The following is a 115,928-nucleotide window of genomic DNA, read 5'->3' as shown; positions in this document are numbered from 1 at the left end:
TGATTTCTTCTGATCTAAGATTTTTTTCCTTTATAGCATTTGAATTATACGACGGGTTTTTATAATACTGACGTTATAATGAAAATACAACGACGGTAAGTTATTACCGATGTTTTAAATCATTTATTACGTCATTATTGTCTTAAAAACGTCGTGTTAATTTAACTACCACGTCGTTTGGGTTTTATTTAAGCACGTTTTAATTTTTTCTGTTCAATTTTTTGTTATACGACGTTTTCCTCTTACCGACGTTATAATGTCACACAACGACGGTAATATTTTACTGCCGTTTGAAACAAAATATCACGTCATTTTTTAAAAAACTCCGTCGTTTTGACTGATTTACCACGAAGGTTACTATTTGTATTTAAATTTTTTGTTTTGTCATTAACACCCTTTGTTTTCTTGTAACAGGTCAATTAAAATGTTTAACATTCATATAAACAAAAATTCACGTAGACAGCAGGCCATTTGGAAAAATCTACATGGCACTCCTGAACAACCCACTAGTGTAGAGTGTGGCTACTACGTTATGCGATTTATGAGAGACATAATTCATGATCCAGACCTGGATTTCGAGAAGAAGGTAAAAGGCAAAATTTTAGATATACTTTCTTTATTTTACTACGTCAAATGTTTCTTTAAAACCGTCGTTTGTATCTTTATAACACATCGGTTTTTTGGTTTATTTTGCAGTTTGAAAAGAAAAAAGATAAAGTTCAGTATAAATAAGAGGATATTGACGAAGTTAGGCAGGAATGGGCAATTCGTGAACAAGTTTTTACCGACAGATAATTGATGTACATAAATATTTATGAAAAATGGTTAGGTTTATTTTAGTTTATTTAAAATGTACATAAATATTTTTGTTGTAATTAATCGAACAACCATCAAATATTTTTCCCAAAAACCGACGTCTGATTCCAATTTACATGTCTCATATGTGTACACAATGGTCGTCTTGCTGTAACTGGTAATAAAACATCGACGGTAATTCTTAAAATCGACATGTAATACTAATAAACACGACGGTTTATAATTAATTCATCTTGTACAGATGAATTTTGTACCGATATACTACATCTGTTAGTACAACCATAACGACGTCTTAAAAATATACAAAGGCGGTTCTTATAAAACATTTGATGTCGTATAAATAAACAACGTCGGTGATCTAAAATAAGATGACGTGGTAAGATAATAACCCACGTCGGTTATCCAAAAAACCGACGGCAATTCTTTAAAACGACATGTAATAGACATAAACACGACGGTTTAGAATTAATAAATCTTGTACAGATGAATTTTGTACTGATATACTACGTCAACTATAATGACGTTTTAATAATATACAAAGGCGGTTATTATAAAAAATTTGACGTTGTATAGATAAACAACGTCAGTGATCTAAAATTAGATGACGTGGTAATTCAATAACCCACGTCGGTTCTCTAAACAATTGACGTCGTTTTCTATTCGTTTCGACGTCTAAATAATATATGACGTCAGTTTGTTAATTTTAACGTCGTTGTAAAAAGGATACAACGTCGGCTAGGTCATTTGCATTTAATTTTAAATGACTTACATATTTTATGTAATTCCATATTAAATTCAAAACTAATTCCAAAAATTAAACTAACAACTACCAAGTACTCATTCAAATATTGTCTCTCCCCTAAAGCTTTAAAAAATATTAATTACTAATATTTTTTTATTGTATTTAATTACTAATATTAATAATATATTCAAAACAAAATCCGAAAAATATACCAACAAATTCTATGCACTCATTGAGACAATATCTTGCCCGTTAAGGCTTGAAAAATGTAATTTTAGTTTTCAAAGTTCAAATGATAACAAAATTCAAACAAATTTAGAGACAAAGCCTAAGGTTTACATAACATAACATAACCCTAAAGTTTATGTGATCCATTGGTGCACATAAATTCAAAATGATGAAATCCATATTTTAGCCTACTATTATAGAAGGCATTGTTGTAAGGAGTCCGTAGCAATTTTCGGTTCATTTTTCTCATACTTGTGTATTTTTTTAAAATTATTGTAAAATTTAGGGTTTAGGGTTTAGGGTTTATTGAAACGACGCCGGTTTTCTCCCGCTGTTTTTGGTCAACTACATAAACCAAGACTAATTGCATTCGGTCTACGATGTCGGTCTTGTGTATAAACCGCCGTCGTAAGAAATAAATAGACGTCTATATAAGTATTGACCGTCGTCGTTGAAAAACGCGATACTTTAAAATTTTTTACCGTGACCTAAAATTTTCAGAATTTCCCTTTGACCCTAAAATAGTTGTCTTCAAGTTTTCGCTCACTCTTCAACATAAATTTGTTTTCAAGTTTTCGCTCTCTCTCAAGTTGTTATATTCTCTCAGCTCTCTCTCAATCTCCATGTAAGTACAACCCTAATCTCTTCTTAAATCCATAAATGTTTTCGTTGGTAGCTATGGGTTCTTAATTGGTAGCTTTTGTTATATTCTATCAGCTCTCTCTCAACGCATTGGGTATATTCTCCCGTCGTCTGCCTCAAGCAGTTGTGATATTCTCTCAGCTCTGTCTCAATATCCATGTAAGTACAACCCTAGTCCCTTTAACCCTAATCTCTTCTTAAATCCATAAATGTTTTCGTTGGTAGCTATGGGTTCTTAATTGGTAGCTATATTAGGGTTCTTTTATGTTTTGGTGTTTGCATTATTGTAATAATTACTCTCTGTTTGAGTTCTTTTATGTTTGTTTGGCCATGGGTTCTTGGAAAAGGAATGGGGATGGGAGATTTAAGCTGTTTTTTTTTAACCACGACGACGGTTGATGGATAAAACCGTCGTCTAAATGTTTATTATACATCGGGTGTTCATTTACTCCCGTCGTCTGAGTAGTAGGCCGCAACCGTAGCCTAAAGACGACTGTTTCTTCATTAAACATCGTCTTTAAGATACCAGAACCCCGTACAAATTTCTGGGTTTGGGTATCGTAATGACGACGGTAACTATAGATGGCGTCGTCTGATTTTATATTAAACGACGATTATGTTGTAAAAACCGTTGTCTTATTCATGTTTTATATTTTATTTTCAATTTGTTCTCTGCTATTTGAATGAGGTATTGTTTCATTGCTGGTCTTTCCACTTTAATATATATATATATATATATATATATATATATATATATATATATATATATTTATATGATTTTATAGAGTGTGAGATGGATAAGTCATGGATGCATGCGGATAGAAGATTGAAGGCATTTGAGTTAGGGGTGGAAGGATTTCTGAATTTTGCTGTAGAAAATCTTGGAAATACAAGGGATATTCGTTGTCCATGTGTTAAATGTGGGAATATTCAATTGTTTGGGGTTCGAATTATAAGGGAACACTTATACTTTAATGGAATTGACCAAAGCTATAAGATTTGGACATGGTACGGAGAACCTGATTGGGAATGGACTACCAATGCTAGTAGAAATGTGGAAGAAGATGAGCAAAGTAGGTTCAGTTATGTTTCTGAAGAATTAGAGATGGATGATAATGATTTTGCCAATATTGGATCTGATCCTTATGAGTTTGCCAATGTGATTGGGGATGGCGATGAACCCCTGTACCCTGGTTGCAGTAAGTACACGAAGTTGTCGGCTTTGGTGAAGTTATATAATTTGAAAGCAAAACATGGGTTGAGTGATGTTTGTTTTACAGAATTATTGATACTTCAAGGAGAATTGCTTCCAAAAGGAAATACACTACCTTCCTCTATGTATGAGGCAAAAAAGACTTTGTCTGCTTTAGGGATGAGTTATGAGAAAATCCACGCATGTCCCAATGACTGCATTTTGTATCGGAAGGAGTATGAGGATGCAACTAATTGTCCTACTTGTGGTATCTCAAGGTGGAAGGAAACCAAAGATGGGTTCTTGAAAGAGGGTGTGGCAGCGAAGGTGGTGTGGTATTTTCCTCCAATTCCAAGGTTTAAAAGGATGTTTCAATCACATAAGACAGCTAAGAGTTTGACTTGGCATGCTGCAAGAAAATCTGTTGACGATCATATGTCTCATCCAGCGGATTCCCCGTCTTGGAAACTTGTTGATGATAAATGGCCCGACTTTGGTAATGAGCCAAGAAACTTGAGATTGGCTCTCTCATCTGATGGATTCAATCCCCACAGTTCTTTAAGTAGCAGATACAGTTATTGGCCAGTTATGTTAGTTACATATAATGTCCCACCATGGCTATGCATGAAGCGGAAGTTCATGATGTTGACCTTATTGATTTCCGGTCCTAAACAGCCCGGAAATGATATAGACGTCTACTTCGAGCCTTTGATTGATGATTTAAAATCTCTGTGGGATGGGATTAGAGGAGTGTATGATGCCCACATACGAGAATACTTTACACTCAGAGCTGTATTACTATGGACAATTAATGATTTTCCTGCCTATGGAAACTTATCTGGTTGCATCGTTAAAGGATATAAAGCTTGTCCAATATGCGGCGATGATACACCTAGTCACAGGTTGAAAATGGCCACAAAATTTGTTACATTGGGCATAGAAAATGGATACCAATCAATCATCCATATAGGAGGCAACGTGCAGCTTTTAATGGGAAACCTGAATATGGCACGCCTCCCGAGCCATTAACCGGAGAAGAAGTGCTACATATGGTTGAAGATATTAATTACATATGGGGCTCGAAAAATGGGGGAAGTGTTGGTGAGAATGATGGTGACAGAGTTTGTTGGAAGAAGAAATCAAAATTCTTTGATCTCGAGTATTGGAAATACCTCCCTGTGAGGCATGCCCTAGATGTTATGCACATTGAGAAGAATGTTTGCGATAGTATCATTGGTACATTGCTAGAGATCCCTGAAAAAATAAAGATGGGATTGCTGCTCGGTTAGACTTATTCAACATGGGGGTCAAAACTGATTTGCAACCCGAGTATGGAGAAAGACGTACTCGCTTGCCTCCAGGGCCTTGGAATTTGTCAAGAGCAGAGAAGAGAGCGGTTTGCAATTCTTTCTATGGTATGAAGGTCCCTGAAGGTTATTCTTCGAATATAAAAAAATCTTGTATCTTTCAAAGATTCAAGACTTCTTGGCCTTAAATCTCATGATTGTCATACCTTGATGCAACAATTGCTCCCTGTGGCAATTCGTTCTGTTTTGGAGAAGCCTGCAAGGTATGCAATAACTCAATTGTGCTTCTTCTTCAATGCTATATGTGCAAAGACGGTAGATGTTTCCAAGCTAGATAAGTTGGAAGAAGATGTAGTAGTTACTTTGTGTTTGCTTGAGAAGTACTTTCCCCCTTCATTCTTTGATATCATGGTTCATCTAGTAGTACATCTTGTTAGAGAAGTTCATCTATGTGGGCCAGTGTATTTTAGATGGATGTATCCTTTTGAAAGATATACGAAAGTGCTAAAGGGGTATGTTCAAAATCGTACTCGTCCCGAAGGTTGCATTGCTGAGCGGTATATAGCTGAAGAAGCTGTAGAGTTTTGTACCGAGCATTTATCTGATGTTACTACAGTTGGAATGCCTTCAAGCCAAAAGATGGGAGTTTCAAAGCCATTATCAGGTTGCACAGTGAGCTTAGTTGATCTGGACTTGTTGAACCAGGCACATCTATATGTCTTGGAGAATACAGAGGAATTCCTACCTTATATCGAGTACGTATGAGTTTAATTTTTCATATGTAGCCATTTTAAATATTATTACTTCTTATGTTTATCTTATATACAAGGGACCGTAATGCGTGATTTTTTCGTGTCAATTGTAGGGAACATATGACCCACATCAAGACCATTTATCCAAAATTTAGAAAGAGAACAAAATGGCTACAAGATAAGCACAATAACACTTTCATTCAATGGCTACGCTTTAAGGTATATATGTTATTGAATGACATATTGAACTTTTAATTTTCTTTCTTTCTATATATATGTTAGATTGAATTAAGATATATGTTTAATTTGCAGGTTCAAAGTGAACTTAATGGGGAAGACAATAATAGGGTATCAGAAAGTTTGAGGTGGTTAGCAGCTGGTCCAAGCATAGCAGTGCCATCATATAGGAGCTATCTTATTAATGGTGTCAAATTTAACACCAAGGCACAAGATGATGAGCGAATTGTCCAAAATAGTGGAGTTTATTTACTTGCACATACTATGCAAGTTGCTAGTGCCAAGGATAAAAACCCTATTGTCTCCAATATGGGTTTTCATGGGGTTATTCAAGAAATTTGGGACCTTGACTACCAAAAGTTTAGAATCCCAGTCTTGAGGTGTGATTGGATAGATAACACTTCGGGCCTTGTAGTCGACGAACTTGGATTTACCCTTGTAGATCTGAGTAAAATTGGACATAGGAATGACCAATTTGTTATGGCTTCTCAAGTCAAACAAGTATTTTATGTTGACGACCCAATGCATCGTGGTTGGTCGGTAGTGTTATCAATGCCTAATAGAGAATATAATGATGTTATTGGTGATGATGTGCTAGGTGATATTAGAATTGAGTGTGAGCCATTTACTAGAGGGATACCAAATGTTGACACATTTGATGACCAAGTGGGTGAGTTTGGAAGTGAGAATATTAGAGATGGGTGTGAAGATATATGGATTGATTGATTGTTGTAATGTATGACATTAGTTATGCAGTTCATTGTATGACATTAATTAATAGCTCTGTATATCATTTTAATTCCGATCACATTTTCATTCTGCAGGCTTTGGGCACGACAAATCAAAAATTAAAAATAATGGATTAAAGCTGAAAATACGACGGTCAAGTTACAAAAATCGCAAAAAGAGACGTCTAAAAAATAACCAACGTCGGGTTTTCAAAAACGACGTGGAAAGCCAATGAAAAATTGAAAAAAAATCGCCATTTGAAAAAGAAAACACGTCGGTGAAATAAAATTAAATTGAAAATGGTTAATAAATATCAACCACTACGACGGTAGAGAAAATAATCAACAACGTACACTAAAGAACAACACGGCGGAAGCGGTAAAACCGATGAATTTTAGGATGCATCGATTGATGATTACCGTCGTAAAAACAATGTTGCATGTCAATTATAATAAAACAAATGACGTCTCGGAGAATACACACGTCCAAAAAGGTTAAAAAAAAGACTTAACAAAGACTAGCCACGTCATGGAATAAAAAAATCACTGACGTAGTAAGTTACAAAACAACGTCGATTAATTGGATTTTTGGGACATAGTAAAGCCCTAACCACGACTTTTATTTTACAGTAACCGACGTCAAATCCATAATTCAAGGCGTCTCCTTACATCTTAACGACGGTTAGGATGAAACCAATGATGTCTCAGAGATTACACACGTCCTACAATGTGACTCCGAGGCCGTAGTAAATAGATTAAACATGACAGATATATTAAATAACTAACGTAAAATAGTAAATCCACGTCGTTTATTTCTCTGTTCAAGCCGTTAAACTCATTTTCAACGTCTGTGGTGACTTATAGGGTCGTGGTTATTTCTTTTTTACATTGGTCTAAGTAAATATGTGCCATGTTAAAGCTTTCAAACGTCACTTCTTTTGACAAAATTGACGTCTAATTTATCATGTTATTTATTTTAGACGTCCGTTTTTTTAATTAGTGAACGTAGTATGTATTAACCACGACGGTTTCAATCTTTTATACGTCAGTTTTATTTCTATTACAGACGTTAATAATTCTTTTTACGTCGGTTTTATAGTGGTTCTCGACATTTAACATTATTTAAACGTCTGTGTTCTATAACAACCGTCGTCTAATATATTCGAAGTTGTCTTTTTCACCTATTTATTTACATATTAGACGTCGGTTTTATTTTTTCTATGACGTATAATATATTAACCACGTCGTTTATTTTCCGTAAAATATGTTAACCACGACGGTTTCCATATTTTACACGTCAGTTTTTTTTCAATTACAGACGTTGATAATCATTCTTACGTCCGCTTTGTAGTTGTTCTTGACATTTAACATTATTTAAACGTCTGTGTTTTACTAAACTCGTCGTCTAATGTAGTCGAAGTTGTCTTTTTAAGCTATTTATTTAAGAATTAGACGTCGGTTTTATTTTTGTAGTGACGTGTAATATATTAACAACATCGGGTATTTGCCGTCGTTATTTTATGCAATAAAAGATGGCGGTCGATTTCACATCGGTTTTAAAACATGCTAGACGACGGTGGATTCCCGTCGTCTATTTTAATTTCTGTAGTAGTGTTTTCAGATCCATCTCAGATCTTGGTTGAAACTTTTACTTCTTTCAAAAACAAAACTTATTCTGAGTTTTTTTTTTAGTATCTTCTTGACTATATAGTGTATTCGTCAATGATCTATATTTTCATTAGAGCATCTGCAATGGCTATTCAATAGTTCAATGCAATAGTTCAATAAATTGAACTATTTTGGCATCTATTAAATTGAACTACAGTTTTACTTGCAATGGTACAGTTCAATAGCTTCAGTTTATTGGCATGTGGGTCTCATGGTTAGCCTATTGCAATTTAATAGAGGGTTCATCACACATGTGAAACCCCGTATTTTTAAATATATATACATATATATATATATATATTATATTTCAGGAAATTAAATATTTTGTTACATAATTAGTGTATAACTTATATATATATATATATATTGTCTTGTGTACTAATAAACATTTATATCCTATTTTATTACATATATTATTCTATTAAGATAAATATCTTATTTTATATATATATATATATATATATATATATGGATATGTATTAATTGTCCTTGTACGTGTCAAAGTGAAAACCATGTTAAGTAGCAAGGTTAGCCAACTCACCATAAAGAAAGGAATAGGATTGGAGGAGTTGGAAGAGTCAGAAAGACATTCTTCCTTATCCGATATATTTTACTTGGATAGGAAGTAGATATCAACCGCCATTGCACCATCCAATAAGAAGTGATTTGCCGACTTTATTCTAGTATAAATAGAAAGCTTACACTTATAAGTTGTTTACTACTACATCTAGAGATAACATGCTAAGTTGTTAGAGATGACTAAAGAGAGATGCAAGGAAATTTGATATTGGAGGAGATAGGTAGATGGGTTGTCTTGCCAATTTATTTTAAGAACTCTCATTATCGAAGTGAGTGGTTTATGTAATGTGTTCTAAAAGTTCTTATTTCGTGACAAAATATATGAAAACCATGAATTATCGTGGATTTATTCTATTTACAAAAATCTCTCTATTTCAAGTCAGGCATGTCTAATTTGGTGCAATCTTTCACACTATATATATATATATATTGATTTGAATATTTGTGAAGTATGTATTATTCATGGAACATGAGAACTTCAATGTTGGAGTATCCGAGGGATAGATGTACCACACGGGGACATAGGGCAGTGAGGTCAATAGAGGTCACGTGGTTGGTTACATGCTATGAAGGATAACCGAGATATGAAGGGATGATGTGATATGATCTGGATTGGTGTATCTTTTCATGATATTTTCTAGAGTGTAAAATGGCATTGCTTGACTGGCATATTACATAATCTACTCATTGAGCGGTGGTTGCTCACCCCTCACCCTGTTTAATTTTTCAGATAAATTAGTGGGCAAGACAAGGACTAAACCAGTTGAGGCTGAATTGGATGAGAGTGATAAAGCTTTATTTATTTCATGTAAAATTGTAAGATTTTGGGATCTATTTTTTTAAGAAAATTTTATTTTAAATCTTATTTAAGCTTTCTTTTTATTTTATTTTACTTTTTATTTTCTCACACACCAGGCGCGGGGTTTCCACTGACCCCCGGGTCTGGGGCGTGACAACATAGCACCCTCTATTGCAATTGCATCTATTGCAGTGAACCAAATCACACAATTGCAAGTGAGATTTTACTATTTTAGTTCAATTTCATACAATAAAATATCATTGATCTTAACCATTTCAGATCGTCTTATGAACTCAATTGTCCGAAGTGAAAAACACTTGAATACACTGGCGGACTTTGTGTATGGCTAGTAGGGTCCCCACTTCTTATGCTATATAATCATGACTTTTTTATTTAACGAAAATAAATTAGCCCGATAAAGAGAAAAATATCTGTTATTGTCATGTAAGTTTGGCCTTGGATCCATCGTTGGTTGATACAATTAACATATATTTATTTTAACATATTTGTAATAATAAATAAATAAATAAAAATGTGAGAGTAGGAAGAGGCCTAATTCTTTACTTTTGCCCTGGACCCTAAAAAACTCAGGCCAGTCCTCCAAAACATTCTTCAGTTTTTACAAGTAAGTTTTTCAAAGTTTAAATCCTGATATCTTTTTATTTTTATATTTCTTGTAATTTGAGAATTGTTTGTTGCATAACAAACATTAGAATTCACTAGACAATTTTCTAAGGCCTCGTTTGGTAGGCTGGCCTAGACTGGTTAGGATTGACTTGTAAGTACTACATTGGATTGGCTGGGATTTTAAGTCCAGTGCAGTTCACTTTTGCACCAAACAATGGACTGGATCAGACATTGAATGTAAGAGGGATCTCTGATGCATGTAGAGTTTTTTCTTTTTCAAACTGGAACCAAATGAAATTTTTTAACTTTTTGGCAGAGATTGAAGAAAGAGGCCCAACTTTTTACAAGAAATATGGAACCACCCAATAACAAGAGCTGCCATTGTTGCCGATTGTAGCCTCAGAGTAATAACAATTCCCAGTTTTTGAGACAAGTAAAAAACAAAAAATCTCACAATACCAAACCGAAAAGAGAACCCATGGCATCGAATCCAAACTGAAACTTATATCAAGATCTAACCATTACCCAATCTCATATCAAAATAATAATAAATATCAATTTTTATATAAAAAACAGAAAATTCGATGCAAAAATCACAACAGTACAAACGATGCAAGGTGAGAGAGGAAATGAGAGGAGAGAGGAGAGAGAGAGGATAGAAGAGAGAAGAAGGCAAACCACTAGATAACAGACGATGCGAAGGAGGCGGAGGGAGACAAGGCGCTCAGATTCATTGTAAACCCATGTCTATCGATGGGTTTGGAGTCCCTTGTTATTCTTGATTGGTGTCCAAGAGCCATGTCCAGTCCGTAATACATTTTAAGCTCACCAAACAACAGACTGGACCCATGTCCATTTTAATTGAATATATCCAATCCAGTCCAGCCCACCAAACACGGCCTAAAGGAACAACAACGCTACTACTCTTCACAAAATGATCATGCATTACAAATTTTCAAACGTTCACATTCATCACGATGTCGGCATATATAATATATGGGTGCTTGAAACAGTAAAAATATTTGAACTTCCATAGTCATATTTCCAAATCTGAGTTCCATAACTCCACTCCTACTTGAATGAGGACAACAGAAACACATGAAGCTAGGAGAGAGGGAAAGAGAACGTACACGGGTGGGTGCAGCCTAGTGTTTGGCTAATGGTTAAGCTGACTTGGCATTACTGTTAGGTTGTTAAAACGACTCACGTGTTTAGTTTTAAGTCTGGTAGATTAGTTAGACTGTTTTGATATAAGTGTAACTTTACTGTGTAAAACGATTTATTCAGAAACGATTTATTCATAGAAAATTCAGATTTGGTTTCTCTATTTTCTCTCAAAATTCTCATGAACTTCTCTTCTATTCTATACCTTCAACCTCTGTTAGCATGGTATCAGAGCTCTGCGTGGCTCGTGCCTTTCGATCCCAATCCTTTTCTTGCTTCCGCTGCTCTGTTCTCTCTCTATCTTCTCTTTGATTCTCCTTGTTCTATCCTAGGTTTTCTGTTTTCTAAATTCTTCTCTCGCGGTTTTCCTCTCTGTTTGTTCTCATCAATGGCGATCTCTTCTCTCAAAATTGATGGACTTCTCGGCATGGTGACTTTACGGCTTCGGGAGGATAACTTCTTGAAATGGCGATATCAGATTGAATCTGTTCTCGAAGGTCATGATCTCTTCGGATACTTTGATGGATCTATCGTTCCTCCTCCCAAATTTGCGATCTTGGATGAAGAAGGAGTTATTGCTGAAATTATTGTAGCTTATAAGGATTGGCTCAAAATCGATAAGGCGTTACTCAGTTTTTTGATCACTACACTCTCCGACGATGCTATTGAATATGTCATCGGCAGTAAAACGTCTCGTGACACTTAGCTGAGCCTCACAGATCACTACGGCACAGTTTCTAGGGCTCGGGTCAATCATCTCAAGACTGAGTTCCAAACAATTCAGAAAGGTGGATATTCTATCGAGCAATTTCTTCTTCGTCTAAAACACATCAAGGATCAGTTGGCGCTTGCGGGTGTTTTGATCTCCGATGATGACCTCATGCTCGCCGCTCTTAATGGATTACCGACGGAGTATGCTATGATCAAGACTGTGCTTCTTGCTCGCGAGACCTCGATTTCTTTTAAGGAGTTTCGTACTCATCTTCTCGCTGCAGAACAAGCTGCTGAGACTCAAATTTCATCTCTTCAAACTCCAATGGTTGCTATGATTAGCCATGGTTCTTCTGCTCCTTGCACCTCTCGTGATGGTCTCCTTCCTACTCCTTCTGCTTCGGTTAACACACCTACTGGTTTTCATGTTCACTCTCGACCTTCTGGCTCTTTCAGAAGAGGCAATTTCTCTGGCAATCGATCTTTTACTCGTGACGGATTTTCTGGTAATCGGCCATTTTCTAATGGTTTTTTTGGTCATCGATCTTCCTCTGGTATTGTTCCTGAGTGCCAAATTTGCCAAAAATGTGGCCACACTGCTGTTAACTGTTATCATAGGAATTCATCTCCTTAGAATTCTGCTTCTGCTTCTGTGATTGAGTGCCAGATTTGTGGGAAACGTGGCCATGGAGCTTTGGATTGCTTCCATAGATCCAACTATGTGTATCAAGGCTCATCTCCCCCTGCTTCATTGACTGCCATGGCTGCCCAAGGTTCTTTTTCAAACGATTCTGTGTGGATTGCAGACAGTGGAGCTAGTCATCACATGGTGTCTAATCTCAATCCTCTAGATTCTGCTTCTCCATGCACCACAACAGATCGCGTTACGGTTGGAAATGGAGAAGGTTTTCCTATTGCACATGTTGGCTTTGCCCATGTTTCGTGTGCATCTTCTAATCTACATCTGAAAAATGTCTTTCATGTTCCTAAGCTCACTGCTAATCTTCTCTCCATCCATCAACTTTGTCAAGATAATAATTGCTCCATTATCTTTGATCAATTTGGGTTTTCTATACAGGACAAGGAGACTGCTCAGATTCTACTCCAAGGCCGGAGCAATAAAGGATTGTATCCAATTCCTGGTGTGATACCTCCAAGCATCCAGTCTAAAGGAGTTGCTTATCTTGGTCAACGAATAAAGTCTTCTGTGTGGCATAGTAGGTTAGGTCATCCTACTAATGAAATTGTTCATGCTATGCTTAAGTCTGCCCAATTACCTTTTGTAGTCGATTCTACACGAAATTTATGCCCTTACTGTTTAAGTGGCAAGATGCATTCTTTGTCTTTTCCATCTGCTCATATCAAAGCTTCTAGACCTTTCCAACGTGTTCATAGTGATGTATGGGGCCCTACTCCTTGTAAATCTCCTAATGGATACCATTATGTAGTAAATTTCATTGATGAATACACTGGTTTCACTTGGATGTTTCCTATGTTCAATAAGTCTGAGCTTTTTACAATGTTTACTCGACTTCTTGCCTTTGTGAAGACTCAATTTTCTGGTTCGATTCAATGTCTTCAAAGTGATGGGGGTGGTGAATATGTAAGCAAGCAATTTAAGGAATTTCTTTTATCTCAAGGCATTGTACATCAAGTCTCTTGTCCATATACACCTCAGCAAAATGGTTTAGCTAAGAGAAAGAATAGACATCTCCTTGAAACCTCTCTTACCTTAATGACAGCAGCTTCTCTTCCCCAATGTTTTTGGTTTCATTCAATGGCACATGCAGTGTATCTTATTAATAGGATGCCTAGTGGAGTTTTAGATAATCAATCACCATATTTTCGATTGTTTCATAAGCTTCCAGATATTACATGTCTCAGAATCTTTGGCACGGCTGTCTATCCATGTCTTAGATCTCATACTTTACATAAGTTGCAACCTCACTCTACCTTGTGTGTATTCCTCGACTATATGATGGGATATAAAGGAATTCTCTGTTATAACTTCGAGACTAGAAAGGTTCTTACTTCTCGGAATGTTGTGCATGATGAGAGTTGTTATCCATTTAAAGGGGTCCAAGTTTCCAAGCCTGTTTTGGTCTCACAAAGTTCTTCTTCAGTTCCTGTTGGTCTTTCTCAAGATTTTATTACACCAGCTACTATCTCTAGTCCTTCTTCCCCACCACCTTTGGACAATTTAGTGCATCATTCCACAGAGGTATCTTCTTCTTTTTAGCATGAGTTATTACCAGTGTTGTCAGAGCATCAATTAGACGTGGTGTTACCTCCTGTTACTAGTTCTTCTAGTTCCTCCTCTTCAAGTGTGGATTTATTGTCTTCTTCCTTGGCTACATCAGGCCCTACTTCTTTGCCCTCAGCCAATTCTCATCCCATGACAACTCGATCTAAGAGTGGTATCTGTAAACAGAAAGTTTATTCTGATTATCAGCGTTATAGTACTCATTTGCTTGATGACTTAGAAGAGCCAACAAGTTTCAGAGTTGCTTCTTTTTCTTCCGAATGGAAAAAGGCTATGCAAGAAGAAATTGATGCTCTTCATATGCAAGGTACATGGATATTAGTGCCTCCTCCTTTGCATAAGAATGTAGTAGGCAGTAAGTGGGTTTATAAAATTAAAAGAAACTATGATGGTACTATATCCAGATATAAAGCAAGGTTGGTGGCTCAGGGCTTTAGTCAAGAACTTGGTTTTGATTATTCAGAGACTTTTAGCCCCGTAGTAAGGCATACTACTGTTCGAATTGTGCTCAGTTTGGCTGCAATGCATGGCTGGAAATTAAGGCAATTGGACGTCAAGAATGCGTTTTTTACATGGTGACTTGGATGAGGAAGTGTTTATGAGGCAACCACAGGGTTTTGAAGATCCACAGAAGCCTCAGTTTGTGTGTAAATTGAAAAAATCCTTGTATGGATTAAAGCAAGCACCTAGGGCATGGAACGCTAAGTTCACGGGTTATCTTCCAGCTATTGGTTTCAAAGTGTCTCAGTCTGATCCGAGTTTGTTCATTAAGAATACAGGTTCAGATATCATTGTTTTATTGCTCTACGTAGATGACATTATTTTGACAGGCTCAAATACATCTCTTGTTCAAGAAACTATTGGGAATTTAGCTTCAGTATTTGAACTCAAAGATATGGGATTACTTACTTACTTTCTAGGGCTGCAAATCTCTTATGCATCCACAGGAACTATCTTTGTTAATCAGCATAAGTATGCTAAGGAATTGTTAGCTAAAGCAAGCATGAGTAGTTGCAAGGCATGCTCAACACCTTGCAAACCTCATTCTCAAATTCTGACAACAGATGGTGAACCATTGAAGGATCTGTTCGCACCACTTTGCAAAACCCAAGGGAGATGTCGTATAGCAGTGTAGCTCGGAAGTCCGAGTGTCGTATCCACAGAGAGCAGTGTAAAGAAAATAACAGAGATGAAAAAGAACAATTATGATTGAGAGGTAGATTTATGCAAGATTTGATTTAGAGAAAATTTAATTGATTAAAACACTAAGGCATTGGGGTTCCACTTTTAACATAAGCATGCAACTCTTAATAATTTGATCCACAAAATATTTTCCATTGTAGTTGTTCAAAATAATTAAAGCTCTTTTTAATTTCCTTTAGAAGTATTCTAAGCATAACTTGTACCATTGGCAACAAACTATCAAAAAATAATCTTCATCAAAATTCTATTAATCTTTAGTAATTTTCTTCTCTTTTAAAAGCATGAAAGTTTTTACTACACAATGGGAAAAACATGATTGAACCCATGAAATAGATTATCAAACATTCATCAATTAATTAAAAAGAAAACTACAAATTCCATTTGAACAAAAACTACAAATTCACATTAAAGCTTAAGTTTGGATCAAACTAATAACAATTACACACTCATATTAAAAGCTTTCTCCCTAGCCTTAGCTAGGGAGTTAGTTCCCCATAATAAAATAAAACTAAAAACAGAAATTAAAACTTAGAAAGATGGAGGGAAGAGAGAAAGCTCAAGAGTTGTGGAGCTTGGTGTATTTTTACAATGCCATAGCTCCTCCTATTTATAGGAAAATGGGAGCAATTCTAAATTCATTAAATCCCTCCATTCATGAATTTAATATGTATTCCACTTGCCATCAAACCAATTGCCAATTTGCTTCATTTACTTATTCCATAGTGTTGATGACTCCATTCTCCAAATTCTTCATCTTTTTGTTTCATTGGTTGCTCCATCCATTGCTTCTTTTCTTTTATGCCTTGGTGCGGCACTAATCTTCATCATTCATTTGGTCATTCCCAACTATAAATTGTTTAATGCCACCAAGTCTCCCTTTGATAATTCTTCAACCTTAAGATAAAATAATGAAATCATCATCAATTATGTAATGGGTATGTAAGCAAGTGCAAAAGTGAAAAACAAACCTAATTAACTAAAATTGTAAGAAAATCAATTACTAACAAATATATTTAGGGATAATAAATCTGATAGTTTATGTGCTCATCAAATACCCCCAAACCTATAATTTGTAGTCCTCGAGCAAACTAAAATGAAAACTAAGCATAAATGAAAACTAACTAAGCCACTTTCGTAGGGATCTCGATTGCATTTAGCGTATGCAATAAGCCTTTAAACCCCTAGGTTGCCCTAGTGGACGAGTTATAGTCTCGTGAGGGTTTTCAGGGATGATACCCACAAACATTTGAAATTTTAAGTAACTCTCCTGCCAAATCATCATCAAGAATGTTAAAGCTCAAAAACCAAAATTCTCAATTCATGAACAAATTTAAAAGAGCGAACACAAATCCAAAACTTTAAGTTCTCCCAGTCTAAAGTCAAAGTCATTTATCACCATTAATAAACCTTTCATTTGCTTTCTTTGGTGTAAAGTGAACTAACACAGTTGAGAAGACAAAAATTCAATCATAATCACACCATCCTTGCTATCTTAGATTTTTTTATTTTTTATTTTTTAATAATAAATATATACATGCAATTATGTGGGCTGTGCAATGTTTAGCTCTCTTAAGCTTTCTAATTAACCCATGTAGCAAGTGTTAGGCCAATGACTCTCAAACACAAAGGCTTTAAGGCATTAGGTGTTGAAACACCCCGATGAGCTTAATAACTCGAGTTAAAAAGGCTACAAAGCTAAACAAGTCACACATGGTTTTTTTTTTTTTTTTTAATTTTATTTTTAAGAACTTCACGGTTTGACGCGAACACTCACTACTGATTAGGCAAGAGGCCCGGTTACTAAGTGAAAGTTCTCTTTTTATTCTTTTTTATTTTTTTTATTTTTTTAAGACAACAAAGATAAATACAATCAATCTCAAACTCTATCTTCTCAAGCGCATTAGTGTGAGTGTGAATTTTTCAAAGCTTAGCTCATAAATCATTCATTAAGTAGAAATAAATGAAAAAGACTAAAGACTGGATTAGTTATCGTATCGCTCAAGTGTTCTCAATTTTAAACTCATGCATGAATATCAAATCTCAATTTAATGCAAGTATGTTTTGATGACAACAAGCATGAAGGGGTTTTTTTTTTTTTTTTTTTTTTTTTTTTTTTTTTTTGTAGAAAATAAAATTTACAAACACACAAATTGCCAAAAATAATTCCACTTCCCCCCAACTTGAATGAAACATTGTCCTCAATGTGTTATAAAAGAAAAATATGAGAGACATGTTGGAACGAAATTATAACGAGTGGGATAGAAGTCACCTGAATGCTGAAAAGTCTTTGAATAATTTTCTCCCTGAAAATAATTGGGTTTAGAAATGGATACCACAGGAGAAGTGTCAACTTCACTGTTTGGCAAAGACTTAGGGAACAATTTCAATTTCACTTTAGGAGCCTCATTTACACTTGACATCATAGGTTCATCATATAAAGGTGGAAGTTTGTCAATTTGGGGTTTCCAGCCAATCCCTTCCTGTACCTGTAAAGAATCAAATAATGAACCAATTTCAGTAATTTGTGAATTTCTTGTTAAATCAGAACCATTAGAATTAATTTGAAATTATTCTGCACAAGAAACAACACTACTTTTCGCAAATTGATCATGCGATAAAGTTGAGATAGAATTCACAGATTCAGGTTCATCTTCCTCCCCAGATGACTGTTTATAAACATTAAAAACATTAACTTCCATAGTCATATTTCCAAAACAAAGTTTCATGACTCCACTTCTGCAATTAATGTTAGCATCACAAGTAGCCAAGAAAGGACGTCCTAAAATCACAGGAATTTGATTATCAGAATTTGAAACATGTGCAGTGTCCAAAACAATAAAATCAACAGGATAATAAAATTTGTCCACTTGGACCAACACATCTTCAATAATCCCTCGCGGTGTCCTTACTGATTGATCAACCAATTGCAAATTTACCTTTGTAGGTTTAAGCTCACCAAGACCTAGCTGCAAGTACACTGAATAAGGCAATAAATTTACACTGGAGCCCAAATCAAGTAATGCACGATCAATAAAATTATTTCCAATTACACACGAAAGAGTAGGACTTCCAGGGTCTTTATATTTTGGAGGAATTTTATATTGTAACAATGCACTCACATGTTCAGTTAAAAAGGCCTTTTTCTTCACTTGATGCTTTCTTTTGATTGTGCACAAATCTTTAAAAAATTTAGCATATGATGGAATCTGTTTAATAGCAGCTAACAAAGGAATATTCACCTTGACCTCTTTAAAGACATCTAAAATTTCAGAATTTTGACTCAATTTCTTTGGAGGATTTAAAGCTTGAGGAAAAGGAGCAGGAAAATGATATTCAGTTGATTCATTCAAGTTGGACATGTTCAGTTCATCATTATTCTTAGGTTTTTCAACTTCCTTACATGAAGGTGTGTTGTTAATTATTTTACCACTTCTAAGAGTAATGACAGACTTTACATGCTCAAGTGAAGATTCACAAGAATTGGCCCCTTTTGGATTTGGTTGAGTGTTGGCAGGAAATTTTCCTTTTTCATTAACAGCCAAAAAGTTAGTCAACTTGGAAATTTGACTCTTAATTTCTTTATTTTCTTCAACCAATTGACCAAGCAAAGTATCATACCTTTGATTTTGCTTCTGTTGTTCATGCATAAATGTGTGAAGAGTATCGCTCAAAGATGGCCTAGCATTGAATGCATTAGTTGCAGGAAACTGATGATTGAAAGAATTTCTATCACTTACCTGAGGTTGTGAATCATTGCTCCAACGAAAGTTTGGATGATTCCTTGTTGCTGGATTGTAAGTGTTGGAAAAAGGAGAATATTGTTGTTTGAAGTTTCCAACAGTAGCACAACGCTCCTCATAAGCTCCTTTCATTTCCTGAAAAATTGGGCAGTTTTTAACAGTATGACCAATCTCATAACAAGAATCACATACTTGATTAACATCAGCTTGAAAAATAGGTTGAGGCAAATTTGATTTTTCCGTTTTTAAAGCAGCTATCTCTTTAGTCAAAACCTCAAATTTTAATTTCCAATCATCCTCTTCTTTTAATTGATAAATTCCTTTATTAGTAGAAGATGTGACAATTCTTGAACGATCAGTGGTCTCAACTAGACTAGGGACAGTCCATTGATGAGCTTTTTCAGCAATTTCATCCAAAAATTCTAAGGCATCATTAGGGTCTTTTTGCATAAAATTTCCATTACACATAGACTCAACAAATTGGCGATCACGGGGGAGAAGTCCCTCATAGATATAACTAGCAAGACGCCAGTTTTCAAAGCCATGGTGTGGACACAAATTCAAAAGCTCTTTAAATTTTTCCCAAGTTTGATACAAAGTTTCATTTTCCTTTTGAGAGAAATTTGAGATTCTTTTCTTAAGAGCAATCGTCTTGTGATTAGGAAAATACTTGTTGAAAAATGCTTGAGTCATTTCCCCCCAAGAACCTATGGATCTAGCCCTTAATGAATACAACCAACCTTTAGCCTTTTCTTTTAAGGAAAAAGGAAAAAATTTCAACCTTATGAAATTAATCCTATCAAGTTGAACATTGTAAAAGGTGCCAATTGCTTCTACAAATTCCCTAACATGCACATAAGGATTTTCACTTTCCATGCCATGAAAAATAGGTAGTAATTGAATCATTCCAGGTTTGAAATCATAATTTGGCATGTTAGGTGGAAACATGATGCATGAAGGATTTGGTGCACGAATAGGGTGCAAAAATGTCTCTAAAGTTCTAGGTGCAACTACTTCTTCTCTCATTTCATTATTCACAATTTGAGCATTAATCTCTTGTTCATTATTTGCAATCTCTTGTTCATTAAACACAATTTCAGCCATGGTTTCAGATTTGTTGGATATTTCAGTTGAAGAAGTTGAAGCAGAATTAACAGTTTCAGACTTTTTGACAAATCTTCCTAGATGATCTCTAGGTCGCATAAAGTAAATAAATAAATAAACAAAAATAAAAACAAAAACAAAAAACAAAAAATTATTAACAATAAGATGAAAGTTGGAAAGAGTGTACCATATGTGAAGAATTTCACATAACCAGCAAACCTCTGACCAAGGGGATCTCTGTACTCTTTGACAAGCCGCTCCCCGGCAACGGCGCCAATTTGTTCGCACCACTTTGCAAAACCCAAGGGAGATGTCGTATAGCAGTGTAGCTCGGAAGTCCGAGTGTCGTATCCACAATTATGTAAAGAAAATAACAGAGATGAAAAAGAACAATTATGATTGAGAGGTAGATTTATGCAAGATTTGATTTAGAGAAAATTTAATTGATTAAAACACTAAGGCATTGGGGTTCCACTTTTAACATAAGCATGCAACTCTTAATAATTTGATCCACAAAATATTTTCCATTGTAGTTGTTCAAAATAATTAAAGCTCTTTTTAATTTCCTTTAGAAGTATTCTAAGCATAACTTGTACCATTGGCAACAAACTATCAAAAAATAATCTTCATCAAAATTCTATTAATCTTTAGTAATTTTCTTCTCTTTTAAAAGCATGAAAGTTTTTACTACACAATGGGAAAAACATGATTGAACCCATGAAATAGATTATCAAACATTCATCAATTAATTAAAAAGAAAACTACAAATTCCATTTGAACAAAAACTACAAATTCACATTAAAGCTTAAGTTTGGATCAAACTAATAACAATTACACACTCATATTAAAAGCTTTCTCCCTAGCCTTAGCTAGGGAGTTAGTTCCCCATAATAAAATAAAACTAAAAACAGAAATTAAAACTTAGAAAGATGGAGGGAAGAGAGAAAGCTCAAGAGTTGTGGAGCTTGGTGTATTTTTACAATGCCATAGCTCCTCCTATTTATAGGAAAATGGGAGCAATTCTAAATTCATTAAATCCCTCCATTCATGAATTTAATATGTATTCCACTTGCCATCAAACCAATTGCCAATTTGCTTCATTTACTTATTCCATAGTGTTGATGACTCCATTCTCCAAATTCTTCATCTTTTTGTTTCATTGGTTGCTCCATCCATTGCTTCTTTTCTTTTATGCCTTGGTGCGGCACTAATCTTCATCATTCATTTGGTCATTCCCAACTATAAATTGTTTAATGCCACCAAGTCTCCCTTTGATAATTCTTCAACCTTAAGATAAAATAATGAAATCATCATCAATTATGTAATGGGTATGTAAGCAAGTGCAAAAGTGAAAAACAAACCTAATTAACTAAAATTGTAAGAAAATCAATTACTAACAAATATATTTAGGGATAATAAATCTGATAGTTTATGTGCTCATCAGGATCCAACTTTGTTTCGTAGCTTGGTAGGCGCTTTACAATATTTGACATTCACAAGGCCTGATATTGCTTATGCAGTGAACATTGTGTGCCAATACATGACAAATCCTACAGACTCTCATTTCTATCTTGTGAAAAGAATTTTACGATATATTCAAGGCACACTTCAATATGGCATTACATTTTGTTCTGGTCCAATGCAACTAACAGCTTATAGCGATGCCGATTGGGCTGGAGATCCTTCTACTCGAAGATCAACTATAGGTTTCATAGTGTTTCTTGGTCATAATCCAGTCTCATGGCAATCAAAGAAACAGGGAACAGTTGCTAGGAGTTCTACAGAAGCAGAGTATCGCGCTTTAGCGAATACTGCTGCGAACATTGGCTGGATTCGACAGGTGTTAGCAGATTTACATGAGTTCTTGCCAGAGCCTCCTTTAATGCATTGTGACAATCTCTTTGCCTTGGCTTTAAGTTCAAATCCTGTTTATCATTCAAGGATCAAGCACTTGGACATTGATTTTCATTTTGTAAGGGAGCGTGTTCAACGAAAAGATCTTAATGTGCAATACATACCTACTAATGAACAAGTCGCAGATGTATTCACCAATGGATTACATGGTCCTCTCTTTGCAAGACATTGTAGCAATCTCAGACTAGCTAACCCAGCTGAGATTGAGGGAGGGTGTTTGGCTAATGGTTAAGCTGACCTGGCATTACTGTTAGGTTGTTAAAACGACTCACGTGTTTAGTTTTAAGTCTGGTAGATTAGTTAGACTGTTTTGATATAAGTGTAACTTTACTGTGTAAAACGATTTATTCAGAAATAAGAATCATAGAAAATTAAGATTTGGTTTCTCTATTTTCTCTCAAAATTCTCATGAAACTTCTCCTCTATTCTATACCTTCAACCTCTGTTAGCACCTAGGACCTGACAAAGATGTCTTATTATTTTACAAGCTCATGCGAAAATTTAAACAGCTCAAGCTCAACTCATCTCAGCTCAACTCAACTCAACAATCAATTTTGGAAACCCAAAATCAGCACGATCTTGAGAACGCCAATTTCTAGAACAACATACAAAAATAAATAAATAAAAGTTAAACTTGGGTCGAGAAAGAAAAAGTATTTAATTATTTGGACGAAAGTAAATTACGTACCCATCTAAACAAATCATAGATTGTCGTCTGAAGTGGATGGTTGCTCCCCTTGAATACCAATATCAATATGCCTCTGCTTTCGAAGGTTATCTTCATGATCAACGTCGTCGTTAGTAGTAGCCTGTTGGTCCCTTTCTTCTTCTTTCTTGGTGATTCTTTTGAGAATGAAGCGGGAGAGAGGAAAAGGCCGAGTCAACACCAATGCCCCGATTGGATTTCTGGCTTGCAAGAGGGCTCTTTCAATCTTCAAGCAAAATTGAAAGTTGGATCAAGTTGAGAAGAGCGGGCGCACGGGCTGGGCCTTGATGGCTTGCTTCCTCTGGCTCTCTTTCGTAGGTTTTGTAGGCGTGCCACTATTGGGGATGAAACCAGCCCAATAGACCTGGTGTATGTAATGTAGAGTGTTGTATTTGATGGGTTTGCGCTTATTCTGGACTTCTGATCAAGCCATTATGCTCCAAGGGGGGTACTGGCTCAGATGAGTTCTTTTCTATGCCTCAATTAAGAGGACTTCAATATTCTTTCAATCGTGTGTCTATGGCTTGGTAAATACGAACAGTACTTAACCACACAGAAAAACCAATGTTAAGGTTAATGTTCCCATGATTGGGTTCAGAAACCTAATTCAAGCCCATGGTAACCCTGGATTGGGCTATTATTTAATTAATTAGGACCCGATGGTATAACTCGAGCCTGAAGCCCTTGTTTTCGGGCCAGGGAAGCCCTATTTGGACCTAACACCCTTATTCTGGGGCTGCCCAATGAAAAATTCAAATATATAAAAGTGGGAAAGTAAATTACTAGAAGAGAGGATATGAAGCTGTTTGGGCCTGAAATTGGTGCGCCCAGTCCAAAGTCAAAAGCCCACATCATTTTTTTGATAGGCCACCTGTTTGGACCTAAAATTGACGCCCTCAGCCCATCGACACACCCAGCCCATTAACAAATAAACAGGCCAAAGCGATACACTCGGCCCAAACATTGGAGCCCTGGAAGCAGTCAAAATCGAGAAGAGACCTGGGCCTCGAAACAAATTCAGCTTGAAACCAAAAATGGGCTTGGCAGGTTCTAAGTTAAAGAAGGAAAAGAGAAGCCCATAGGAGAAACATACTCACGTGATTTACCAAACTTTGAAAAGTCAAAAATTGCAACTAAAGTCACAGAGAGAAGTTACAGGAATTCATGAATACACTCCTGCAGAAAATTTCCCCAGTCTTTTACGGACAGAGGAAGATCAAAATCCTTTTTTATATATATATATATATAGGAGAATTCGGCATGCACTATTCTCAAAAGATACGCAGACTGTGTTTTCTAAAAGAAAGATAAGCAGGAAACAAAGAGTTGTTGAAATGGAAAATCACACTCACCATCACGGTTTGAAAAGCAGCTAGATTGGAAAAAGGAGGTATGGCGCCCCATCAAAATACAGGGAAGTGACTGTCTCAGGAAATGATCATTGAGGGCCTAACTGCCAGAAAATGGATAGAACTCCCTTTCTTTTTCTTTTTAAAACTTAAGATCTTTTGAGATTGTTTGCCGCCCTTTGTTTAAAAGAATCAAATCTCCCGCTCCCAAAAGCATTTCTTATAAATACAAGAGAGAGTGAACAAAGCAGACCAATCAAACAACCAAAAAATCAGTCAAAAGACAAACACTCAAAATGATCACTTGATCCCAGAGAGCCTTCTAGCAAATTGAAACAACCAAAAGCTAGCTAAGCTACAAGAAAAGCTAGCTACAAGTCAAAACTGCCAATTTTCAGACTTAGAAGAAAGTCATTCAAAACGAGATTTTTCTCGTTACAAATTTGGTTCAGCAAAGCCAAAGCAAGCAGAGTTTGGGTTTTTCACAAATACGAAAACCTCAACAAATTTATGGAGAGCCCTGACTAAGCAGAGAAGGTACCACAGCACAGTTCCAGCTCGAGTCCAGCCACTTCTGCCCCTTTCAGATTGAAGAAATCCCAGCTCTGCCCGTTTAAAAGCCTTCCAGGGCTTGAAATAGATTAAAGCTCTGCCAAACTTAAGCTTTGGTATCGATTTGCAGCTGAAGCCTAGCAGTTGAAGTTGTTAAAAGTCCAGTCCAGCACAGGCATACTCAATCCAGCCCGGATCAGGAGCATCTACTCAGACAGAAATTGAAGCACAGCCTTCTTTTTGTCTTTTTGTAGTTGTATTTCCCTTTTGAACTTTGTAAAGGAGAGCTCTGCCTGAAAATAGATCACTCTTTTATCATTTATTCTGGCCAGAACTACCAGTTTTATACTGTGAAAAATTGTAAAAGTCCTCACCAGTCTGAGGCAAGAAAAGAACTTACTTGGGAGATATTCCTCACCCAAATTCACAATCGCTTCTTCGGAAATCAGTAACTTGGGGCGCAAGTTATCTATTTTAGAAGTCTGTTAGGATTTTTTATCACTAGCAGTGGCACGCTCGCACACTAAAGAAAGTTGACTTGTTGACCAGTCAGTGGTTCTCAAGGCAATGGGGAACTTTGCCCTACCATCACAGGAAACAAATCTAAATGGGTGAACAATTTGGCTCGCCCAGTGGGACTTCTCAGTATATGTACTCCTAGAGAAATATTACAAAAGTATATGAATATTGGAAGTTCTAGCCAGAATCCACGTTGCGCAATGGAACGAGACCAAGCAGCTTTCCGGGAAGGACCAGAATAAGAAGAAAGCGATGCTAGACAATCAGCTCATGGCAGCACTGGAAGCAGGCGTTCCAGAACTGGTTCCAGGAGGCTGAATCAGATACAGGAAGCTGTGTTCCGACAGGAGGCTACAGCATAAAGGAGCCAGGATACTCTGTATAATATGACAGCCATAATGCAATGGCAAGTTAACAGGCAGTTCAGGAAAGACCGTGACGCCGCCATGGCCAGAATTCCAAACCCTGAAGCGGGAGATCTGGCAGAACTGGGGATAAAACATCCAAATATGAAGAGCTGCTCAAGGAAGAACAGCAGAAGAGTAACTCTTCCAAAGGCACATACTACAAGACCCCTTCTTCTTCAATCCATCTCATTGAGGTAGAATCCGAAGAGGATACAGAAGGCTCGGAGGAAAGAGAAATTGCAATGGCAGAAATGGCAAAGTTAAAACATCACATCAACTGCAAAGCTCTTACAAAACCACCAAAGGACCAGAAGCCGCCACCATTCACAGGAGGATTTGTTCCAAACAAACCAACACAGAACAAGGTCTATTCCTTCGATCTAACCAAAGTTGATGCTCTATTTGATGAGATGCTATTACAGAAAGCAATAGAGACACCTCATAAGCTGCCCAAACCAGAGGAACTCAAGGGCAGGCAGTATTGCAGATGGCACAATTCTTGGAATCATTCCACCAACAGTTGTGTTGTTTTCAGAGACGTCACACAGGAAGGAATAACAGCAAGAAGATTGAAACTGGCAGAAAAACCTCCTTCAGTAACGATAGATCCTTTTTCCCAACCTCAAGTCAACATGGTCAATTTAAATTGGCCAGAACAGAAGATAAGCAAGCCAACAGCAGAAGCTAGTTACAGCAGGAGCAGAAGAGTCACAAGGGAGATTTTTCAAAGGCCAAAGGCAACCATCTCAGCTTGGGTAGTACTATGAGCAAGTGCAAGTGTGAAAGTGAGTTAGAAGTAACTCTAGACAGGCAGAACCAGCCTATACCCAGCGTATTTGATCGGATTGGAACATCGCACCAGCAGGGCCCAGTTCCGGCTCCCTCTAAAGATAGAACCAGACAGAGGGGTTATCTTAGGCCTGCCCAGCACAACAGAAGAATGCCAGTACAGCCCAAGAAGGAAATACCAATTAAGATGCCCAGAAATGACAAGCCTTTGGCAACTATCATAGAAGGAAGATGGTATTCCGTTGGAAAAAGCGGCAGACCAACTCTAGAGCTAACCAGAACACAAAAGAGGAGGATTCAAAGGCAATACTGCACCTTCCTCAGAAACAGGAAAGATGCACAGGTACTTCTAGAGACAAGTTCTGCCAGAAGAAGGAGCAATATAGAGGTAACTCCTCAGGCGGAACAAGCAGTATATCAACCACAAGAGCTGATGAAGACAGAATCTCCAGGCAAACCCTCCATCTATTCAACCTCATCTCTAGTCGATCAGCCTGAACTTCCATAAGTACAAGCTGGATCCGAACCTATTTCAGAAGAAGGACAACAAGACTGGACTGAAGAATATGAAGAGGAACAGTTAGACTATGAGCCCTCTGCAGAGGACCAAACTTGGCTCCTCGAGACAGGAGAACAAGAAGACTAGATAGAAGAGTATGGAGAAGAACAGATGGACTATGATGGAGGACTAGATGAAGAAATTGAGGCTTTTGGTTCTGAATTGGAGAGCCTATTGCAGGGTGATCTGGGCATTAACATGGTGTTCGTCTTGTCAGAAAAATTCAGGGCAGCAGAAGGACAAGGAAGCACCCTGGAGGGAGATGTATTCTCCCAGGAAAGCTTTGAGTGCAAGCTGGCAGAAGTGGAAGAGGCACCAGAACAGCAACCACCTGCTGCCAAAACGGGTGGAACTGCCATGAAGCCAGTTGCAGAACAGCTCTGTTTCTCCAAACCAACCAAGGAAATGGCTAATCACCTCAGACCTCTATTCATAACTGCAAACTTTGGAGGTATTCCTATTTCCAAAGTAATGGTAGATGGAGGTGCAGCCATTAATCTTTTGCCACACAGATTGCTGAGCAAGATGGCCAGAACAAAGAAGGATCTAATTCCAACACGTCTGACCGTCACCAACTTTGCTGGGGGCATCACTAAGACTTATGGAATTCTGGATGTGGACGTTATAGTTGGAACCAAAAAACTAAAGATTGCATTCTTTGTGGTAGACACCACTTCTACCACTTACAATGCATTGCTTGGCCGGGACTGGATTCATCAAAGCTTATGTGTTCGTTCCACTCTGCACCAACAGCTAGCCTTTTGGAATGAAGAAGTTTACATGGAGATAGTAGAGGCCGATCCACAGCCATTTCTGCCCTCTGCCATGTGTTTTGAGGCAAGGTATTATCATGATGACCTTGGTCCTTTCACATTCTTTGGAGTCAACCAGAACGGCCGCCCTCAAGGTGTCACGGCCCAAAGGCTCATTGAAGATGGTCTGGCCAGTTCTCTAGAAGACTGGAATATGCCTTTTGTTCTGAACCTCCAGAACTCCGATGTTTAGTCCCAATCAACAGGAAAAGGATCGAGCTGCAACAATCCGATCCATTACAAAAAGATTGTTGATATATTGGGAAGAAAAGAAACTCTTTGCATAGAATCCAGCCATCAATATGGCAGAATTCACACATGAGAGCATCGAAGAACAAGAAGAGAGTTTACAGGAGGAAATATTAAATTTTGCACCAGCAGCTCTAGATGAGTCTTTACCAAAAGTGGAAGATCCTTTGCAGGAGATAAACCTAGGGACAGAAGAGGATCCAAGACCCACTTTCATCAGTGCATTGCTAGAAGAACCACTCAAAAGTGAAATCATCGCACTCTTGCATGATTTTAGAGATTGTTTTGCTTGACATTACCACGAAATGCCTGGATTGGACAGAAAATTGGTAGGACACAAGCTGCCTATCAAAGAAGGCTACCTTCCAGTCAAACAGGACAGAAGAAGAATGTCCATGGAGACAGAACTAAGAGTCAAAGAAGAGATAGAAAGGTTGCTCAAGGCAGGATTCATAAGGCCAACCATTTGCGCTGATTAGCTAGCCAATATTGTCCCAGTTCTGAAAAGAAAACAGGGGCAGTAAGGATCTGTGTGGATTATAGGAATCTGAATGAAGCATCCCCCAAGGATGAATATCCCATGCCAATGGCAGATATGTTAGTAGATGGAGCTGCTCACAACCAAATGCTATCTTTCATGGACGGCAATGCAGGATATAATCAGATCATGGTGGCAGAACAAGATATCCACAAGACAGCCTTCATGTGTCCAGGACATATAGGTGCTTTTGAATACACTGTAATGCCTTTCGGCTTAAGAAATGCAGGAGCCACTTATCAAAGAGCAATGAATTCTGTTTTCCATGATATGATAGGACATTCTCTAGAAGTGTATATAGATGATGTGGTAATTAAATCCCCAGAAGCAGGGAATCATGTGTCAAATCTGAGAAAGGCATTCCTAAGAATGAGACAACATAAATTGAAAATGAATCCCAAAAAATGTGTTTTTGGAGTGCAGGCAGGGAACTTCTTGGGATTTTTGGTGCACCAGAGATGCATAGAAATTGACAAAAATAAAGCAAAGTCCATCATAGAAGCTCAACCACCTCGGAACAAGAAAGAGCTGCAAAGTCTTCTAGGAAAAATTAATTTTCTAAGGAGATTCATATCCAATTATGCAGGGAAAATTCAGCCTTTTTCTTCCTTGCTAAGATTAAAACAGGAACAGACTTTTAAGTGGGAGGAACAGCACCAGCAGGCCTTTGAAGAAATCAAGCACTACCTCTCGAATCCGCCAGTTCTGTCCCTGCCAAAGAAAGGCAGACCACTCAAGCTCTATGTATCCACATCAGAAATGTTCGTTGGGAGCTTGCTAGCTCAAGATAACAAGGAAGGGAAGGAACAAGCAGTCTACTATCTGAGCAGAACTCTGACAGAGGTAGAAAGAAATTACTCTGCGATCGAAAGGCTTTGTCTAGCCTTGTACTTCACTGCTGTGAAACTCAGACACTACATGCTGCCATTTACTATCTATATCATTGCCAAGACGGACCTAATCAAATACATGCTAACAAGGCCAATGTTGAGAGGCAGAATTGGGAAATGGACTCTGGCTCTGACAGAATTTGCTTTCAGATATGTTCCTCAGAAAGCTGTCAAAGGACAAGCTGTAGCAGATTTCCTAGCAGATCATCCGAGAGAAGAGATTGAAAATATGGATTCTTTGGATATTGCAAATGCAGATTTACTGACTAGGGCTCATATTTGCCTTAATAATCCCATCTATTCGATTCATCTCACACCTTGGAAGCTGTATTTTGATGGATCAAAACCTGACATAGCCTCCGGAGCAGGAATTCTTCTAGAAGAACCACTAGGGATTAGACAATGTTATTCTTTCCAGTTAGACTTCCTGTGCACTAACAACAGGGTTGAATATGAAGCTTTAATCATTGGCCTCGAAATACTGGTAGAATTAGGAGTCCAGTCTGTGGAGATCCTAGGAGATTCTATGCTTGTGTTAAAGCAGATTGCTGGAGAATACAAATGTCTAAATCCTTCTCTAGCTGTCTATCTAGTGGCAGCCAGGAATCTTCTGACAGAATTCAGAGAAGCTACTTGGGAACACATCCCAAGAGAGGAAAACTTTGCAACCAATGAACTGGCTCAGATAGCAACAGGGATACAAATGCCTGAGGACTGTGTGCAAAGGATTATCAAGGTAGGGAAGAAAAGTCTGCCATCTGTTCTGACTAGAGGGATGGAGATATATGTCAATTATGCCACAATCACTGAAGACGACTGGAGAACTCCCATCATAAATTACTTACAGTATCCAATTTTGCCTTATGAAAAGAGAGTCAGAATCATGGCTTCAAACTATCTTATGTGGAATGAAGAGTTGGTCCGAAAAAGCAAGGATGAGGTACTACTAAGGTGCTTGGGGAAGAAGGAATACATGAAGGTCATGGGAGAAACTCATGAAGGAATCTGTGGAGCACATCAGGGTGGAAGAAAAATGTGTTGGTTAATTAGAAGGTATGGCTATTTTTGGCCAACCATGATGAAAGATTGCATTGATTATTCCAAGGGATGTGAAGCCTGTCAAAGGCATGGACCAATCCAGCAGGCTCCTTCAGAGGATGGGCAATGGATCTCATTGGCAAGATCTATCCAGCCAATAGTCAACAACATTGTTTTATCATTGTAGCTACGGACTATTTTACCAAATGGGTGGAAGCCAAGCCCGTTAAATCTACCACATCTCAAGAAATCATCACTTTCATAGAAGAACAGATTATACAAAGATTTGGCATTCCAGAATCAATCACTACAGACAGGGGATCTTCTTTCATATATGGAGAAATGCAAGACATGGCAGAAGCATTCAAATTTAGGCTACTCCAATCCACTCCTTATTATGCTCAAGCCAATGGACAGGCAGAATCAAGTAACAAGGTGATAATCAACATTATTAGAAAAATGCTTGAAAAGAACCCAAAGCAATGGCATGAGAAGTTATCAGAAACTTTATGAGCATATAGGACTTAAAAAATAGAGGCAACTGGCATGACTCCGTATGCTTTAACTTATGGCCATGATGCAATTATGTGTATGGAGATAGCAGTCCAATCCCTTAGAATTGCCCATCAATACGAACTAATTGGAGAAGACTACTCTCAAGCCATGCTGCTAGAACTGGAAGGATTGTGATGAGCACATAAACTATCACATTTATTATCCCTAAATATATTTGTTAGTAATTGATTTTCTTACAATTTTAGTTAATTAGGTTTGTTTTTCACTTTTGCACTTGCTTACATACCCATTACATAATTGATGATGATTTCATTATTTTATCTTAAGGTTGAGGAATTATCAAAGAGAGACTTGGTGGCATTAAACAATTTATAGTTGGGAATGACCAAATGAATGATGAAGATTAGTGCCACACCAAGGCATAAAAGAAAGGAAAAGAAGCAATGGATGGAGCAACCAAGAAGAAAAGAATTGAAAAGAATGCATGAAGTGCCACACCCATGCCAAAAGAAGAAACAATGAAGAGATGGGTTACGGTTGTGCATTGAAGAAGATGAAGATTTTGGAGAATGGAGTCATCAACACTATGGAATAAGTAATGGAAGCAAATTGGCAATTGGTTTGATGGCAAGTGGAATACATATTAAATTCATGAATGGAGGGATTTAATGAATTTAGAATTGCTCCCATTTTCCTATAAATAGGAGGAGCTATGGCATTGTAAAAACACACCAAGCCTCACAACTTGAGCTTTCTCTCCTTCCTCCATATCTTTCTAAGTTTTAATTTCTGTTTTTAGTTTTATTTTAGTATGGGGAACTAACTCCCTAGCTAAGGCTAGGGAGAAAGTTTTTAATATAAGTGTGTGATTTTTATTAGTTTGATCCAAACTTAAGCTTTAATGTGAATTTGTAGTTTTTGTTCAAATGGAATTTGTAGTTTTCTTTTTAATTAATTGATGAATGTTTGATAATCTATTTCATGGGTTGAATCATGTTTTTCCCATTGTGTAGTAAAAACTTTCATGCTTTTAAAAGAGAAGAGAATTACTAAAGATTAATAGAATTTTGATGAAGATTATTTTTTGATAGTTTGTTGCCAATGGTACAAGTTATGCTTAGAATACTTCTAAAGGAAATTAAAAAGGGCTTTAATTATTTTGAACAACTACAAAGGAAAATATTTTGTGGATCAAATTATTAAGAGTTGCATGCTTATGTTAAAAGTGGAAACCCAATGCCTTAGTGTTTTAATCAATTAAATTTTCTCTAAATCAAATCTTGCATAAATCAACCTCTCAATCACACTTGTTCTTTTTCATCTCTGTTATTTTCTTTACACTGCTCTCTGTGGATACGACACTCGGACTTCCGAGCTACACTGCTATACGACACCTCCCTTGGGTTTTGCGAAGTGGTGCGAACAAATTGGCGCCGTTGCCGGGGAGCGGCTTGTCAAAGAGTACAGAGATCCCCTTGGTCAGAGGTTTGCTGGTTATGTGAAATTCTTCACATATGGTACACTCTTTCCAACTTTCATCTTATTGTTAATAATTTTTTGTTTTTTTTTTGTTTTTGTTTTTGTTTATTTATTTATTTACTTTATGCGACCTAGAGATCATCTAGGAAGATTTGTCAAAAAGTCTGAAACTGTTAATTCTGCTTCAACTTCTTCAACTGAAATATCCAACAAATCTGAAAGCATGGCAGCAATTGTGAATGATGAACAAGAAATTGCGAATAATGAACGAGAGATTAATGCTCAGATTGTGAATGATGAAATGAGAGAAGAAGTAGTTGCACCTAGGACTTTAGAGACATTTTTGCATCCTATTCGTGCACCAAATCCTTCATGCATCATGTTTCCACCTAACATGCCAAATTATGATTTCAAACCTGGAATGATTCAATTACTACCTATTTTTCATGGCATGGAAAGTGAAAATCCTTATGTGCATGTTAGGGAATTTGAAGAAGCAATTGGCACCTTTTACAATGTTCAACTTGATAGGATTAATTTCATAAGGTTGAAATTTTTTCCTTTTTCCTTAAAAGAAAAGGCTAAAGGTTGGTTGTATTCATTAAGGGCTAGATCCATAGGTTCTTGGGGGGAAATGACTCAAGCATTTTTCAACAAGTATTTTCCTAATCACAACACGATTGCTCTTAAAAAAAGAATCTCAAATTTCTCTCAAAAGGAAAATGAAACTTTGTATCAAACTTGGGAAAAATTTAAAGAGCTTTTGAATTTGTGTCCACACCATGGCTTTGAAAACTGGCGTCTTGCTAGTTATATCTATGAGGGACTTCTCCCCCGTGATCGCCAATTTGTTGAGTCTATGTGTAATGGAAATTTTATGCAAAAAGACCCTGATGATGCCTTAGAATTTTTGGATAAAATTGCTGAAAAAGCTCATCAATGGACTATCCCCAGTCTAGTTGAGACCACTGATCGTTCAAGAATTGCCACATCTTCTACTAATAAAGGAATTTATCAATTAAAAGAAGAAGATGATTGGAAATTAAAATTTGAGGTTTTGACTAAAGAGATAGCTGCTTTGAAAACGGAAAAATCAAATTTGCCTCAACCTGTTTTTCAAGCTGATGTTAATCAAGTATGTGATTCTTGTTATGAGATTGGTCATACTGTTAAAAATTGCCCAATTTTTCAGGAAATGAAAGGAGCTTATGAGGAGCGTTGTGCTGCTGTTGGAAACTTCAAACAACAGTATTCTCCTTTTTCCAACACTTACAATCCAGCAACAAGGAATCATCCAAACTTTCGTTGGAGCAATGATTCACAACCTCAGGTAAGTGATAGAAATTCTTTCAATCATCGGTTTCCTGCAACTAATACATTTAATGCTAGACCTTCTTTGAGCGATACTCTTCAAGCATTTATGCAGGAACAACATAAGCAAAATCAAAGGATGATACCTTGTTTGGTCAAATGGTTGAAGAAAATAAAGAAATTAAAAGCCAAATTTCTAAATTGACAAATTCTTTTGCAATAAATGAAAAAGGAAAATTTCCTTCTCAAACTCAACCAAATCCAAAGAATGTTACTTCGTGTGAAACCTCAATTGAACATGCTAAGTCTGTCATTGCTCTTAGAAGTGGTAAAAGAATTGATAACACACCTTCACCAAAGGAAGTTGAAAAATCTAAGAATAATGATGAACTAAACAAGTCCAAATTGGGTGAATCAAATGAATATCATTTTCCTGCTCCTTTTCCCCAAGCTTTAAATCCTCCAAAGAAATTGAATCAAAATTCTGAAATTTTGGATGTTTTTAAAGAAGTCAAAGTTAATATTCCTCTGTTAGATGCTATTAAACAGATCCCTTCTTATGCTAAATTTTTAAAAGATCTGTGCACTTTTAAAAGAAAGCATCAGGTGAAGAAAACTGCATTTTTGACTGAACATGTGAGTGCATTGTTGCAACATAAGGTCCCTCCTAAATACAAAGATCCAGGAAGTCCCACTCTTTCATGTGTAATTGGAAAAAATTACATCAATTGTGCTTTGCTTGATTTGGGGGCTAGTGTAAATTTATTGCCATATTCAGTACATTTGCAGTTAGGTCTTGGTGAATTGAAGCCCACAACAATGAAGTTGCAACTTGCTGATCGTTCTGTACGAGTGCCGAGAGGGGTAATTGAGGATGTGTTGGTCCAAGTGGACAAATTTTACTACCCTGTTGACTTTGTTGTTTTGGATACACAACCTGTTTTGCATTCTGAAAATGAAATTCCTGTCATTTTAGGACGTCCATTCCTTGCTACATGTGACGCACACATTAGTTGCAGAAGTGGGGTAATGAAACTCAGTTTTGGTAACATGACATTGGAAATTAACATTTTTAATGTTTTCAGGCGACCTTATGAAGATGATGAATGTGCAGTGGTGAACTTGATTGAAGCTCTTGTGCAAGATCAATTTGAGAAGACCAGTATTTCTGAACCTCTAGAGGCTCTTTTATTGAATTCTAAAGAATCTGAATTACTTGAGGATCCGGAAATTACTTATCTTAATTCATTGTTTAATTCTTTGCAGGTTGATAAATGGACACCAAGGTTTGAGAAGCTTCTACCTCGGAAGGAAAAGACATTGCCATCAAATGTGGAAGTTCCTAAGCTGGAATTGAAGCCTTTACCCACAGGACTTAAACATGCATTCTTGGGGTCCAACAACACTTTTCCAGTGGTAATATCTTCTGAACTTGACTCTTTGCAAGAAGGTAAGTTACTTAATGTGTTGAATTCTCACAGATCTGCCATTGGTTGGACTCTTGCTGACATTAAGGGAATTAGTCCTCTTGTTTGTACTCATAAAATATTTTTAGAGGATGAAGCCAAGTCTTCCAGGGAGGCACAACGTAGGTTAAACCCAATCATGAAAGATGTTGTTAAAACTGAGGTGTTGAAATTAATAGATGCAGGTATTATTTATTCCATCTCTGATAGTAAATGGGTAAGTCCTACTCAAGTTGTACCTAAGAAATCTGGCATAACTGTGGTTGAAAATGATAAAAATGAATTGATACCTACTAGAGTTGTTTCAAGTTGGCGCATGTGCATTGATTATAGAAAGCTAAATTCTGCAACTAGAAAAGACCATTTCCCTTTACCTTTCATTGATCAAATCTTAGAAAGGGTAGCCGGTCATGAATTTTATTGCTTCTTAGATGGATACTCAGGTTATTATCAAATTGAAATTGCCATTGAAGATCAAGAAAAAACTACTTTTACATGTCCTTTTGGTACTTTTGCTTTTCGTAGAATGCCTTTCGGATTATGTAATGCTCCTGCTACTTTTCAAAGATGCATGATTAGTATTTTCAGTGATATGGTTGAGCAATTTCTTGAAGTTTTCATGGATGATATATCTGTTTTCGGTGATTCTTTTGATAATTGCTTGAGTAATTTGGAAAAAGTGTTGGTTCGATGCCAGGAGAAAAACTTTGTTTTAAATTGGGAGAAATGTCATTTTATGGTTTCTTCTGGAATTGTTCTTGGTCATATTGTTTCATCTAAAGGAATTGAAGTGGATAAAGCTAAAATTGAATTGATTTCAAAATTGCCAGTTCCAAAAACTGTTAAAGATGTCAGATCATTTTTAGGTCATGCTGGTTTTTATAGGAGATTTATTCAGAAATTTAGTGCAATATCTAGACCCTTGTGTAATCTCCTATTAAAAGACAGTAAATTTGAGTGGTCTGATTCATGTCAAAAGGCTTTTGATAAATTAATTGAAATGCTCACATCTGCTCCAATTATGCAACCACCTAACTGGACTTTACCTTTTGAAATTATGTGTGATGCCAGTGATTTTGCGGTTGGAGCTGTTTTGGGGCAAAGAAAGGATAAGAAGCCACATGTCATCCATTATGCAAGCAGAACCTTGAACAGTGCTCAGATGAATTATTCTACAACTGAAAAAGAACTCCTTGCTGTGGTATTTGCTTTGGATAAGTTTCGTTCTTATATAGTTGGATCACCTATTGTTATTTTCACTGACCATGCAGCTTTAAAATACCTTTTTGAAAAGAAAGATGCTAAAGCTCGACTGATTAGGTGGATCCTACTACTTCAAGAATTTGACATCACAATCAAAGACAAAAAGGGAGTAGAAAATGTAGTGGCTGATCATTTGTCTAGATTGAGTTTTGAGGATTCCATTGAAACATTGCCAATTAATGATTCTTTTCCAGATGAGCAATTATTTACTATTTCGGAATTACCTTGGTTTGCTAACATTGTTAATTTTCTTGCTACAGGTAAAATTCCATCTGATTGGACTGCTCAAGACAAGAGGAAATTTCTTACAGAGGTTAAAAAATTTCTTTTGGGATGACCCCTATTTGTTTAAATACTGCCCTGATCAAATCATTAGGAGGTGTGTACCTGATAATGAAATCTATGCAGTAATTTCTTTTTGTCATAATGAAGCATGTGGTGGTCATTTTTCTATAAAGAAAACCGCTGCAAAAATTTTGCAGTGTGGATTTTATTGGCCTACTCTTTTTAAAGACACTAATTCTTTTTGTCGAACTTGTGATCGTTGTCAAAAGTTGGGGGCAATTACCCGTAGAAATATGATGCCTTTGAACCCAATTTTGGTAATTGAAATATTTGATTGTTGGGGCATTGATTTTATGGGTCCTTTCCCTATTTCTTTTGGATATCTTTATATCTTGGTCGGTATTGATTATGTTTCCAAGTGGGTAGAGGCTGTTCCTTGTCGACATAATGATCATAAAACTGTTTTGCGGTTTTTAAAAGAAAACATTTTCTCAAGATTTGGAACACCTCGAGCTATTATAAGTGATGGGGGGAAACACTTTTGCAATAAACCTTTGGAGGCTTTAATGAAAAAATATGGTGTCACTCATAAAGTTGCTACCCCATATCACCCACAAACAAGCGGTCAAGTTGAACTTGCTAATCGGGAAATAAAACAAATTTTGGAAAAAACTGTGAGTCCTAATCGTAAAGATTGGTCTTTGAGATTAACTGATGCTTTATGGGCATACCGTACAGCATACAAATCCCCCATAGGGATGTCACCATACAGACTTGTCTACGGTAAGGCTTGTCATTTACCAGTTGAACTTGAACATAAGGCATATTGGACAATTAAATTGTTTAATTTTGGTTTAAATAATGCAAGTTCGAATAGGAAGCTTCAGTTGAATGAGTTGGCAGAATTAAGGAATGATGCTTATGAAAACTCTCGAATTTACAAAGAGAAAATGAAGGTTTTTCATGATAGAAATATTTTGAGGAAAAACTTTGAACCATCATAGAAAGTTCTCTTATATAATTCAAGATTGCATATTTTTCCTGGTAAACTACGTTCCAGATGGATAGGTCCATTTGTGGTCACAAAAGTTTTTCCTTTTGGAGCAGTAGAGATTGAGGATCCAAAGAATGGTAATGTTTTTAAAGTTAATGGTCAACGTCTTAAACCATTTTTGGAGAATTTTGTTTTGCAAGATGACACGATTCACTTGGAGAATCCTGTTTATCAGGATTGAATTTTCAGACTATCTTTACTTGGTATCATGCTCGACCTAATCGCTTCAAGGGGGAGCATTCCAATCCTTTCTCTTTACTTATTTTGTTATTATTTTAAGTTGTTTTTTTTTAATAATTAAAATAATATGAGTTGACTTTTGGTAACTCCAATGAGCGTCTCTGTCAATACAGTGTCTAGGAGTTCTTTAGGCGACACTTTCGGTGTCTAAGAAGTTTGGGTTTTAAGCGGGACCATTGTGACCCCTCCAACCTTCCCGGAACCCCTGGCTGTCTTTTCTGAGGCCCTTAACTGGTCATCCATGAGTTGCTTGTATACTTGTGTGATTAAGGGTTCCTGTTTCTTTTGTTTGTTTGTTATTTGTTTTGTAATTGTATTTTCTATTTATTTTGTATTTTAATTTTTTTTATTTACTTTAATACCCTTCATTTGTTGTTATAACATTGCTTATTTCTAAGTTTTACACATTGAGGACAATGTTTCATTCAAGTTGGGGGGAAGTGGAATTATTTCTAGCAATTTGTGTGTTTGTAAATTTTATTTAAATAAATAAATAAACCCTCTATGCTTGTTGTCATCGAAATATATTTGCATTAAATTGAGATTTGATATTCATGCATGAGTTTAAAATTGAGAACACTTGAGTGATACGATAACTAATCCAGTCTTTAGTCTTTTTCATTTATTTCTACTTAATGAATGATTTATGAGCTAAGCTTTGAAAAATTCACACTCACACTAATGCGCTTGAGAAGATAGAGTTTGAGATTGATTGTATTTATCTTTGTTGTCTTAAAAAAAGAAAAAAGAATAAAAAAGAATAAAAAGAGAACTTTCACTTAGTAACCGGGCCTCTTGCCTAATCAGTAGTGAGTGTTCGCATCAAACCGTGAAGTTCTTAAAAAAAAAAAAAAAAAAAAAAAAGCATGTGTGACTTGTTTAGCTTTGTAGCCTTTTTAACTCGAGTTATTAAGCTCATCGGGGTGTTTCAACACCTAATGCCTTAAAGCCTTTGTGTTTGAGAGTCATTGGCCTTTGTGCTAAACATTGCACAGTCCACATAATAGCATGTATATATTTATTATTAAAAAAAAAAATCTAAGATAGCAAGGATGGTGTGATTATGATTGAATTTTTGTCTTCTCAACTGTGTTAGTTCACTTTACACCAAAGAAAGCAAATGAAAAGTTTATTAATGGTGATAAATGACTTTGACTTTAGACTGGGAGAACTTAAAGTTTTGGATTTGTGTTCGCTCTTTTAAATTTGTTCATGAATTGAGAATTTTGGTTTTTGAGCTTTAACATTCTTGATGATGATTTGGCAGGAGAGTTACTTAAAATTTCAAATGTTTGTGGGTATCATCCCTGAAAACCCTCACGAGACTATAACTCGTCCACTAGGGCAACCTAGGGGTTTAAAGGCTTATTGCATACGCTAAATGCAATCGAGATCCCTACGAAAGTGGCTTAGTTAGTTTTCATTTATGCTTAATTTTTCATTTTGGTTTGCTCGAGGACTAGCAAATTATAGGTTTGGGGGTATTTGATGAGCACATAAACTATCACATTTATTATCCCTAAATATATTTGTTAGTAATTGATTTTCTTACAATTTTAGTTAATTAGGTTTGTTTTTCACTTTTGCACTTGCTTACATACCCATTACATAATTGATGATGATTTCATTATTTTATCTTAAGGTTGAGGAATTATCAAAGAGAGACTTGGTGGCATTAAACAATTTATAGTTGGGAATGACCAAATGAATGATGAAGATTAGTGCCACACCATGGCATAAAAGAAAGGAAAAGAAGCAATGGATGGAGCAACCAAGAAGAAAAGAATTGAAAAGAATGCATGAAGTGCCACACCCATGCCAAAAGAAGAAACAATGAAGAGATGGGTTACGGTTGTGCATTGAAGAAGATGAAGATTTTGGAGAATGGAGTCATCAACACTATGGAATAAGTAATGGAAGCAAATTGGCAATTGGTTTGATGGCAAGTGGAATACATATTAAATTCATGAATGGAGGGATTTAATGAATTTAGAATTGCTCCCATTTTCCTATAAATAGGAGGAGCTATGGCATTGTAAAAACACACCAAGCCTCACAACTTGAGCTTTCTCTCCTTCCTCCATATCTTTCTAAGTTTTAATTTCTGTTTTTAGTTTTATTTTATTATGGGGAACTAACTCCCTAGCTAAGGCTAGGGAGAAAGCTTTTAATATAAGTGTGTAATTTTTATTAGTTTGATCCAAACTTAAGCTTTAATGTGAATTTGTAGTTTTTGTTCAAATGGAATTTGTAGTTTTCTTTTTAATTAATTGATGAATGTTTGATAATCTATTTCATGGGTTGAATCATGTTTTTCCCATTGTGTAGTAAAAACTTTCATGCTTTTAAAAGAGAAGAGAATTACTAAAGATTAATAGAATTTTGATGAAGATTATTTTTTGATAGTTTGTTGCCAATGGTACAAGTTATGCTTAGAATACTTCTAAAGGAAATTAAAAAGGGCTTTAATTATTTTGAACAACTACAAAGGAAAATATTTTGTGGATCAAATTATTAAGAGTTGCATGCTTATGTTAAACGTGGAAACCCAATGCCTTAGTGTTTTAATCAATTAAATTTTCTCTAAATCAAATCTTGCATAAATCAACCTCTCAATCACACTTGTTCTTTTTCATCTCTGTTATTTTCTTTACACTGCTCTCTGTGGATACGACACTAGGACTTCCGAGCTACACTGCTATACGACACCTCCCTTGGGTTTTGCGAAGTGGTGCGAACAGATTGGATGCAAGTCGGATTGATACCCTCAACAAACTCTTAGCAGGAAAACAGGCTGTATCAAGGGCCTACAACAAAATAGTTAAAAACAAGAGTTTTGAAGAAGGAGAAATAGTCTGGAAAGCAGTTCTGCCCCTTGGAACACACATAGCTGGTTATGGAAAGTGGTCACCAACTTGGGAAGGGCCCTTCATAATTAACCAAATCCTCGGATTAGGAGCATACAGACCACAGGATCGAGAGGGAGAAGTTCATGCTGCACCAATCAATGGAAAATGTTTAAAGAAATTTTATCCAACTATGTGGGATTCACAAGTTGTGCAGACAGATCCTGGGATAGAAAAGCAACAAACTGAAACTGTTGCTTGAATTTTGTTTTTGTTGTTTTGTTTTGTTTTGATGTAGTTCTCTAAATTTTCTTTTAGTTTGTCAAGGAAGCCAAAATTCCACAAAATAAATAAACTTTTATTTAAATAAGTCACTTCTGTGACTAAGCAGTTCATTACAAGACTGAATTTGAAATTTTAAAATCCTAGTTTTTTGAGGGTCTCCTGCAGACTAGCTTTCTTGATGGAGAGTTCCTTTTGGAGCAGCACTCCTTGGTGAATTGAAGCCTCTGTAACTTCCACAGTTGGCTTGGAAGCTAAAACCAGGCTCTGCACAAGGAAAGTGGCTTTGGTCTTGGAACTCAGTCCAACACCCAGCCTGCGCTGCACCTCCCTGCGTTCTGCCAACTGTTTTTGAAGCTCCTCAATCTGCTTCTCCAGCCTGTCTGCAACAGCCTTGGCCCCCTTGTATCATGCAACCATCTGGTCCAGTTCCGCCTTTTGATTTGCGTAATTGGCCAAGTTGGCTTCATGAGTGGCCTTGCAGAGCTCAGAAGTCTTGAAGGTAGGCTTGAGATCCTCATAGCGGTCGTGGAGGTTGAGCACATCTCTGGCCAGACCAAGGCTTATTTCAAGTATAGGCTTAGGAGCCATGTTCTGCCTGTATAGCAAATCCAGGTCCTTCATCAGTTGGTCAACAGCTTCTCTATTTGCATCCAGTTCCAGCTCATTGGATTGCCAGATTTTCACCCTCTCCATGGCCTCATCCATCGTTTTGAACTTGCCCTAGTTAGGAGTGGAACTCAGTTTCTCCAGCCTGTCCAGTTGGGCATCTAAGTCCATGGCTTCAAACTCTGCCAGTTCTGGATCAGCAAAGGAAGCTGTGGTAGATGAACCAGGAAGGGACTAGATAGGCATCTGCAAAATCGAATTATAGATTAGCAACAGGCAGAAACAAGAGAAAAGAAAGTCATGATACAGTGATACTTACAGCTGCAAGAAGAGGCTTCAGAGGACTAACCATCACTGCCAATGTTCCGGGAGTTCTAGGTGCTTCCGCCTGAAAAAACTGAAGGTTGAAAAGACAAGGATAGGACAGAATTGCAGGAAATAAACAGAAATAAAATGCAACAAGGGATTACCATGGCTCCAGAGGCACCAGCAGCCACCTCCATTTCAGAATCTGCAGCTGCAGCAGGAAGCTTTGCCTGTTCCATAGGCTCTGATGCAGATTGCTCTGCCAAGGTTGCGACAGGAAGTTCTGCCTGCTCCACAGGCTCTTATGCAGACTTTTCTGCCTGTTCTTTAGAAACCCCAGCTGCAGTAGAGTGTTCTGCCTTGGTATCCTCAAAAAGAGCCAGTTCTGAACTGGTTAATTCTGTCCTCGGAATGACCCGTTGCTTCTGTGCCATGGCAATGCTTTCTGCTATTACATCAGCAGGAATCTCCTTCTAACAAACGAACAGAAGTCAGAAGCTAAAGAAAGAGAAAGTCGAAACAAACGTGATTATGCGGCCAGAATGCAATCTCACCTCTTCTTCAAATTCTTTTCCTTTCTCTTTTGAAGGGGCCTCTGTTGCTTTTTCTTCTTGCTCCTTCTCCTGCTCAATAGCTTCAAAGGCTCCTCCCAGCTCATCATCAGTTCCGGAGGCCTCAGTTGGATTAACGGCAAACTCTTATGTCTCATCAGATTCAACTCCACTCCTCTTCCTAAGTCTTTTAGACCTAGTAAGGGGAGGAGGAGGAGGACTTTCAGCTGCACAGAACAAGTAAAAGTTAGAAGAACGGACAGAATAGAACAGACTGAATGAAATAAATTCTAAAATATCATAATCTTACCAGAGATTTTAGGTTGGGCAGCACTGCCCTGAGCAAAGGTGCTTTCTTTTCTTTTCCTTCTAGCAGAGGGAGTGGTCTCAACAGGTGGTTGTTCTGTCAAGTCTTCATCCTCTTCATCACCAGAAGGAGGCTCCATATCGCCAGCAGCAATGACAGAACTGACTGCATTTGAGATACATAAAGTCAGTAACAAATCTAGCAGAAGGAAGATGAAAGGAACAAAATAAATACCAAGCTTTCCAAACATCTCCCCACCCTGAGTTGTTTGTCCACCTATGATCTTCTTCATAGAGGGATCTGATGCAGACAGAATAGATTCTTTAGAGAGTTATAACAATGGCAGAACAGATAAAATACAGACAAAATTGAGAATCTACCTTCTATGACTTGATTATTAATATCTTGGATGGTTTGAATTGTAAAACTTTTGGCCTCTGCCTTTGCATATATGTTCCCGCAAGTCCAGCAATCAAAAAGTACCTTGAGTGTGGTAACCGAGGTAGGCAGCCCGCGAAATCTGGCCTTCCATCAAGCGTCAAAATCGGCAGAACTGGAGGAATTTGGCTCCCAGGATGGATAGAGGCCATCCAGATTGTTGTTGATCTTGTTTATTGTGCACCGAGCGTCCTTGTACACCTCCAGATTATCTGAGTCCCTCTAGGAAGTGGCTCGGTTACAACTTTTGTAGAATTTAAACGGAACAACTTGTGGACAGCCAAGCTGTCTTGCGCAGAAGTTGGGATGATAGACTTCTGCCCCCCAGATGATAGTTTGGAGGCTTTCCACCTCCATGAGGCAGATCTCTCAGCAAGGATACACTCAGGAATATCTTCCTGAATTCTGTCCTGGCAGCTTCATCTTCTGGTTCCTTTTCAAAGAGCCGGTATCCAGGCTGGAACCAAGGATATGCTCTTCTGACCACTACCTGCCACTGAGCTGCAGATCGTTTAGTGCAATGCCTGAACCACATCAGGTACTCTTCAATGGAGTGCTTGGGCACTTCTGCCGACATCAAGGGAAGAGCCAGAACTTGGTTTTCAGGCAGAACTATGTCAGGAAACCGGAATTCTGGAAAGTATACTTGCAACCAGATCTGGATCATCCAGAATAAGCCAGGAGCAGATAAATTCAGGGGGTTCTCCATAGTGGCCGTATGCAGATTCTTGAAAAGATGGGCCAGAACTGTAGACCCAAGTCCGACGTCAGTATGACTGTGCAGGGCTTCTGCCAAGTGCCTGTATTCCAGCAAAACAGCGGAAGAGCGGTTTGGAAGTACAAACCTGTTGAACCAGTACAAAAGGAATAGCATGTGTTGCTGATCCTTGTCTTTCTCCACACTGAATTTCCTCAAATAGTTGGAGAATGAGCAGTTCTGGTTGATGGTAGCAGGAGAGATAGTGAAAGGCTTGGCCAATTTCTCCTGATTCTTCCTCCGATGATAATCACCGACGGCATCAACAGGTCTTCCATGAGGTCTGAACCCAAAAATTTGAGCCATGTCCAGCAGGGTTGGTGCCATTGGACCCACACGGAAATCAAATGTGTTACTGGCAGAATTACAGAAACACAAGGCAGCAGCAAGCAGGTTCTCGTCCCGGTTAATAGACTGCTTAGACAGCAGGATTGCGTCGTAGATCCCTGCCCTCCTCTAGTGAGCTCCGAATTTTGGAAGAAGCTTATCAATCCAATCTGCCCACTTCACAGGACTATTCCTCACCTCACTGGATGGAAACGAACGGCTCAAATTTTTGTTGACCCAAGAATGAGAGGCCAGGGCAGAAGTCCCTTGGAAACACAGAGGTGCTTCAGCATCCTTTTTTATTAGCTCCGCTATCTCAGCTGGGATAGAACCAAACCAGCGAGGTCCCAGAGTCAGAGTACTCTTGAATAAATGAAGAACGTTCTCATCTAACTTTTTCTGGACAAGAGGGTGGAACCTGCTTCGAACCTCCATAGCATGAGCATCGAGTCGAGTCCCAGTAATATAATCTGGAGGAACTGAGGAGGAAGAGCTTTAGGCACGAGTTTTTGGAGAAGACATTTTTTCTGGGTTTTCAATCTAGAAACAAAGAGAGGACTAAGGATTGATTAAGCAAAAAAGGGAAGGATTCTGGTGAAGTCTGAGAAAACCAAGGTCTGAGGAAGTTGGGGTTTGAGTTGAACAGGAACTGAAGTTTTGAATTCCTTTAAAAAGAGCTCGTAATCATGGGAAGGAGAAGACAAGACGCCACCTGAAGAGACAAGCTAGTAACTAGCTAGTAACTAACCAATTTCCCACGAAGTCTAGTTCGTGGTAGGTAGACGTGATAGACGTGGGTCAATTTAAACTGGCGCGCACAAATTAATAGCCGAAATCATTAAGTCTGGAACCGTTTAAAAAACGATTCAGACTTAATGGGGGCATTGTTTGGGCCTGAAATTGGTGCGCCCAGTCCAAAGTCAAAAGCCCACATCATTTTTTCAACAGGCCACCTGTTTGGACCTAAAATTGACGCCCTCAGCCCATCGACGCACCCAGCCCATTAACAAATAAACGGGCCAAAGCGATACACTCGGCCCAAACATTGGAGCCCTGGAAGCAGTCAAAACCGAGAAGAGACCTGGGCCTCGAAAGAAACCCAAATTGAGCTTGAAACCAAAAATGGGCTTGGCAGGTTCTAAGTTAAAGATGGAAAAGAGAAGCCCAGAGGAGAAACATACTCACGTGATTTACCTGACTTTGAAAAGTCAAAAATTGCAACTAAAGTCACAGAGAGAAGTTACAGGAATTCATGAATACGCTCCTGCAGAAAATTTCCCCAGTCTTTTACGGACAGAGGAAGATCAAAATCCTTTTATATATATATATAGGAGAATTCGGCAGGCACTATTCTCAAAAGATACGCAGACTGTGTTTTCTAAAAGAAAGATAAGCAGGAAACAAGGAGTTGTTGAAATGGAAAATCACACTCACCATCATGGTTTGAAAAGCAGCTAGATTGGAAAAAGGAGGTACGGCGCCTCATCAAAATACAGGGAAGTGACTGTCTCAGGAAATGATCATTGAGGGCCTAACTGCCAGAAAATGGATAGAACTCCGTTTCTTTTTCTTTTTAAAACTAAAGATCTTTTGAGATTGTTTGCCGCCCTTTGTTTAAAAGAATCAAATCTCCCGCTCCCAAAAGCATTTCTTATAAATACAAGAGAGAGTGAACAAAGCAGACACAATCAAACAACCAAAAAATCAGTCAAAAGACAAACACTCAAAATGATCACTTGATCCCAAAGAGCCTTCTAGCAAATTGAAACAACCAAAAGCTAGCTAAGCTACAAGAAAAGCTAGCTACAAGTCAAAACTGCCAATTTTCAGACTTAGAAGAAAGTCATTCAAAACGAGATTTTTCTCGTTACAAATTTGGTTCAGCAAAGCCAAAGCAAGCAGAGTTTGGGTTTTTCACAAATACGAAAACCTCAACAAATTTATGGAGTGCCCTGACTAAGCAGAGCAGGTACCACAGCACAGTTCCAGCTGGAGTCCAGCCACTTCTGCCCCTTTCAGATTGAAGAAATCCCAGCTCTGCCCGTTTAAAAGCCTTCCAGGGCTTGAAATAGATTAAAGCTCTGCCAAACTTAAGCTTTGGTATCGATTTGCAGCTGAAGCCTAGCAGTTGAAGTTGTTAAAAGTCCAGTCCAGCACAGGCATACTCAATCCAGCCCGGATCAGGAGCATCTACTCAGACAAAAATTGAAGCACAGCCCTCTTTTTGTCTTTTTGTAGTTGTATTTCCCTTTTGAACTTTGTAAAGGAGAGCTCTGCCTGAAAATAGATCACTCTTTTATCATTTATTCTGGCTAGAACTGCCAGTTTTATACTGTGAAAAATTGTAAAAGTCCTCACCAGTCTGAGGCAAGAAAAGAACTTACTTGGGAGATATTCCTCACCCAAATTCACAATCGCTTGTTCAGAAATCAGTAACTTGGGGCGCAAGTTATCTATTTCAGAAGTCTGTTAGGATTTTTTATCACTAGCAGTGGCACGCTCCCACACTAAAGAAAGTTGACTTGTTGACCAGTCAGTGGTTCTCAAGGCAATGGGGAACTTTGCCCTACCATCACAGGAAATAAATCTAAACGGGTGAACAGAAGCAGGTAAATGACAAGTATTTAAAGTGCAACTAAAGTAAACTTCAGGAAGAAAAAGGTTCCAGATGTTGGAGATTTCTTTATCCAGCTCCAGTATGATAACAAGTTGAAACGAAGGCCAAAGATTTCTCCATTTAGCTGCTTTTAAAAAACAAATTACAATATAAAAGAGATTGGAGATTTTTCTATCCAATCTACACAGGTTTTTGCTATTTAGAAGAAACTAAACTGATTGTTTAAACAATAATCATACCATGGAGATGACAGAGCAATAAAAGTAAACGCAGGAGTTGTCAACTGGTTATCTGGGTAGGAAGTTGACTATTTGGAAATCTTGAAGTTTTGTTCAAGTGTTTACAAGACGTTGCTGTTGTTGAACCTCTATATTTATAGGCAGAAGATCTTTACTTACAGCTGACGGTGAAGGCTGGAGGACAACACTTGAGTGTTGCCCAAAGTCAGCTGCCGATTTGCCCCCGTGAGCCGATTCATAGGTAGGAGAAGGGATATCTCAGATGGAACCACTGGTTTCAAGGGGTATTCCTTTGATTTGTCGTCCTTTCGCAGCCAAAGATCTAGTCTGAAGACGATTCCTCTTGGTTTTGGCGTCCATTATCAAGCTCATACCTGAGCTACATGCAACTTTATATAAACAATAAACCAAATTTGGTCCATTTTCCAAATATGGCACAAACATATAGCCATTGCTCCAAGAGCAGTGGCGGATCTACAGAGGCGTAAAAAGGTGCGGTTGCACCTGCTCTTACCTGAAAAAGCCATTGTGGTGGCTGGGTTTGCCCCTTTGATCTATGTTGAAGGTGCCCACCACTTGTTTGAGAGAATGCCTCAGCAATGTCTTATATTTGGCTGCTGCGCTGTTGTGCTTCACAGGCGCAGCGCACTTAATTTTTTATTATTTAAAAACCTTGCCAAAAAGCCTTAGTCTTTACTCCACGCCACGCCACAAAACCTGTAATCAAATTAATCCATATACGAATACAATAGCATTCCAAGTTCAGCGGCGAAGAGGATTTAATCCCCTTGAGTGGAATTACTTTTTTTGAAACTAGAAGATTTCTCTTTGTTTGCTGTAGACCCACAAGGTGAACTCAAGCTGCTTTGCTTCTTTAAAATTTTTTTAAAAAAAAAATCTTTCCTTATGGTTTTGTTCTAGGTGTTTTTTTTTAATCTTCAGTTTTTCTGTTCTTTTCTTTTTTATAATATGTTTTAATTTTATTTTTTTTTTCTGATTTGGCTCTCTATATATTCGTTTAATCATTAGCAAACTTGAAGAGGTTGCGCAATGCACAACTTGAAGTATGCATTTTGATTTGTTTATTGAATTGATACTTTGATATGCATTTCAATTAGATTAAGTGATATTGATTTTCGTAAAATTAATTGATGATTCAATATGAATTTTGGTAGAATATTTATGTAATTGATATACTGTATAGACTATAGTCAATTAGTCATAGCGCTAAGATCCTTATTTGTTTTAATTATACAATTATAGAACAGTACTTTAAGAGAAAATATCTAAATTTTTATTTGAATAAGTTCTAATCCTTCTTAAAATAATCCGGGTAGCTTTTGTTAGGATTAAGCATCAAACTTAACCACTATTAACAGGCATTGAGAGAGAGAGAGAGAGAGAGAGAGAGAGAGAGAGAGAGAGGAACCTGATTTTGCAAAAGTTTTCCATCTTGGCCGGGTAAAAATCACTGCTGTGTGCGCATAGTCTATGGGAATTAGTCAAGTCTAGATACTGAAGCTTCGGTAACTGATCATGTTCCAATATACTTGATAGTGTAGAAATATTTTCCAGTGATTTGCAATTAAAAAGAAGGAGATCTTTAAGATAATAAATACAGGATGATATAGTTGTAAGGTTCTCACAATCATGTGCGATTAAATCTTCGAGGCCACTCAGATATGCAATTGAAGAAGGTAATTCTCTTATGCCACTTTCTTCGATATTCAATAACCGCAGGGAATCCATGTTGTCCACAATTTCTGGGAAATTTTTAAGCCTTTTGCAACCGCTAAGAATCATCTTCTCTAGAGATTTCAAACAAATCTTTGGTGGAAAATTCGTAAGGTTGGAGCATTGTGAAAAATCCAATGTAACAAGCTTATCGAGAAATCCAACAGAAGGATGAACTTCAATTAAACTTGTACAATCAGTTACCTCCAAGTACTTTAGGTTTTCCATTCCGGAAAAGTCAGGGATTTTTTCTAGGAATCCACAGTCTCTTAAATTTAGAGATGTCAGCTTTGCCAAATTCTGTGAGACCAAAAAACAACAGATCAAATGATAAGCTTCCAAAAGACAATTAATATACAAAAGTTTTTTCTTTACCAAAACTCTTGGAAATAATAATAGATGAATATAACTTAAAAATACCTTAAACCCCTCCCCCAATTGTCTGATGCGACTCCAACGCATATGGAATACAACAAGTTCCTTTGGATGAAAATATGATGGCAAATATTGCAACTGACAGTTGTTCCACTCAATCACTCTCAACTTGTTGGAGAGATAATTAAGGGTATCTCCAGAAAGAGTCCCATGCTTGTTTATAAAAATTTCAAGGTTTTTCATGCCTGAGAAGCTGTCTGCATTCAAAGGTAAGTCATCATCTTCGGGAAAATTTACTACGATGCCTTTAACTTCATTCGTCCCCTGTAGTATTAAGGCCGTCATATATACAATAAAAATACAAGTACTGCGTAGAATATAAGAATATGTGTAGATACATATGCATATTCTACTTACAGTATTTATGCATATTCTACTTACAGTATTTTCGGTTAGAACCTCGTGCACATCCTCATAACAACACAATCTGCTTCGTCTACCAGGCTCATTCGGAGACTTTTCATGAACTACATCCTTACCCATTTGTTCAAGTAAGTCGTGCATCAAAATCCTATTGTCTTCAATAGTTATGATGGCATTCTCTACGAGCTCTTGAATACAATTCTCAGGAGAGTCAAGCTTGTGACATTTTAGTGCTTCAATCACATAGTCCATATCTTTACCCTTGAAAAAGAATGCAATGTCAAGGAAAACTTGTTGCTCACGATTTGTCAAACCACCATAACTTGTTCTAAGTATTTTCTGAATTTCTTCAAAAGGACGAGCTTCATAACTATGTAATGTAGAATTCCAATACTCTAACTTCTGATTACGTAGATGTGAACCTAAAATTGTGAGAGCCAATGGAAGGTATTGAGCACAGGCTATAGCACGCCTTGCGAGTACCAAATAATCATTTGGAGGCTCCTTTCTTTTGAAGGACATCATACTGAAAAGCTCAAGTGCATCGTGGTAAGCTAATTTCTTCACCTCATATATCAACTCAATTCCATGACGTGTTAGCAATCCTCTGTCTCTTGTCGTTACAATAACTCTACTGCCCTCACCAAACCAATCAACGTCTCCTGCTAAATTGTTTAACTGGTCCAACTGATTCACATCATCAAGAGTTAAGAGAATCCTCTTATGTCTCAGTCGTTGCTTGATAACATTTATTCCTTGATCGAGAGTAATCAAGTTGAAGTTTTTGTCTCCTAGGACCTGACAAAGAAGATTCTTTTGTAGTTCGATTAGTCCATACACTGATGACTTTCCTCTAACATCTGCCAGAAAACAAATACCTTCAAACTTGCGTGCAATTGAATTATAAACCGCTTTAGCAATTGTCGTCTTGCCTATTCCAGGAATACCCCATATGCCAACCATGCAACGACCATTTCCATCAATACCTAAAAGCTCATTGACATCTGTTACACGTGACTCTAATCCAACTTTGTAGGCTGGGCCACCAAAATATGTCTTATTGATCAGTTGAACTGAAATCTCTTCGACGACTTTACCGATAAATTTAACTTCATACCTACCATTTTAAAAACATATGATAGAGATTCAAAGTTGATTCATATATAATTTATATTTATATAGAAAACCTTATGTAAACATAGAGATAAGTTGCTAGAAGATTATTATTTTTTTTTTTTTTTTTTACTAAAGCAAACTTTCTTTGTGATTTTCCTAGGAAGGTGTGTGAAAATATTACAAGAAAGGGAAAAACCTAGAAAGTTGTCAACTTGTCATTGATTTGATTTCAACCTCATCTTCTTCCGATTTCCTTCTCTCAGACCTCATCTTCTTCTTCTTCTCTCTCTCTCTCCCTGACATATGTATTTTCTTTTTCTCACCGTTTCCTATCTTCTCTTTCATTTCTCCTCTTTTTCTCCGTTTGTTCTCACCATTTCCTATCCCCTCTCTCATTTCTCCGATGGCACGGTTCGGTGGTCACTCAATGTTACTAAGTCTCCGATGTATCCATTTTTTTTAGTTTCTGTTTGAATTTTGTCCGGATCGGATAATCTGCTATTTTATTTTATTTTTCTGGTTTTCTCCTTCTTTTTCTCTGTGATTTTTGTTTGTATTTTTCTGGGTTTTCTCCTTCTTTCGCTCCGCGATTTTATTTTCTTTCTCTGGTTTCCATGGATCTACTTTACTGCCTTCGCTGGATTCACTTTGTTTGTAGATACATCTTTTTATTTTTTTAATAAGCTATTCTTTCTTTTTGTAAGGCTGATTTTTCTTGGAGATAATATATATTTCCGCCTGTTATTTTCTAATAAAGTTTAGGATTTCATTGTATGCTATGGTTTAGAGGAGGTTTGTATGAATTTTCTATATTTCATTTATAAAATTATTAATAACTTTCGCATTATTTTATGGGAGATTCACTATTATACCCAATATAGGGGCCCAAATTATAAAAATACCCTATATGAAATGGACTTTAGAAACACACCCAAAGTTCATTTACAACATAACAAATAGGCTTTTAACTTCTTATAAATTACAAAACTACTATCGATTTCTTAAAACAAACCCAACCCCAAAAGCTTATAAAAACCCAAAACACTCAATAGGGCATTAAAGTAATTTAATAATCAAAATTAAATTAAATAGAGCCAGTTGTTATTTTTAAGGTTTTTTCTAAGTTTGCTTATAGAAATTAAATGGTGTAGGTTTTATTTATAATTTTTGTGCTAAGAATGGGTATATTACTAAATATCTCTATGCACGCCAAAGAATATTGGGGCAAAGAATACTCGATTTATTTTTTAATGCGGACGAAGAATACTGCTAATGAAAAATGTTTAAAAAAAGTATTGGTGTGAGATTCTAGTATTAATTGTATAATTAATTATAAAGTTTAATTGGCACCTCAAAAATGCAATTATGTAAGGTTAGAAATTATATACGTACTCGTCCTCCTTTAAATGCGACCCAGACAAATTTGCTGCCTCTGTAAGAGCTCTTCTCCATTTGAGCACTTTCTCCATGTCATCCTTGAATTTGAGTTCATGGTGGGCAAATGCGTGGCCAAAACTACTTCTTTGGTGTCGTACATCTGAGGGATCCACCTTGTAGAAAATTGGCCTAACCGTTTGTCCCTTTGATATTTTACATTCAAGGATCTTAACAAGTTCGCCCAAGCACCAGCTTGAAGATGCATAGTTTTCAGAGAAAACGATGACAGAAATCTTTGAGTCTTCAATGGTTTTGAGAAGTTGAGGTGATATTTCTTCTCCTCCTGGAAGGTCATCATCAATGAAGGTGCGAATACCCTGACGGTCCAAAGCAGTGTATAAGTGGTCTGTAAAAGTTTTGCGTGTATCCTCACCTCTAAAACTGAAAAACACATCGTATGGCCCTGATTGAGTGAAAGAAGAAGAAGAAGGAGAAGAAAGAGAAAGAGACACAGGAGGAGAAGGCTCACTCATCACTGACACGATTTCCTTCCCACTCACACTGATGGAGATGTGAATGGAGAAGAAGAAGAAGGAGTTGGAGGAGAAGAAGGCTATATCATCACTGAGACGCTTTCCTTCACACTCACACTGATGGGTGGTTTCCAATGTAAATGGTATGTTATTATTTATACGATGTGAATGTGATGAAGTAAATTAAAGGGTAAGAAAAGGAATCTTCAAGGCAACTTCTTGTATTTGATGGTGATCGAGTCGTCAACAAGGATTATTCCACACGATAAGCTAATTTAGGACAAAAATATCGATAATATCGACAAAATATTAAGGATATTACTATTTTTTCGAGTTTATGATATTTTGGAACAGATCCATACGCAAGTTTGAGCAAGAAGGCACCAATTGTCCAAAAATACCCTTCAATTGTCCAAAAATTAACCCTTAATTTGCATTACTAAATTTGAGCCATTGCGGGTTTGTAAGTGGCACAAAAATTCAAAGATGACCCAAAGGCAGACAAGTCTCTTCCAAGCGTATGTCCTAGGGTGGCCTGTGTGGGTTTGGTGAGTCCAGTTTTCCTGTTACCCTTTTCCCTGTGCCTCCCTGTTACCCTTCTAATTTATTGACACATGTCCCTATACTTAACTCCTAACATAACAGTGTTAACTCTTTTAATAAAAATAAAACAAAAACAAAGCTAATTATTAAATAAAAAACAAAAAACAACAGCCATTACAGCCCCATCCACCCACGCAACCTCAGCCAAACCCCCCACCCATCCAACCTGGTCAGCCACCCCATCCCGTCGGTGGCAACCCCTCTCCTCCTTGCCGCCAAAAACACCTTATTATCTCAATATCTCTTTTCTCTCTCTTTCTTTTCCTACTTTACCATTTTCTTCCCCAAACTCAAAACCCTAACAACAGAGTCAATCTCATCTGTTAAAGCCTCGAACAAGAATAACATTAAAGGGCTTCAAAATTGTAGGATGTTTTGTGCAATCAACCATAGTGTGTTGTGGCCTCAACATCCCTTCACCTTCAAAACTCTGCTGCAGCTAAGCCTATGAAATTATGAGAGAGATCTTGATATCCATATCTGGATCTACTAGATCTAGCATTTGATGTTGCCATGATATTTTTCCCCTTTTTTTTTTTTGGTGTTGTTGGGTTAAAGAAAGATAAGAGAAATGACATGGAGAAAGGATTATGGGTTTTAGCCATGGAGAAAAAGAGATCAGATTTATGAGTTTGGTGTTGCTTGATAAAGAGGCAGGACATAGAAGAGAAGAGGGGTTGCTTCTGGCAGCGGCTAGGAGAGGGGTTGTCGCCGGCGAGGTGGGCTGGCTGGCCTGGTTGGATGGGTGGGTTGGCTGTCCAGGTTGGGTGGTCGGCCGGTGGGTGGGTGTGGTTATAGTGGTGGCTATTGTTTTTTTTTCTCTTTAATAATTAGCTTTGTTTTAGTTTTATTTTTATTAAAAGAGTTAAAAGTTAAGTATAGGGACATGTGTCAATAAATTAGAAGAGTAATAGGGAGGCACAGGGAAAAGGGTAACAGGAAGACTGGACTCGGGTTTGGTACGTTTTAATTTTTTTTTTTCCGAATTTTTAGGTTTTTATTTTTAAATTGAGTTTGTAATGTCTATTATGACCCTCCTGGTTAATATATCTACTATGACCCTAGTATTTACCTGGGCGTCGTTGTTAATTAGCTTACCACGACATGGACAATATAAATATAGACATCACTACTACAAAAAGCGAAAAAGACGACCAGAAAAAGACGACGGTAACAAAAAACCGTCGTGGATAAGTGACTTAAACAACTAAAAAATGGAGGTAGTGTTGAATATTTTTTTAAAACGACGCACACAAATACAAAAGCATCGTCTTATTAAAAAGGTTTTCTTCAGAGTTAAAATCTGACCAAAAAACAACGACAGCAGGTATGAGTCCACCGACGTAGAAAATAAAGACTACAGTTCAACAAAAAACCTGCCATGTTAACTCCTAACTAAACACGACCAACTGTTCTTAGTCCGCGTCGTATAATATAATGGAATCCACGTCGGTATATTACAAAAAAAGACGTGTTAAATCAATGTACCATGACGCGAGAGATTAATTTATCGACTTATTATTTTTATTGCTTTTTAAAATTAATTTTTTATTTATTTTGGTAATATCTTTCTTAATATCTATTAAAAAGAACTACTGCCAAAATACTTAAAACCATCACAAGGAACAACCAAGTATTTTAACACAAAACAAAATTTAATTCTCAAGTCAATCCTCAACAACATTTTCGTCTTAAAAGGCAAACATCTACTGATCAATATTTAATAGGAGCAATATTTAAAAGGCAAATACTAGCTGAGGACCTAGTTTCTCCTCGACAACCTTTTCTGCCTTCACCCTCAGCTTGTTCTCAAGCTCCTGCACAGCCACAGATAAATTCATTAGTGACTATTTGTAAGTACAAGAATCAGATGAAAGCTTGCGCAACAAACAGTACTTGTGTACAGGAATTAGATAATTTCCAAAAACAATAACCTTTCAGTTCACGAAAACAGAACCAAACAAAAATAACAAAACTACCCTCATATCAGGAATGACCATCCTCTTTATCTTATCATAAGGAGGTGGAACACCCTCGTATGCCTTCAAACGGGCAAGTACGGTTGCACCACGCTTGGTCTTGTGAGGAATCATTCTGCAAACCAAAGACAATTACAAAGAAATCCCCTATTGAATCTGTTGGCGCTAAATCTGAACAGATAGAGATGAGTGCAACTTACAAATGGGATGGACGATCGAGAGATCGATTGAATATTGGATGCCGATTCTTCCTGTCCTTGGATGCTGATCCTGAATAGAAAGAAGTCGAGACTCGTAAGGTCTATGGAACCGGTGTGGAACCAGCCTAAGACCCTCCGATGCCGAAGTAAGTTTGTTGTTTTAAGAGCTCTTGCTGTTGACCATATAGAAGTATAAAAGTCAAGCTGAAAAGTCTTACCCCTGTATTGTAGTGGAGGGGCCTATTTATAGAGGGCATTTAGTATGCTCTTAGTGCTCATTTTCGATGTGGGACTCGTGGGAGGGCCTTCTGAGGTCGACACGAGTCCTTAGATATTTTGGGCGGGTACTTCGAGGTTGATTCTCTACAATCGGTAGGGGATGCCGATTGTAGACGAGTTGGGCTCGTAATGGCTGTTCGCAGCTTTGAGACAATGCCATCGGTGGCCGATGCCGATTGTCCGAGGCCTTGGGTACTTGGGCGAGTTTATAAGATCCACGTGTCGTTGTACGAGTGGAGGGTCAGATATGGTACAAACAGAATCAATAAAGCAGAAAACGCAACTAAAAACATAGATCACCTATTGAATCAATCAAATAAAGTTTCCACATTTGCTTTCAGAAAGACAATTTTTTAGAAGTTGATGAGACTGAGCCAAGGGCAAGAAGAAGTTGGAACCCTAATTGAAAACTGAAAGTTAAAGAACGCGTGAAAAAATCAAATTTATAGAAAATATCTTCATTATCCACATCAGTTCTATTAAACGTAGCGACGTCAAATTGTAATAATCAACGGTGGTTAAATTTTTGTAAATGAAGGCAACGACCTTTAAAACTAACAACGTTGGTTATGCATAAAACAAGGTAACGTTGAATTTAAATAACCACGTCGGTTTACTAAAGCTAATGGTCGTTGACTTCAAAAATACAACGACGGTATAGATAAATAAGCAACGTCATAACATTTAATATCAGGTCGTTAAAAGTAAACTTCTGTCATGTAAAACTTGAACAACCACGTCGGTTTCGGAATTCCAAAAGTCGTTTGGCTTTATTAATAACCACGTCGGTTCCTACTATTTTTGAGTAGTTATAACTACATACTAGGGCGGTTTTTAATAAAACCGTCGTGTTATTGAACTCTGGGAAAATATATAAACTTTTTCATCACCTGACCTAAAGTTCTACGTTCTCTCTCATCGATAAAATATCTCAGTTTCCCTCTTAGTTCCCAAAAGCAGCTTCGTAATCATCATCATCTGAATCTCGTCATCATCCGTAAATCACCAAAGTTAACGTCGAAAGGAAACTTTCTTTGGATGCCAAAGGTTTTTTCTCAATCTCTTTTCATTTTTTCATTTTCATGTGATGTGGGTTTTGAAAGAACGAGTCTGGAAACAAGACTCCATCAAAATGACGAAATCTTTCACTGGTTTGATTAAATTCATTAGTCCATTAACCTCACGACGCCTGAAGACGACAGTTCTGTCTTGTTTACGACGTTAGAATCGACACACCACGACGGTAGTAAAATCCTACCTAATGCAAACTACACGACGGTGGTTAATAACCGTCATGGTGTGGCAATTATTACGTCGGAATCAAAATAAAACGATCGTCTCTTGCCAGAAAGAACTCTACCTTTTTCCTGCATCACCTCTCAGTGAGACGACGGTTGTCTTTTGTTTTGGACGTGTTAATTTGTAATCCACGTCAGTGTTTAGTCTTAAGAATCGACGTTGTGTAACAATTAATACGACATAAAACCGTCGTCCTATTGTCATACCATTTTTGTTGAGAAATGTTAGTAAGACGTTGGTTGTTTTATATAACGTCGTGGTATTTTTTGTACGACGGCGGTGTTGTTTTGAAACCGTTGTGCTAAATTCAATATTACGGTTGTCTTTTTTCGACGTCTTTTATTTAATTTTACGTCGATCGTTTTAATTAACCGTCATTGTTTTTCTTGCAGATTAATTAAAAATGGTTTCAAAATCTCAAAGCAAGGAAGCTCAAGTGTCAAAAGGTCCTAGCAAGGACGTTGTTGCAGTTTCAAAGGCTCAAATAGATGAAGCCAAATCAGTTCAAAGCAAACCCACGAAGAGGATGAGATTTTCTTCAACCTCTAATAAAGACCCGAGGTTAGCCACATTTGTCGTTGAGCCAAAATCGACTTGCAGTATCAACACAATGAGCCGTGTTGTGAAAAGGAAAATTTAGAAGATTAAGCCTGTGGTTGAGTTCAATAAAAGGTGCAGACCACATGGCAAGGCTGCTGTTGAGATGCAGTCTTACATTGGTGTTTTGGCACGCACCAGAGTCCCCCTTGTGGACAAGAAATGGACTCAATGCCCAAGGACCTGAAGGAGCAGATTTGGGATGCTGTTCAAATGGCTATTGTTGTTGGGGAAGGGTGCAAGAAGATGGTCCTGTCGTCTGCCGCCAAAAAATGGAAGGATTTCTAGTATAACGTAACTAGGCAGTATATCCTTCCATTCGCACATGACAAGGAGAAGTTAAAAGAACCCCTTGAGCTTTATAAGTTCATAGAGAAATCGCAATGGGATGCCTTTGTAGCTTCAAGGTTATCCCCAGATTTTGAGCTGTGCATTATGGGCATAAACAGAGAAAGGAAAAATTGGAGTAAAACCATAAGTTGTCTAGAAAAGGGTATGTTGGTTTGGAGGACCAATTGGAAGAAACCATGCCCGGTGAAGAAATTGATCGATCTCTGCTATGGAAGAAGGCAAGAGAAGATAAAACGGGAAACATCACTGATCCAAAGGTTGCAGAGAAGGCAAAATTAATCGTAAGTCTCACTAACTCTATTCTAAATTTGAAAAACAGAGTGTTTTCTTTTCGTATATGTCGCATGTTAAAAAACCGTCATTTTAACTTGAACACCACAATGGTTTCTATTTAACGCCGTTTAAAATACAATAGAACGTCGGTTTTTGCTTGAATTAGACGTCCATATTGAATTACTATGACGGCTTATATTCCTGAGACGGCTGCCTTTTTTTAAACTTTTACAACTACCTTGATTTACTCAAGCACACACTCTCCCTCTCTCCATTTATTTCTCTGAAATTTGTGGTGCACAATTTCTGGAAAAGAATGCATATTTTTGTTAATTTTTTCACCTCTGCATTAAAATTTACGACGGTTTTATCTCATATAGACGTTAGAATTGATATACAACGACGTTATGTTACTACCGCCGTTTGAAATTATGTACTACGTCAGTTTTGTGAAAAGTCCGTCGTCGTAATTGAACTACTACGACGGTGAAGGTTTTTGATTTATTTATATTTATCTGTTTATAGCTTTTGAAAATACGACGATTTTTTTTACCGACGTTGGAATTGTTACACAACGGCGGTATTGTAATACCGACGTGTGAAATCAATACTACGTCTATTTTTTTTATAAAACCCCCGTTGTCACTAAGTTATTACGTCGGTTGATTTATCTGTTTTACCATCTCTCTCTCTTTTAGGATGATTTGCAAAAACAAGTCTCCAAGGGTACTCTGACTGTATCCGAGAGCAATGATATTTTGACTCTGGCTTTGGGAACCCCCGAGCATGGTGGGAGAGTCAAAGGAGTTGGAGCTGGCTTTTCCACAACTCAATTCTTCAATTTTCCGAGACAGCAAAAAGTAAAATTTGCTGACAAATTGAAGGAAAGTCTTATGGAGGCAGTCAAAGAAGAGACATTGAGGATGGAGGCTAGGTCAAGGGAAAATGTTTTGGAAGCAGTCATAGCAGAGTGGGAAATTATGTTGGCCCAATTCCGTCAACTAATTCCTAATTTTGATCCCAACATGCTGAAAACACCAATTACTCCAATTACACCAATTCATGTACAACCTCACGAACAAAGCCCCAAAAATCCAATGTCTGACAAGGCAAGCTGCTCTGGAGCCACTAATGCCAGACCCCTAGTTTTGGGGAAGAAGATCCAAAGCTTGATGCTGATACTGCTGAAAACCAGCAAGATGAAATGGTAAAATCTCTTATATTTTCATTTTTTGCTTTTTAAATTTTAAATAGACGTCGCTCTTTTAAATATCCGATGTTAATGTTTCGAACAAACGACGGTATATACGTACTGACGTCTGAAAACCAAAATACGTTTGTTTCTTCCAAGAACCGTTGTTGTGAGTGAAATACCACGTCTTTCTTTTCCGTCGTCTATTTCATTAAAGCATTCACTGCATTTTAATTAGACGACCTTTCTATATTATAGCGACCGTAGAATATTTATACAACGACGGTTATGTCTTTACCGTCGTCTATAACCTTTCCTCTGTCAGTATGTTCTAGAAACCGTCGTTTATATTATATACCACGTCGGTTTGTTTGGTTTAGTTAGAGTCGTTTATTTTACTTGGTATACAAACTAACTTATATTTCTTTATTTATTTCTTGTAACAGGATCTCTCAAAACTAGACATGCCACCTCCTCTGTTGGCCCTATGCCAATTTGCCCAGACCAAGTTGCGGTCTACTAACGAAACTGTGAAAGTTCACATTCCAGAGGAAGTGTTTGGCACTGATCATGATACCTTCCTCTTGGATGAAGACATTTTATAGTTTGGTTCCATGGTTGAGATTGGAGCCACAGTGATTGCAGTGTACATGAGGTAATTCTAGAAATCCTATATTTTGTTTTATATTTATCTTTCTTTTAAATTAAAATCTCATTTAATTAAATTTCATATATTTAGGTACTTATTTGACTATTTAAAAATGGCAAATATGGTAACTTTTGTTGGGCTTGTCGACCCTGGACAAGTAAGCTCCCTATCTGGATCTTTATCTTACCCAAAAAAACAACTGTCAGAAGGCCTGAAAACAACAGATAGGGATGAATTTTTCTTGGTCCCTTATAATCCAGGGTTAGTCCCCTTAACTATTTTAAGTATTTTCCTTGTAATATTTTTCTTTGTTCTATTGGGTGTTGGTAATTGTGAAACCAGCTAAGGAGACTGCCTATTATATGAATTCACAGCGAAACTGCTGTGTTGACGATGACATGAAAAATATAGTGAATACGTAAGTTGATTTATTCAAATCTAAGATTTTTTTTTATATGGGCATTTGAATTATACGAATGTTTTTTTAATACCGACGTTATAATGAAAATACAACGTCGGTACTTTAATACCCACGTTTGAAAAATTTACTACATCAGTAATTTCTCTAAACTGTCGTCTTAATTGAAATACCACGTCGTTTGTGTTACAACTTTTGGTTATACGACATTTTTCCCTGTTACGGATGTTAGAATGTTATATAACGATGGTAGTTTCATACCGCCGTATGAAATAAACTACTACGTCACGTTTTTTAAAACTCTGTCATCTTAACTGATTTACCACGACGGTTATTTTTTATTATTTAGATTTTTCGTTCTGACATTAACCCTTTTTGTTTTCTTGAATCAATTCAATCAGAGCGTATAACTCTCATGTAGGCAAACACTCACGTAAAGTAGGAGCCATATGGAAAAATCTACATGCACTCCTCAACAACCAACAAGTGTAGAGTGTGGGTTTTACGTAATGCATTTCTCGAGAGATATAATTTATGATACAGCCCTAGCATTTGAGAAGAAGGTAAAAGGCAAAATTTAAAATATAATTTTTTTATTTTACTACAACGACTTATTCTTTAAAAACCGTCGTTTTTATCCTTCTAACACGTCGGGTTTTTCGTTTATTTTGCAGTGTGAAAAGAAAAAAGAACCAGTGGTGTATACACAAAAAGATATTGACGAAGTCAGGCTAGAGTGGGCAGAATTGGTAATAAACAATTACCGAATGATAATTGATGTAATTTATTATAACAATGTTTAGGTATATTTTAATTTAATAACAATGTAAATAAATTTTTTTCATCATTTGAGCAATCATCAAAGAAAATTAATTTTTTTTTTGACCTTTTTTTTGTTTAGGATATTTAGGTTTTAAAATGAATTACAACGAGAGTAAATCATGAAAAATAAATTTACTTTCCAAAAACTGACGTCTCATTCACATTTACACGTCTCACAGGTATAAACAATCGCCATCTTTCTATAGCGGGAAATAAAACATCGACAGCAATTCGTAAAAATACCGTGTAAAATTAAAAACAAGATGGTTTACGTATAGATATGAGATGAGAAAATCCACTTCATTATATAGGTGTACCGATATACTACGTCCGTTGTATAAAAATATCGACGTCTTAAAGACATACAACGGCGGTTAACTTACAAAAGTTGACGTTGTATATGTAAACAACGGCGGTAATTACTTTAGAAAACACGTTATAAATAAAATCCACGTCGGTGATAAAAAACCAAATGACGTTGTAACACAATAACCCACGTCGGTGATTCAAAACAAGATGACGTGGTAACATAATAACGTCGTTTTGTGTCTGTTGAGGCCCAAAAAAATCCATGGTTGGGCCCGAATAAATTCCCAGCCCAAAGCGATATATTATTGAGAGGAGACCCGATTTGGAATACACAAAAGTCTGCCATGCACAAGCCACATGCCATGCCAGGTAAAATCCGTCATGCTAGAAACTGAGAGCAAAATTATAAAAATGCATTTAGCTCTGCAAATCCATGCCAATTATCCTATCGAGCGTCATAATTAAAAGTGTGCCAAGCGACGTGCCATGCCAAGCGGGAAATTATTATTTCACACCCAATCGCGCTACAAGCTTAAGTGGACCCAAGCCACTCAAATGCCCGGGGCTTGCTTGAGTGGGTTGTGGTATGGATGGTGATAAATCAACATGAGGCCCATTGATGGGCTGAGAAATGGAAGTCTCGAGTCGCTTGGGAGCCTCGGGACTCAAGCCCATTTCTTAGGCCCAAACATGTGGGTGAGCACAAGAGGAAGAAATAGCCCAGTCAAAATAGCCTATGGACCTTACCAAAAGCCCAAACGTTTAAATAGCCCAATCGAAAAATAGCCTATTGACTCAACCAAAAAGCCCACTTACTTAATGAACCATCTTGGCCCATACAATTGCCCCAGCTGGCTGGGAGAACAAAAGCCACGAAGGGGGAGGTCTGAAGACTTATTGAACAAAGCTGCTGGGGGTTCCAACACATGGGGGGAGCAAGCTCCAAGCAAGAAACATTAAGGAACCAAGGGGTATTAGCCTGCGAGCTGCCAGAAGCACCCTTTGAACCAGCATGTATATCCACTTCCTTTCCCTCATCAGATCTAGCCATGGAAGGAGGAATGAAAGAAGAAGAAAAATAGCTGAGAGTGGGAGTCTCCTACTGAAGTTGCTGCGGGAAAGGGGGGCCTTGAGCTCCCAAAATTCCTAATTTCATGCAAATAGATAGAGGCAATTTCACTAAGATAGGTAGGTCAAGGGAGGGGAGGAGAAAGGAAGGAAAAGCTTGGCCAAATTGGAAAGAAACCCTAATAGTTTCCTGCAGCTATAAAATGAGGCCTCTCCTACCCAACAGAGGCAACCCACACTCAGAGAGCAAGCTTTCTCTCTTACCTGCAAAAATCTAGCAATCGTGTGCACTGTTCACCCTTCTTCTCCATCTTCCCTTTCTGGCAGACAGAGTATCTGTCAAGCTACCGGAAGAGCATTGTTCTTTATTTTCCTCTTCTTAGCCAAATCTCCTACAAGCCTCTCCTTTCTCACCTTAACACTTTCTTTTTCCCCCTAAGAAAGCCTAAATTTCCCCTCAGTGCTAAACTCATGTTGATTTTGCTTCCATGCCACATGCCTCTCATGCCAAGCTCAAAAGTTTATCTGTAAGCATGAAGAAATTACCTGTAAGTTGCTATTGTTTTGGTTGGTGAAGGTAACCAAAATTTTTCCTGAGGCCCTGCTGCCCTTTCGAAGCATTTTGGGCCTTAATTTTTGAACTCAGACAAAGGGGACACTTGCATCAGATTGCTCCTTGCAGCAGCCCAGCCCACTTGCTGCTGCCAGAAGAAAAAGGCCCCTACAGTGTCCTTGTCGACGTCTAAAGTGATCTAGAACGACGTTTTGTGTTTTTTAACGTCGTTGAAATTGGATCCAACGTCGATTATTTCGTTGTCATTTTATTTTAATATGACTTTTATATTTTATTTAATTCCTAATTTCATAATAAATTCAAAACTAATTCCAAAAAATAAACTGACAACTACCATGCACTCATTGAAATATTGTCTCTCCCCTAAATCTCTAAAAAAAATGTAATTTTACAAATATTTTTTTATTGTATTTAATTACTAATATTCATAATATAATTAAAAAAAATCCGAAAAATTTTATGCACTCATTGAGACAATATCTTGCCCGTAAAGGCTTGAAACATTTAATTTTAGTTTTCAAAATTACAAGTGATAACAAAAAGTCAAAAACATTTAGAGACAAAGCACGATAGTCCTTATACTTTTCTTAACATAACCCTAAGGTTTATGTGATCCATTGGTGCCATAAATTCAAAATTATGAAATCCAAATTTTAGCCTACTATTATAGAAGGCATTGTTGTAAGGAGTCCGTAGCAATTTTCGGTTCATTTTTCTCATACTTTTGTATTTTTTTTTTTATAATTATTGTAAAATTTAGGGTTTATTGAAATGACGCCGGTTTTCTCTTTCTATTTTTCGTTAATTACGCGCGTTCGAATCCCAGGAAACCTAAACTCAATCTTATTTTTTAATATTTAAGACGTCGGTTTCTTAAAATGCAACGTAAAAATAATTTACTACGACGTTTCCTATATATGAAGACGTAGTTTCAGTTTACAACGTCGGTTATGTACGTAAATCGTCGTCATACGTTGAAATTAAACGGCGATATCTATGTATTTACTATTGTCATTGAAAAACGTGGTACTTTGAAATTTTTTACCGCAATCTAAAATTTTCAGAATTTCCCTTTAACCCGAAAATATTCTGTTCTCTCTCTTCAACATAAATTTGTCTTAAAGTTTTCGCTCTCTCTCAAAGCATTGGGTATATTCTCCGAGCTCTCTCTCGAGCATTTGTTATATTCTCTTAGCTCTCTCTCATTATCCATGTAAGTACAAACCCTAATCTCTTTATCTAATGATATTGCACGGCTTCTTAAATCCATAAATGTTTTCGTTAGTTTTGGTAGCTTTGGTTTCTTAAATTATCTTTTGGGAGCTATGGGTTCTCAATTAGGAGCTTGCTTTGTGTTCTTTTATGTTTCGGTGTTTGCATTCTTGTAATAATTACTCTCTGTTTGGGTTCTTTTATGTTTGTTAGGCCATGGGATCTTGAAAAAGGAATAGGGATGGGAGATTTAGACTGCGGTTTTTTGTAAACCCTGACGACGGTTGATGGATCAAATCGTCGTCTAAATTTTTATTATACGTCGGTTGTTCATTTACTCTCGTCGTCTGATTTTTAGTTTGCATTTGGTAACCTATAGACGACTTTTCCTCCATTATCCGTAGTCTTTAGGCTACCAGAACCCAGAACTTTGTTCTTCAAAAAGCAATGCAAATTTCTGGGTTTGGGTAGATTAAAGACGATAGTAACTTGATATGCCGTCGTATGAATTTCTATTTCGCACTGATTATTTTGTAAAACCCTTCGTCTGATTCTTGTTTTAAAAATACCTTTATCCGTCTATGAACGTGCTCATAGCGAATCTTGAGTTTGTGTACAAGGGGTCGTATCTTGGAGTCTTGTAGACCGTCAGTACCTGCACGTAGGGACGCTACAAAGGCTTTAGGACAGCGTCTTTGATGTGACCGTACCAAACTCATCTTCTTACTTATTATTTATTTTTCTTTTACTTACCTATTATTTAGTTTTCTTCAATTTCATTGTACCTTTAAAGGTTTCCAATTTGTTTATAAGTTATTTATAATATAAATGTTTTTGTATTTGGCTTTACGGAAAAGGAAAACTATATTTTTTATAATAGTACTTACATCAGATAAATGCTCAGTGCAAAACTCTATGGCTTCTTCAGTTATATACTGCTCAGCAATGCAATCTTCGGGATAAGTACGGTTCTAAACATACCCCTTTAGCACTTTCATGTATCTTTCGAATAGATACATCCGTCTAAAATAAACTGGCCTACATAGACGAACTTCTCTAACAAGATGTACTACTAGATAAACCATGATATCGAAGAATGAAGGGGGAAAGTATTTCTCAAGCAAACACAATCGAGTTATTGCATACCTTGCAAGCTTCTCGAAAACAGAACGAATTGCCGCAGGGAGCAATTGTTGCATCAAGGTATGACAATCATGTGATTTAAGGCCAAGAAGTCTTGAATCTTGTAAAGATACAAGATTTTTTATATTTGAAGAATAACCTTCAGGGACCTTCATACCATAGAAAGAATTGCAAACCGCTCTCTTCTCTGCTCTTGAAAAATTCCAAGGTCCTGGAGGCAAGCGAATACATCTTTCTCCATACTTGGGTTGCAAATCAATTTTGACCCCCATGTTCAATAAATCTAACCGAGTAGCAATCCCATCTCTATTTTTTCCAGGGATCTCCAACAACATACCAATGATACTATTGCAAACATTCTTCTCAATGTGCATAACATCTAGGGCATGCCTCACATGAATGTATTTCCAAGACTCGAGTTCAAATAATTTTGACTTCTTCTTCCAACAAATTTTGTCACCATCATTTTCACCAACACTTCCCCCTTTTTTCGAGCCCCATTTGTTATTAATACCTTCAACCATTTGCAGCACTTCTTCTCCAGTTAATGGCTCGGGAGGCGGGTCATATTCAAGTTTCCAATTAAAAGCTGCATTCTGCCTCCGATATGGATGATATGTTTGTAACCATTTTCTATGCTCGATGTAACAAATTTTGTGGCTATTTTTCAACCTGTGACTAGGTGTATCATTGCCGCATATTGGACATGCTTTATATCCTTTAACAACACAACTAGATAAGTTTTCGTAGGCATGAAAAACATTAATTGTCCACAGCAATACACCTCTGAGTGTAAACTATTCTCCTATGTGTGCATCATACACTCCTCTAATCCCATCCCACAAAGATTTTAAATCATCAATCAAAGGCTCTAAGTAGACGTCTATATCATTTTCGGGTTGTTTAGGACCGGAAATCAATAAGGTCAACATCATGAACTTTCATTTCATGCATAGCCATAGTGGGAGATTATATGTAATTAAGATAACTGGCGAACAACTGTATTTGCTACTGAAAAAACTGTGGGGATTGAATCCATCAGATGAGAGAGCCAATCTCAAGTTTCTCAACTCTTTACCAAACTCGGGCCTATTATCATCAACAAGTTTCCAAGACGGGCCGCTGGATGAGACATATGACCCCCAATTGATTTTCTATCAGCATGCCAAATCAAACTCTTAGCTGTCTTACGTGATTGAAACATTCTTTTAAACTTTGGAACTGGCGGAAAATACCACACCACCTTCGCTGACACACCCTCTTTCAAGATTGAATCTTTGCCTTCCTTCCACCTTGAGATACCAAAGGTAGGACAATTAGTTGAATCTTCATATTCCCTCCTATACAAGATGCAGTCATTGGGGCATGCATGGATTTTCTCATAACTCATCCCCAATGCAAACAAAATCTTTTTTGCCTCGTACATAGAGAAATGTATTGTATTTCCTTATGGAATCAAATCTCCTTGAAGTATCAATAATTCTATAAAACATACTTCACTCATCCCATGTTTTGATTTCAAATTATATAACTTCACTAATGCCGACAATTTCATGTACTTATTGTAACTAGGGTATAAAGGTTGATCTCTGTAAACCGTGTATCCCTAATGTGTCGTGACTTGAACCTTGGCAGGGGCCTAGGTTTGTATATGATTGTGCAAGCAGGTGGACTCCTGGGGAGAACCTCCACACTTAGAATGGTTTATCAGAACAGGAGCGAACTGGGGTTGATCCCAGTTAAGCCCCCTCCGATGGTTAAGTCAGAAACTATGTGGTGGTGGAGAGAAATGGATATATGGTTCATTAGGTCAAGAATTTATTACCTTTGTCTGGAGATAGGTGAGGGGTACTTATAAGGGGGAGAAGGAGAGACAAAGATATTTATGGAGGATATCTTTTCTCCTATTCCCCTGGCCTGAATCACATTTACTATTTCACTTCCAATCACCCTACTTCTTGACAGGGTCAGGTGGCAAAGTGACAGCAAACAAGGATGGGAGATGTATTAAATGATCCCTCTCCATCACCAACCTGTTTATCCTGGAGAACGAAGAGTAAGGTGACACTTGGTCAGGGATGGGACGTGCCTCAACCTACCTTCCCTGCCTGCCAGGCTGTTTCATTAATGCTCCTCTGGTTTGGGACATGATGCCCTGCGGTCGGGTCGGTGACTAAACACCCGATCACTGGTCCAACCTTTGCTTCGTCATATTCTGCTTTGAGGAGCCCACTGCTGATGCCGAGGGTGTCATAAGTGATCGGGTCGGTATATAAGTGATCTGGTCCACTATGGCCACGTGGTTTCTCCTGGTGGGCTCGGCTCATAGTGATGGTATGAGTCATTAATAGTAGCCCCCTAACTTTTTACCTCAAGGAGCCAACCTTGGGTGGGGAGTTGCTTAATTTCCTATGTTTTTGAGTGAGCCGAGCCCCTTTTGTCCCTTTTTGTTTATACCAAGTTCTAAGGCTCAGGTAGTATAGCCCCCAAGTTCGCAGCCGAGTAGGTTCCTTGGAGTAGTAGTGGCGCTAGGTTTTTGAATTGCAGGCACTTGAGTGTGGGTGACGTGCCCCTGGCCGATTGGCGGAGCAAAGGTGCATTTAATGGCCTTTAACAGTAGGCATGTTGGAAGGGCATGTTGGAAGGGTCGCGTCGATTCATTTCCCATCGCTTCGTCTGATGGGGGCTGTGGTTCGACCACGTGTGGCTATCCTAGCGAAGCACCCGATGTGTAGACTGTGGGGATCGCGTGGTTGTCGTGGTATAAAAGGGTTGGAGCATGCCTTTTTTCAAGCATTTGTGCCATTGATCCCGTTGGAGAGCTTTGGAGCAGTGTGTTTAGGCGATTTTTTTCAGTGCGTCAAGTGTGTGAATATGGTAGCTTTCCAGGTCGCAGGTGTTGCTGGTTAGTATCTTTCCTTCCTTTTCCTTCTTTCCTTTCTCTTCCTTCTTTTCTTGCCCAGAATCGCCATTTGAATTTCCAAGCATTTTCGTGCTTTCTGGCTTTTTTAGAGTGTGCGCATCGAGTGTTCCTTTTTTGGTGTGTTTTGATTTGTGGAACTCGCCCCTTCCTTGATTGATTGTGTTTGAAGTGCTTCGTTGGGAGTGGTGTAAAACATGTCAAGCCGATCAGATATGGCTGACTCGCAGGAGCCATCGAGCAGCGGGTCAACCTTTAGGGGTGATGAGAGAGACACAGAAGTAGTATAGGAAATGTATAAGGTAGCTGAGCAGATGGGCGAGGGTATGCCCTCGAGGGGAACATCGAGTATCGCAGAGCCAGAATAGTGGAGAGTGCTGATCAGGGTGGTGAAGGACGTGAAGAATGAGAGCAGGGGGAGGTGACAATTGTCGTGGGTGGGTCGGGTGGTGAAAGAAGCGAGGGTAGATCGCGTGTCGACCAGAGCGTAGAGGGAGATAGAGTTAAGCCCAAAAATGTTGGCACGCGGGTAGGCACAGGCTCGGGTGAGGTGACTGAGGCGAGTACAAGGACTGAGTTAGCAGGGGGGATGGTTAGCTGATGAACATCCAAGTAGTATGACACAACAGAAGTTAGATTGGCTCCGAGAGGAATATGCCATACCAAGCAATATTATACTTAGGGCGCCGACTGGAAATGAGAAGCCGAGCACACCGCCACTAGGGTGGGTGACTTTGTGTGTAGACATACTGAAGCAGGGTGTTCGGCTACCACTGTCCCCCTTTTTGTAAGAGTGGATGAGTCGGCTGGGTGTAGCGCTTTATCAAATGAATCCGAATGTGTATAGGACCATGGTGAGTGTCTATGCTTTGTGGCAGCGGATGCATAAGTCAGAGCCGACCATAAACCAGATGTTGCACTGCTTCCTATTGAAGAGAAGTCCATATCAGTTTGGGTTCTGTTATCTCCAGAGCGCAGTGGAGAAGATAATTGAAAGTAGCCCTTCCTCGCAAAAGACATGGAAACTGCACTAGTTCTATGTCTCGGGTGCGTGGGAATTCGCGGAGGGGGTCGAGCCGAGGCAGCCTAGGATACAAAGGCGCTTTAGAATGCCAGGTCAGGCCACCGTGCAGGACTGTCAATTGAGCCTTGTTTTGCTATTACATATGTTCATAAAAAATGTGTCCATGTATTTATGTTCTTCGTTTTGTCCTTTCTGTGTATGGACATACGTGGTGAATCTTTGCAGTTGAATTGGAACGAGCCGAGCTGTTCGAAGTTGAGCAGGAGCAAGTTGACCAGGTACTTGCCTTGCCCAGTACCGAGAGGGCCACTGATATTCTCCTTGCCAGCGAAGGTCTGCTCAGCTCAACAGGTTGGCTATCCTTTCTCTACCTCTATGTTGATTGTTGCTTTTGTTGGATTTACTAAGTGTGGCAAATTGTGACGTGTCAGTGATGAGGCCTGGTCAGAATGATCCTGCTCTGCAAGCTAATCTGATGAAGCTGGCGAAAAAGGGCTTCGCGAGAGGGTCGGTAGGAGGCTCCCAGGCTCGGGTCAGGGGATCTCCCCATATGTTGGTGGCTAGGAGCCAGGCGACAAGTGCTGCCTTGTTTCCTGCCCGAGGTGGGCAAAAGAGGCAAACCGAGGAAACTCTGTCTCGAGACCCTGGGAAGAGGCGAGTTGAGGAGGAACCAAGGAGAGACTTAGGAAAAAGGCCCGCAAGCTCGTCGGTGCCTGAAGTTGGGAAGAAGGTAAGTGTGGACCCTGTGGGTGGCCCATTAGAGCCTAATAAGTAATTACCTGATTCTTCAAAAGAAGAGGCACCAACTCTTTCAAAATCTGTGACCTCATTAGTTAACTTTTTCACCTTTTCATCCATTTGATGTCTAAGAAATTTCTGTTGTGAAAACATGTCAAGTTTTGCACTCCTCTTACACAACCATGTCGCTCAACACCAAAAAAATTTCAAAGAGCATCATCTCAAAAGCTATATGTGATGATTTGTATTCATACTTTTAAAATTTAATAAAAGAACAAGGTAAAGAACATAGGCCATCCTCAATGAGGCTCTAAAGGGGGATGCACCACCTTTTCGCTTCAACAAATAGAAATTCATGCAAAAATAAAAAAATAAAAAATCCCAATGGTCCAAATTTGAGGCCTTAATGACAAGGCCCGCCTCGAATTTTTCGGTCTCCGTGATGGATCATGTGGTGTTTCCGACATCAACTGATGTTGGGCCCACTTACTAGACAATATCCTCTTCTTCAAAATCAAGGAAAAGAGGGACGAGACTTTCTGCTAAAATTTCGGCAGACTCTCCCCTGAAAAATGGACTTTCCCAAAAATTTCAACATGTCATAAACACAGTAATATACTCCCAATAGCAGCATGCACATGGTAAAATCATGCAGTTTACATAATAGGCCTCCAGCCTTACATCCAACCCTAGCATGGGCGATAACAGAGCATATCTAAAGAATTTCAGTTTACAAATGAAACAAAGTTCAACGTAAATAAAAATAGATAAAGATTATCCTACAGAAGTCGAGCCTCGAAGATTATCCTAGGGAAGCCCTATTCAGACCTAAAACCTTTATTCTGGGCCTGTCCAATGAAAAATTCAAATATATAAAAGTGGGAAAGTAAAGTACTAGAAGAGAGGATATGAAGCAGGTAAATATTTAAAGTGCAACTAAAGTAAACTTCGGAAACAAAAAGGTTCTAGATGTTGGAGATTTCTCTATCCAGCTCTAGTATGATAACAAGTTGAAACGAAGGCCAAAGATTTCTCCATTAATTGCTTTTAAAAAAACAAATTACAATATTGAAGAGATTGGAGATTTCTCTATCCAATCTACATAGGTTTCTGCTATATAGAAGAAACTAAACTAATTGATTAAACAAGAATCATACCATGGAAATGACAAAGCAATAAAAGATAAACGCAGGAGTTGCAACTAATTATCTGGGTAGGAAGTTGATATTTGGAAATCTTGAAGTTTTGTTCAAGTGTTTACAAGATGTTGCTTATGATTTTGAATAGAGAGTCCCCTTGTGCTACTATTGAACCTCTATATTTATAGGCAGAAGATCTTTACAGTTGACGATGAAGGCTGGAGGATGACACTTGAGTGTTGCCCAAAGTCAGCTACCGATTTGCTATTGTGAGTCGATTCATATGTAGGAGAAGGGATATCACAGATGGAACCAGTGGTTTCAAGGGGTATTTCGTTGATTTGTTGTCCTTTCGCAACCGAAGATCTAGTCCGAAGATGGCTCCTCTTGGTTTTGGCGTCCATTATCTAGCCTACTTTCTTGCTGGAGAGATGATGGTCAAGTCATTCTTAATGGCGAGAAACCATCTTCAGACCGTCACGTGGGTCAACTGGTAACGGTTACTTACCTTCTTGACTTTAGTGTGGGTTAAAACTGAGGCTTGTTGAGGTATGGGCTTCTAAAGGAATTTTTTTAATTCTCGGCCCAAATATGAGAGAACCTTTTTCATTTCGAAAGGAAGAGACTGGCCTGAGCTACATGCAACTTTATTTAGAGAATAAACCAAATTTGGTACATTTTCCAAATATGGTACAAATTTTGCTCCATGAGCAGTGGCGGATCTACAGAGGCGTAAAAAGGTGCAGTTGCACTTGCCCTTGTCGGAAAAAGCCATTGTGGTGGCTGGGTTTGCCCCTTTGATCTGTGTTGAAGGTGCCCACCACTTGTTTGAGAGAATGCCTTAGCAATGTCTTATATTTGGCTGCTGCGCTGTTGTGCTTCGCAGGCGCAGCGCACTTAATTTTTATTTATTTAAAAACCTGGCCAAAAAGCCTTAGTCTTTACTTCACGCCACGCCACGCCACAAAACCTGTAATCAAATTAATCCATATACGAATAGCATTCCAAATTCAGTGGCGGAGAGGATTTAATCCTTGAGTGGAATGGCTTTTTTTGAAACTGGAAGATTTCTCTTTGCTTGTTGCAGACCCACAAGGTGAACGCAGGCCACTTTGCTTCTTAAAAATAATAATAATAATAATCTTTTCTTATGGTTTTGTTCTAGTTTTTTTTTTTTTAATCTTCTGTTTTTCTGTTCTTTTCTTTTTTATAATATGTTTTATAATTATTTTTTTTCTCATTTGGCTCTCTATATATTCGTTTAATCATTAGCAAGCTTGAAGAAGCTGTACAATTCACAACTTGAGGGATGTATTTTAATTTGTTTATTGAATTAATACTTTGATATGCATTTCGATTAGATTAAGTGATATTGATTTTCGTAAAATTAATTGATGATTCAATATGAATTTTGGTAGAATATTTATGTAATTGATATACTGTATAGACTATAGTCAATTAGTCATAGAGCTAAGATCCTTATTTGTTTTAATTATACAATTATGGAACAGTACTTTAAGAGAAAATATCTAAATTTTTATTTGAATAAGTTCTAATCCTTCTTAAAATAATCCGGGTAGCTTTTTAAAATTGTTTCTCTCCGGGAAAAGTCCTGAATTCGCAACTGATGAGGCCTCTTTTGGGTACTTCTTGATCCCGAGGAAAGATCAATATTGACTTTGGTAACATCATCAACTGCCATGACAGCTGGTGAGGGTTCATGATCATCCACATCACTATCATCGCCGCTATCACCATCCTGATCGTATACTAGGTGGACCCCACAACTTAGGATTTTTAACTTATCGGACAAAGCAATTGTGAATGTCACTTGACAGATCCCTCCATCCAGCTGTCCCCAGGCTATATCCCACGGACTGTAATGGAACCACAAATGACTAGTGGACTCGTTGTCCGTCCTAGAAGAAATATCGGAAAGTCTTTGAACAAGTATTCCATTGATGCTAATCTCCACATCACGGTGCGGATCGAAAATCCCAAAAAAGTTTTTGAGCGAGTTTCCCCCCGTAAGCTTAAAAACAGCACACAGGGCCAATCCTGTCTTCTCCAACACTAAATTCCGAGGAATTTTAATAAAGCAGGGAGAGGGGATCTCTAAAACAGAACTGAACCACTTCGGAATTTCATTGCCAGGAACTATAAATATGAAAGGGATGCGCGTACGATTCCTGCAACATTATTAGTAGTTAAGAATCCAGATTTGTTAGGATTAAGCATCAAACTAAACCACTATTAACAGGCATTGAGAGAGAGAGAGAGAGAGAGAGAGAGAGGAACCTGATTTTGCAAAAGTTTTCCATCTTTGCCGGGTAAAAATCACTGCTGTGCGCGCATAGTCTATGGGAATTAGTCAAGTCTAGATACTGAAGCTTCGGTAACTGATCATGTTCCAATATACTTGATAGTGTAGAAATATTTTCCAGTGATTTGCAATTAAAAAGAAGGAGATCTTTAAGATAATAAATACAGGATGATATAGTTGTAAGGTTCTCACAATCATGTGCGATTAAATCTTCGAGGCCACTCAGATATGCAATTGAAGAAGGTAATTCTCTTATGCCACTTTCTTCGATATTCAATAACCGCAGGGAATCCATGTTGTCCACAATTTCTGGGAAATTTTTAAGCCTTTTGCAACCGCTAAGAATCATCTTCTCTAGAGATTTCAAACAAATCTTTGGTGGAAAATTCGTAAGGTTGGAGCATTGTGAAAAATCCAATGTAACAAGCTTATCGAGAAATCCAACAGAAGGATGAACTTCAATTAAACTTGTACAATCAGTTACCTCCAAGTACTTTAGGTTTTCCATTCCGGAAAAGTCAGGGATTTTTTCTAGGAATCCACAGTCTCTTAAATTTAGAGATGTCAGCTTTGCCAAATTCTGTGAGACCAAAAAACAACAGATCAAATGATAAGCTTCCAAAAGACAATTAATATACAAAAGTTTTTTCTTTACCAAAACTCTTGGAAATAATAATAGATGAATATAACTTAAAAATACCTTAAACCCCTCCCCCAATTGTCTGATGCGACTCCAACGCATATGGAATACAACAAGTTCCTTTGGATGAAAATATGATGGCAAATATTGCAACTGACAGTTGTTCCACTCAATCACTCTCAACTTGTTGGAGAGATAATTAAGGGTATCTCCAGAAAGAGTCCCATGCTTGTTTATAAAAATTTCAAGGTTTTTCATGCCTGAGAAGCTGTCTGCATTCAAAGGTAAGTCATCATCTTCGGGAAAATTTACTACGATGCCTTTAACTTCATTCGTCCCCTGTAGTATTAAGGCCGTCATATATACAATAAAAATACAAGTACTGCGTAGAATATAAGAATATGTGTAGATACATATGCATATTCTACTTACAGTATTTATGCATATTCTACTTACAGTATTTTCGGTTAGAACCTCGTGCACATCCTCATAACAACACAATCTGCTTCGTCTACCAGGCTCATTCGGAGACTTTTCATGAACTACATCCTTACCCATTTGTTCAAGTAAGTTGTGCATCAAAATCCTATTGTCTTCAATAGTTATGATGGCATTCTCTACGAGCTCTTGAATACAATTCTCAGGAGAGTCAAGCTTGTGACATTTTAGTGCTTCAATCACATAGTCCATATCTTTACCCTTGAAAAAGAATGCAATGTCAAGGAAAACTTGTTGCTCACGATTTGTCAAACCACCATAACTTGTTCTAAGTATTTTCTGAATTTCTTCAAAAGGACGAGCTTCATAACTATGTAATGTAGAATTCCAATACTCTAACTTCTGATTACGTAGATGTGAACCTAAAATTGTGAGAGCCAATGGAAGGTATTGAGCACAGGCTATAGCACGCCTTGCGAGTACCAAATAATCATTTGGAGGCTCCTTTCTTTTGAAGGACATCATACTGAAAAGCTCAAGTGCATCGTGGTAAGCTAATTTCTTCACCTCATATATCAACTCAATTCCATGACGTGTTAGCAATCCTCTGTCTCTTGTCGTTACAATAACTCTACTGCCCTCACCAAACCAATCAACGTCTCCTGCTAAATTGTTTAACTGGTCCAACTGATTCACATCATCAAGAGTTAAGAGAATCCTCTTATGTCTCAGTCGTTGCTTGATAACATTTATTCCTTGATCGAGAGTAATCAAGTTGAAGTTTTTGTCTCCTAGGACCTGACAAAGAAGATTCTTTTGTAGTTCGATTAGTCCATACACTGATGACTTTCCTCTAACATCTGCCAGAAAACAAATACCTTCAAACTTGCGTGCAATTGAATTATAAACCGCTTTAGCAATTGTCGTCTTGCCTATTCCAGGAATACCCCATATGCCAACCATGCAACGACCATTTCCATCAATACCTAAAAGCTCGTTGACATCTGTTACACGTGACTCTAATCCAACTTTGTAGGCTGGGCCACCAAAATATGTCTTATTGATCAGTTGAACTGAAATCTCTTCGACGACTTTACCGATAAATTTAGCTTCATACCTACCATTTTAAAAACATATGATAGAGATTCAAAGTTGATTCATATATAATTTATATTTATATAGAAAACCTTATGTAAACATAGAGATAAGTTGCTAGAAGATTTTTTTTTTTTTTTTACTAAAGCAAACTTTCTTTGTGATTTTCCTAGGAAGGTGTGTGAAAATATTACAAGAAAGGGAAAAACCTAGAAAGTTGTCAACTTGTCATTGATTTGATTTCAACCTCATCTTCTTCCGATTTCCTTCTCTCAGACCTCATCTTCTTCTTCTTCTCTCTCTCTCTCCCTGACATATGTATTTTCTTTTTCTCACCGTTTCCTATCTTCTCTTTCATTTCTCCTCTTTTTCTCCGTTTGTTCTCACCATTTCCTATCCCCTCTCTCATTTCTCCGATGGCACGGTTCGGTGGTCACTCAATGTTACTAAGTCTCCGATGTATCCATTTTTTTTAGTTTCTGTTTGAAATTTGTCCGGATCGGATAATCTGCTATTTTATTTTATTTTTCTGGTTTTCTCCTTCTTTTTCTCTGTGATTTTTGTTTGTATTTTTCTGGGTTTTCTCCTTCTTTCTCTCCGCGATTTTATTTTCTTTCTCTGGTTTCCATGGATCTACTTTACTGCCTTCGCTGGATTCACTTTGTTTGTAGATACATCTTTTTATTTTTTTAATAAGCTATTCTTTCTTTTTGTAAGGCTGATTTTTCTTGGAGATAATATATATTTCCGCCTGTTATTTTCTAATAAAGTTTAGGATTTCAATGTATGCTATGGTTTAGAGGAGGTTTGTATGTTTTTTCTATATTTCATTTATAAAATTATTAATAACTTTCGCATTATTTTATGGGAGATTCACTATTATACCCAATATAGGGGCCCAAATTATAAAAATACCCTATATGAAATCGACTTTAGAAGCACACCCAAAGTTCATTTACAACATAACAAATAGGCTTTTAACTTCTTATAAATTACAAAACTACTATCGATTTCTTAAAACAAACTCAACCCCAAAAGCTTATAAAAACCCAAAACACTCAATAGGGCATTAAAGTAATTTAATAATCAAAATTAAATTAAATAGAGCCAGTTGTTATTTTTTAGGTTTTTTCTAGGTTTGCTTATAGAAATTAAATGGTGTAGGTTTTATTTATAGTTTTTGTGCTAAGAATGGGTATATTACTAAATATCTCTATGCACGCCAAAGAATATTGGGGCAAAGAATACTCGATTTATTTTTTAATGCGGACGAAGAATACTGCTAATGAAAAATGTTTAAAAAAAGTATTGGTGTGAGATTCTAGTATTAATTGTATAATTAATTATAAAGTTTAATTGGCACCTCAAAAATGCAATTATGTAAGGTTAGAAATTATATACGTACTCATCCTCCTTTAAATGCGACCCAGATAAATTTGCTGCCTCTGTAAGAGCTCTTCTCCATTTGAGCACTTTCTCCATGTCATCCTTGAATTTGAGTTCATGGTGGGCAAATGCGTGGCCAAAACTACTTCTTTGGTGTCGTACATCTGAGGGATCCACCTTGTAGAAAATTGGCCTAACCATTTGTCCCTTTGATATTTTACATTCAAGGATCTTAACAAGTTCGCCCATGCACCAGCTTGAAGATGCATAGTTTTCAGAGAAAACGATGACAGAAATCTTTGAGTCTTCAATGGTTTTGAGAAGTTGAGGTGATATTTCTTCTCCTCCTGGAAGGTCATCATCAATGAAGGTGCGAATACCCTGACGGTCCAAAGCAGTGTATAAGTGGTCTGTAAAAGTTTTGCGTGTATCCTCACCTCTAAAACTCAAAAACACATCGTATGGCCCTGATTGAGTGAAAGAAGAAGAAGAAGGAGAAGAAAGAGAAAGAGACACAGGAGGAGAAGGCTCACTCATCACTGACACGCTTTCCTTCCCACTCACACTGATGGAGATGTGAATGGAGAAGAAGAAGAAGAAGGAGTTGGAGGAGAAGAAGGCTATATCCTCACTGAGACGCTTTCCTTCACACTCACACTGATGGGTGGTTTCCAATGTAAATGGTATGTTATTATATATACGATGTGAATGTGATGAAGTAAAGTAAAGGGTAAGAAAAGGAATCTTCAAGGCAACTTCTTGTATTTGATGGTGATCGAGTTGTCAACAAGGATTATTCCACACGATAAGCTAATTTAGGACAAAAATATCGATAATATCGACAAAATATTAAGGATATTACTGTTTTTTCGGGTTTATGATATTTTGGAACAGATCCATACGCAAGTTTGAGCAAGAAGGCACCAATTGTCCAAAAATACCCTTCAATTGTCCAAAAATTAACCCTTAATTTGCATTACTAAATTTGAGCCATTGCGGGTTTGTAAGTGGCACAAAAATTCAAAGATGACCCAAAGGCAGACAAGTCTCTTCCAAGCGTATGTCCTAGGGTGGCCTGTGTGGGTTTGGTGAGTCCAGTTTTCCTGTTACCCTTTTCCCTGTGCCTCCCTGTTACCCTTCTAATTTATTGACACATGTCCCTATACTTAACTCCTAACATAACAGTGTTAACTCTTTTAATAAAAATAAAACAAAAACAAAGCTAATTATTAAATAAAAAACAAAAAACAACAGCCATTACAGCCCCATCCACCCACGCAACCTCAGCCAAACCCCCCACCCATCCAACCTGGTCAGCCACCCCATCCTGTCGGTGGCAACCCCTCTCCTCCTTGCCGCCAAAAACACCTTATTATCTCAATATCTCTTCTCTCTCTTTCTTTTCCTACTTTACCATTTTCTTCCCCAAACTCAAAACCCTAACAACAAAGTCAATCTCATCTGTTAAAGCCTCGAACAAGAATAACATTAAAGGGCTTCAAAATTGTAGGATGTTTTGTGCAATCAACCATAGTGTGTTGTGGCCTCAACATCCCTTCACCTTCAAAACTCTACTGCAGCTAAGCCTATGAAATTATGAGAGAGATCTTGATATCCATATCTGGATCTACTAGATCTAGCATTTGATGTTGCCATGATATTTTTCCCCTTTTTTTTTTTTTTTTTGGTGTTGTTGGGTTAAAGACAGATAAGAGAAATGACATGGAGAAAGGATTATGGGTTTTAGCCATGGAGAAAAAGAGATCAGATTTATGAGTTTGGTGTTGCTTGATAAAGCGGCAGGACATAGAAGAGAAGAGGGGTTGCTTCTGGCAGCGGCTAGGAGAGGGGTTGTCGCTGGCGAGGTGGGCTGGCTGGCCTGGTTGGATGGGTGGGTTGGCTGTCCAGGTTGGGTGGTCGGCCGGTGGGTGGGTGTGGTTATAGTGGTGGGTATTGTTTTTTTTTCTCTTTAATAATTAGCTTTGTTTTTGTTTTATTTTTATTAAAAGAGTTAAAACTGTTATGTTAAAAGTTAAGTATAGGGACATGTGTCAATAAATTAGAAGAGTAACAGGGAGGCACAGGGAAAAGGGTAACAGGAAGACTGGACTCGGGTTTGGTACGTTTTAATTTTTTTTTTTTCCGAATTTTTAGGTTTTTATTTTTAAATTGAGTTTGTAATGTCTATTTAACATTTTGGAATATTTTAAATTTTATTTTATTTTAATTTTTTTTTGGGTTTCTTAAACGGGTCTAATGGGTTAGATTTTAAGATTTTCACCCATTCGACCAATCTGATGGCTCTAAAAACTTTATCCCTCACAGGTGCTTACATATTGATCTCATGTGAGGCCTTCTGTAGTTATCTAGAACTGTATATGAAACTTTTCCCCTTTTTTTCGTATGGTATTGTTTGTATTCCATATCCATAGATTTTGTAATTTCAATAGCATCTTTCCTTCCCGACTTTATAGTTCATCAGGGTGAGCTAGTAGGGAACAAGAAATTCTTTTTTTATGGTGCTCTCTCCCCTGAAACGGTTGTAAACTTTGCCATGGATTTTGAGTCTGATATGGTGACATGGTTAACAAAATAGAGTCTATGATTGATGAGACAAAAAGAAGGGCAAAAGAGGTGAAATAGCATTTTGACTCTAATGAAATTTCCAAACACAAATCCAAATCCAATTCTCATGAAGGCATATAGCAAAAAAATAAAATAAAATAAAATAAAATCTTTTAGGTACAAAATCTTCTATCTCCCTATTCCTTCTTCTTCCCATTGACTTGAATGTCGTTGATATGGTGAAAATCCATGTCCATGGTTTTCCCCACCCTAGCAATGTTAATGTGTTGAAGTAGAGGGTTACGGAACCAAGACAACTTCTTGTCTTTGATGGTGGCACTTCCTTTCTGACGCAAAATTTTACCTTGTCGTTTGCGCTGCTCTCAATGCCATTTGCAAGCTCATCAACGACGAGACTGTCCCTCACCGCTTTTATCAGAAATCGTCGTCTTCTATTTAGCATCTGGTCTCGAATTTCCATAAGCAGCTTTATGATAATGATCCGGGAGTCATGGGTGCCACACTCTGCCCCTTGTTTGATCTCATTACCATCGATGTGAATTCTTATAAGGATTTGGTGGTCAGCTTTGTCAGCATTCTCAAGCAAGTGGCTAAACGCAGGTTGCCCAAGATCTACGATTATCGATGCCCTTGGTTGACTCATAAAGATTAGCCCAGAGATAGCAGAACAACACCAAGTAGCCGTCATTGATTTCTTAGAGGTGAGAGAATTATGTTGGGTTTGATGGATTGGTTTCAAATCATGCTTTAAACTTTTAATTTAGATGAAGTTTGATGTGCATGAATCGAAAAAAATTACAAGAAATAGGCAAATTTAGAAACTGAAATTGACATATAACCAAATCAGATAAGAAATTACCCCTAAAATGGATGATATCCACTACTACAAAAATCACAAAAATCACAATAGACGACGGGAATCCACCATCGTGTAGATGGTTTTTAAACCGTCATGAAATCGACTGCTATCTTTTGATGCATAGAACCACAACGGTAAATTATCGACGTTAAAACTGATGTCCACTTAATATAAAAAAAAGCAAAAACGGCCAACTTCAACAACCTTAGAAGACGCTTTTTGAAACCTTGAGCCGTCTAAAGCAGATAACATGTCACAACTTACCCACATACCAATGTAATACAGAGTAACCACGACCCTAAATATTAGCTTCCCGTTGTGTAGAATATCTTCCACGACGGTATGTTAAAATAAACCACCTGGTTACTACATATTCCACCACGCTTATGATCCATACCGACCTGCAAAACAAGTAGTAATATCTGCAAATATGGAAAGAAAGTAGTTATTACTATATATGACAACGCTATTGTTTCACAACCGACGTCTAATTAATATAAAAAAGAGCAAAAGAGACAACTTGGATAAGCTTAGACAATGCTTTTTGGAACATTGTGTCATCTATCACATGTCACAATTTATCCCCGTCCCGCCGTAATATTGTAACTCCCCGTCCCAAATAATTAATTAATTACTTAATTAATTGTGAAATTACGTTTTTGCCCTTGGGAGTGGGGGTACTTTAGTTACTTTTTGTTCTAGGAAGAATTTGGGGAAATGAGTAGCACCGTTGCGTAGAGCTCATGAATACGAGTTCGTAGACATGCAGTAGTCTCAATTATGATTTATAACGAAGAAGTTATGATGTATGGAACTGCAGTGGCACAACCGTAAATATCGCGAAGTTCAAATTTACGTACATACCATATTTATTTTTTATTTTTCTTTTATTTTATTATTGTTTATCTCTCTCTCTCTCTCTCTCTCTTCCGCGCGAAGCCAGAATTTTAGATGCCTAGTTTGTCACCGTCCGGCCACCGTTTTCAACGAAATCACTTCCAAAATTTTCCTCTCCTCCTCCTCCTCTACACAGCCCACCCAATTTCTAGGATCGATTTCCCACGATTTAGCGACTAGAACGAGGAGAAATTTCTGGATTTTGCTTACACCAGCCATGGCGTTTCCGTCAACCAAATCCGTCAAGTGAGGTATGGTTTTTCATCCTCTCAACTTCCTCTAGCTATTTTGATAGGTGGTTTGGATCGATTTGAAGCCGTGAGTGTCAAATTAGAAACCTAGGTTTTGTCCAACGATACGCTCGGATTCGAATTTGGTTATCGTATGACAGTCAAACCGATTTACTCCTATTAGGCGATATTCGGGTTCGATATGTTCGGACCGTTGGATCAGCTCCAATTCCAAATATGTTGTTCCCCGTGCTTCAAGGATCGTGTAGGAACTGGTTGATTAAGAATTAGAGTCCCGGATACTCCGAATCATTGATTATAAGGTTGGGTAACCCGGTTACCGTCCAATCATGCGATCGAGAGCGATCCGACCACTTAATTGAGACACCACACTCAAAATTTGTTAAGTATACATTATTATACCTATAGGAACCTTCGGATCGGAAATCAGAGGGTGTGGGCCCTGCAAGCTCGGTTGATCGATATAGGCAGTTTGACAGCTCGGTTGACCGTGAATCTTCCGAAATGGTTTTATTCTTCGAGAAATTAAGTTTCAAGTTAAGTTCGATTTGATTTGATTCAAATGTTAATATTATCCTTGTGTTCTTTCCATAGGTACTCAAGCTCCCCGTACTCAATCGGAAGGACCCTCTGAGGGTTGAGTTTGCTTCGGACTAGTTGTGAGTGGACTTTGTTTTCAAATGAATATTATTTTCATATTGGCAATTGCATGCATAACTATGTTTTGGTTGGGTTGAAATGTGTTTTACTAGAATTGGGATGTTGTGAAGTTTTATTGATTTTATGTTGTACTTTTATTACGCATGAAGGGTATTGGGTATTATTATTATGAATATAAAATGTGGTTTGGAATATGGGATTTGTGTGATTACACACCATGTGTTGTACCTTCCCCTGGTTCGTTATGAAAAAGATGATGAAATTATAGAAAAGAATTATAGTTGGTCTTTGGGACTCATCAGGGCACATATATACTCTTTAGGAAGTGTGTCAGGATGCTAGTCTACGAGTATGACTGGATCACTCACACGTCCGATGAAGGTCCCGATGTGCATGCTGGGGAGCAATAGTCCCCCGGTTGGACTGCTCATCCCTAGCCACTTGTATGATGCAGGATCCCGACATGTGGTTGAGAATAAACAATCCCCAGGTTGGATTGTTTTCCCTGGTACATATCTTGATGTATGTGTGTATATATATATACAGTTTTGCTCACATCAGGATGATTGGATTTTAATTAAAATACGGACACTAAAGGTGAAACGTCAGATCAATCTAATGGTTCAGCAGCTTTGATATGTACTAATAGACAAAACTTAAAACCACGCGCAGATCAACTCTTTCGTATTTTTTTTCACGCACAATCAGCCAGCCACTTTAATGATTATTAAACTAATTTAATATTATATCAAACTTATCATACCTTTCTCTCTCCTTCTTTCTCTCGATTACCTCACACTTTCCCTTCTCTCTCTTCTTCTTCCCTCTATCTCTCACCCTCTCTTTCTTTTTCAATTTTCTTTCTTTCTCTTTCTTCTCTCTCTCTCTCTCTCTCTCTCTCTCTTCTTCTCTTCCCTCCGTACGTCTCTCTCTCCCTCTTGATAAATTTTGTCCTTAATGGCAGGTCATATGCAATCATAACCTATAAATTAATTGAAAATTTTAATTGGGGGTTGTGAACCTTTAATTAATTGTTCAACGCCTCCATCTTCTCAACATCTTTTTGACATTGACAGCCCCAACACATCAATACCATAACCTTACAACTGAACTGATTCTTCCAACTTCGAAGTTCAAGTAAGTGCTTTTCTATTTTTATTTTTTTTAACTCGAATTATAATATTTAATATCTTGACCATCGAGATTTCTATGTTTTTTTAACTTGTATACCAATTTGTCTGTCATGATTTCTTGACCAACGTTTTTCATTATACAGCAAACAATTGTTCATTTATTTTCTTAGTTTTTTTTCTTTGTTTCTTCTGTTAGAAATATTATTCTATGGTTTTTATTATTATTGTTTTCACTGTAATTGTATCATGAAGATGGATTACATGGCGCAAGAATTAGATGGTCATTCTGAAGGGTTTGGACAGTATAGATTAAATTCAGATTCAGATTCGTGTGACAAAATCTACATACCACAACTAAGAGATGACCACAAGCCAAAATCAGGCCAAGGATTTGAGTCATTAGATGATGCTCATGAGTTCTACAATAATTATGCCAAGGAAGCTGGTTTCAGTGTCAGAATCAATTCTAGTAGGAAGAATAAAGAAACTAATGAAATCCTACGAAAGGAGTATGTGTGTTCTAAAGAAGGAGTGCCCGCTAAAGGAGTTGGTGAGAAAAAAAGGCGTAGAGGTATTACTCGAGAGGGTTGTAAGGCAAAGCTAGCTGTGGTGAAGTCGAAACTGTACGATGAGACCTTAACAAGTGTACTCTGTTAGGACTTGTTAATGGGTGGTTGTGACCCTCCACAAATGGGTGGAGTGCCCGATTTCGACTTCACCACAGCTAGCTTTGCCTTACAACCCTCTCGAGTAATACCTCTACGCCTTTTTTTCTCACCAACTCCTTTAGCGGGCACTCCTTCTTTAGAACACACATACTCCTTTCGTAGGATTTCATTAGTTTCTTTATTCTTCCTACTAGAATTGATTCTGACACTGAAACCAGCTTCCTTGGCATAATTATTGTAGAACTCATGAGCATCATCTAATGACTCAAATCCTTGGCCTGATTTTGGCTTGTGGTCATCTCTTAGTTGTGGTATGTAGATTTTGTCACACGAATCTGAATCTGAATTTAATCTATACTGTCCAAACCCTTCAGAATGACCATCTAATTCTTGCGCCATGTAATCCATCTTCATGATACAATTACAGTGAAAACAATAATAATAAAAACCATAGAATAATATTTCTAACAGAAGAAACAAAGAAAAAAAACTAAGAAAATAAATGAACAATTGTTTGCTGTATAATGAAAAACGTTGGTCAAGAAATCATGACAGACAAATTGGTATACAAGTCAAAAAAACATAGAAATCTCGATGGTCAAGATATTAAATATTATAATTCGAGTTAAAAAAAATAAAAATAGAAAAGCACTTACTTGAACTTCGAAGTTGGAAGAATCAGTTCAGTTGTAAGGTTATGGTATTGATGTGTTGGGGCTGTCAATGTCAAAAAGATGTTGAGAAGATGGAGGCGTTGAACAATTAATTAAAGGTTCACAACCCCCAATTAAAATTTTCAATTAATTTATAGGTTATGATTGCATATGACCTGCCATTAAGGACAAAATTTATCAAGAGGGAGAGAGAGACGTACGGAGGGAAGAGAAGAAGAGAGAGAGAGAGAGAGAGAGAGAGAGAGAGAGAGAGAAGAAAGAGAAAGAGAGAAAATTGAAAAAGAAAGAGAGGGTGAGAGATAGAGGGAAGAAGAAGAGAGAGAAGGGAAAGTGTGAGGTAATCGAGAGAAAGAAGGAGAGAGAAAGGTATGATAAGTTTGATATAATATTAAATTAGTTTAATAATCATTAAAGTGGCTGGCTGATTGTGCGTGAAAAAAAATACGAAAGAGTTGATCTGCGCGTGGTTTTAAGTTTTGTCTATTAGTACATATCAAAGCTGCTGAACCATTAGATTGATCTGACGTTTCACCTTTAGTGTCTGTATTTTAATTAAAATCCAGTCATCCTGATGTGAGCAAAACTGTATATATATATATATATATATATATATATATATGTGTCATGGGAATATAAATGTTTCAAGTATCGAATGGTATATGGATAAATTGGATTTTATTGCATGGTTTACATCGTTTTTCTAAAACGGCGGGGATGGTATGTTTAGATATAATTTATGTTATAAACTTTATTTTTGTCCACTCACAATTTCCTGTTTTGCTTCTCCCAGGCTATAGCTCGACGAGATTCATCGGTCCACGTCGAGTATTCTGTACAGCACATGCCACTACTTGTAGGATATCTGTTTATTTCTTTTTGAACTCCTAATACTTATGTAAACTAAAGTTTTGTAGAAAGCTCATATATTGCCCATGTAGGGTTGAATTTTGAGGCCAGAGGTCTATGTTGTAAATTGCTTGTAGGATTATTTATCGCTTGTTTGCAGTTATTTGCAATTTGGGAATGTCCATTTTTCAGGGGAGATTCTATCGAAATTTCAATTGAAGTCTCGATCCAATTTCTGTTTAAACCTGGGGTGAAAGGGTTATGTTAGTATGTGGGTCTGGCAGTGGGCAAATGTCGGACAGAAATAGGGTTCGTCACGGATTCTAAATATTACGTAACGGTCGTTCAAAACGACTTTCACGACAGTTATTTCAAATAAACCGCCGTGGTTAGTCAGATTTAACGACGGTTATTTAAAATAATCCCTCCTGGTTAATATATCTACTATGACCCTAGTATTTACCTGGGCGTCGTTGTTAATTAGCTTACCACGACATGGACAATATAAATATAGACATCACTACTACAAAAAGCGAAAAAGACAACCAGAAAAAGACGACGGTAGAACAAAAAACCGTCGTTGTGTTTAAAAAGACGACGGTAACAAAAAACCGTCGTGGATAAGTGACTTAAACAACTAAAAAATGGAGGTCCTGTTGAATATTTTTTAAAACGACGCACACAAATACAAAAGCATCGTCTTATTAAAAAGGTTTTCTTCAGAGTTAAAATCTGACCAAAAAACAACGACAGCAGGCATGAGTCCACCGACGTAGAAAATAAAGACTATAGTTCAACAAAAAACTTGCCATGTTAACTCCTAACTAAACACGACCAACTGTTCTTAGTCCGCGTCGTATAATATAATGGAATCCACGTCGGTATATTACAAAAAAAGACGTGTTAAATCAATGTACCATGACGCGAGAGATTAATTTATCGACTTATTATTTTTATTGCTTTTTAAAATTAATTTTTTATTTATTTTGGTAATATCTTTCTTAATATCTATTAAAAAGAACTACTGCCAAAATACTTAAAACCATCACAAGGAACAACCAAGTATTTTAACACAAAACAAAATTTAATTCTCAAGTCAATCCTCAACAACATTTTCGTCTTAAAAGGCAAACATCTACTGATCAATATTTAATAGGAGCAATATTTAAAAGGCAAATACTAGCTGAGGACCTAGTTTCTCCTCGACAACCTTTTCTGCCTTCACCCTCAGCTTGTTCTCAAGCTCCTGCACAGCCACAGATAAATTCATTAGTGACTATTTGTAAGTACAGGAATCAGATGAAAGCTTGCCCAACAAACAGTACTTGTGTATAGGAATTAGATAATTTCCAAAAACAATAACCTTTCAGTTCACGAAAACAGAACCAAACAAAAATAACAAAACTACCCTCATATCAGGAATGACCATCCTCTTTATCTTATCATAAGGAAGTGGAACACCCTCGTATGCCTTCAAACGGGCAAGTGCGGTTGCACCACGCTTGGTCTTGTGAGGAATCATTCTGCAAACCAAAGACAATTATAAAGAAATCCCCTATTGAATCAATAAAGCAGAAAACGCAACTAAAAACATAGATCACCTATTGAATCAATCAAATAAAGTTTCCACATTTGCTTTCAGAAAGACAATTTTTTAGAAGTTGATGAGACTGAGCCAAGGGCAAGAAGAAGTTGGAACCCTAATTGAAAACTGAAAGTTAAAGAACGCGTGAAAAAATCATATTTATAGAAAATATCTTCATTATCCACGTCAGTTCTATTAAACGTAGCGACGTCAAATTGTAATAATCAACGTCGGTTAAATTTTTGTAAATGAAGGCAACGACCTTTAAAACTAACAACGTCGGTTATGCATAAAATAAGGTAACGTTGAATTTAAATAACCACGTCGGTTTACTAAAGCTAATGGTCGTTGACTTCAAAAATACAACGACGGTATAGATAAATAAGCAACGTCATAACATTTAATATCAGGTCGTTAAAAGTAAACTTCTGTCATGTAAAACTTGAACAACCACGTCGGTTTCGGAATTCCAAAAGTCGTTTGGCTTTATTAATAACCACGTCGGTTCCTACTATTTTTGAGTCGTTATAACTACATACTAGGGCGGTTTTTAATAAAACCGTCGTGTTATTGAACTCTGGGAAAATATATAAACTTTTTCATCACCTGACCTAAAGTTCTACGTTCTCTCTCATCGATAAAATATCTCAGTTTCCCTCTTAGTTCCCAAAAGCAGCTTCGTAATCATCATCATCTGAATCTCATCATCATCCGTAAATCACCAAAGTTAACGTCGGAAGGAAACTTTCTTTGGACACCAAAGGTTTTTTCTCAATCTCTTTTCATTTTTTTCATTTTCATGTGATGAGGGTTTTGAAAGAACGAGTCTGGAAACAAGACTCCATCAAAATGACGAAATCTTTCACTGGTTTGATTAAATTCATTAGTCCATTAACCTCACGACGCCTGAAGACGACAGTTCTGTCTTGTTTACGACGTTAGAATCGACACACCACGACGGTAGTAAAATCCTACCTAATGCAAACTACACGACGGTGGTTAATAACCGTCATGGTGTGGCAATTATTACGTCGGAATCAAAATAAAACGATCGTCTCTTGCCAGAAAGAACTCTACCTTTTTCCTGCATCACCTCTCAGTGAGACGACGGTTGTCTTTTGTTTTGGACGTGTTAATTTGTAATCCACGTCAGTGTTTAGTCTTAAGAATCGACGTTGTGTAACAATTAATACGACATAAAACCGTCGTCCTATTGTCATACCACTTTTGGTGAGAAATGTTAGTAAGACGTCGGTTGTTTTATATAACGTCGTGGTATTTTTTGTACGACGGCGGTGTTGTTTTGAAACCGTTGTGCTAAATTCAATATTACGGTTGTCTTTTTTCGACGTCTTTTATTTAATTTTACGTCGATCGTTTTAATTAACCGTCATTGTTTTTCTTGCAGATTAATTAAAAATGGTTTCAAAATCTCAAAGCAAGGAAGCTCAAGTGTCAAAAGGTCCTAGCAAGGACGTTGTTGCAGTTTCAAAGGCTCAAATAGATGAAGCCAAATCAGTTCAAAGCAAACCCACGAAGAGGATGAGATTTTCTTCAACCTCTGATAAAGACCCGAGCTTAGCCACATTTGTCGAGGAGCCAAAATCGACTTGCAGTATCAACACAATGAGCCGTGTTGTGAAAAGGAAAATTTAGAAGATTAAGCCTGTGGTTGAGTTCAATAAAAGGTGCAGACCACATGGCAAGGCTGCTGTTGAGATGCAGTCTTACATTGGTGTTTTGGCACGCACCAGAGTCCCCCTTGTGGACAAGAAATGGACTCAATTGCCCAAGGACCTGAAGGAGCAGATTTGGGATGCTGTTCAAATGGCTTTTGTTGTTGGGGAAGGGTGCAAGAAGATGGTCCTGTCGTCTGCCGCCAAAAAATGGAAGGATTTCTAGTATAACGTAACTAGGCAGTATATCCTTCCATTCGCACATGACAAGGAGAAGTTAAAAGAACCCCCTGAGCTTTATAAGTTCATAGAGAAATCGCAATGGGATGCCTTTGTAGCTTCAAGGTTATCCCCAGATTTTGAGGCTGTGCATTATGGGCATAAAAAGAGAAAGGAAAAATTGGAGTAAAACCATAAGTTGTCTTGAAAAGGGTATGTTGGTTTGGAGGACCAATTGGAAGAAACCATGCCCGGTGAAGAAATTGACCGATCTCTGCTATGGAAGAAGGCAAGAGAAGATAAAACGGGAAACATCACTGATCCAAAGGTTGCAGAGAAGGCAAAATTAATCGTAAGTCTCACTAACTCTGTTCTAAATTTGAAAAACAGAGTGTTTTCTTTTCGTATATGTCGCATGTTAAAAAACCGTCGTTATAACTTGAACACCACGATGGTTTCTATTTAACGCCGTTTAAAATACAATAGAACGTCGGTTTTTGCTTGAATTAGACGTCTATATTGAATTACTATGACGGCTTATATTCCTGAGACGGCTATCTTTTTTTAAACTTTTACAACTACCTTGATTTACTCAAGCACACACTCTCCCTCTCTCCATTTATTTCTCTGAAATTTGTGGTGCACAATTTCTGGAAAAGAATGCATATTTTTGTTAATTTTTTCACCTCTGCATTAAAATTTACGACAGTTTTATCTCATATAGAAGTTAGAATTGATATACAACGACGGTATGTTACTACCACCGTTTGAAATTATGTACTACGTCAGTTTTGTGAAAAGTCCGTCGTCGTAATTGAACTACTACGACGGTGAAGGTTTTTGATTTATTTATATTTATCTGTTTATAGCTTTTGAATATACGACGATTTTTTTTACCGACGTTGGAATTGTTACACAACGGCGGTATTGTAATACCGACGTGTGAAATCAATACTACGTATGTTTTTTTTTATAAAACCCCCGTTGTCACTAAGTTATTACGTCGGTTGATTTATCTGTTTTACCATCTCTCTCTCTTTTAGGATGATTTGCAAAAACAAGTCTCCAAGGGCACTTTGACTGTATCCGGGAGCAATGATATTTTGACTCTGGCTTTGGGAACCCCCGAGCATGGTGGGAGAGTCAAAGGAGTTGGAGCTGGCTTTTCCACAACTCAATTCTTCAATTTGCCGAGACAGCAGAAAGTAAAATTTGCTGACAAATTGAAGGAAAGTCTTATGGAGGCAATCAAAGAAGAGACATTGAGGATGGAGGCTAGGTCAAGGGAAAATGTTTTGGAAGCAATCAGAGCAGAGTGGGAAATTATGTTGGCCCAATTCCGTCAACTAATTCCTAATTTTGATCCCAACATGCTGAAAAAACCAATTACCCCAATTACACCAATTCATGTACAACCTCACGAACAGAGCCCCAAAAATCCAATGTCTGACAAGGCAAGCTGCTCTGGAGCCACTAATGCCAGACCCCTAGTTTTGGGGAAGAAGATCCAAAGCTTGATGCTGATACTGCTGAAAACCAGCAAGATGAAATGGTAAAATCTCTTATATTTTCATTTTTTGCTTTTTAAATTTTACTTGGTATACAAACTAACTTATATTTCTTTATTTATTTCTTGTAACAAGATCTCTCAAAACTAGACATGCCACCTCCTCTGTTGGCCCTATGCCAATTTGCCTAGACCAAGTTGCAGTCTGCTAACGAAACTGTGAAAGTTCACATTCCAGAGGAAGTGTTTGGCACTGATCATGATACCTTCCTCTTGGATGAAGACATTTTATAGTTTGGTTCCATGGTTGAGATTGGAGCCACAGTGATTGCAGTGTACATGAGGTAATTCTAGAAATCCTATATTTTGTTTTATATTTATCTTTCTTTTAAATTAAAATCTCATTTAATTAAATTTCATATATTTAGGTACTTATTTGACTATTTAAAAATGGCAAATATGGTAACTTTTGTTGGGCTTGTCGACCCTGTACAAGTAAGCTCCCTATCTGGATCTTTATCTTACCCAAAAAAAACAACTGTCAGAAGGCCTGAAAACAGCAGATAGGGATGAATTTTTCTTGGTCCCTTATAATCCAGGGTTAGTCCCCTTAACTATTTTAAGTATTTTCCTTGTAATATTTTTCTTTGTTCTATTTAACCTATATGGATCATTATGTGTAGGGATCATTGGGTGTTGGTAATTGTGAAACCAGCTAAGGAGACTGCCTATTATATGAATTCACAGCCAAACCGCTGTGTTGACGATGACATGAAAAATATAGTGAATACGTAAGTTGATTTATTCAAATCTAAGATTTTTTATATATATGGGCATTTGAATTATACGAATGTTTTTTTAATACCGACGTTATAATGAAAATACAACGTCGGTACTTTAATACCCACGTTTGAAAAATTTACTACATCAATAATTTCTCTAAACTGTCGTCTTAATTGAAATACCACGTCGTTTGTGTTACAACTTTTGGTTATACGACATTTTTCCCTGTTACGGATGTTAGAATGTTATATAACGATGGTAGTTTCATACCGCCGTATGAAATAAACTACTACGTCACGTTTTTTAAAACTCTGTCATCTTAACTGATTTACCACGACGGTTATTTTTTATTATTTAGATTTTTCGTTCTGACATTAACCCTTTTTGTTTTCTTGAATCAATTCAATCAGAGCGTATAACTCTCATGTAGGCAAACACTCACGTAAAGTAGGAGCCATATGGAAAAATCTACATGCACTCCTCAACAACCAACAAGTGTAGAGTGTGGGTTTTACGTAATGCATTTCTCGAGAGATATAATTTATGATACAGCCCTAGCATTTGAGAAGAAGGTAAAAGGCAAAATTTAAAATATAATTTCTTTATTTTACTACAACGACTTATTCTTTAAAAACCGTCGTTTTTATCCTTCTAACACGTCGGGTTTTTCGTTTATTTTGCAGTGTGAAAAGAAAAAAGAACCAGTAGTGTATACACAAAAAGATATTGACGAAGTCAGGCTAGAGTGGGCAGAATTGGTAATAAACAATTACCGAATGATAATTGATGTAATTTATTATAACAATGTTTAGGTATATTTTAATTTAATAACAATGTAAATAAATGTTTTTCATCATTGGAGCAATCATCAAAGAAAATTAAATTTTTTTTTGACCTTTTTTTTGTTTAGGATATTTAGGTTTTAAAATGAATTACAACGAGAGTAAATCATGAAAAATAAATTTACTTTCCAAAAACTGACGTCTCATTCACATTTACACGTCTCACAGGTATAAACAATCGCCATCTTTCTATAGCGGGAAATAAAACATCGACAGCAATTCGTAAAAATACCGTGTAAAATTAAAAACAAGATGGTTTACGTATAGATATGAGATGAGAAAATCCACTTCATTATATAGGTGTACCGATATACTACGTCCGTTGTATAAAAATATCGACGTCTTAAAGACATACAACGGCGGTTAACTTACAAAAGTTGACGTTGTATATGTAAACAACGGCGGTAATTACTTTAGAAAACACGTTATAAATAAAATCCACGTCGGTGATAAAAAACCAAATGACGTTGTAACACAATAACCCACGTCGGTGATTCAAAACAAGATGACGTGGTAACATAATAACGTCGTTTTGTGTCTGTTGAGGCCCAAAAAAATCCATGGTTGGGCCCGAATAAATTCCCAGCCCAAAGCGATATATTATTGAGAGGAGACCCGATTTGGAATACACAAAAGTCTGCCATGCACAAGCCACATGCCATGCCAGGTAAAATCCGTCATGCTAGAAACTGAGAGCAAAATTATAAAAATGCATTTAGCTCTGCAAATCCATGCCAATTATCCTATCGAGCGTCATAATTAAAAGTGTGCCAAGCGACGTGCCATGCTAAGCGGGAAATTATTATTTCACACCCAATCGCGCTACAAGCTTAAGTGGACCCAAGCCACTCAAATGCCCGGGGCTTGCTTGAGTGGGTTGTGGTATGGATGGTGATAAATCAACATGAGGCCCATTGATGGGCCGAGAAATGGAAGTCTCGAGTCTCTTGGGAGCCTCGGGACTCAAGCCCATTTCTTAGGCCCAAACATGTGGGTGAGCACAAGAGGAAGAAATAGCCCAGTCAAAATAGCCTATGGACCTTACCAAAAGCCCAAACGTTTAAATAGCCCAATCGAAAAATAGCCTATTGACTCAACCAAAAAGCCCACTTACTTAATGAACCATCTTGGCCCATACAATTGCTCCAGCTGGCTGGGAGAACAAAAGCCACGAAGGGGGAGGTCTGAAGACTGTGGGGGTCTTTTTCTGCCGGAAGGCTTAGCTGGGCCGGATGGTCGCTAGTCTTGAATGAAGCCTTCAAGTCCCCGTTTCTGAGTTAGCGAGAACTAGGCCCAAAGCATCCCGAAGGGAAAGCAAGCCCTAGGGGGTACTCTGTTATTCTTACAGAAGCTCCATATTTTGACTGGCTTCTGATGCTAATACGTGGAATAGATGGACGGCAGTTTTAGATGGTATACACTGCTGCTAGATGGTGTAGTAAAATGGGGTCGCATTGCTTGTGGCATCTCTGGAAAGAGTTGAGAATGATGTGTTTTGGTTGTACAGAGATAGGCTTGGCATGGGAGTTTCCTCTGATGAGTTAAGGTAATGAGCTTGGCATGAGAGGCCTGTAGTGTGGGAGCTGAGAATCCATAAGTTTAGCAGGAGAGAGTAACTTGCTTGAGAAATGGATGATTATTGCAGTATATTGTGGAATGATTGGATGGTGTTTAAGGCTTAAGGTGATATTATGGAAGAAAATGAGAATGGGGAGGTTAAGACCTGGGTTTTGTGTGTTTATCTACAGTACGGCAGTGCATGGTTTGCTGGGTTGTTTACTATGGCTAGAGCACGGCAGCAAAAGAAAGGTTACGGCAGCAAAATGAAGGCCAGCGGCAAAACAATGGCCAGCGGCAAAACACAAGGGCCAGCGGCAAAGTACAAGGGCCAGCGGCAAAACACAAGGGCCAGCGGCAAAGTGCAAGGGCCAGCGGCAAAACACAAGGGCCAGCGGCAAAGTACAAGGGCCAGCGGCAAAACACAAGGGCCAGCGGCAAAGTACAAGGGCCAGCGGCAAAACGCAAGGGCCAGCGGCAAAGTACAAGGGCCAGCAGCAAAACAGAGGTGAGGCCAGCAGCAAAACAATGGCCAGCGGCAAAACAAAGGCCAGCCGCAAAATAAAGGTTATGGCAGCAAAAGCATGGTTTGCTGGAGCACGGCAGCAAAATGGTTATTGTTTCTGGGTTTGGGATGGCTAAAGCTTGAAGTGTTTTTGGGTGTTTCCACCCGGGCCTCCGCAGTGGATGCCTCTTCCCCCCCGGCTGTGTCTCCTCTCCCTTTTATAGGCCTTGGGAGTTCACTTCTCTATGCACGCATGCTACTCCGACATCGAGGTGGTCGCGCATGCTACTCCGGCTATGCACCCTTGTCTCCCAGTTGAGATGACAAGGCTTCTTTATTCTATGTAGGTGCCGGGTAGTTGGTTTTTGGGAGAAAAGATAAGGTTTTGGTGCCGTATGGTTGGTTTAGTGTCGTATGGTTGGTTTAGTGTCGTATGGGAGAGGTGCTGCACATATGGGTAGTTGTTGAGGGAAGCGACCGGTCGCAAGGGATGAGCGACCGGTTGTTTTGAAGCAGATTAGAAGAAGCTGGAAATCGATACCAGCGACCGGTTGTAAGGTGCAAGCGACCGGTCGTTGCAGCTATGTTGTTTTGGAATTTCGATTCTGTGCAAAAGCGACCGGTCGCACAGAACGTGCTGGTGCTGGGCTTTTCTTTCTCTCTGCTTACCCATTTAGTGGGCTCAAGAAAATGGGCTTGGATTTTGGGGCTCCCAAGCAGCCCAAAACCTGCATTCTCTTGAACCTTTAATGGGCCTCATGGATCCTTGTAACCATCCACACCACAACCCGCTCAGCAAGCCCCAGAGCATGTATATGGCTTGGGCCCACTTAAGCTTGTTGTGTAATTTGACACTAAACAGTGGGTTGCTTGGCATCGCGTGTTATTGCATGCTTATGCTTGGGATATATTGTATTGCAGTGGCTTTGGGCTTTGCTGTATTGCAGTGGCTTGGCCTTGTGAAACCTTGTAATTCTTACAAGTTTGCATGTAAAAAGTGGTAAACTCGCACCACCACCCCCACGTGTCAAATTGTAGCCTTGCTTGGCATGGCATGGCATGCTGCTTTTATAACCTGATAATGCATTGGGCTTTAAAATATGCATGGGCTTTTCTTGAGATTCTTTCAGGCCTTAACAAAGACTTATTGAACAAAGCTGCTGGGGGTTCCAACACATGGGGGGAGCAAGCTCCAAGCAAGAAACATTAAGGAACCAAGGGGTATTAGCCTGCGAGCTGCCAGAAGCACCCTTTGAACCAGCATGTATATCCACTTCCTTTCCCTCATCAGATCTAGCCATGGAAGGAGGAATGAAAGAAGAAGAAAAATAGCTGAGAGTGGGAGTCTCCTACTGAAGCTGCTGCGGGAAAGGGGGGCCTTGAGCTCCCAAAATTCCTAATTTCGTGCAAATAGATAGAGGCAATTTCACTAAGATAGGAAGGTCAAGGGAGGGGAGGAGAAAGGAAGGAAAAGCTTGGCCAAATTGGAAAGAAACCATTAGGGTTTCTTGGGAAAGGATAGTTTCCCGCAGCTATAAAATGCGGCCTCTCCTACCCAACAGAGGCAACCCACACTCAGAGAGCAAGCTTTCTCTCTTACCTGCAAAAATCTAGCAATCGTGTGCATTGTTCACCCTTCTTCTCCATCTTCCCTTTCTGGCAGACAGAGTATCTGTCAAGCTACCGGAAGAGCATTGTTCTTTATTTTCCTCTTCTTAGCCAAATCTCCTACAAGCCTCTCCTTTCTCACCTTAACACTTTCTTTTTCCCCCTAAGAAAGCCTAAATTTCCCCTCAGTGCTAAACTCATGTTGATTTTGCTTCCATGCCACATGCCTCTCATGCCAAGCTCAAAAGTTTATCTGTAAGCATGAAGAAATTACCTGTAAGTTGCTATTGTTTTGGTTGGTGAAGGTAACCAAAATATTTCCTGAGGCCCTGCTGCCCTTTCGAAGCATTTTGGGGCTTAATTTTCGAACTCAGACAAAGGGGACACTTGCATCAGATTGCTCCTTGCAGCAGCCCAGCCCACTTGCTGCTGCCAGAAGAAAAAGGCCCCTACAGTGTCCTTGTCGACGTCTAAAGTGATCTAGAACGACGTTTTGTGTTTTTTAACGTCGTTGAAATTGGATCCAACGTCGATTATTTCGTTGTCATTTTATTTTAATATGACTTTTATATTTTATTTAATTCCTAATTTCATAATAAATTCAAAACTAATTCCAAAAAATAAACTGACAACTACCATGCACTCATTGAAATATTGTCTCTCCCCTAAAGCTCTAAAAAAAATGTAATTTTACAAATATTTTTTTATTGTATTTAATTACTAATATTCATAATATAATTTAAAAAATCCGAAAAATTTTATGCACTCATTGAGACAATATCTTGCCCGTAAAGGCTTGAAAAATTTAATTTTAGTTTTCAAAATTACAAGTGATAGCAAAAAGTCAAAAACATTTAGAGACAAAGCACAATAGTCCTTATACTTTTCTTAACATAACTCTAAGGTTTATGTGATCCATTGGTGCCATAAATTCAAAATTATGAAATCCAAATGTTAGCCTACTATTATAGAAGGCATTGTTGTAAGGAGTCCGTAGCAATTTTCGGTTCATTTTTCTCATACTTTTGTATTTTTTTAATAATTATTGTAAAATTTAGAGCTTATTGAAATGACGCCGGTTTTCTCTCTCTATTTTTCGTTAATTACGCGCGTTCGAATCCCAGGAAACCTAAACTCAATCTTATTTTTTAATATTTAAGATGTCGGTTTCTTAAAATGCAACGTAAAAATAATTTACTACGACGTTTCCTATATATGAAGACGTAGTTTCAGTTTACAACGTCGGTTATGTACGTAAATCGTCGTCATACGTTGAAATTAAACGGCGATATCTATGTATTTACTGTTGTCATTGAAAAACGTGGTACTTTGAAATTTTTTACCGCAATCTAAAATTTTCAGAATTTCCCTTTAACCCTAAAATATTCTGTTCTCTCTCTTCAACATAAATTTGTCTTAAAGTTTTCGCTCTCTCTCAAAGCATTGGGTATATTCTCCGAGCTCTCTCTCAAGCATTTGTTATATTCTCTTAGCTCTCTCTCATTATCCATGTAAGTACAAACCCTAATCTCTTTATCTAATGATATTGCACGGCTTCTTAAATCCATAAATGTTTTCGTTAGTTTTGTTAGCTTTGGTTTCTTAAATTATGTGTTGGGAGCTATGGGTTCTCAATTAGGAGCTTGCTTTGTGTTCTTTTATGTTTCGGTGTTTGCATTCTTGTAATAATTACTCTCTGTTTGGGTTCTTTTATGTTTGTTAGGCCATGGGATCTTGGAAAAGGAATAGGGATGGGAGATTTAGACTGCGGTTTTTTGTAAACCCTGACGACGGTTGATGGATCAAATCGTCGTCTAAATTTTTATTATACGTCGGTTGTTCATTTACTCTCGTCGTCTGATTTTTAGTTTGCATTTGGTAACCTATAGACGACTTTTCCTCCATTATCCGTAGTCTTTAGGCTACCAGAACCCAGAACTTTGTTCTTCAAAAAGCAATGCAAATTTCTGGGTTTGGGTAGATTAAAGACGATAGTAACTTGATATGCCGTCGTATGAATTTCTATTTCACACTGATTATTTTGTAAAACCCTTCGTCTGATTCTTGTTTTAAAAATACCTTTATCCGTCTATGAACGTGCTCATAGCGAATCTTGAGTTTGTGTACAAGGGGTCGTATCTTGGAGTCTTGTAGACCGTCAGTACCTGCATGTAGGGACGCTACAAAGGCTTTAGGACAGCGTCTTTGATGTGACCGTACCAAACTCATCTTCTTATTATTTATTTTGCTTTTACTTACCTATTATTTAGTTTTCTTCAATTTCATTGTACCTTTAAAGGTTTCCAATTTGTTTATAAGTTATTTATAATATAAATATTTTTGTATTTGGCTTTACGGAAAAGGAAAACTATATTTTTTATAATAGTACTTACATCAGATAAATGCTCAATGCAAAACTCTATGGCTTCTTCAGTTATATACTGCTCAGCAATGCAATCTTCGGGATAAGTACGGTTCTGAACATACGCCTTTAGCACTTTCATGTATCTTTCGAATAGATACATCCATCTAAAATAAACTGGCCTACATAGACGAACTTCTCTGACAAGATGTACTACTAGATAAACCATGATATCGAAGAATGAAGGGGGAAAGTATTTCTCAAGCAAACACAAAATAACTACTACATCTTCTTCCAACTTATCTAGCTTGGAAACATCTACCGTCTTTGCTCATATAGAATTGAAGAAGAATCACAATCGAGTTATTGCATACCTTGCAAGCTTCTCGAAAACAGAACGAATTGCCGCAGGGAGCAATTGTTGCATCAAGGTATGACAATCATGTGATTTAAGGCCAAGAAGTCTTGAATCTTGTAAAGATACAAGATTTTTTATATTTGAAGAATAACCTTCAGGGACCTTCATACCATAGAAAGAATTGCAAACCGCTCTCTTCTCTGCTCTTGAAAAATTCCAAGGTCCTGGAGGCAAGCGAATACATCTTTCTCCATACTTGGGTTGCAAATCAATTTTGACCCTCATGTTCAATAAATCTAACCGAGTAGCAATCCCATCTCTATTTTTTCCAGGGATCTCCAACAACATACCAATGATACTATTGCAAACATTCTTCTCAATGTGCATAACATCTAGGGCATGCCTCACATGAATGTATTTCCAAGACTCGAATTCAAATAATTTTGACTTCTTCTTCCAACAAATTTTGTCACCATCATTTTCACCAACACTTCCCCCTTTTTTCGAGCCCCATTTGTTATTAATACCTTCAACCATTTGCAGCACTTCTTCTCCAGTTAATGGCTCGGGAGGCGTGTCATATTCAAGTTTCCAATTAAAAGATGCATTCTGCCTCCGATATGGATGATATGTTTGTAACCATTTTCTATGCTCGATGTAACAAATTTTGTGGCTATTTTTGAACCTGTGACTAGGTGTATCATTGCCGCATATTGGACATGCTTTATATCCTTTAACAACACAACCAGATAAGTTTTCGTAGGCATGAAAAACATTAATTGTCCACAGCAATACACCTCTGAGTGTAAACTATTCTTCTATGTGTGCATCATACACTCCTCTAATCCCATCCCACAAAGATTTTAAATCATCAATCAAAGGCTCTAAGTAGATGTCCATATCATTTTCGGGTTGTTTAGGACCGGAAATCAATAAGGTCAACATCATGAACTTTCATTTCATGCATAACCATAGTGGGAGATTATATGTAATTAAGATAACTGGCCAACAACTGTATTTGCTACTGAAAAAATTGTGGGGATTGAATCCATCAGATGAGAGAGCCAATCTCAAGTTTCTCAACTCTTTACCAAACTCGGGCCTATTATCATCAACAAGTTTCCAAGACGGGCCGCTGGATGAGACATATGACCCCCAATTGATTTTCTATCAGCATGCCAAATCAAACTCTTAGCTGTCTTACGTGATTGAAACATTCTTTTAAACTTTGGAACTGGCGGAAAATACCACACCACCTTCGCTGACACACCCTCTTTCAAGATTGAATCTTTGCCTTCCTTCCACCTTGAGGTACCAAAGGTAGGACAATTAGTTGAATCTTCATATTCCCTCCTATACAAGATGCAGTCATTGGGGCATGCATGGATTTTCTCATAACTCATCCCCAATGCAAACAAAATCTTTTTTGCCTCGTACATAGAGAAATGTATTGTATTTCCTTATGGAATCAAATCTCCTTGAAGTATCAATAATTCTATAAAACATACTTCACTCATCCCATGTTTTGATTTCAAATTATATAACTTCACTAATGCCGACAACTTCATGTACTTATTGTAACTAGGGTATAAAGGTTGATCTCTGTAAACCGTGTATCCCTAATGTGTCGTGACTTGAACCTGGGCAGGGGCCTAGGTTTGTATATGATTGTGCAAGCAGGTGGACTCCTGGGGAGAACCTCCACACTTAGAATGGTTTATCAGAACAGGAGCGAACTGGGGTTGATCCCAGCTAAGCCCCCTCCGATGGTTAAGTCAGAAACTATGTGGTGGTGGAGATAAATGGATATATGGTTCATTAGGTCAAGAAGTTATTACCTTTGTCTGGAGATAGGTGAGGGGTACTTATAAGGGGGAGAAGGAGAGACAAAGATATTTATGGAGGATATCTTTTCTCCTATCCCCCTGGCCTGAATCACATTTACTATTTCACTTCCAATCACCCTACTTCTTGACAGGGTCAGGTGGCAAAGTGACAGCAAACAAGGATGGGAGATGTATTAAATGATCCCTCTCCATCACCAGCCTGTTTATCCTGGAGAACGAAGAGTAAGGTGACACTTGGTCAGGGATGGGACGTGCCTCAACCTACCTTCCCTGCCTGCCAGGCTGTTTCATTAATGCTCCTCTGGTTTGGGACATGATGCCCTGCGGTCGGGTCAGTGACTAAACACCCGATCACTGGTCCAACCTTTGCTTCGTCATATTCTGCTTTGAGGAGCCCACTGCTGATGCCGAGGGTGTCATAAGTGATCGGGTCGGTATATAAGTGATCTGGTCCACTATGGCCACGTGGTTTCTCCTGGTGGGCTCGGCTCATAGTGATGGTATGAGTCATTAATAGTAGCCCCCCAACTTTTTACCTCAAGGAGCCAACCTTGGGTGGGGAGTTGCTTAATTTCCTATGTTTTTGAGTGAGCTGAGCCCCTTTTGTCCCTTTTTGTTTATACCAAGTTCTAAGGCTCGGGTAGTATAGCCCCCAAGTTCGCAGCCGAGTAGGTTCCTTGGAGTAGTAGTGGCGCCAGGTTTTTGAATTGCAGGCACTTGAGTGTGGGTGACGTGGCCCTGGCCGATTGGCGGAGCAAAGGTACATTTAATGGCCTTTAACAGTAGGCATGTTGGAAGGGTCGCGTCAATTCATTTCCCATCGCTTCGTCTGATAGGGGCTGTGGTTCGACCACGTGTGGCTATCCTAGCGAAGCACCCGATGTGTAGACTGTGGGGATCGCATGGTTGTCGTGGTATAAAAGGGTTGGAGCATGCCTTTTTTCAAGCATTTGTGCCATTGATCCCGTTGGAGAGCTTTGGAGCAGTGTGTTTAGGCGATTTTTTTCAGTGCGTCAAGTGTGTGAATATGGTAGCTTTCCAGGTCGCAGGTGTTGCTGGTAAGTATCTTTCCTTCCTTTTCCTTCTTTCCTTCCTCTTCCTTCTTTTCTTGCCCAGAATCGCCATTTGAATTTCCAAGCATTTTCATGCTTTCTGGGTTTTTTAGAGTGTGCGCATCGAGTGTTCCTTTTTTGGTGTGTTTTGATTTGTGGAACTCGCCCCTTCCTTGATTGATTGTGTTTGAAGTGCTTCGTTGGGAGCGGTGTAAAACATGTCAAGCCGATTAGATATGGCTGACTCGCAGGAGCCATCGAGCAGCGGGTCAGCCTTTAGGGATGATGAGAGAGACACAGAAGTAGTATAGGAAATGTATAAGGTAGCTGAGCAGATGGGAGAGGGTATGCCCTCGAGGGGAACATCGAGTATCGCAGAGCCAAAAGAGTGGAGAGTGCTGATCAGGGTGGTGAAGGACGTGTAGAATGAGAGCAGGGAGAGGTGACAATTGTCGTGGGTGGGTCGGGTGGTGAAAGAAGCGAGGGTAGATCGCGTGTCGACCAGAGCGTAGAGGGAGATAGAGTTAAGCCCAGAAATGTTGGCACGCGGGTAGGCACAGGCTCGAGTGAGGTGACTGAGGCGAGTACAGGGACTGAGTTAGCAGGGGGGATGGTTAGCTGATGAACATCCAAGTAGTATGACACGACAGAAGTTAGATTGGCTCCGAGAGGAACATGCCATACCAAGTAATATTATACTTAGGGCGCCGACTGGAAATGAGAAGCCGAGCACACCGCCACTAGGGTGGGTGACTTTGTGTGTAGACATACTGAAGCAGGGTGTTCGGCTACCACTGTCCCCCTTTTTGTAAGAGTGGATGAGTCGGCTGGGTGTAGCGCCTCATCAAATGAATCCGAATGTGTATAGGACCATGGTGAGTGTCTATGCTTTGTGGCAGCGGATGCATAAGTCAGAGCCGACCATAAACCAGATGTTGCACTGCTTCCTATTGAAGAGAAGTCCATATCAGTTTGGGTTCTGTTATCTCCAGAGCGCAGTGGAGAAGATAATTGAAAGTAGCCCTTCCTCGCAAAAGACATGGAAACCGCACTAGTTCTATGTCTCGGGTGCGTGGGAATTCGTGGAGGGGGTCGAGCCGAGGCAGCCTAGGATACAAAGGCGCTTTAGAATGCCAGGTCGGGCCACCGTGCAGGACTGTCAATTGAGCCTTGTTTTGCTATTACATATGTTCATAAAAAATGTGTCCATGTATTTATGTTCTTCGTTTTGTCCTTTCTGTGTATGGACATACGTGGTGAATCTTTGCAGTTGAATTGGAGCGAGCCGAGCTGTTCGAAGTTAAGCAGGAACAAGTTGACCAGGTACTTGCCTTGCCCAGTACCGAGAGGGCCACTGATATTCTCCTTGCCAGCGAAGGTCTGCTCAGCTCAACAGGTTGGCTATCCTTTCTCTACCTCTATGTTGATTGTTGCTTTTGTTGGATTTACTAAGTGTGGCAAATTGTGACGTGTCAGTGATGAAGCCTGGTCAAAATGATCCTGCTCTGCAAGCTAATCTGATGAAGCTGGCGAAGAAGGGCTTCGCGAGAGGGTCGGTAGGAGGCTCCCAGGCTCGAGTCAGGGGATCTCCCCATATGTTGGTGGCTAGGAGCCAGGCGACAAGTGCTGCCTTGGTTCCTGCCCGAGGTGGGCAAAAGAGGCAGACCGAGGAAACTCTATCTCGAGACCTTGGGAAGAGGCGAGTTGAGGAGGAACCAAGGAGAGACTTAGGAAAAAGGCCCGCAAGCTCGTCGGTGCCTGAAGTTGGGAAGAAGGTAAGTGTGGACCTTGTGGGTGGCCCATTAGAGCCTAATAAGTAATTACCTGATTCTTCAAAAGAAGAGGCACCAACTCTTTCAAAATCTGTGACCTCATTAGTTAACTTTTTCACCTTTTCATCCATTTGATGTCTAAGAAATTTCTGTTGTGAAAACATGTCAAGTTTTTCACTCCTCTTACACAACCATGTCGCTCAACACCAAAAAAATTTCAAAGAGCATCATCTCGAAAGCTATATGTGATGATTTGTATTCATACTTTTAAAATTTAATAAAAGAACAAGGTAAAGAACATAGGCCATCCTCAATCAGGCTCTAAAGGGGGATGCACCACCTTTTGGCTTCAACAAATAGAAATTCATGCAAAAATAAAAAAATAAAAAATCCCAATGGTCCAAATTTGAGGCCTTAATGACAAGGCCCGCCTCGAATTTCTCGGTCTCCGTGATGGATCATGTGGTGTTTCCGACATCAACTGATGTTGGGCCCACTTACTAGACAATATCCTCTTCTTCAAAATCAAGGAAAAGAGGGACGAGACTTTCTGCTAAAATTTCCACAGAGTCTCCCCTGAAAAATGGACTTTCCCAAAAATTTCAACATGTCATAAACACAGTAATATACTCCCAATAGCAGCATGCACAGGGTAAAATCATGCAGTTTACATAATAGGCCTCCAGCCTTACATCCAACCCTAGCATGGGCGATAACAGAGCATATCTAAAGAATTTCAGTTTACAAATGAAACAAAGTTAAACGTAAATAAAAATAGATAAAGATTATCCTACAGAAGTCGAGCCTCGAAGATTATCCTAGGGAAGCCCTATTTAGACCTAAAACCTTTATTCTGGGCCTGTCCAATGAAAAATTCAAATATATAAAAGTGGGAAAGTAAAGTACTAGAAGAGAGGATATGAAGCAGGTAAATATTTAAAGTGCAACTAAAGTAAACTTCGGAAACAAAAAGGTTCTAGATGTTGGAGATTTCTCTATCCAGCTCTAGTATGATAACAAGTTGAAACGAAGGCCAAAGATTTCTCCATTAATTGCTTTTAAAAAAACAAATTACAATATTGAAGAGATTGGAGATTTCTCTATCCAATCTACATAGGTTTCTGCTATATAGAAGAAACTAAACTAATTGATTAAACAAGAATCATACCATGGAAATGACAAAGCAATAAAAGATAAACGCAGGAGTTACAACTAATTATCTGGGTAGGAAGTTGATATTTGGAAATCTTGAAGTTTTGTTCAAGTGTTTACAAGATGTTGCTTATGATTTTGAATAGAGAGTCCCCTTGCGCTACTATTGAACCTCTATATTTATAGGCAGAAGATCTTTACAGCTGACGATGAAGGCTGGAGGATGACACTTGAGTGTTGCCCAAAGTCAGCTACCGATTTGCCATTGTGAGTCGATTCATATGTAGGAGAAGGGATATCACAGATGGAACCAGTGGTTTCAAGGGGTATTTCGTTGATTTGTTGTCCTTTCGCAACCGAAGATCTAGTCCGAAGATGGCTCCTCTTGGTTTTGGCGTCCATTATCTAGCCTTCTTTCTTACTGGAGAGATGATGGTCAAGTCATTCTTAATGGCGAGAAACCATCTTCAGACCGTCACGTGGGTCAACTGGTAACGGTTACTTACCTTCTTGACTTTAGTGTAGGTTAAAACTGAGGCTTGTTGAGGTATGGGCTTCTAAAGGAATTTTTTTAATTCTCGGCCCAAATATGAGAGAACCTTTTTCATTTCGAAAGGAAGAGACTGGCCTGAGCTACATTCAACTTTATTTAGAGAATAAACCAAATTTGGTACATTTTCCAAATATGGTACAAATTTTGCTCCATGAGCAGTGGCGGATCTACAGAGGCGTAAAAAGGTGCAGTTGCACCTGCCCTTGTCGGAAAAAGCCATTGTGGTGGCTGGGTTTGCCCCTTTGATCTGTGTTGAAGGTGCCCACCACTTGTTTGAGAGAATGCCTTAGCAATGTCTTATATTTGGCTGCTGCGCTGTTGTGCTTCGCAGGCGCAGCGCACTTAATTTTTTTTTATTTAAAAACCTGGCCAAAAAGCCTTAGTCTTTACTTCACGCCACGCCACGCCACAAAACCTGTAATCAAATTAATCCATATACGAATACAATAGCATTCCAAATTCAGTGGCGGAGAGGATTTAATCCTTGAGTGGAATGGCTTTTTTTGAAACCGGAAGATTTCTCTTTGCTTGTTGCAGACCCACAAGGTGAACGCAGGCCACTTTGCTTCTTAAAAATAATAATAATAATAATCTTTTCTTATGGTTTTGTTCTAGGCTTTTTTTTTTAATCTTCTGTTTTTCTGTTCTTTTCTTTTTTATAATATGTTTTATAATTATTATTTTTCTCATTTGGCTCTCTATATATTCGTTTAATCATTAGCAAGCTTGAAGAAGCTGTACAATTCACAACTTGAGGGATGTATTTTAATTTGTTTATTGAATTAATACTTTGATATGCATTTCGATTAGATTAAGTGATATTGATTTTCGTAAAATTAATTGATGATTCAATATGAATTTTGGTAGAATATTTATGTAATTAATATACTGTATAGACTATAGTCAATTAGTCATAGAGCTAAGATCCTTATTTGTTTTAATTATACAATTATGGAACAGTACTTTAAGAGAAAATATCTAAATTTTTATTTGAATAAGTTCTAATCCTTCTTAAAATAATCCGGGTAGCTTTTTAAAATTGTTTCTCTCCGGGAAAAGTCCTGAATTCGCAACTGATGAGGCCTCTTTTGGGTACTTCTTGATCCCGAGGAAAGATCAATATTGACTTTGGTAACATCATCAACTGCCATGACAGCTGGTGAGGGTTCATGATCATCCACATCACTATCATCGCCGCTATCACCATCCTGGGAAAATTCTACAGTGCGCCAGGCGCACTGATGCGCCACTTATTATAGACCATTGGATGAGTAGCTGGGGCATGTGGGGTAATCCAAAGCGTTGATTGTTGGTTACCGGTTAAATTGGTTGCTGTAGGTAAAACCAAATAAAAAATACTTGCTCGCTCAGTAAGAGACATTTCAAGTTTAGGGTTGGGTTTTCATTTCTTTCCCTTCAAGTTCGATTCCTTCCACAGCAGCTCCTCTCCTCCTTCTGCGATGACGAGACGATGCCCGCGACCACATCTCCTCCCCTCTCAAGTAGGTCATGCTCCTTCTTCTCCTTCTTCATTTCGTTCTCCTTTCTAGGGTTTTTGGTCTGGGTATCTTCCTTGTTGTTGCTGCTTCATTGCTGGATTCTTTGTTTTGTTTTTTTAGGTTTTCATAGTTATGATTTCTCTGTCTCACTCTCATCTGGATCTCTGTGGATGGCTTTCTCTCAACCTCTCTGTGGTAGGTAAGAACTCTAATTTTCTCCCTCTCTTTCTAACTGTGTAATTTAGATGATTCGCATCATAGCAGAAAGTATTTCAACTTTGAATTTTGGTCTAGGCTTTCTAACAAAATGATTTATATGTCCTATTTTAATTTAGGGTTTAATGATTTGGGTATTGAATCGCAATTCCTTATTTATTTATTTTGGTAATATTTTGGATTTATATAGGAATTTGGTAATTTTTTGAAATTATAATATATTTTTTTTTCTTTCGAATTGTTCTCTCTCCCACCTCTCCCCTTTCTCCCTCTCAGATATACGTTGCTAATTTCTTACTTTTTTTATTATTTGAATTTGAGGGTAGGAAGCTTGAGAGTTGTTCATTCTTGATAATGATATGGGACTTTAAATTGATGGCCTTGAGACTGCATATTGTTCAAACCAAAAGCACTGGGTTCTTGAAGGAAGATGCTAGACGATGGAGCATCCATTTCATCCTTGAAGAGATATTGCAGGTTTCTATTTTGTAAACTGTGTGTATTCTATGTTTGATAAAATAATGATCTAGAACTTGAGATAGGATTGAGACATTTATTGTCCTCCACGACAATGGAGCAAATTGGTGTCCATTACAACCCATGAGATCCATGACTTCTTATAATGTATTATTTTTGTGCTTGAGATAATTTAGTTTGAATTTTAGAGTAATATCTTTAGTTTCTTATGTAGTTTTAGAGATGCTCAACAACAGAGCATAGAATGTAGGTGTTGTAAGTTCTTTGTCCAATCTTCATCTTTGACATGAGTTATGCTATAGAATTTCATTGATAAAGTGACTGAAACTTATTAGTGATCATTCATACATCATTTTCATGTTCATGTTCAAAAGATAAACAATTGATCATTGTCTCTTAATGCGTCTAATTCTTCTACTTTTGAGCCGTCCACCATCACAACTGTGCTCCTCTTTTTCCCAACTTTTTCTCTGCATTCACAAAAACAAAAAAACAAAAATGCTATCATTGATGTGAATTTATGAATTTGAATTTATCTTCTTTTATGTATGAATTTGAATGTGTGAGATGATTCTCATCTTTGGCAATGTGTGAAATCATTGAACTCTCTGGCCTTCTAGGGGTTGATTTTAGGGAAAATTCTACAGTGGACCTGGCGCATCCATGCGCCAAGTCCTGTTCACCGTTAGATTTTGTTAAAATTTCCTGGGTAAATCAACACCATTGAATGGGATAACCTAAAAACCTGCTCAGCAGGTTGAAAGAAAATTCCCAACCCGTCAAAACCTAAGCCCCCTCTTCACTCACTTCATCTTTCTAACTCTCGCTCTCTCTGATCCCAAACCCTCACTCTCTATCTCATCTAAATCCTTTTTCCTCTTCGTTTTCAGACTTAACGCCTGTACTCCTCTCTCTTTCTCTCATCTCAGCCTCCTTCTCTCATGTAGGGCGTCAAGGATCTGGCCAAAATGACGCTGGTCATGAATGAGAGCTATGCAGACCGAAGGCTTCCTCACCATCGCAACCCCAAAGAGTTTGTTCCATTGGACCATTTGGCAGGTCAATTTTATGTTTTTCTCTTCCATCAAGATTACTCTCATTAATTTTCCCTTAATATGGGTTATTATAATTGATTTTGTATTTAACAAGTTGGTGGGTGCTGGTGTTGCAGATCTTGAGTGGTGTGAAGGAGAATCTGGGTCAAAGTTTTCGAGCCCGGTCACTGAATCTAATAGCCAGGATTCATCACTCATTGCTTTGAAGCTAGGGAGGTTGGCTGATAGCAAAAATGGGCAGAATGGTCAACATTCTAAAGAGAGGTCTACAAGAGCTGGCATTAAGGGTTCATACTCTCACACTCCCACGCGGCAAGTCCTTGTTTGTAACATGGATCTTAGCTCCTCAAAGGATTACCACAAGAGGCATATAGTTTGTGATACTCACTCCAAGACTCCTAAAGCGATTGTTAATGGCATTGAAGTTAATGTGACTCCGTCAGAGGAGAAAACAGTTGATGAAGAACCATTGGTGTTTGCCAATAAGCAGGTACACATATTTGATTTTATGTCTTTGTCCAATTTTTCATTGCCGTGCCTGTTCAAAGAATAATATGTGTATAATTATGTTCTCTTTTTGGAGGCAAAAAATGCATTTACAGCACTTCTGGAATCTGCAAATGTTCACTCCGATTGGACTTGGGAGCAGGTAGCTTGGCTATTCCATTCGTATTATCACCATCTTTTGTTGTTGAAGAGTCTTCTAACAGTTTTTGAAATGTTATATCAGACAATAGTGCGTTGAAAACTCTAGGTGAGAGGAAGCAAGCATTTAATGAGGTAATCTTATTAATGATTTCTTAACTGCTTTAGAGTCTTGGTCGTTCTTTTGTTTATTTGCACATATTCAAGACTACTTTTATTTCATTAGAATTGTGCACTGCTCAATGACTCCCCCCCTAATTAATATTCATGATTTTTATCAAGAATATTTCGCATCATTTTCTGACCTAAAACTAATGAGATTTATTAATTTAGTAGTTGGGTCAAAGGAACAAACTGGAGAATGAAGAGAGGCGCATGAGGCAGAAAAAAGCTTAGGAAGAATTTTCAAAAATGTTTCAAGTATGTTGCTTTCTAGTCATAATTGGTTACTGCATTTTTCTTTAATAATTTTATAATACATCATGCCTTGATCTTAACAAAAAAGTTTGTATTTTGATATTTTTCTGAAGGAGTCCAAGGAACTTACGTCAGCAACCAGATGGAGGTTTACTCCTCTCTGTTCTATGAATAGTGTGATTTTGAGTTTAGTCTTTTTGATGTATTTTATGACTGGGAAGCATGCAAAATGTTTTAGATGTTCTGACTGATGTATTGGCCTGATCAGCAAAGCTCTCAGTATGTTTGAAAATGATGAACGATTCAAGGTTGTAGAATGAGCGAGGGACCGGGAAGATCTTTATGAGAGCTACATTGTAGAATTGGAGAGGAAGGTAACAATTTGCCTTTCATTTTTCATTTTCTGACTTATGCTATGCACCATTTATAGATATCGTATTGTAAATTAGGGCCTTATATTTGATTCCTGATGTTATTAGAAAAGATTTTTGGTATCAAGTAGATAGGATTGAGAATTGCCTCTACATGCTTTAAACATGAATTATGTTGAAGAACCACCAATTGGACTGGTGGTATTGGCTTATTGGCCTGCTGTCTCACTTATTGTCCAGTTCTCCACTTGTTCTAACTCCCTTCAATTTGTGGATTTGTTTAAATTTGCATTTTCCAACAGTTGAATTTGCTTTGGTAAAACCGCCTTAAATGGTATCCTCATTTTCATTGCCCTTTAGGTGTACAAAACTCCATGGGGTGCTCATGTTACTTAATATAGATGTTGACACTTCCTAGATTGTAGGGAATATAAACTGACAGAAAAGAATACAATTTTGAGTTCTTTTCTCAAATTTTGAGTTCTTTTCTCAAACAAAAGCAATAAAAAAAACTACTGAGATACATTTATCTTTTAGAGTGAATTTATTGCCATGTATTAGTATTCCATTGTCATTCTCGTTTGGAGTGGGAAGATTAAAATTAGTGGTCTCATGTCACAGAGGATGCCTTTTCTTACTACCTAGGTTTCGATTCTTATATGCAGGAAAAAGAACAGGCGGCTGAAGAGCATAAGCAGAATATTGCATAGTATAGAAAATTCCTGGAATCTTGTGACTTTATCAAGGTAAGCCTTGTAAAAGGAACGTGTACATGTATTTTATTATGACTGATTTTATCTACTACCTTTTGTCATGATCATCATTCATTTGCAGGTGAACAGCCAGTGGCGGAAAGTTCAAGATCGCTGAGAGGATGATGAGAGATGCTTGCATCTTGAAAAACTTGACAGGTTGCTCATTTTCCAGGTAGATCACATAATCTATGTTCAATCATGTGTGTGAGAAGATTGGTTGTGTTCATGTACCAGAACTATATGATGTTTTTTTTGTTGTTGCAGGACTATATTCGCGACCTTGAGAAGGAAGAAGAGGAGCAAAATAAGGTACAGAAGGTATAATCCATATAAATGATAATTTATCTTTCTTCTGGTTCAATGTTCTTATCTTTGTGTTTCGCTAAATTTAAGGAACAATTGTGGCGGGTTGAGAGGAAAACCGCGATGAGTTTCGAAAGCTGATGGAAGAACATGTTGCCGACGGTACTCTTACAGCTAAAACTCACTGGCTCGATTACTGCATGAAGGTGCTCAACTCTAGTTGTTGTGGAGATAATATATGAAGAAGAGCTGCATAGTAAATCAAAAGACAAATGTTTGATTGCTTCTGCATCTGAAGCACTTTTGATAAGTGTTGTCTTTGGATTGTAGGTTAAAGACCTGTCTTCGTATGAAGCTGTTGCATCTAATACCTCTGGTTCAACACCAAAAGAATTGTTTGAGGATGTTGCTGAAGAATTAGAGAAACAGGTGTGTAACCTAGCATCTTATACCATCATGTCTTGATCCATTAATCATCTGTATTTTAGCTAATGTTGAGAATCGAATTCGACATTGTGAATGTAAATATAATGTGATTTGTCAATGCAATTGGCAAACAGGTAGTGCCATTTGCATTCCAGTCGTGCAATTGACAAAGAAAGTAGTCTCATTTGCAATCCAGTTGAGCAATTGCCATTATATGTGCTCAATTAATTGAAAATGTAAATACAATATGTGATTTGTCAATGCAATTAACAAACATGTAGTGTAATTTGCATTCTAGTCAAGCAATTGACAATCAAAGTAGTCTCATTTGCATTCCAGTCGTCCAATTGTCATTATTTGTGCACAATTATGAAACGTAAAATTTCTCACTAATGATAAATCCTTTATAATTAATTGTATGTTCAAAAGGTTGTAATCTATGTGCAAAATCCTTCATATTAAGGATAAGCTTATTTCCGAAAAAAAACATTTGAATTGATTAAGGGTAAAATAAATATAAGTTATAACAAATTGAAAGTATTAGGTCATACGGATCGACATAAATTAAGTTACAAAGTATTAGAATTTCACATATTAACTTTTATTGTTAAGAATTATTATTTTTTGGTTAAATCATGTCTCACTTTTAAATAATGATGGAAATTTGTCTCACATTTGGCCTTTGATATAAAAAAAAAATTAAAAAAAGTCTGCTTTACCATATATTATCGAATCGATACCCATCAATTGCCTATTTTGCTTTCACTCAGCCCCATCAAGTTGACAATCGATAAATAGATAACACGTAATTACCATTCCAATTTGTGAAAACCGAGTGCCTGATTGGCAATTAAACTCATGGTTTTATAAGATTTTGCATAAACTTTACAAGGTTTCGGACCTTGCATGCCCCAACTATGATAAAATAAGTCCTTGATTTTGTAAATCCTTGTTTTTACAAGAATGAGGAGCAATTTTACTTGTTCAAAGCCCAACAATTAATGAATATTGTAATGGAGATCATTTTTATTGTAAATTACGCTATTACAATATTATCGATGAAAGTGAACTTTAAAACGATGCCAAAGCTTGTAAATTTTAACCTAAATCTTGTAATTTACAAGATTAGGGATAAATTTTACAATGTTATAGAACAGTGATGTGCCCAACACTCTAATAAATTTTACCCTCATTCCTTAATCTTGTAAAACATTTTTTACTAGAATAATGACCCATTTTACGTTGCTAAGGTCCATCATTACTAGAATAATGACCCATTTTTATATGTTTATCTTGAAAATACAAAATTTAGGACCTTTTTTTTATACAATATTATGGATCTTAGTATTCCATAAACTTGTAAAATGTATCCATAAACTTGTAATATCATAAATAGAAATGATCTCTATTACAAGATTAGAGATAAACTTTACAATGTTATGGAACGGTTAAGTCCTAAACACTATTAAACATGGATGCAATTATATTTTCCTCGGATTTTTGGTCGAAATTATATTTTCCTTGTGAATGTTGTCATATAATACTACTTCTTCGAACAGCGAGGCAACGTTTGGAATCCCAATATGCAATTGCCAATTTACGGAACAAATTTTGCACTTTTGCGTTGTTAGTATGAGAATACCAAAATTCATAATCAATAAATAAAGAATTCTCATTTACATTCCAATCGTGCAAAGGCTGTGACACCTATTGAACTTACAGGAAAATTCTACAATGGGCGTGGTGTATCCATGCGCCCAAAATATCAGCCATTGGATGAGTAAGTGGAGATGAGGGTTAAATCCACACCATTGAATGCTGGTAACCTGTTAAAAGGGTTGGTGTAGGTAAAAGTGAATGAAATAAAAATTATCCTTGTCCACACTTGAGTTCCCAAATACCAGCAATATAACATTTTGCTATATTGATCTGCTCAAAGAAAACCAGCTATTTCTATGGGTAATTTTCCCTCTATGAAATCAAGTAATTATGTTATGAAAAGAAAACCAGAAAAACTAAGCAGAAATTAATGCAGCACAGGAAGAAACTAAGCAGAAGTAAATGGGTTTTTGATTTGCTGAACAAGCATAATGCAATTGACAAATAGTGAGTTGGAAATTGAACAAGCATAACGCAATTGACAAACAGTGAGTTGGAAATTGAACAAAAATAATACAATTGACAAACAGTTAGTTTGTAATTGAACAAAAAGAATGCAATTGACAAACCGTAAATTTGAAATTGCAAACGTGCATGCATGCCTTTTTTCAACCCTTCTGGCTTGGTTTTCCATAGGATTTCAATTCCCTTTCGAAATAGTTTTGTAACCCCAAAGCTTATGTAACTTGTTTGATGCTATAAACGTATTATATAATGATGTCAAATATGATCGTGTATTGTTGTACGTGAATGGATTGAATGAGTTAATTTGAAAGGAAGTGACCATAAGATGGAAAGGGCACTGATAGATTGGGTCGCCTAGGAGGAAACAAAAATAACTCAATTGACAAACAGTGCGTTGGGAATTGAATAAACATAATGCAATTGACAAACAGTGAGTTAGAAATTGAACAAGTATAATGCAATTGACAAACTGTCTATTTGAAATTGCAAACGTGCATGCATGCCTATTTTCTTAACGTTTGGCTTCGTTTTCCACAGGATTTCACTTCCCATTTACGATATTACAATAGGAAGGACTTGTGTTACACTGTTGGACATTTGTGTTCCATTATATTATAAAATCAATTCCTAATCGTGTAATATCGTAATTTACAAAAAAAGAACATATAGTACAATATTAGGTAAAGTGGAACATTCGGAAGTTAAATTAGGTCCCTATACTTGTAAATACGGATGTTTACAATATTAAGGTCTCATATTACTCTGTTTTGGACAGCTGTGTTCCGCAGAATTGTAAAACCCATCCGTAATCTTGTAATATCGTAATTTACAAGGATAAAGACATCTAGTACAATATTAAGGTAACTAGGGACATTAGGAAAGTAAATTGAGTCCTTATACATGCAAACACAAATGTTTACTATATTAAGGTATCGTATTACTCTGTTTAGGACAGTCATGTTCCACAAGATTGTAAAATGCATCCTTAATCTTGTAATATCGAAATTTACAAAGATAAAAATATGTAGTACAATATTAGGGTAAATGGGAACATTCGGATGGTAAATTGGGTCCTTATACTTGTAAACTCGGATGTTTACAATACTAAGGTCTTGTATTACTCTTTTATGGATAGTTATGTTCCAGAACATTGTAAAACTCATCCTTAATCTTGTAATATCGTAATTTACAAGGATAAAGACATCTAGTACAATATTAAGGTAACTAGGGACATGAGGAAAGTAAATTGTGTCCTTATACGTGTAAACATAAATGTTTACATTATTAAGGTATCGTATTACTCTGTTTAGGACAGTCATGTTCCACAAGATTGTAAAATGCATCCTTAATCTTGTAATATCGAAATTTACAAAGATAAAGACATGTGGTACAATATTAGGGTAAATGGGAACATTCGGATGGTAAATTGGGTCCTTATACTTGTAAACTCGGATGTTTACAATACTAAGGTCTTGTATTACTCTTTTATGGATAGTTATATTCCAGAACATTGTAAAACCCATCCTTAATCTTGTAACATCGTAATTTACAAAGAGAAGGACGTCTAGTACAATATTAAGGTAACTAGGGACATTAGGAAAGTAAATTGAGTCCTTATGCGTGTAAACACAAACGTTTACTATATTAAGGTCTTGTTTTACTCGGTTTTGGACAGTTATGTTCCATGTGATTGTAAAATGCATCCTTAATCTTGTAATATCGAAATTTACAAAGATAAAGAC

General features: G+C 37.7%; 4 protein-coding genes, 1 long non-coding RNA gene, 2 other non-coding genes and 4 pseudogenes across 14 annotated transcripts; 3 read left to right on the top strand and 8 right to left on the bottom strand.

The window, feature by feature from the left end:
- Positions 1-19,936: 19,936 nt before the first annotated feature.
- LOC148292925 (small nucleolar RNA R71) lies at positions 19,937-20,043 on the top strand. Its single transcript, XR_015825953.1, has one exon. It is a non-coding gene; the product is annotated as a small nucleolar RNA R71 (small nucleolar RNA).
- An 8,901-nt stretch (positions 20,044-28,944) lies between these two features.
- On the top strand, positions 28,945-41,546 carry LOC148292923 (uncharacterized; annotated as a pseudogene).
- Positions 33,502-33,608, bottom strand: LOC148292924 (small nucleolar RNA R71). The gene has a single exon (XR_015825931.1). It is a non-coding gene; the product is annotated as a small nucleolar RNA R71 (small nucleolar RNA).
- Positions 41,547-42,289: 743 nt separating the features above from the next.
- Positions 42,290-53,379, bottom strand: LOC148292922 (TMV resistance protein N-like). Its single transcript, XM_088244503.1, has 13 exons — positions 52,758-53,379; positions 50,268-51,366; positions 49,872-50,150; positions 49,147-49,751; positions 44,048-44,889; positions 43,574-43,639; positions 43,343-43,504; positions 43,201-43,259; positions 43,036-43,155; positions 42,817-42,954; positions 42,646-42,768; positions 42,495-42,563; positions 42,290-42,409 (listed from the first exon to the last, which is right to left on the bottom strand). The coding sequence occupies exons 1-13, from the start codon at positions 53,273-53,275 to the stop codon at positions 42,290-42,292; spliced, it is 4,200 nt and encodes a 1,399-aa protein (XP_088100629.1). The 5' UTR covers positions 53,276-53,379.
- A 9,761-nt stretch (positions 53,380-63,140) lies between these two features.
- On the bottom strand, positions 63,141-66,617 carry LOC148292921 (uncharacterized; annotated as a pseudogene).
- Positions 66,618-66,663: 46 nt separating this feature from the next.
- Positions 66,664-67,798, bottom strand: LOC148292920 (uncharacterized; annotated as a pseudogene).
- A 5,691-nt stretch (positions 67,799-73,489) lies between these two features.
- Positions 73,490-78,597, bottom strand: LOC110761404 (disease resistance protein Roq1-like). Its single transcript, XM_088244789.1, has 5 exons — positions 77,966-78,597; positions 75,484-76,582; positions 75,088-75,366; positions 74,363-74,967; positions 73,490-74,253 (listed from the first exon to the last, which is right to left on the bottom strand). The coding sequence occupies exons 1-5, from the start codon at positions 78,481-78,483 to the stop codon at positions 73,617-73,619; spliced, it is 3,138 nt and encodes a 1,045-aa protein (XP_088100915.1). The 5' UTR covers positions 78,484-78,597; the 3' UTR covers positions 73,490-73,616.
- Positions 78,598-84,985: 6,388 nt separating this feature from the next.
- LOC148292919 (uncharacterized) lies at positions 84,986-99,909 on the bottom strand. The gene is given in 2 exon segments (XM_088244502.1): positions 84,986-85,408; positions 99,196-99,909. Coding segments are annotated over 2 exon segments (1,137 nt in total).
- Positions 99,910-99,955: 46 nt separating this feature from the next.
- On the bottom strand, positions 99,956-101,090 carry LOC148292918 (uncharacterized; annotated as a pseudogene).
- Positions 101,091-108,865: 7,775 nt separating this feature from the next.
- Positions 108,866-112,359, top strand: LOC148292916 (pre-mRNA-processing protein 40A-like). Of its 8 annotated transcripts, none has more exons than XM_088244767.1 (12): positions 108,866-109,149; positions 109,262-109,635; positions 109,729-109,794; positions 109,876-109,925; positions 110,127-110,210; positions 110,321-110,355; positions 110,476-110,581; positions 111,244-111,324; positions 111,413-111,505; positions 111,598-111,642; positions 111,727-111,842; positions 111,967-112,359. In XM_088244767.1, exons 1-4 carry the CDS (start codon positions 109,059-109,061, stop codon positions 109,888-109,890), a joined length of 546 nt encoding a protein of 181 aa, XP_088100893.1. In that variant the 5' UTR covers positions 108,866-109,058; the 3' UTR covers positions 109,891-109,925; positions 110,127-110,210; positions 110,321-110,355; positions 110,476-110,581; positions 111,244-111,324; positions 111,413-111,505; positions 111,598-111,642; positions 111,727-111,842; positions 111,967-112,359. The 8 variants fall into 8 exon arrangements, with proteins under 8 accessions (XP_088100893.1, XP_088100896.1, XP_088100895.1 ...); XM_088244770.1 differs by having other exon boundaries at positions 111,598-111,651; XM_088244769.1 differs by having other exon boundaries at positions 110,446-110,581.
- On the bottom strand, positions 110,710-111,643 carry LOC148292917 (uncharacterized). The gene is made up of 2 exons (XR_015825823.1): positions 111,515-111,643; positions 110,710-110,825 (listed from the first exon to the last, which is right to left on the bottom strand). It is a non-coding gene; the product is annotated as an uncharacterized LOC148292917 (long non-coding RNA).
- Positions 112,360-115,928: the final 3,569 nt, after the last annotated feature.

The sequence above is a fragment of the Prunus avium genome, chromosome 7 (genome assembly GCF_965620075.1).
Source record: "Prunus avium chromosome 7, drPruAviu1.hap1.1, whole genome shotgun sequence".
Lineage (NCBI taxonomy): Eukaryota > Viridiplantae > Streptophyta > Magnoliopsida > Rosales > Rosaceae > Prunus > Prunus avium.
This window is presented reverse-complemented; position numbering and strand designations above follow the sequence as displayed.

Excerpts from the sequence above, each read along its gene's own strand:
- LOC148292922 (XM_088244503.1), bottom strand. The coding sequence starts at position 53,275 with ATGAGTGAGCCTTCTCCTCCTGTGTCTCTTTCTCTTTCTTCTCCTTCT. Across the intron at positions 51,367-52,757 it reads TCGCATTTAAAGGAGGACGA|GTATGAAGTTAAATTTATCG; the intron begins GTACGTATATAA and ends TTAAAATGGTAG. Across the intron at positions 49,752-49,871 it reads AATTGGGGGAGGGGTTTAAG|AATTTGGCAAAGCTGACATC; the intron begins GTATTTTTAAGT and ends TTGGTCTCACAG.
- LOC110761404 (XM_088244789.1), bottom strand. The coding sequence starts at position 78,483 with ATGAGTGAGCCTTCTCCTCCTGTGTCTCTTTCTCTTTCTTCTCCTTCT. Across the intron at positions 76,583-77,965 it reads TCGCATTTAAAGGAGGATGA|GTATGAAGCTAAATTTATCG; the intron begins GTACGTATATAA and ends TTAAAATGGTAG. Across the intron at positions 74,254-74,362 it reads GAAAACTTTTGCAAAATCAG|GAATCGTACGCGCATCCCTT; the intron begins GTTCCTCTCTCT and ends ATAATGTTGCAG.
- LOC148292916 (XM_088244772.1), top strand. The coding sequence starts at position 109,059 with ATGACGCTGGTCATGAATGAGAGCTATGCAGACCGAAGGCTTCCTCAC. Across the intron at positions 109,150-109,261 it reads TCCATTGGACCATTTGGCAG|ATCTTGAGTGGTGTGAAGGA; the intron begins GTCAATTTTATG and ends CTGGTGTTGCAG. Across the intron at positions 109,636-109,728 it reads TGGTGTTTGCCAATAAGCAG|GCAAAAAATGCATTTACAGC; the intron begins GTACACATATTT and ends CTCTTTTTGGAG.